We start from the raw sequence: 144,179 nt of genomic DNA on the forward strand, positions 1-144,179 counted from the left end.
CATCTTGCTCTGTTGCCTAGGCTGGAGTACAGTGGCGCCATCTCGGCTCACTGCAAGCTCTGCCTCCAGGGTTCACGCCACTCTCCTGCCTCAGCCTCCCGAGCAGCTGGGACTGCAAGCACCCGCCACCACGCCCGGCTAAGTTTGTGTATTTTTAGTAGAGACAGGGTTTCACCATGTTAGCCAGGATGGTCTCAATCTCCTGACCTCATGATCCGCCTGTCTCGGCCTCCCAAAGTGCTGGGATTACAGGCGTGAGCCAGAAAAAGATCTCTTATACGCTATTGGTGGGAAAATAAACTAGCACAGCCACTATGAAGAACAATACAGAGTTTTCTTTAAAAACCAAACCAAAAGAAAACAAAAAAACTACAAATAGAACTACATATGATCCATCTATCCCACTACTGGGCATTTATCCAAAGGAAAGAAAATCAGTATATCAAAGAGACATTTGTAGCCTCATATTTATTGCAGCACTATTCACAATAGCCAAGACACGGAATCAACCCGTGTCTGACAGCAGATGAAGAGATTTTTTTAATGCAGTACAAATATACAATGGAATATTACTCAGCTATAAAAATAACAATCATGTTATTTGCAACAACATGTATGAGACTGGGGTACATTATGTTAAGTGAAATAAAGCAGGAACAAAAAGCTGTTCATCACATGTTCTCATTCTTCTGTGGAAATTTTAAAAAGTTAATCTTGGCCAGGCGCGGTGGCTCACGCATGTAATCCCAGCACTTTGGGAGGCCGAAGCAGGTGGATCGCCTGTCAGGAGTTTGAGACCAGCCTGGCCGACATGGCGAAACTCTGTCTCTACTAAAAATACAAAAATTAGCCGGGCATGGTTGCGGGTGCCTGCGTTCCCAGCTATTCCGGGAGGCTGAGGCAGGAGAATCGCTTGAACCCCGGAGGCAGAGGTTGCAGTGAGCAGAGATCGTGCTATTGCACTCCAGCCTATGCAACAGGGCGAGATTCCGTTTCAAAAACAAAAACAAAAACAAAAACAAAAAAAAAAACAAAAAAAACAACAAAAAAACTTGATCTTACAGAAGGAAAAAGCAGAATAGAGATTACTAGAGGCTGAAAAATGTAGAGAAAAAAGGAGAAAAGAGACATTTGTTAAAGGACACAAAATCACAGCTAGATTAGAGACATAAGTTCTTATGTTTTATAGCACTGTAGGATGACTATAGCCAAAAATAATATTCTTTATATTTTCAAATAGCTAGAAGAAAAGATATCAACTATTCCCAACAAAAAATGATAAATATTTGAATTGATGGGTATGCTAGCTACCCTGATCTGATCTCTACATATTATATGTATCACATCACTATGTACCACATAAATATGTAGAATTATTGTCAATTAAAAATAAATTAAACTTAAGAATATAAGAACACAAAGAAAATCAATTATACTAAACTGTAGTATTCAAGTATTTTTTCAATGGTGATATAGTAATACAAGTGCTTTCTGAACACACTGAATAAGATCTAGTGAGAATCTAATAGCTAAATCAATTTTAAAATAGTAATGTTCCATAAACAAAACTAAAAACAAAAACCACATGATTATCTCAGTAGATGCAGAAAAGGCTTTCAATAAAAGTCAGCATTCCTTCATGATAAAAAGACTCCACAGACTAGACTTTGAAGGAACATACCTCAAAGTATTCAGCCATATATGACAAACCCACAGCCAACATTATACTGAGTTGGCAAAAGCTGGAAGCATTCCACTTGAAAACTGGCACAAGACAAGGATGCCCTCTCTCACCACTCCTATTCAACATAATATTGGAAGTTCTGGCCAGGGCAATTGGGCAAGAGAAAGAAATACAGGGCATTCAGATAGGAAGAGAGGAAGTCAAACTATCCCTGTTTGCAGATGACATGATCCTGTATCTGGAAAACCTCATAATCTGAGCCCAAAAGATTCTTAAGCTGATAAACGACTTTAGCAAAGTCTTGGGATACAAAATCAATGTTCAGAAATCACTAGTATTCCTATACATGAACAACAGTCAGGCTGAGAGCCAAATCAGGAATGAAATTCCATTTGCAATTGTCACAAAAAGAATAAAACACCTAGGAATAAAGCTAACTAGGGAGGTGAAATATTTTTACAAGGAGAACTACAAAACACTGCTCAAAGAAACCAGAGATGACACAAACAAATGGAAAAATACTCCATGCTCATGGATAGGAAGAATCAATATCGTTAAAAGGGCCATACTGCCCAACGCAATTTATAGATACAGTGCTATTTCCATCAAACTACCATTGACATTCTTCACAGAACTAGAGAAAACTATTTTAAAATTCATATAGAACCATAAAAGAGACTGAATAATCAAGGCAATCCTAAGCAAAACTAACAAAGATGAAGGCATCATGCTCCCTGAATTCAAACTATGTTACAGGGCTACAGTAACCAAAACAGTTTGGTACTGGCACAAAAATAGACACATAGACTAAGAAACAGAATAGAGAACCCAGAAATAAGACCACACACCTACAACTATCTGATATTTGACAAACCTGACAAAAACAAGCAATGGAAAATGAATTCTCCATTCAATAAATGGTGTTGGGATAGCTGGCTAGCCATTGTCTTAGTAGCCTAGACAACTGCCTTGTCTAGGGAGATGGCAGCAGAGATGAAGAGACATAAATTAAGTCAATATATATTTTTAAAATAGGAGGACTATTTAGTGGATTGTATGGAGTAGTGGATGAGAAAAAAGGAGAATCAAAATTGTGAATTTATTAATAGCTAACTATTTATTTGACTGCGTCCATTTTTCCTCTCATTCTACGTCCAATTTCTTCTCTTTGTACCTCTGATTCATCTTCCTTCTTTGATGACAAGGCCTCTAAAGTGAGTCACCTAAACTGCAGTCTGAGGAGGAGTCAAGGGTACTGCAAATGTGAGAGCCATATTCAGATACTGGCATGTGGAACAAGTTGAAGAATGGCTAATCTGATGTGCTTTATTTATCCAGAAATTTTAACTAGGCTCCATGAGTAAGGCTTTGAGGGCACAGTTCAGGGCTTAGCTGATTCCCCCCAGATGAGCTCTTCTACCAGAAATTCCCTGGTAGAGGTTATTTATTCTCCAGCTTTAGGGCTTTTATTAGATGAAATGTCTTACTTCATGCTTTAATTTTATGGTTCTATTTTTAACAATTTTCTGAACAGTACATTCTACTATGTCTCAAAATAAACAATTTGTTATATTTTTATAAATCTGGACAAAGTCTGCCTTGTTTATTAACGTGTTTTTAAAAAATTCAATAGATAACTATTAAGTCATTTACTTCTCAGTTAATTTATAGAAGACAGCATTTCCATTACTATCTTTTGAATAGGTAAGAGATGAAGGACAAAATACTTCAGACTTTTAAACTATGTTTATTTTATTTAAAATCATTGCTGTGAAAAAAAAAACAAAAAACAAGACATTGACCTATTGAACATAGTGTTATTTATTATTTTTCCTTTTATGCAATCTTGGCATATTCTTCAATTCAAAATAAGAAACCCCAAAAGTATGTAATACTTCTTTGGAAAAATATGCAAAGGCCAACACATACAAAGGACAATGCTAGCTACAGAAATGCATCAAAGACTAATAATAATTGACAAAAATCCAGTATTTTAACAATAATTAATACTAGGTAAATTGATACATCCTATTACAGTATGAAATTCTGCCATTTAATTTCAAGTAAGAACCCTTATTTCCATTCTAGTACCTGCTGTCTTATGCATGTTTAACACAACAGCAACAATAATATAAGTAGTTAGTATATATTAAAGCATTAATGAACACCAAGCATTGTTAAATACATTACATGTATTTTTGCTTAATTTTCACAACATTACTAATGGTTAAATATTATTACATTTTGTAGGTAAAAAAACTGAGGCTTAGAAACATTGAAAAAAACTTGCTCAACGTTGCAAAACAAGAAATTTGTGACACTGGAATTGACATCTACAAGGGACTGATGTAACTAATTGCTGGATACATGTCCCTCAAAGACACAGAAACAGATCTTGTATTCTAGTGGATCTCCAGCACCCAGTGAGGGCCTGAAACAGAGTACATGTCCAACAAATAATTATTGAAGTAAAGATTGACATTTCAGGAGCAGAGATTAATATTCAAAAACAAAGATGAGAATTTTGGCAGAAAAGTCAAAATGAGGTAAAAGTACATTTCCACCTTAACTTTTTTTTATTTGCTTAGCTGACATAAGGAAGAGTTTATAATTTGTTTTTTTTTTAATTTTATTATTATTATACTTTAAGTTTTAGGGTACATGTGCACAATGTGCAGGTTTGTTACATATGTATACATGTGCCATGCTGGTGTGCTGCACCCACTAACTCGTCATCTAGCATTAGGTATATCTCCCAATGCTATCCCTCCCCCTTCCCCCCACCGCACAACAGTCCCCAGAGTGTGATGTTCCCCTTCCTGTGTCCATGTGTTCTCATTGTTCAGTTCCCACCTATGACTGAGAATATGCAGTGTTTGGTTTTTTGTCCTTGCGATAGTTTACTGAGAATGATGATTTCCAATTTCATCCATGTCCCTACAAAGGACATGAACTCATCATTTTTTATGGCTGCATAGTATTCCATGGTGTATATGTGCCACATTTTCTTAATCCAGTCTATCATTGTTGGACATTTGGGTTGGTTCCAAGTCTTTGCTATTGTGAATAGTGCCACAATAAACATACGTGTGCATGTGTCTTTATGGAAGCATGATTTATAGTCCTTTGGGTATATACCCAGTAATGGGATGGCTGGGTCAAATGGTATTTCTAGTTCTAGATCCCTGAGGAATCGCCACACTGACTTCCACAATGGTTGAACTAGTTTACAGTCCCACCAACAGTGTAAAAGTGTTCCTATTTCTCCACATCCTCTCCAGCATCTGTTGTTTCCTGACTTTTTAATGATTGCCATTCTAACTGGTGTGACCTGGTATCTCATTGTGGTTTTGATTTGCATTTCTCTGATGGCCAGTGATGATGAGCATTTTTTCATGTGTTTTTTGGCTGCATAAATGTCTTCTTTTGAGAAGTGTCTGTTCATGTCCTTTGCCCACTTTTTGATGGGGTTGTTTGTTTTTTTCTTGTAAATTTGTTTGAGTTCATTGTAGATTCTGGATATTAGTCCTTTGTCAGATGAGTAGGTTGCAAAAATTTTCTCCATTTTATAGGTTGCCTGTTCACTCTGATGGTAGTTTCTTTTGCTGTGCAGAAGCTCTTTAGTTTAATTAGATCCCAGAAACCAACGAGAACAGAGACACAACATACCAGAATCTCTGGGACACATTCAAAGCAGTGTGTAGAGGGAAATTTATAGTGCTAAATGCCCACAAGAGAAAGCAGGAAAGATCCAAAATTGACACCCTAACATCACAATTAAAAGAATTAGAAAAGCAAGAGCAAATACATTCAAAAGCTAGCAGAAGGCAAGAAATAACTAAAATCAGAGCAGAGCTGAAGGAAATAGAGACACAAAAAGCCCTTCAAAAAATTAATCCAGGAGCTGGTTTTTTGAAGGATCAACAAAATTGATAGACCACTAGCAAGACTAATAAGAAAAGAGAGAAGAATCAAATAGACGCAATACAAAATGATGAAGGGGATATCACTACCGATCCCACAGAAATACAAACTACCATCAGAGACTACTACAAACACCTCTACGCAAATAAACTAGAAAATCTAGAATAAATGGATAAATTCCTCGACATATACACCCCCCCAAGACTAAACCAGGAAGACGTTGAATCTCTGAATAGACCAATAACAGGCTCTGAAATTGTGGCAATAATCAATAGCTTACCAACCAAAAAGAGTCCAGGACCAGATGGATTCACAGCCGAATTCTACCAGAGGTACAAGGAGGAACTGGTACCATTCCTTCTGAAACTATTCCAATCAATAGAAAAAGAGGGAATCCTCCCTAACTCATTTTATGAGGCCAGCATCATCCTGATACCAAAGCCTGGCAGAGACACATCCAAATAAGGGAATTTTAGATCAATATCCTTGATGAACATTGATGCAAAAATCCTCAATAAAATACTGGCAAACCAAATCCAGCAGCACATCAAACAGCTTATCCACCATGATCAAGTGGGCTTCATCCCTGGGATGCAAGGCTGGTTCAATATACACAAATCAATAAATGTAATCCAGCATATAAACAGAACCAAAGACGAAAACCACATGATTATCTCAATAGATGCAGAAAAGGCCTTTGACAAAATTCAACAATGCTTCATGCTAAAAACTCTCAATAAATTAGGTATTGATGGGCTGTATCTCAAAATAATAAGAGCTATCTATGACAAACCCACAGCCAATATCATACTGAATGGGCAAAAACAGGAAGCATTCCCTTTGAAAACTGGCACAAGACAGGGATGCCCTCTCTTACCACTCCTATTCAACATAGTGTTGGAAATTCTGGCCAGGTCAATTAGGCGGGAGAAGGAAATAAAGGGTATTCAATTAGGAAAAGAGGAAGTCAAGTTGTCCCTGTTTGCAGATGACATGATTGTATATCTAGAAAACCCCATTGTCTCAGAACAAAATCTCCTTAAGCTGATAAGCAACTTCAGTAAAGTCTCAGGATACAAAATCAATGTACAAAATTCACAAGCATTCTTATACACCAATAACAAACAGAGAGCCAAATCATGAGTGAACTCCCATTCACAATTGCTTCAAAGAGAATAAAATATCTGGGAATCCAACTTACAAGGGACGTGAAAGACCTCTTCAAGGAGAACTACAAACCACTGCTCAAGGAAATAAAAGAGGATACAAACAAATGGAAGAACATTCCATGCTCATGGGTAGGAAGAATCAATATCGTGAAAATGGCCATACTGCCCAAGGTTATTTACAGATTCAATGCCATCCCCATCAAGCTACCAATGACTTTCTTCACAGAATTGGAAAAAACTACTTTAAAGTTCATATGGAACCAAAAAAGAGCCCGCATCGCCCAGTCAATCCTAAGCCAAAAGAACAAAGCTGGAGGCATCATGCTACCTGACTTCAAACTATACTACAAGGCTACAGTCACCAAAGCAGCATGGTAGTGGTACGAAAACAGAGATATAGATCAATGGAACAGAACACAGCCCTCAGAAATAATGCCACATATCTACAACTATCTGATCTTTGACAAACCTGAGAAAAATAAGCAATGAGGAAAGGCTTCCCTATTTAATAAATGGTGCTGGGAAAAGTGGCTAGCCATATGTAGAAAGCTGAAACTGGATCCCTTCCTTACATCTTATACAAAAATCAATTCAAGATGGATTAAAGACTTAAACGTTATACTTAAAACCATAAAAACCCTAGAAGAAAACCTAGGCATCACCATTCAGGACATAGGCATGGGCAAGGACTTTATGTCTATAATTTGTTAAAATGAACTAGTGTTTCAAATTTAAAATGTGGTTTTCTATCTAGCTCCAACACTACATTTCTTCATAAGCTTCTGCACATTATTTAATGTTAAATATTTGGATTGGAGGTTGTGTTGAAGCATGTTTTACAATTATCTTGGACTTTTAAGTGGCAAAACTATTAATGCCATTTCTTTCTTTGCAAGGCAAAATCGTGTTTTTCTTATGCTACTCGCTGTTCAAATCTATGATGACTGATTGCTTCCCGAACTCTTTTTATATACGTCAGTCATTTTAAGTAGACACATTTTTATCAGTATATCAAAATACCATGCAATCTAACCTAGTTTTGTCACCCCTACCATATTAGTAATGAAAAACTGGAAAACGTTCTATTTGTTTTTCTGTCATATGTCTTAACAAGCTGCAGTCTTAGAGACATGCTAAAACTAGAATATCGAATTTAAGCTGCTAGTGACTTTTTTTGAAAGAAGTTATTCTTCAAAGGCATACTACTTTAATATAAGATGTATTTTGGGAAGAAGTTTTAGGGAAATAGAAAAGACATTTTTAGAACCCATTCTGTATTACTTTCCATAAAGCAGTCATGACAAATATTTAATTTACCTTTTACAATATTTTTAGAGATGAAAAAGGGAGAGAGGTAAAGTGAATCCCCAGGGATAATACAACTAGGAAATGACAGAATCAAGATTTAATTCCAGGGTCCATGTTTGTCTACAGAAATGTCTTTGCCCCTTACAGTGATTCAGCCTTAAATCTGTCCTGTGAATTCTCTGGACCTTCAATACTTCAGCTGTTAGAAAATTGGACTGGCTGGCTGATTTCCGAAGACTCTCTTGTAATAAAAAATCTATTTAACATGATCAATAATATACCAAATTAGGGAGAATCATGCTATGTATTTCTTAAATTCTTTTTTCCCTTTCTTTCCATAGGTTATATTATGTTGAAAATTAGACACAAAGCTTCTTCTAAGACTAATAATATGCTGCAATATTTATTTTGGAAATGAAAAACTTATGATTAATTTAATAGCTAACATTTTTCCCAAACATTGAGTCTTGGTAGTAAATAAATTCATCATACTTATAATTTTCAGCCCGATTTTGAAAGCCAGTCAGATTTGAGTAGTTTACTATGATTTAAACTTTACAAATTATTATTTGATTATTTACTATATTAATTATGAAGTGTGATAGTGGTATAAACACCTATTAAGAAACTGTATTGTTAAATTTCTGAATCTTTGAACTGTTCTCTTATTTTCAGAGTTGACACAGAACTCAAACAATTGAACCCCTTAAATCAAGATTGTTGAACATTACCTAAAAGAATCTCTTCACAGTATAAATTTTCCCATAAAACTATTTCCAGTGTTATACTTGTTTTGTCCTACACTGCTAATTATACTTCTAAATTAATCTAAACACCATCAGAGTACCACAAGGCTGTACAGAATGGGAGTATTCTGGATTAGAAAACAGGAGATTCATATTTTATCTCAGGTTTCTTTAATTAGTCTTAATCCGAGGTATGTTTGTAGGATCCAGAGGTCTATGAAGTCCTGAATTTATGTTCACAATTTTGATGATATGTTCATTTTTCTATGAAAATCACCTTTACATTTCACCAGATTATCAAATAGACCCATAACTCAAAAGGTTTGTAAACACTGCGCTAACTTTTCGTCAAGATGTCGCACATTTCTTATCCCTGACTTCTTTTCATAAATTTAAACTAAATTATTTGAAAGGTAAATTCTAAGTTTAATTTTTTGATTGCTCTAAGAACATAACTGTTGATATTATATCTCACAAAGGAAATCGCTATTCATTGCATGAAGTATCACGGAGCAGTTTTCCCAAGACTGAAATACTGAATATTCAGTTTCTTCTTCATTGCTGTCTTCAATTCCTGGTTTCTCAAAGTATAGATAAGTGGATCCAGAAAGGGAGTGAAGATGGTATAGAAAACAGAGAGAATTTTGTCTACCAGGAAGTTTGTGGAAGGCCACACATAAATGAAAATACAGGGTCCAAAGAACATTAACACAACAATAAAATGTGCTGTACAGGTAGAAAGAGCCTTGGAGGATCCTGTGGAGGAGTAGTCCCTGACAATATTAAGAACAATGATGTAGGAGGTGAGCAAAAGCAGAAAACTTGTAAGAGCAATCACACCACTGGTTGAAATCATGGAGGTCCCAAGAACATAAATATCTATACAAGCTAACTGGATGACCAAAGGAAGATCACAGAAAAAACTGTCTACAACATTGGGAACACAGAAGGGCAAATAGAGGGAAAAACTAATTGGCTCATTGTATGGAGAAAGCCCACTGTCCAACAAGAAAGTGCCACAAGCTCAACACACACTCTTTGGCTCATAATTGTTGAATAGTGGAGAGGTTTACATATGGCAATATACCTGTCAAAAGACATGGAGATCAGCAGCACAATCTCAGTCCCATTGAAGAGGTGTAAAAAAAAAGATCTGAGAAATGCAGCCTTCAAAAGAGATGGTCTTACGCAGAGCAAAAAAGTCCATAATCATCTTTGGTGTGGCAAAGGAGGACAGGCACATGTCAATGAGACAGGTTGCTGAGCAGGAAGTACATGCGAGAGTGAAGGTGTGAGGTGGATAGGACAGTGAGCAAAATCAGGCAGTTGCCCAACATGGTCATTAAATAGAAGACAGAAAACACCACAAAAAAAGAATATCTGGAGTTCAGGAGAATCAGTAAGTCCAAGTAAAATGAATTCAGATACTCTGGAATAGTTGAACCCCTCCATTCATCTGCAGACTCGGCTTTATAATTGTAAAAGGAACAAAATTACAGAGTTTGAAAATGTGATATTTCTACAACCACATATTAACTTATCATTCGCTTAAAGATTGATTACTAGAATCCAACTAAAAATTCTCAGGGTAAACATTTTTGCGGGGAATCACTTAACGGTTGCTACCAGATATAATCTGAAAAGTTTAACCTCTTGGTTTTGACCAGCATCAGTACACGTTGAGCTGTAGTCATCACATGCCCATACAATTATACACCTATCTGAATATTACTTAAAGAGTTATGTAATACACATTTATTGAGGCAGATTACATTACATTTGTGTGCTCTACTGAATAAGGCATGTAAATAAAACTAAAAATAAAATAAGTGTTGAACTCTCAAAGGTTTCTCTTACACACAAAAATGTGAATATTTTGAATCAACTATTGTTAAACACTAGTCTTAACTAAAACTTTAATGATTTCAGAAGATCCTTTTAATATCTTATGAGGGTGATAAATTATTTAATTTTTAATTTCTTAATTCCATAAGACAACTGATAACCAAAAGGCATTCTTGTAACCTACAAGAGTTATTCTCCACTTTTGGTAATTTATTATTTCATAGAAACATGTTTTAAAAATAGAATCTCCCTCCTTTAATTCTCTTCATTCTACCCAAAACTATATTTTAAACTAGAAAAAACAAAAAAGATACATTAAGAACTCAGAATTATTTTTCAAAATTAATTTTTTCATTTACAGTGCTTCCCAAGTTCTAGAAATTTTATTTCCTATGGAATATCAATGTCTTTACCAAACAGTCAAAAGTGTGGTACAAAGCAAATGAAACTTAGCCCTAGTAAATGAAAGCTAATTTTGTGACCAGGTAGGGTTTACTTTGCCAGCCACCTAATGAAATTTAAGCCTTTGACTACAGAAATTTTAGCTGAGTAACTGGAAATTTGTCCGGGTTGCTGGAAAATTTGATGAAACCAAAATTAATTAAGTAAAAAAATATAGTGTTAGATCAGGCATTTATAAGTCTATATGCATCTAAATCTTTTTTTTAGTTAAATTGCTTTTTCCACATGTAAAACTACATGAATTCCCTTGTTATATTACACATTTGAATATTTCACTTTATATATTTGAATATTTATCTAGTTTTGATAATAATTTAATTATAATAGATAATGCAATTTTATCTAATCCTGTATTCTAACTTATCCGTCTTTGAAAATGCAATATTTCATTCCTTCTTCAATGAAAGTTTTCAAGGTACACTAAAAAAGATTTCATTATGTCAGTGAAATGTGGTGGACGAATGTCAAAAATTTTAAAATATCAATATACTAATAATTAAGTTATAGTCAATATGCTTAGAAAAGAATAAAATCATTGTTATAAACTCAAAGAATGAACAAATGGAAAAAGAGTCAAAAATGGGCCGGGCACAGTGGCTGATGCCTGTAATGCTAGCACTTTGGGAGGCTGAGGCAGGCGGATGGCTTGAGCGCAGGAGTTTAAGACCAGCCTGGCCACCATGGCGAAACCCTGTCTCTACTAAAAATACAGAAATTTACCAAGCATAGTGGCACACACCTGTAATCCCACACCCGCTTCTCGGGTGGCTAAGGCAGGGGAATCCTTTGAACCTGGGAGGAGGAGGCAGAGGCTACAGTGAGCCGAGAACATGCCACTGCACTCCGGCTTGAGCACTAAGTGAGTACCTGTCTCAAAAAAAAAAAAAAAAAAAAAAGAATTATTTGACTTTTATTTTCTTCATTCTCTTCCATTAATTTATTCCCAATGATCCTTCCAAAAATTCTTAAAATAAATAATAAAAAAGAAAATCTTGCATTATGAATGCCTGAGACTACTGACTATTGAAATTTTAGATTGTAGATCAATACACATATAGATTTAACTGTCTGACAGTGCCAATGTATCAATTCAGTGAAAAAATAAGTTTTATGATTATGTGCCCCCTTTTTTTCTGAATTAACTGATTGGCTGATTAAATTTGCAGATTAGCTGATTGCTTTTAGTTAAAAGTAGTGGCATGGTTTCTAGTCTAAAGAAAAAGTCTTATCTGATTTGCAGTAAAAACTAAAACAAGTGTTCCAAAACAATTTTGGCTTCTTTTTTGGATAACTATCACAAATTTTACATGGACTACACATTTTGATTTTGGAATAGAAGGATTATACCAATTGTTCTGTTGCAGCAACTTTCAGAGTCCAGTTAGAAGTGGAAAAATAAAAATGGGAAAAAATCTGATTCATTTTTAAAATTTTTAATTTGTTTTTAATTGTTGCCGTGCAGAAGCAAATGTACTGGAAATGAATTGTACTCAGTTAATTATAATTTACCTTATTATTCCATCCTTAACTCATTCTGTGATTGAACACTAAATATCAAAATTTTAAATATTACTTTCACGGCCGGGTGGAATGGCTCATGCCTGTAATCCCAGCACTTTGGGAGGCCGAGATGGGTGGATCACTTGAGGCCAGGAGTTCAAGACCAGCCTGGTCAACAATGGTGAAACCCCGTCTCTACTAAAAATACAAAAATTAGCCATGTGTGGTGGTGGGCATCTGTAATCCCGGCACCTGTAATCCCAGCTACTTGGGAGGCTGAGGCAGGAGAACTGCTTGAACCCAGAAGACGGAGATTGCAGTGAGCAGAGATCACACCACTCACTCCAACCTGGGAGACAGAGCAAGACTCCATCTCAAAAATACAAATAAATGTTACCCTCAGCAATATTTTTCCTTTAGATGACCTCATGTTTTCCCATGTGGAGGAAAATCTGGTTACATCTCCATTTATTTGCACATATTTAAATTGTTTTGTCAATATTGAAAAATTATTTTGGCCGGGTGCAGTGGCTCACACCTATAATCCCAGCACTTTGGGAGGCTGAGGTGGGTGGATCATGAGGTCAGGAGTTCAACACCAGCCTGGCCAACACAGTGAAATCCCATCTCTACTGAAAATTAAAAAATTTGCTGGGCGTGGTGGTGCATGCCTGTATTCCCAGCTACTTGGGAGGCTGAGGCAGGAGAGTTGTTTGAACCTGGGAGGCAGAAGTTGCAGTGAGCTGAGATGGCGCCATTGCACTCCAGCCTGGATAACAGAGCTAGACTCCATCTCAAAAAAAAAAAAAAAGAAAAATTATTTTTAAATTTTGTTGTCATAGAATGATATTCGAGAATTCTTAAAAGGAGTCTATGGCCCAGTAGTTAAGAGTAGTTACGGTATTCTTGACTTCACTTATGTCTCAGTAGCCTAAGATTTGACCTCTACTTGTGAGAATTATATTAGATGGTCTATGTAAAGCTTGAAGCATATTTTCTGGGCAAAATTTAAGGAATTTTCTAGGTTTCAAAATCCAAATTTAACAATGCTGTTCAGAAATAGTGTGTTTTATTAATAACATATGCAATAAAAATTCTAATCTATTTAATTTCAGGGATTTAGAAAAAGACCATGTACTACCAAAATAATTTCATCTGTTTGAAATTGCATTTTTCATATGAAAATGGCACCAGTTCCTTTTATATTAAATGCATTGAAAACCCTCAGCTTCACACATTTGAATATTTCTATTTTACTGACAATTTATTTACTATTGGGAACTACTCATATTGATTTAAACATATACATAAGTTTATATTTATATTTTTTTCTCCTTTTCATCACCAGAAAGAATGTTTTAATTCCTATTTAGTGGAACCATCCATTTTTATGACTTTAAGTCATATATAATTTTTTCTTTATTATTCCTCCATTGTTTCTGTTTTATATAATTATTAAATAAATGTCAATTGTTTTGCCAGCTGAAGATTGCAAACCACAACTGCTTCTGAAGACCCTATCATATCTAGCTTTTAACCTACCAGTTATGTACCTAGCATCAAAAACACCATTTCCTCCGAGATTCACAAGCCTACTAAAATCACCATAGTTCTTTAGTAAGCATCAGAAGCCTGGAGTATGGATGTATATTTTTCTCCTGTCTTTATTATAAAACCCCTTAGAAAGCAGTGACATTTACTAGATGAGGGATTAAACACTATAATCTACTTGCAGTGGGAGTCATTAAAATGTTGACCCAACTTTTCAGAGTTGCAACCAGAACTGTGAAGTGTGTCTTTGCTATTTAAAGTGGGAATGCACACCAACTGGGACTGGCCTAGGAGAAGAAAACATTGAAGCAGTCAATTACAGAGCATATGGGGAACAAAAATTACTCCTTTAGTTATGGAAATATTCCCATATTTATGCCCCAGTTTTCAAAATCCAACAATTGGAAAATTATTCTTTTAGGCTAAGGCAATTTGTCTCCAGCAAATACTTGCTTACTGGAAGTTGTGTATTAAAGGAAGTATCATGCATTAAAGTTTCTGACAATACATTAAAAAATTAGCACAAACTAATACTGATAGCTGTTTCGAGGGATAGGTGAATCATAGAAAGGAGGGGGACGTTGGAAAGTCCAACACAGCCAGGAGGAGAGAAGAGAGGTAGTATGGAGTACCTTAGACGAATAGTGTAAAAATTAAATTATAGAAATAAACTTTAAACATTCAGTTCAATGCTTACTACAAGGAAAGTACTTAATAAAATATAGTAGAAATAATAGCAGGGATGTTTATAATAATTATCATTATTTTTGAAGTGTTCATAATGGATTATCCAGGAAGATACAGATGTGGATACACAACCCAAAACCATAAGCCAAGGGTCTTGCCATATTTACCTGCAGGTCAATCATTTATCTGTGGCTTGCTCTCTAAGCACGACTTGTTTCCCAAATACCTCAAAGACTGAACTCTTCACAAGTGTCATATCCATCCTACATTCCCCACAGGTCTGGCAATAGACCCCAAGAAAATCTTCCCTAGCTGACCACATTTCTAGCACTCTTTGAAATAAGGAAGCAAGTTTAGTTTTAAGATGTTTTTCCTTCTACGAAGAAAAAGGAAACGACTTTTTAGAAACTTAACAAAACTGGTTAAAGATTTAATAGTTTTCTAGTTGTCCCTTGGTATCCATAGAAGATTGGTTCCAGGACCCCCGCTGATACCAAAATCCATGGATGTTCAAATCCCTGAGTTAAAATGGCATGATATTTGTATACAATCTAAACACATCCTCCCATATACTTTAAATCATCTTAGATTACTTATGATGCCTAATACAATATAAATGCTATGTAACTAGTTGTTATACTGTATCACTTTCTGAATTTGTATTATTTGTATTTTTTTAATTAATATTTTGGATCCGCTATTGGTTGAATCCAAGAATATGGAACCCACAGAAAAAGAGGGCTAGCTGTAAATCTAAAATATGTATCCAATTGTAAGACAAAAAATAAGGATATATAGTAATTATTAGAGTAATCCTGGAAAACTGTATAAATCCTGGAAAACAGGTATAATTATTATTAGAGTAATACTGGAAAAGGCAAGAGAATAAACAGAAAAAGAATAGAAATAAAAATAATTCAGAAAGAGAGAGCATGAAGGAGTTTTTTGGTATTAGTAACCTGTTCTATATCTTGGTTGTGGTGCTGATTACATAATCTATATATATGCTAAAATTAATGGATTGTTTACCAGAACAAAGAAAAGGTCCATTTTACTTTAAGATAATTTTATAAAGTAGAATTTTAAAAAGTAAACCCAGATAATTCAGTACAAGGGAAAATTTCAAAATGAGAAAATAAATTCAATAACCTTCTTATAAATTATTCAACAATTAAATATATTGAACTTAAATATATTGAACTTAAATATATTTAAATGTTAAATAAATATATTTAACATTATATTAAATATGTAATATATTAAAATGTAATATGTTAAAATGTAGCCAAAAAGAACCTATTCAGATGAACAATAGGCTATATAAAGTAAATAGGAATAATCTTAAACAGAAGTGTGTTGTTTATAAATGACAAAAGCTATACTATTCTAAAAAAAGAAAATTGACAAATTTAAATACTTATTATGGTATTGGAGAAAAATGCAACATCGTTCAACACATACATTTTCCCTCCTATAAAATGAAAGTCAATAAACCATGAGATATTTTTGAGTTCACAAAATAATTTTCAAAATTTGTCTGAAGGCAAATCAGATTAAAGTAGTCAAGAATTAGAAATATTATTTCATTTTCTTTGTTTGCTTTATGTTTTGGTTTTTAGCTAACTTAAGCTTTTTTTATTCGTACAAATTTATGGGATACGTGTGGAATTTTGTTACGTGTATGTAATGCATAGTGATTAAGTCAGGATATTTAGGGTGTTCGTCACTCCAGTACAATACTTTTTAAAGTATAGTTATCCTACTCTGCTATCAAACATTCAATTTATTCCTCCTATCTTATCCTTTAATGCACTTCTCTTTATTCTTTCCCCTGCCCTTTCCACTCACTCTTCCCAGTCTCTGTGATCTATTTTTCCACTTTCTACCTCCATGTGATGAAATTTTTTTAGCTCCTGCATGTAAGTGAGAAAATGGGATAGTTACCATTTTGTGCCTGGTTTATTTCACACCAGTTTTATCCATGTTGCTGCAAATGACATTATTTCATTCTTTTTTATGGCTGAATAATATTCCATTGTGTATATACACCACATTTTTTGTTGGTTTGTTTTGTTTTCTGTTTTATTTTTTCATGATTTTTATTGGAGGATATCTTCATGAAATATTCTGTATTTTGTATGTTACTGGCTTGATAATAGATTATGCTCGGAAATTATTTCAGAGATTCATCACCTCTTCCAAGCACCACTTGGGACCTGAGTACCCCAAACATTGCTGGGTACACCTGCACATCATGCTACTGCCCCTGCTCACCAGCACATCCCTGGCTGCTGAGCCATCCACCTTGCCATCTTCACTGGTCAGCAGTTCTGCATGCAGTTTGAAGAGCTTTGCAAAATCCCTCACCAACTTCACAAACCCTGAGTCTTTTTACTATCACCTTCATAAGCCCAAACCCCCACTTAGGTTGGTCTCATATCTTTGCATTGTGAAAAGTACTGCAGTAAACATGCGAGTGCAGGTATCCCCTTGGTATATTGATTTTTTTCCCCTTTGAGTAAATACCCAGTAGTAAAATTGCTGTTTCCAATGGTAATTCTATTTTTACTTTTGTGAGGAATCGCCATAATGTTGTCCACAGTTGCTATACTGGTTTACATTCCCACCAACAGTGTAGAAGAGTTCCTTTTTCAATCTGTTATATTTTGTTTTGCTTTGTTTTTGTTTTTAGTAATAGTCATTATGACTAGGGGAAAATAATATTTCATTGTGGTTTTGATTTGCATTTATATAATGATTAGTGATGTTGAGCATTTTTTCATATATCTTTTGGCCTTTTGTATGTCTTCTTTTGAGAAATGTCTATTTATATCCTTTGGCCACTTTCCAGTGGAATTTTTTTTTCCTGTTGAGTTGTTTGTGTTTTTGGTAAATTCTAGGTATTAGTCCACTATTAGATGAACAGTTTGCAAATATTGTCTTCCATTCAGGAGGTTGTCTCTTCACTCTGCTGATTATTTCTTCTGCTGCTCAGAAGCTTTCTAAGTTAAATAAGTCCCATTTGTCTATTTTTATTTGTGTTGCTTGTGGCTTTTGAGGTGTTAGTCATAAATTCTTTGCCTAGACAAAAGTCCAGGAAGTTTTTCCCTAGGTTTTCTTCAAGTATTTTTATAGTTTCAGGTCTTCTGTTTAAGTTTTTAATCTACTTTGAGTTGATTCTTGTATATAGTGAGATAGTGGTCCAGTTTCATTCTTCTGGATGTGGCTATCCAATTTTCCCAGCACCATTTATTGAAGAGTGTGTCCTTTCCCCAGTGTCAGCTTTGTTGAAGATCAAATCTGCAAACAAATTATAAAACTGTAATATCTAAGTAATATTGGAGGAGCACAGAAAACAACTGACAATATAAGAGACTTGAGAACAATGAATTATATATAGACCAAGTATATATAAGACCTTACAATATTATAATGTGAATATGCTAACCTGAATTGCCAAAAGGGACTTTGTAGATGGATTTAAGGTAGCTAATCAGCTTGCCTTCCAAATGCTACCGGAGGTACAAAGAGGAGCTGGTACCATTCCTTCAGAAACTATTACAAACAATAGAAAAAGAGGGACTCCTCCCTAACTCATTTTATGAGGCCAGCATCATCCTGATACCAAAACCTGGCAGAGACACACATAAAAAAGAAAATTTCAGGCCAATATCCCTGATGAACATCAATGCAAAAATCCTCAATAAAATACTGGCAAACCGATTCCAGCAGCACATCAAAAAGCTTATCCACCATGATCAAGTTGGCTTCATCCTTGGGATGCAAGGCTGGTTCAACATACCCAATCAGTAAACATAATCCATCACATAAACAGAACCAGTGACAAACATCACATGATTATCTCAATAGATGCAGAAAAGGCCTTCGATAAAATTCACCCCTTCATGCTAAAAACTCTAAATAAACTAGGTATTGATGGAACGTATCTGAAAATAATAAGAGCTATTTATGACACACCCACAGCCAATATCATATCGAATGGGCAAAAGCTGGAAGCATTCTGTTTGAAAACCAGCACAAGACAAGGATGCCCTTTCTCACCATTCTTATTCAACACAGCATTGGAAGTTCTGGCCAGGGCAATCAGGGAAGAGAAAGAAATAAAGCGTATTCAAATAGGAAGAGAGGGAGGTAAATTGTCAAAGTTTGCAGATGACATGATTGTATATTTAGAAAACCCCATCATCTTAGCCCAAAATCTCCTTAAGCTGATAAGCAACTTCAGCAAAGTCTCGGGATACAAAATCAATGTGCAAAAATTACAAACATTCCTATACACCATTAATAGATAAACAGCCAAATCATGAGTGAACTCCCATTCACAATTGCTACAAAGAGAATAAAATACCTAGGAATACAACTAACAAGGGATATGAAGGACCTCTTCAAGGAGAATTACAAACCACTGCTCAAGGAAAAAGAGAGGACACAAACAAATGGAAAAATGTTCTGTGCTCATGGATAGGAAGCATCAATATCATGAAAATGGCCATACTGCCCAAAGTAATTTACAGATTCAATGCTATCCCCATCAAGCTACCATTGACTTTCTTCACAGAATTAGAAAAAACAACTTTAAATTTCATATGGAACCAAAAAAGAGCCTGTATAGCCAAGACAATCCTAAGCAAAAAGAACAAATCTGGAGGCATCACACTACCTGACTTCAAACTATACTACAAGGCCGCAGTAACCAAAACAGCATGGTACTGATACCAAAACAGATATATAGACCAATGGAACAGAAAAGAGGCCTTAGAAATAATGCCACACATCTACAACCATCTGATCTTTAACAAGCCTGACAAAAGCAAGCAATGGGAAAAGGATTCCCTATTTAATAAATGATGATGTGAAAACTGGCTAGACATATGCAGAAAACTGAAACTGAACCCCTTCCTTACACGTTATACAAAATTAACTCAAGATGGATTAAAGGCTTAAACGGAAAACCTAAAACCATAAAAACCCTAGAAGAAAACCTAGGCAATACCACTCAGGACATAGGCATGGGCAAAGACTTCATGACTAAAACACCAAAACCAATGGCAACAAAAGCCAAAATTGACAAATGGGATCTAATTAAACCAAAGAGCTTCTGCACAGAAAAAAAAAAAAAAACCAAAAACTCTCATCAGAGTGGACAGTCAACCTACAGAATGAGAGGAAATTTTTGCAATCTATCCATCTGACAAAGGGCTAATATCTAGAATCTACAGGGAACTTAAACAAATTTACAAGAAAAAAATAACCCCATCAAAAAGTGAACAAAGGATATGAACAGACACTTCTCAAAAGAAGACATTTATGCAGCCAACAAACATATGAAAAAAAAGCTCATCATCACTGGTCATTAGAAATGCAAATGAAAACCACAATGAGATACCATCTCATGCCAGTTAGAATGGTGATCATTAAAAGGTCAGGAAACAACAGATGCTGGAGAGGATGTGGAGAAATAGGAACCCTTTTACACTGTTGGTGGGAGGGTAAATTAGTTCAACCATTGTGGAAGACAGTGTAGCGATTCCTCAAGGATGTAGAACCAGAAATACCATTTGACCCAGCAATCCCATTACTGGGTATATACCCAAAGAATTATATATCATTCTACTATAAAGACACATGCACATGTATGTTTACTGCGGCACTGTTCACAGTAGTAAAGACTTGGAACCAACCCAAATGCCCATCAATCATAGACTGGATAAAGAAAGTGGGTCACATATACATTATGGAATACTATGCAGCCATAAAAAAGGATGAGTTCATGTCATTTGCAGGGACATGGATGAAGCTAGAAACCATCATTCTCAGCAAACTAACAGAGGAACAGAAAACCAAACACCACATGTTCTCACTCTTAAGTGGGAGTTGAACAATGACAACACAGGGACACAGGGAGGGGAACATCCCACACGGGGGCCTGTCACAGGGTGGGGGGCTAGGGGAAGGATAGCATTAGGAGAAATACCTAATGTAGGTGACAGGTTGATGGGTGCAGCAAACCACCATGGCACATATTTACCTATGTAACAAACCTACATATTCTACACATGTATCCCAGAACTTAAAGTATAATTTTTAAAAAAGACTTCACCAATATTATTTATTTTTCCTGTTGCCTCAGGTTCCAACGTGGCTCAACATGGCAGTTGCTGATCCTGACTTTGCTTAAAATTTGGTACTTTATCACAAATTTTAAAATTAATTTTGATTTCTCAAAATATTGATTAAAATGTTTATCTCTACTATTGAGTTTTTGGGCACGCCTTTAAATTTTGCATGCAAGATAAGCACCTTACTCAGTTGTAGGATGTTGGTAGTGATAAGGACATTAGCAAAGGAAATATTGAAAAACTCATGAATACTGTTGCATAATTCTTCTTAGAGAAAATAGTTTCTTGGTATAGGATAGAACAATTGCTAAAGGGCAGGTGACCTCCTACATAGCATGAAAAGATGTGTCATGATCTTGGTATTTGTAATTTGTTCCCTTTCACTCTGCTCAACTAAAACAAGGATGAAAAACATTTTTCCATTAAAGATTATTAATTTTAAAAATTGAGTCAGAAAAAATAAATGCAAATTAATTTTATTTTATTTTAAAATTATTTTAATCTTTTGCTTTAAAGAAAACACTGAGTTTATGGGTCACTTTACAAGTGAAATAAGAACACAGATTTGGGGGTAATAAACATAATTTAGCACCAAATATATTTGTTCTAATTTATTTCACAGTTCAAAAACAAAGTGTAAGAGTAGAAAAAGGAAAGAAAGAAGAAAGAGAGAGAGAAGTACAGAAAAAGTTACAATAATCAAAATAAAAATCAAGAGAAAAGGGAAAAGAAAGACTAACAGAGACATAAATGGAAAGATAGTCGTATGACTTAAAAAAAAATGGTGAAGAGACAGAGAGATACTAGTCCACCAGGAGAGCAAGACCACCCAGAGGCAAAACTCCTTATCCAAGGAATTCAGAAGTAATTAGACATCCCTATTATGTAAATCTGGCATCTGGTATGAGATTTCTTTTCCAAAAATTTCTGAGTAACCAGAATTTCTATGCATCTCTGGAATGCATGTATTCTAAACTCATTGTGCAACCCTTGCTGACATCAAGGCACCAAAATGTCTATAAATGTAATTGTTTACCATGACCTATGTGGCTAATATGGTAAAAATTACCCTTAAGCTCCCACTTTAAGGTCCATAAATACCCTAAGGAAAAATCTACTGCAGTGGCGTACTCATTCCTCTCTTGCTGAGGAGCCCTGCTGCACTCCTCTGCAGCGTTCTTTCCATCTAATACAGCTTTCCTTTCCAAATCTATACAGTTGTTGGTAAATTTTTCTTACTACCCACAAGCCAACCACACTCCACTGCCTGGGCTGTGACAGCTCGCGTGGCAGTCCATATAAATGCACAGTCTACAAATCCATATAACCACAAAAAGAAAACAATGATAAAGAGAGCTGCACAAAGGAAAATAGAGAAAGGAAGCAAAATGAATGAGGTTAGATACATTCTTAGGTGGAATAATAACCCCATCTTGGAGTAGGTTAGTCTTGCCACCAAAACTTTTAAAAACATGATTTTTTTCATAATTGTGCATATAATCCGGGATCTTACTCACCTCTTAATGTTCACTCTAATACATAAGATAAAATTAATCTGAAGATCTTTAGTCCTCAAAATGGAGACTTTTTAATCCTTCTAGGAAAGTTTTATCACCTTGGATAGATTTTTTTCCTCTAGATAATCTTGAATTAATTTTACAGTGAAAAGTATTACTGGTATTTTATTAAATTGTATTCAATTTATGCATTGGCATGTATATATTCAATAATATTACTTTTAACCAACAAAAGAGTTTGTCTCTGAATTTATTCATTTTTTTCTCAAAAAATATTACCACTTTTTATATGAACAGATACTTCCCAAAAGAAAACATGTATACGGCCAATAAGCATATGAAAAAAAAAATGCTCAGCTTGACTATTCATTAGAGAAATGCAAATCAAAATCACAATGAGATACCATCTCACACCAGTCAGAAGGACTGTTATTAAAAAGTCAAAAAATGGCTGGGCACGGTGGCTCACACCTTAAATCCCAGCACTTTGGGAGGCCAAGGTGGGCAGATCATGAGGTCAGGAGATTGAGACCATTCTGGCTAACACGGTGAAACCCCGTCTCTAATAAAAAATACAAAAAAAAAAAATTAGCTGGGCGTGGTGGCGGGCGCCTGTAGTCCCAGCTACTTAGGAGGCTGAGGCAGGAGAATGGCCTGAACTCGGGAGGTGGAGCTTGCAGTGAGCCGAGATCGCACCACTGCACTCAGCCTGGGCGACAGCGAGACTCCGTCTCAAAAAAAAAAAAAAGAAAAGTCAAAAAATAAAAATTCAAAGAGAATTTTTTTACTTTTATGGCATGACTTCTAATATTTTTATATCCTTAACACTTTATACAAAAAAATCAAAGGAAGAAGAAGAACATTTAAGTTTACTTTGTTTCATTTTTCAGAGTTAATAGTTGTTTCACATTGTCACCAAGATTTGATTTTTAAATGTTGATCTTGTATCCTGCAACCCTTGATAAATTTCCTTGTAAATTATAGTTCTTTAAAGACACCATAGTATGCTTTACACACATATTTCTTCTATGAATAAATAGATTTTTATTTTTTTCTCCCCAATATTAATACCTTTAAAAAAAAACTTTATTTCAGTGGTTAGCACATGTTGAATAGAAGTGGTGAGAGCATGAATACTTGCATTCTTCCTAATCTTAAAGGGGCATGCATTCAAGATTTTATCATATGTTATAATGGTTGCTATAGGTTTTTCATAATTGCCCTTTATTGGACTGGAGAGGTTCCCTTTCATTTCCAATGTACTTAGAATTTTTTACAGACATGAATGGATGTTAAAACAAATGATTTTCTGCCTCTATTGGCGTTCACCACCACACCCAGCTAATTTATTTTATTTTATTTTATTTTATTTTATTTTTATTTTTAGTAGAGTTGGGTTTCGCCGTGTTAGCCAGGATGGGCTCGATCTCCTGACCTCCTGATCCGCCTGCCTCAGCCTCCCAAATTGCTGGGATTACAGGCACTAGCCACTGCGCCCGGCTGAGGACATGTCTTTAAAAAGGTAGCATAACTCCTATTTCTAGCCGCTCTTGCAACTAAAGGTGGCTGTGTACAGAATAACTCTATTCCTCTATATCCTGTTTGGACAAACCATCTTTCCATTGATTTAAGCACACTTTCAGAATAAAACGTAATTTCTTATCTCAGGAATTCCAAAGTCTAATGGAAGAGGCAAGCTTATATTCAATAATTTAGCAAAGCAGATTGTGCTTGGCAATAATGAAGTAATTCAATATATAAAACATAAGAAAAGAAGGAAATATCTGTTTCATAGTTGTAATTAATTAGAACTTTACTATGCAGAATGGGTAGAGAGGCATTCCTCAAAAGATTAAGAGAGGTATAAAGTAAATGTAAATGTCAACTATAGGGGTTTCCTTAGGCAGAGAATCATGCTTTAGGGTAAATGAAGGTGACACTGGTATTCAGGTTCCTTTGGAGAAGGCAACAATAAAAGTAGAGTTATCATTTATGAGATCCAAGAAGCCCAAGAAAAGATAATAAGAGCCCAAGCCACAGCAGACTCAGACTTTTTTTCCTAAATAAAAAGGAACGAATACCTAAATATGACAAAAGTCAAGGTATCTTTTAAGAAAGTTACGCTTCCTTTGAAGCACAACAGAAATCAAAGATAGTCACCCTACAGCACTCCTTGCCTCTCTTCCAAGGATACAGCTATGTATTGTTTTTTAAAAAAGGTAAAGGGAATATATCACTTGACCATGTCTCTTTCCAAGGTGAATTTCTCCAAAAGCACAACTTTGGGGCACTTGTATGAGATATAGTTTAAACCCCACTGAATTTAATTTCCCACCCTCCCAGACACTTACCTTTATTATTTTCTCATATTTGTTTGCTTTTGTTTCCTTAATATAGTCCAGGAAATGTATTTGTGGGCCGTCCTACAGGAGAAGTTATAATGAATGGAAAAATGTGAAGAACCTTCTATTCTCCCAAGAGTATATGGCAAAGAGGGTTTAATTGGACCCAAAATATCAGTGTGGAAGGGTCACATAACTGATACTATAAAGTAACACATTGTCTTACAGAATTTTCATTCTTAGGCTGAAATATTACCTTCTTCATCAAACTTACCTGACCGCATGTTTGATGTTGTTTGAGTAAAATATAATACTCTTTTATTTCCCAAATGCACACAGACACACACACACACACACACACATATTATGTTTTGGGAAATATATGTGTTATAGTATCTATATTTATTCACTTCTTAAATTTGTACTTAATTAAAATGACAAAATGAATTTGCTGAAAGGAGTTGGTAAAATGATCAGCTGTATTCAGTCACATAACTATTGTTTAGTCTTAGTAATGAAAATAGGAAAAAAAAAAAAAAAAAAAAAACCAGCCAGGTGCAGTGGCTCACGCCTGTAATCCCAGCACTCTGGGAGGCCAAGGTGGGTGGATCACCTGAGGTCGGGAGTTCGAGACCAGCCTAGCCTGGCCAGCATGGTGAAACCTCATCTCTACCAAAAATACAAAAATTAGCTGGGCGTGGTGGCACGCACCTGTAACCTCAGCTACTTGAGAAGCTGAGGTAAGAGAATCGCTTGAACCTGGGAGGCGGTGCTTGCAGTAAGCCGAGATTGCGCTACTGCACTCCAGCCTGGGTGACAGAGTGAGACTCCACCTCAGTCAAAAAAAAAAATGAAAATAGAAAAAACCAACAGACACTAAAAGCTAAGAAAATAGTGTGTTCATTTTGGAATCTAATTCAAAATTCATTATAATGAATTTTAACGGGCCACCAAAGGCATGTGTTGAAGTTCACTGAATATTATTCAATGTTTGAGAATTACAGGCAGCACACATATTTCATTTGTAGCAATGTCTGATTTGTTTTGCATCTATATATTTGCATTTATTTAAAACAAAAAACGTCAAAATATATTTCATCTGTTATTTGGAAAAAACATTGAGTAACTAATTGTCCAAATATAGCTCTCTATTTTCTAATTTTTAATTAACAATGCTTCTTATTTAAAAAAATAACTTATTTCAAAATAACTGACATTTAATGCTTTTACATTTTTTAAAGTGTTCATGCACATCTATTTAATTTCTAGATATCGTGAGGGAATCGTCACTGTATCTGGAAGCCAGATGCCAAAGATGTTCAGTTATTATCAATGTATCAGTGCATAAAGGATTGAAAATGATTCTTCATGCCATAATTTATCTGAATATTCATTCCTTTAGAACACTGTTTTCCACCAATAGTAACAAGACTTGGAACAAAATAAAATAGCAATATCATGTGCATTTTCTATTTCTGCACTTTTCCACTTCTGGAAATAGTCATAGAATCATTTTGTGACTGATTAATATCATCCATGATCCTAAGTCACTAAGAATAAGTGTTAGATTCTTTGGGTTAAATTGCCATAAGGACTGAATTTATTTTTTTAACCAATTCCCTAAAGAATCAACTGATTTTTAGTTTTACAGCATATGTATGACCTCTCCATCCATTTTGCCTTAATTCTAGCTCTTTTTATCCTTCAGTGGTGAGAATGAGAAAACCTGGATGCATGAGGCTATGGTTGATTTGAAAAGTACTTTTTAAACATTTGGAAGTTTTTCAAAACCAAAAGCGTATTTGCCAAGTGATCTTTTCCACCTACAGTTTAAATCCATGTGCAACCTAAGAGAAATTTAGACCATATGCTAGTTCAGATTGACTTACATTAAAATCATGAAAATTTTATTTAATAGCTCTTTGACACACAGGGGGTGTTTAAATTAAGCTTCTCTAAATTTTACATTTTTCAAAATACACTCTGTTTTCTATCTACCCTCAACTACTCCTCACTACTCTCCAGGAAAATATCAGATTTAATTCAGGAGATGTAAGTTGGATGTTTTCAGTCCATCAACAATAATTAAGTAATTTAAAAAGCATTCTTTCTTTTCACTTCTTCTCTAGTTTTTGTTTGTTTGTTTAGTTATCTCTGTGCAAGTTCAGAACAGTTTTATTTATATTAGGATCAATAATCTGAGGAATGAAATAAATTGTTGCATTTGTTGCAATAAATGAGTTTATGCTCCCTTTACAGAACATTAAGGACATGAACTTTTAAGAAAGTTTTAATGTTTCACTATAAATGATACTTGAGCCTTCTATTAGAATAGATAAGGTAAACTTATGTAAAGAAAAAATAAAAATCTTCTCCTTCTCATCTGCGTTTGCAATCCCACATGCACTGAAGTAATCAATGTTAATGGTTTTCTGTCCATTCGGCCACACCTCTAATGGATGGAATTTATGTAGTGTAATTCTTTGTCAGGTACAACTACACATGAGTAAAACTAGGTGTGATTTAGAACTCAAGATTAGGATTTTTAACTAGTAGTGAAATGGGAAGGGAAAAGCAAAAGTAAAATATACATCAACTAATGGCAGAATGGTGTATAGAAGGGAGTCATCTGTATATATGACATCTGATGGCCCCGCCACTCAGCTAACCCATCCACACATGAAATAATAAGTAGGCAAGTGCATTGAAAATTGTAAGTGTGACAGAAAGGTCACCACGTGATTGCTACTATTATATCGTTTTATTATTTTGTTCTCCCAACAATGTGTAGCTCAAATTTATACTACAGGCTGTTCATATCCCTTAACAAAATATCCATTAATTTATGAATTTGATAAAATTCTAACTTACTGCAGTGCCCTACAAATAATAGTTTGGCCCATCTGTGGTGATGACTGTTCTGGAAGATCTTTCTGATGTTGAATAACTAATATTGTGTTTCAATGTTACTATTAGGTTGGTGCAAAAATAATTGCGATTTTTGCCATTAATCACAACTACATTTGCGTGAACCTAATAGTAATTTAACATTCTGTATCTAACATTTGTGGACACTGATCGAATATGCAGTATTCTGGGGAGAAGTTGGTGGAAGAGATGTGTGTTGTTTTGTGAAAGATAGTATTCTGAGGGAAGGCAGAAAAGGGATATACATATAAGAAAATAGTGGATCTTGATCAGATGCACACTTGTTCCTATTTACAAGAAGTCTACTCTGTGTTACTGAACAAATCAACTTACATGAAGTCAACTAATTCCAAAGAATTTACCGTCTAGAGAAATTCACATTTGTAATAATAAATAGTTTTCTTAATGACAGAAATTTTATAATATGTCTTTTTTACTTTATAGCTATAACCGTAGAGTTATAAAATCTAAATACAGACAAGCCTACCCAGTGTTTGATTATATTCAATGATGTTTAAAAGTAATGGCCTCTCTTTTGTTCTTACTGGGAAAATTATCATTAGCATAGTGCTTCATGCAGGCTCTTATTACTTCTATCTCCCATTGTTATGATTGGCAAAGCACAAAGCCATGCTCAAATTGGAATGCTTGGGCACATTGCAGTATTTATCACAGGGTGGACTGGATACTGAGTTTCTTAATTTATAAATATTTCTTTCCAATGCAAAATTCATGAAGGCTTAATGTTGGGAAATGTCTGAATGGCTATAAATTCCCTTCCTAATTCCCTCCCCTCAATGCATACCCATTTTTTTTGGCTCATTCTTAGAACTGTAGCTGTTCTTGAATCTTTGATGGGTTGAAGCTAATCCACATTCGGATTTTACAATGTCATATAATTGCCAAAATTCTACCCTTCAAAACACTTCTTTCTTTCTTTTTTTTCTCTTACATTTCCTCAAAGAAAATTAGTGAAAAAACAATTTTTTATTTGGTCTGAAACTTTATGGTGGAAATCTGAGGACAGGAAGAAATTTAGGGACTTGTTCATGCACTATTGATTTGGCGAATGCCTGGAATATATTTTTTTCTCTCTGCACAATGCAAAGTAGTTGCACTCACAAAGTATCAATTAGAAAAAGAAATTCTTTCCACATTTCATCAGAGTTTTAAGTGGTTACACTACAATAATCCCCAGCTATTTGGGAAATGGTAAAAAAAAAAAAAAAAAACTTTGAAGATCAAGCCATCATTATTATTTTCACTAAAACCTAAAAATTCAGCCACAATATGTCAAACCAGTTGGGACAGGACTTCCTTCCACTAATTTAGTTTTTACTGCTGGATACCTGATGGGCTACTTACTATATCAGGTGTCTCATAGGGCAAATTGTACCTGGAGATAAAAAAAAGAAGAAAAAAACAGGCTCCACCCCCTAGCAGCAGAATACAGCAGAACATTTAGGTACCCACAGAACATAAACCAAAATGGACTGTATCCTGGATTTTAACAAACATTAAGAATTTTTTAAAAACTGAAAGCCTGTAGAATGTATCCTCCAGCCAAAATGGCATCAAATTAAAAATAAAAAAGTAAAATAACAGCAGAATCTTAAATACTTGAAAAATAAACAGCATACTTTTTTAGTTCTTTTTTTTACATTTTTATTTATTTTAAGTTCTGGGGTAGGTGTGAAGGATGTGCAGGTTTGTTACATAGGTAAATTTGTGCCATGGTGGTTTTCCCTACCTATCAACCCATCACCTCGGTTTAAGCCCAGCATGCATTAGAGATTTTTCCCAATGCTCTCCCTCTCCCTCCCCCATCCATAGGCCCCAGTGTGTGTTGCTTACTTCCGTGTGTCCATGTGTTCTCATTGTTCAGCTCCTACTTATAAGTGAGGACATTAGATGTTTGGCTTTCTGTTTCTGCATCAGTTTCCTGAGGATAATGGCTTCCTATTCCATCCATGTCCCTGCAATGGACATGATCTCCTTCATTTTTATGGCTGCATAGTATTCCATGTTGTATGGGTACTGCATTTTCTTCATCCAGTCTATTACCGATGGGCATTTAGGTTGATTCCATGTCTTTGCTATTGTGAATAGTGCTAAACAGCAGGCACACTTCTAAGGGGAACATCTCAAGGGAAACAATTAAATATATTAAACTGAATAAAAATAAAAATACAACATATCAAACTTGATTTAACACAGTTGACGTCAGTGCTGAGAGGAAAACGTATTTCACTAAATATATATAATAGAAAAGTAGAAATCTCTCAAATAAAAATTCAAGCTATCACATCAAGAAAGTAGAAAATAGTAGCAAAATAAAATCAAAACAAATATAAGAAAGAATATAATAAGGATAAGAGCAGAAATAAATGAAACAGCCAAAAGAAAACAACAAAGAAAAGCAAAGAAATAAAGCTGGTTCTTTGAAAATATCTATAAAATTGACAAACCTTAACTAATAATGATAAAGAAAAAAGGGATGTCATAAATTACCAATTTCATGAATGAAATGGGCTAACATTAGCAGTAGAACTCAGCAGTGTACACGAAGAATTACACAGCATGTCCCAGTGACGTTTACTCCAGTGACTGCACACCTAGACATTCATCCCACTGAAATAAAAACTTTTTTTCTGCACTTGTAATTGGCTTCCCCTCTGCTTTTGTTGGCAAGAGCAGGTCGGTGTCCCAGGCTTAGAATCCATTTTTCTCTCTCTCCGTCTGTCTCTCTGTCTCCGTCTCTGTCTTTGTCTCTGTCTCTCTCTCTCTCTCTCTCTCTCTCTCTCTCTTTTTGACAGAGTCTTGCTTTGTCGCCCAGGTTGCAGTGATGCGATCTCGGCTCACTGCAAGCTCCACCTCCCGGGTTCACGCCATTCTCCTGCCTCCCGAGCAGCTGGGACTACAGGCGCCCACCACCATGCCCGCTAGTATTTTGTATTTTTAGTAGAGATGAGGTTTCACCGTGTTAGCCAGGATGGCCTTTATCTCCTGATCTTATGATCCGCCCGCCTCAGCCTCCCAAAGTGCTGGGATTACAGGCGTGAGCCACAGTGCCTGGCCAGAATGCATTTTTCCTCCCACACCAAAGCACCTGCAGTATGGGTGAAGCAGCCTGGAACCTGGCTGCATAAGCCTGCACAGCAGGAGGGTCCCAGCAGGAGGGTCGAGGTGCCACTGCCTGGGTCCAGCTCACAGGCTGCCAGGGAGGCTCCGATCTGGCTCCCTGGTGCTGGCAGTGTCCTGTTCCCAGGATCTGCACGTGGGGGTGCCTTCCTGCATCTCCCCATCAGTGGTAGGTGCTCCTCCCAGCCCCGTCTTGCAGGCCTGGAGACAGCGGCCTGCACCTCAACCCTACTGCATGCCAGTGAAGCGAAGCACCCCGGGCCAGAAGCCCCACAGCTGTTGGCCCTGGTTTGGACACCAGGCAGGGGGCACCACAGCAGGAGCTAGCAGCCCAGCCCTGATTCTGTGGCCCCGAGTGCCCCGTTCCTGATGGCCCTGTGTTCTGGGTGCGGACCCCCAGGAGGAGCAGGTGTGGAAGGCGCCTCAGGCAGGCCCTGGGCTCCGTGGGCGTCTTGTGCTCGGAGATTTTGAGGCCATTTGCATCCAGCTCCGCCAACCAGAGCTCTAAGCTGCAGCGGCGGCCACCCGCAACAGCGCCACCACTAGTGTCTTGGGGGCTTTCTTCAGAGGAGGCTGTCAGCATCCTCGAGTTCCAGGCGCTCTAGCCCCAGTCCTGCTTCAAGAGGCTTTTTCCCACCACAGGCTTCTCCTCAGTGGCCAGAAAGCTGGGCCAACTCCCATGAACTTTGCCAGTAACGCAAGGCTGTCACTGACATTTGTGGCGCCAAGACTTGCGCACGCGGATTGCACACATCGGTCACTTCCTGCACCACGTGCAATGACACGCGCACGCCTCACGAGCACGCCGCATAACGTCTGAGGCGCGCGCCCCCCGCACGCGCGCCCCGCACGCGCGCCCCCCGCACGCGCGCCCCGCACGCGCGCCCCGCACGCGCGCCCCGCACGCGCATAACGGCTTGGCTTACCTGTAACGGGTACGCTTCGCTTCGCGTTCCTCGCTTGGCCTTGCGTTCCTAGCTTGGCTTGGCTGTTAGTCGCTTTGCCTGGTGTTTCTTGCTTGGATTGGCGTTTCCTCCCTCGCATTCCTTTGCTGGGCTTGACCTTTTCTCTGCTGGGTTTGGCATTCCCTTGACTGGGCTGGGTGTTTCCTTGGGAGGGGGGGGCTTGGCCTTTCCTGGGGTGGGCGTGGGGTCCCCCTGGTGGGCGTGGGCTTTCCCCGGGTGGGTGTGGGTTTTCCCTGGGTGGGGTGGGCTGGGCTCCCTTGCTGGGGTTGGCAAGTTTTGGCTGGGATTGACCTTTCTCTTCAAACAGATTGGAAACCCGGGGTTTCCTGCTAGTTGGTGAAACTGGTTGGTAGACGCGATCTGTTCGCTACTACCGGCCTCCCCTGGCTGTTAAAAGCAGATGGTGGCTGAGGTTTGTTCAATGCCCACTGCCTCTGCTGTGAAGAAGCCATTTGATCTCAGGAGCAAGATGGGCAAGTGGTGCCACCACCGCTTCCCCTGCTGCAGGGGGAGCGGCAAGAGCAACATGGGCACTTCTGGAGACCACGACGACTCCTTTATGAAGATGCTCAGGAGCAAGATGGGCAAGTGGTGCTGTCACTGCTTCCCCTGCTGCAGGGGGAGCGGCAAGAGCAACGTGGGCACTTGGGGAGACTACGACAACAGCGCCTTCATGGAGCCAAGGTACCACGTCCGTCGAGAAGATCTGGACAAGCTCCACAGAGCTGCCTGGTGGGGTAAAGTCCCCAGAAAGGATCTCATCGTCATGCTCAGGGACACTGACATGAACAAGAGGGACAAGCAAAAGAGGTAACCGGGCCTGGGATGGGAGGAGGCGGGACATGGGGGGATGATGGGGACATACCCTCCTGGCGCAGGGAGGGAGGAGCCAGGCTTTCTCTTCCTCCGCAGGCCCCACACCACCCTGGGTGTGGAAACCTCAGAGAGGTCAGGGCCCAGGTCCCTTTATAAACAGCAACACAAAAACAAAACTTTAGCTGATTTCCAATCCAATTATAATTTCCCTTATAGAACACTAATAGACTGTTTTAAAGTGATTTAACTTAACTCGCAAAATTAAGTCGATGCAGCAGATTATAATGTACACATTTTAAAACAATGTTCTATACATTATAGAAAGGTGTATATTGAGAACTAAGTCCCATAATATATCAACTTCTGGGCTAAATATTTTTCAAATAAAATCCAATATGGATTTTATATCGATGTACCCTATGTAAATACGTTCTTTACTGAGTAACCTTAAAAGGAAACTGAAATGGGAAGTATGGTTCGTATCTTTGAATAGGAAGGTTTGTTTTTCTTAAGATGTGAGCTTTTTCTGTGTTTATCACTTTTACATAAGCCAAATAAAAATAGCAAAGTCTTAGTGTCTTTAAATTGCACATGATGTATTTTATCATTGTGATAAATTGATTTTTTGTAACAGAATGGAAAAAGACTTGCTTTTCCAGATATCAAAATGTGCGTGTGTTATTTCCACAAATTGTTTACTAACAGCTGAGAAGACATAAATGAACAGAACAGAATAGGAAATCCAGAAATACCCAAATATATGTAAGAATTTAGCACTTGATAATGGTGATGTTTCATATTGGTAAAACAAGGTGAATTATTCATAAATTAAATGCATGCTGTTTGGAGAAAACTACCTAGATTTTTATGTCACAAAAATAAGTTCCTGGAGTATAGATTAAAAATTTTAAAGATACAAAAGGAGAAAAGTACCAGAAGAAAACACAAATGCTTATTTATATGTGCAAATATTTATTTTTCTGAGACAGACTCTCACTCCATAGCCCAGGCTGGAGTGCAGTGGTGCAATATCAGCTCACTACAACCTCTGGTTCCTGGTTCAAGTAATTCTCTGCCTCAGCCTACCAAGTAGCTGGGATTACAGGCACCCACCACCATGCCTGGCTAATTTTTTGTGTTCTTAATCAAGACGGGATTTCACCATCTTTGCCAGGCTGGTCTTGAACTCCTGTCCTTGTGATCCACTCACCTCAGCCTCCCAAAGTGCTGAGATTACAGTCATGAGCCACTGAAACCGGCATATATATGCAGATATAATAAAATAAGCTCAATTTAAAATTGGGCAAGGTACTTTTTTGCATGTCTACCAGTGACCTGTGCACATAGGAAAACATAGCATTCCTGCTAAGAGAAGGAATTTAAGTTAGAAGAGGAATGAAAGACTATTTTCTGTTTAAGTTAGAAGAGGAATGAAAGGCCCAGCCATGGTGGCTCATGCCTGTAATCCCAGCACTTTGGGAGGCCAAGACAGGTGGATCATGAGGTCAGGAGTTTGATACTAGCCTGGCCAGCATGGTGAAACCCGTTTCTACTAAAAATACAAAGAATTAGCTGGGCATGGTGGCATGCACCTGTAATCCTAGCTACTCAGGAGGCTGAGGCAGGAGAATTGCTTGAACCAGGGAGACGGAGGTTACAGTGAGCTGAGATTGCACCACTACACTCCAGCCTGCGTGATGGAGTGAGACTCCATCTCAAAAAAAATAAATAAATAAAAATAAATAAATAAATATAAAGGAATGAAATACTGTTTTCTGTCCACAAAGTTTGTGAGGGTGAAGAACAGTGGTACTTATATACTTGCTGAAAGTTTAAGTTGCTGCGACTTTTCAAATAGACACTTTGATGGTAAGAACCACATTTTTAAAATGTGTATGCCTTTTACCCATCTATTCCATTATACTGAAATATCTATATGAAACAGACACAGCTGTTTTTCTTAGTATTGCTTAAAATAGCCATGTATTGAGAAGAACTCATAAAGATTTTATGAACAAATTTCAGTGCATCCATAGGATGGAATAATACGTAACCATTGAAGGTGTCAGTAGATACAGAGATATGTCGGCATGCAAAGATGTACTTTGCTATATCAAGTGAGAAAAAATCAGTTTGTTATACATATACACAAACAGAATCTGCTCTTGTGTTAGCTGGAAATATGTGGAAAATATAATCAAACTTATTTCTGGGGATTTGTAAGTGAAGTTTTTCCCTTTCTCTTATCTGTGATTTCTGCAATGAACATCTGAAAAGTTTTAGTTAAGTTTCATTAGTAATGAAATAATCCTTGGGAAGAGAAGGAATATGCTACTTGCATAGATACAAATAATTTCTCACATTCTATTATTTATTTTTATACCTGTGGATGGCTATCTTCTGTGAACTTTTACCCTCTTCAGAAGTAGAGGGCTTCTGTTTACCTCTTCTGGTAGATTTTATTGTATATACATTTTATTATATATAGATTAACGTGTAAATAGTATGGATTAATTATTTTAGTTTATTTATATATTTATGAAAACTAAAATAGCAAATATAAATGATCGTTACTATCGCAAATGTATTGCTCTACTCAACAGGAGTTTTCTTTTAAAAATATTGAACTTCCAACCCATGTTTATCCATTCTTTCAATCCGTTTAGTCATCAAACATAAGCCAGACACCTATTATATGGCAGGCATATTCTGCTATCTCTCAGGATCCTTCCACCTTTGAAAACTTCATGTTTACCTGCTGCGCCTGAGCAAGCTGAGAGAATCAAAATTGGGGCATTAGGACTTAATCTCAATTGAAGCTTTTCCTCCCTCCTTTCAAACAAAAGCACTTCTGAAGGTGGAAAATAGTAAAAGATAACCCTTAACTGCCCTTTTGAAAATTTATAAGACTTGGGTAAAGACTGTTTTAGCTGTTTTAAGAACTTAAATGTGGTACATAAACAGCATGGAATACTATGTAGCCATAAAAGAAAGAACAAGAGCCTGTCCTTTGCAGGGACATGGATGGTGTTGAAGGCCATTATCCTTAGCAAACTAACATAGGAAGAGAAAACCAAATACTGCATGGTCTCACTTATAGGTGGGAGCTAAATGAGGAGAACACACAGACACCTAGAGGGAAGCAACACACACTGGGGCCTATCAGAGGGTGGAGGGTGGGAGGAAGGAAAGAAGCAGGAAATAGAACTAACGGGTACTAGGCTTAACACCTCGGTAATGAAATAATCTGTACAACCAACCCCCTTGGCACACGTTTACCTATGTTAACCAACCTGCACATCCTGCACCTGTATCCCCGAATGTAAAAGTTGAAAAAAGCTCCACAAATAGTTTCATAAATCCATTTTAAAAAGAGAAAATTTATAACAGTCTTAAATCCTAATATGAATGATTGGAAATATCTGATGTACGTACATTGTATAAATCTAAGTATTGAAAAAAATGAGCCCATGCTATTCATTTGAATTTCAAGTTTTCTTTCGCTTAAAGTTTTTGAAAACCAAAGTAAGAAATAGATTATTTTAGAAAATTGTTTTTGTTTTCACCTCAGCCCTCTTATTCCATAGTTCTTTTAAGAACTAAAATTTATCTAAATGCTAGTCATCTGACTGGAACTGCTCCAGACCTGTTATATTATAACATATTCTACTTAATGTAAGGCACCAGGGATTGTATGATGCCCCATTATGTTATGTCTCACTAAGAAAATTATTTAAATGCTGCCAATTATAATTATAGTAAATCATGAATTATAAGTGGTATTTCAGGGTAAGAAATGTTAAAACGTGCAGACAATGATCATCTTAGACTCAGTAAAATACAGTACAACGCTACCTGTAATCTTTAAAATGTACCTGAAAGTGTAGGTATAATTGTATCGTTTCACTTAATTCAAATGTTGTCTTTAGTGGTATTAGTAAAAATTATAATATCTTACAATTTTTGAGCTGTTATTTGTGTTAGGAACTATTCTATATTTTGTGTAGAGTCTTGTGTAAGCATTACAGTGGTTTCCTCTGAGAAACTGACTATTTTCATTCCCATTTTATTGATGAGGAAATTGAGACACAAAAAGGCTAAGCAACAGCTAGGAAGCGACAGAGCTTCAAGTAGGATTCCAGCCCAAGTTGAATGTCATCCAAGAGCTATGCTGTTTCTATTCAAATAGGCTGCTCTTTCATTAATACAGTGAATAATGAGAGGTGATAAGTAGTGTGCTTTCTTCAAAGGAAAATTGAGTTTGTTTTGAAGGCAGAGTAATAGGCTATTCAGTGTTTGCAACTACATGAATCATTAATGTGGCATTAGCTAGTGCACTACAATTTCCTGAAGTCTTCTCACTCTCATAGGACTGCTCTACATTTGGCCTGTGCCAATGGAAATTCAGAAGTAGTACAACTCCTGCTGGACAGACGATGTCAACTTAATATCCTTGACAAGAAAAAAAGGACAGCTCTGATAAAGGTATGCAGTAGTCAACTATATCAGCGTGAGATGGGTTTGATTTCAATAGATAGCATAAAAATGAGTTTTCTCATTTAAATATAACTAGTTGGTGAAAGCTGTGGAATGTTATTTTGAATTCCTAGGACTTATAATTTGTTTTTGGTCTAATACTGACAGGCCGTACAATGCCAGGAAGATGAATGTGTGTTAATGTTGCTGGAACTTGGCGCTGATCGAAATATTCAAGATGAGTATGGAAATACCGCTCTACACTATGCTGTCTACAATGAAGATAAATTAATGGCCAAAGCACTGCTCTTATATGGTGCTGATATTGAATCAAGAAACAAGGTATAGATCTACCGATTTTATCTTCAAAATACTGAAATGCATTCGTGTTAACATTGACCTGTGTAAGGGCCAGTTTTCCGTATTTGGAAGCCCAAGCATAACCTGAATGAAAATATTTTGAAATGACTTAATTATCTAAGACTTTATTTTAAATATTGTTACTTTTAAAGAAGCATTAGAGGGTACAGTTTTTTCAGTGCACTTGTGGTTAATGCTTTTTTTTAAAAAAACACTGAATTTGTAAAAGGTAATACTTTTTTTTTTCAATTTTTCCATGCCAAGTTTTTTTTTCCCTAACAAATGTAAAATGACAAAATTTGCCCTGGAAATAGGTTTTACATTAAAACTCCAAGAAAACTTAAACATGTTTCAGTGAATAGTAATCCTGCTACTTTGGCAAATTCCTAAAAAAACACTAATAGATATGAGGTGATGTATCTCTCAGTGGCAAGGCTTAAGATATTTCTGATTGCTCATGAGGCAGAAGTGGAAAGGGAAAAATGCAGCAATCAGAAATATCAAGGCCAACTTGGAAATTAGGTAATGGGGGAAAAGACCATGAAGAGGTTTTTTTTTGTTTTTGTGTGTGTGTGTGTGTGTGTGTGTGTGTGTGTGTGTGTGTGTGTGTGTGTGTTGTTATTGAGGTTCATTCATTTGTTTCCTTTATATGGTGAGACAGGGTTCTTTTCCACTTTAGAGAATGACAGTTTTCAGTTTGGGAGAGGGAGTTAGTGGGTTGTATACTGCCTAGAGATCAATTTTAGGAGGCCTCTGAGGAACCAGATTGGCAGTGAATATGTGGTAATGTAGTGGGAAACCCTTGAGTAGAAGGAATAACAAGTAATTAACCAACTTAGTATCCTATTCTGGTAGAAATGGCCAATTAGAGTCTCAACTCTGCTTTCAATTCTAGAATGTCTTGATGGGAAGGTGGGAGATAAGGGGCTTATAAGTAACAAGATCAGGTTGGATTTTGAGTTTACTAGACCTTTTTCTACTCTTACCGGGGAAAATTTTGTGTTTTCAGCAAATGAGTCTCTCTCCTACTCTTTCCTCTTTTTGGCCAAATCCTCAAATGATAAAGGGAATTGTTTATGTGATGAGAGATGAGACTGAAATAATTGTCTATTGCACTAGCTTCCAGCTAGAGTTGTGCATTCCAGTTACCTCAGGAAAATTCTTAAATAATCTTCAAGTCTAGGTTTTCCCCTGAAGATTTTGATAGAGTAAGTCTAATAAAGCCTGGATATGTATGTTTAAAAATGTTTCCTTGAAGCCAGGCATGGTGGTGCATGGCTGTAGTCCCAGCTGCTAGGGAGGCTGAGGTGGGAGGATTGCTTGAGCTTAGGAGTTCTAGTCTAGCCTGGTCAACGTAATGAGACCCTGTCTCTAACAACAACAACAACAAATTTCTCAAAATCCGGATACACTCCTGCTTAACCACTGAATACATAAGTGTAATATGTAAATTCTTATATCTCGGAAACTTCAGATATTTCTAGAAGAGTTGGAGTTGGATATGTGCTAATTCCTTTAAATCTTTCCTTTCCAATGACATTAATCTAAATTTTTGTTTGTTTGTTTTTGAGATGGGGTCTCACTCTGTTCTCCAGGCTGGAGTGCAGTGGTGCGGTCACAGATCACCACAGCCTTGACGTCCCTAAGCTCTGGTGGTCCTCCAATCTGTTTTTGTATTTTTTTTTTTTTTTTTTAGTAGAGATGAGGTTTTTGCCATGTTTCTCAGGCTGATCTTGAACTGCTGGGCTCAAGTGAATCACCCACCTCAGGCTCCCAAAATGCTAAGATTACAGGTGTGAGCCACCATTCCTGGCCTAGTCTGACTTATCTCTGTCATTGGGACATTAAAATGAATATTATTGGCACTATCTATCAGCTTACAGAATAATACCTTTTCCTTTCTACCATCAGTTATTCACTGCCATTCAGAAGGTCTTTAGAAATTTGCAGTGAGTAGTCTTCCAATAAGTAGAGGATGGCTCTCTCAGGATTTTGTGTCCCTTTGTTCAATCATTCAAGTGCTTAGGTCAGTAAGTCGTTTTTAAGAGCAGAGTTTTCTCAGAGTTGTAGCAAATTCTAAACCTTTTTTGTCAATTGAAGCTGTACTATGGGCTATCCAGTATGTCTCTTAAGTTTGTAGAGTTTTGGCTTAATCAGGATGGCAGGTTTAAACACTAAAAACCATGGAGTTATTAAGAATACAGATAGGAAATCTCTTAGTTTCAGTAATCCTATGAACTGATTATCTATCTAGTTAACAATCTGGAAAAATTAAATACAAATAGATTTTAAATGAATAAATGTTGGAAAAATTCTTGAAATGGGTAGTGTGAGTATTAATAGCAATATTTATTGCACGTTGGAGCTTGAACTTTGGTAAAACATGTGAAACTAAAGAAATATTTTACATTCAAATTCTTGCTTTATACACAACAATTTTGTCTTAGGGTTGGATAATATAGAGATAAAAGATACAGCCCCTGCCCTCAAGAAGCTTTTTGTTTAAATGAAAAAAAAAATCATCCAAAAGTGCCATGCCAAATGCTCATTTAGAAACAAAGAGTCTTGGAAACAGTAAATGTTTAAAGTGAGTTTTTGAGATGATCAGATTTAATGTGGTGAGGCAGAGAAGGGATGTTTCCAAGGGAAGGAGTGGCATGTGGGAAAGTACAGAAGAGTGAGAAGGAAGCGACCAAATTTTATTTACTTTCTGTGAGTGTAAGTCCATAAGCTTCCAGTTCAGTTGAGAGATACATAATTTTTTGAATTACATATTGTTTTTGTTTTATATTGTTTTACAGTGTGGCCTCACACCACTTTTGCTTGGCGTACATGAACAAAAACAGCAAGTGGTGAAATTTTTAATCAAGAAAAAAGCTAATTTAAATGCACGTGATAGATATGGAAGGTATGGTTATTTCTTTTAATCTGTGTGTTGTTCTAGATTGATAGCAGTCACTCAAGTCATAAATAATGAATTAATAAGATTAAATTATACTTATTGGGACATAGTGATCAGTCTCAACACAAATCAGTTAGGTAGAAAAGCAGTTATTTGGACTGGGCAACATAAAGAACTGTTTTAGTAGGATTCATCTTCTCTTATTATATTGACTGATGTTATTTGTTGTATGATGTTTTTGGTTACATGATCTTATGTTAGCTAAAGGGATTTCATATTTTATGAAGTTTGAACTTTAACTTTCAGTTTACTTTATGACTCAGTATTGAACTTCTTAACCCTTTCTAGTAGGTTTTAACCTCTGTATCTTATATGCTTTTCCACTAAATATGCTGTATTAAACATAAATAGGAGTTGAAAATCCTTTTATCTTTTCAATGACTCTGCTTTAAGTTGCTTTCTTTGAAGAATATTAATGTTAGCTTATCCCTACATGACAATTAATCGCTATTCCCACATACTGTGGGTTCAACAGCTTTTTTCCTTTTTTATTTCCAGTGTATTTTGATGTTTTTATTTTTAGTTGGTATGGAGAGAGGGAGTGAAGATAGTTTTAAGTGGATACACTTTTCCTTTAATGAAGGCAAGCTGTAGGTGGGTGATAAAGAGAAAAGAGCTAGGCTTTGGATTCACACAAGACTGGGTTTAATTCCTAACTTTCTTACTTGCTACATGTGTGACATTGGGAACGTTATTTACCACCCAATATGTTGTCATATGTGAAAAGTAGGAGAATATATCCTTCAAAGTTGGCTGTGCATAAGCAAGAAAGATATATGTGGCATTTAATTCAGTGCGTAGCACATGCTTATTGGCATCATTAACTGAAACTCCTGTGACTACTATTCTTACCATTATTATTAATATTACTGCTTTCAGCATGCAGAGAGCTCTTATTTATCTTAGCCCCTAGCTAATTTTCTATTACAGCATATCAGTCTAGGGAAGCTGTGACAAAATCTTCACTTAAATCTTTGTCCACTTCAGATAAGTGGCCCTAGCATTGTTTCTTGCCCATCGAAGGACTTTAAATTAGTAGCTTCTGCTATGCAATACCCCACTGAGATAAGAGGTTTCCTTTTTGTCCCTTCCTTTTAACCTTGGTGGTATTTTACAAAGATGAACTCTTGAGCACCCAAGATGCTTATGTCTTTTAGCGCATGTAAATGTTTGATTCTGCATGGACAGGCAAGATGTTAAATTGGTAAAGTATATCAAATTAGCTTTTAAAATAACTTTATTACAGTTCCTAAAGGAGAAATTATCTCTGTAATTTTAGAACTGCCCTCATACTTGCTGTGTGTTGTGGATCAGCAAGTATAGTCAATCTTCTACTTGAGCAAAATGTTGATGTATCTTCTCAAGATCTATCTGGACAGACGGCCAGAGAGTATGCTGTTTCTAGTCATCATCATGTGTAAGTGTTTACATGAAAAGGCTAGTTAATGCTAAATTGAGGTTTAAAATAATTATAACAATTGCATCTTACATATCAGGTGATATGTCATAGTTTGGTTCAGGTAGTTTTAGAGTGGCAGTGAGTTAGTCCCCTGCATCAGCCAGAAATCAGACAAAAAGCAAGACAAGTTAGAAGTACCAATGGGTGCAGGATTCTTTACCTCAGGACTTTTAAGACCTTTATCCTTAGAGATCCCAATATTTTTCATTTCATCCAAGTATAACACCTATGCATGGGATAAAAAAGAGTATCACATCTTTGATTTTTCTGATTAGTTATTTGGGTCTTGAAATGTCCAGTTTAGCAGAAAGTCTTGTACTGTCTCCTGGGGACTATCTCCTACATACTCCTTGAATTTTTCAAGAACCAAAGGGGTTCACTAAATCAAAGGAAGACAGTCCCTTTTATCAAGTCAGAAGGAGGAGAAAAAAAAGGGCATTCCAATCATTCTGTTGTTTCCATTGTTTCTGTTGCTGCATTGTTGCCACTCAAACTGGTTCTGCTGCCTGGTAATTGTTGACCTTTGACACCAAGATGCCCTTACTGATTCAGATCCCTCAAGTCTTCATGGGGATTCATACAGTGACTTTGAAGTTACAACATTTTTTAGTTCCCTTACCTATGCTTATATGCTCAGCCATTGTTCCCAAAGCACCAGCACCCTGCTCTGGCCGCTGGGCATCCTGACTTTATCCGCACACAAAGGGAGCAAATTGACCCTTCCTGCTGTATTCAGAACCTAATGTGGAACCCACATCTTAGCCAAGAATTAGCTGAGACCTTCATGGTAAGAGATCCTTTCAGGCCGTTGTTGGTCTTTTCTCTAGCAGATATTAGGTGGGCTTGTTATAAAGGGTCAGAGGGGTTCAAATAATGTGGCAGAAAGAGATCCGTGTTTGTTTCTTCTTCTTTGCTACCAGATCTACACTGTGAGGCACTTTTATATCCTGTGTAGAACCTTAGGCAGTAGAAAGTCCCATATGAGCCTTCCGCAAGCAGTGGCTCCCAGCTGTGGTTGGCCCCTTGAGTGATCTGATTTACATGATAATGAAAATCGTTCAAGCTACTTCCATCTCTAGCTCAAGATTTTAAAATATTTTCAAATTGTACCTCACAGGAAGCCATTGAAGATAATTCTCAGAATCTCAAGTAGGTTAAGTAAGTAGTGATGAGTCATGGACAAGAGCCAAGCCTTGTCCATGACTCATCACAAATCATGTGTAAAAGTAGGGCTTTGTGCCGGCTTTGGCGGCACATATCCTAAAATTGGAACAATACAGAGAAAGTTAGCATGGCTTCTGCATAAGGAGACAGCACAACTCTTTGAAGCATTCCATATTTTGTGCAGTCACTGGAAGATCATTTCACTATTTGCTGACTAGCTCTAAGGAAACAGTGTAAATCAAAGCAAAATGGGTGCCACCAAAATATCGAAATGTGATTTGTGCTGCAAAAATAGTCATGGAAGATGGTCTGTGAGATGATTTAGAGCTGAATAATGTGTTCAGTGCAAAATATATTATAAGTATGTACGTCAAAAATTAGAGAATGTCAATTTGCAGCTTCTTCATGAAAACTGAAAAAAAATAAAAGTAGAGTTTTGGTCTCCCATGTCAGCTGGAATTGAACATCAATATAAAGCATTATCCTAACAAACATCTGCTGGCTCAGAGTTTGAGTCTGTAGAGAAGGATCATTGCTCCAAGCCAGGTCTTAACATCCATTAGTTTTTCTGCCCTTAGCACAACAAATTGGTCAACTCCGTAATAGTGGACAATCACATTATCTACTTTAATGAGAGATTTATGAAAAAATTTAGTTACAAACTATGACACAGTTGAGATGCCCTGAATTATAAGCCATAAGGAGTAGGACAACTAAGAAGCAAAATTAGGACTTAATAACATTTTCTGAAAACTACAGCATTTGCATATTAGAACCTATGAACAAAATACACATGGGGTTTTATCTGGGATTCCAAGATAATTTTAGTCATAAAGTTTAGGAACAGATTATTCCATTGCTTTACTATTTCTCTGAGCATTTAAAAAATGTTACCTTGTTAAATCTTTATAACAACCTAGTGAAATAAGGCAGCAAAGTCCTCACTTTGTAGAAGAAGACATTGAGCCTAAGAGAAGAAAGTTGTCCAAGAACAAATAGCTGTTCATTATGGAGCTAGGACTTATGCAGAGTTGGGACACTTTCTATTATGTCATGCTAATGCATGCTGATTTACTGGGTCACAGTGCCCTTGATTTATGAGCATTTCACCTAATCTTTTTTCTTCTTTAATTAGAAGCTTAAAGAAAAGTTTGTAGAATGTACTCATAAGTGTATGGGATAATACTGTTAAATTCTGATATTATGATATTGTTTGAAATACTCTAAGAATTTTACATTTGGTAAGTATTTTTATATCAGTATTAAAATAGTAATTTGGTTTCTTACATTTTTATACATAGAATTTGTGAATTACTTTCTGACTATGAAGAAAAACAGATGCTAAAAATCTCTTCTGAAAACAGCAATCCAGGTAAGACTTGTGATAATGAATTACTTTAGGTCAGTTGTCCACAATGTTTTTGGCAGCAGGGACTGGTTTTGTGGAAGACAGTCTTTCCATGGGCTGGGGGAAGGTGGGGATGGTTTCAGGATTATTCAGCCATGTTTCATTTATTGTGCTACTTTATATTATTATTACATTGTAATATATAATGAAATAATTATACAACTTACCATAATGTAGAATCCGTGGAAACTCTGAGCTTATTTTTCTGCAACTAGATGGTCTCATCTGGGGTCAAAGTGAGACAGTGACAGATCATCAGGCATTAGATTCTCATATGAAGCACACAACCTAGATCCCTCAGATGAGCAGTTCACAATAGGGTTCATGCTCCAATGAGTATCTAGTGCTATCACTGATCTGACTGGAGGCAGAGTTCAGGCAGTAATATGAGCCATGGGGTGTGGCTGTAAGTACAGGTGAAGCTTCCCTGGTTTGCCTGCTGCTCACCTCCTCCTGTGTGGTGTGGTTCATAATAGTCCATGGACTGGTACCAGTCTGTGACCTGGGAGTTGTGGACCCCTGCTCTGGGTGGTCCTACCGTAGATAAAAAAATAAAAGTAAGGAATTTTTGATCACAAAAGAACGCCAAAGCACAAGTCATGTTACATATCCTTGTCCCAACAAGGTCTCACTCTTACTGACTTCATTCCTCCTCATTTGAAGTTGGAAGGAGATACATTTACTTTGTTGGAACAAGATGTGTTCTCTACCTGATGGTCAATTGTCTTGATAACAGTAATTTTGTTAGAACAAGATTCTCTGCTACCATTTACCAAAAGATTGTCATAATAAATACACAAATTGCCCAACTCTAGGCTCAGCAGATTATAATAAAAGTAGAAAAATGTTTCACATTACCAAAAATACTAGTATGCCACCTGGTTGTGGACACCTAATACATTGTATAATCCAAACTGGATGAGGACACCTTTAATTTAGCCATCTATTTATCAAAAAGCTTCTGTAAGTTAGGTTTTATAAGTTGCAGAAGACAAAAATGGAATAGATGTAGTTTTGATCTTTAAGGTGCTCATAATAGAGGTGTCTCTATTTCATTTCTGTGCTTTTTCAACAGAATTTACAAAGAAAACATTTCTATGTTTTCACTTGTCCACTTAACAAATAACTATCAAATGTCTTTTAGATACTAATCATTTTTCTAATGCTACAGAACACACACAATGAAAAATACAGACAGGAGCTTGTTATTATCATTGTCATTTTTATTATTTTACTACTTTATTCAGTGCTTACTGTGTGCTAGATGCCAACTGGAAGCTTATAATTATGATTTATTATGTATTATGTGCCAGACATACGTGATGAGGAATGAAAGTTTTGAAAAAAAGTAGGTATGATTCAAAGTAAGCATGCAGAGTGAGAAGAATTTTTCTAGGTAAAGAAGCAGAAGAATAATTTTTGGCAGAAGGAACATGCAACAAGTTTGTGTGTTTGCCAGAAGAACATCTAATGAGATTGCCTGTTTGGCAGGAAGAGCAACAAGTGCAAAAGACAAGATGCTGAGTGAACTTTGCAGGGTTTCTGAGCAGTTCACTTTTGCTAGTACCAAAAGTGAGAGACACCAGAGGTTGGGAATGAGGTGAATACTTAGCTAAGGCAAGTTTATGATAGACTTTTTTAATACTATAGAAATGAGTAGGTCTTACCCTGTGGGCCATGGGAAATTTACCAGGTAGAATGCTTTGGACTGTAAATACTAGATGAGCAGTGGCTAAAACAGTAGGAACCAGAGTTGTTTTGGTTGTTCAGTGATATCCTGGGATCCCACTTGTCCCTCTTTCAGCTGTGCTGTTGGCAGTGTTTTCTTCATGTCTCCTTTCATGGTTGGCTAATCCGCAGCAGCTCCAAACATCTTGTTCTCACAACACAACATTTCAAGGGCTGCTTTTCTTCACATGTGTCTTTTAAACAGGGAGAAAACTTAGAAGCATGCAAGGGGCTTCCTGTAACATTTCATTGGCTGGGTCACACCACATGCTCATTCCCAAACCAGGCAATGGGATGGCAAATACGTGATTAGCTTAGAATAAACATTTCTCTTTCTGAGGCTGAGGAGGGGGATTGGGATAATAAATATCCCAATAGACTTGTGTTTCTTCTGCAAGAAAGAATAAGGAATGGCTATTGATAGGAGCCAACAATGTGTGCTGCAGGGGCTCATTGGAGAAATTTGAGCAGGGGAGTTACAAGATTAAATTTGAATATTAAGGCATATTCTGCTTATGGTGTAAAATGGGTTAGCAAGCTTTTTCTGTAAAGGACCAGGTGGGAAATATTTTAGACTATGTGGTCTCTGTCATATCTACTTAACCAGGCTGTTGTCTGTTGTTGTAGTGTGAAAGCCACCATGATTATATGTAAGCAAACAGGCATGACTGAGCTCCTATAAAACTTTATTTACAAAGCCAAAAGGCAGATTGGATTTGGCCTGTGGCCTATAGTTTGCTGGGATTGATGGAAGATAACCATGTAAAGAAACCAGGAGACAAAGGAAGCTTTTGCAGTAGTCAGCTATAGTTTCCATGTCACACATCCTTGGACTAGTATCAATGTATTCTAAGGTTTTCACCTGCCCGTGGCAAAATAAAGTTTGGAATCTCAGTTACTCATTTTAATGTGTTGGCCTTTTTTTGGTGTTATGCTTTTTTCATTTGTTTTGCTTAATTTTTTTCATGTAAGAAATAACATTAGTAGTTGGAAGGGTTGTTTGTAATAAAAGCCATTTTGTAAATGTTTATGTTCTCAGTGGCAGTGGTAATATAAAGCAGAGGAAGAAGAGAGGTATAGTCAATATGATTTAGTGATAATTGAATGAGAAAGGTTTGGGGGACAGAGAGAAATGTCAGATAATTTACAGGTTTCCACGTTGTACACTAGTATTTAACCTGGACATGAGGAAGGAGTAGGAAATTTTCTCCGTGACCTGTGTGAGTCACAGCTTCCAGAAAAGAAAGAGAGCAAGGAGCATATTAAGGAAGCACAGCAAAGTCAGTCCTAGAGTGCCCTGCTTGACTTCATGTCATAGTTCTGACTTCTAAAAAATCATTTTCTGCAAAATGTGCTTTGTGTTTTTCCCCTCTTGCAGCCTGCAGCCAAACAGAATCCCTTTAGCAGGGCATTTTTGTGTTTTTCCTTTAAACAAAGCAACATATAACTAACAAAAAAGAAGTAAGAGAAAGAGTGTTTTTTGTATAGGCTAGCATTTAACTTAAACTTGAGAGCGAGTACTAGGATTATACTTAGAATTTATGGACTGGGTAGGAAGACTAGATAGAAATCTAAAGATTGCTGACTCAAACACAGTGTGATTTTTTTTGCTTTATTGTCACAGCTCTGAATTCACAACTATTAGTTATATTCATATACACTATAACTTTATAAAGCACCTTCCCAAATATTAAGTGATTTATTATAATTTCTATGACTTATTATAGAATTGACTTTCCAAGCATTCATTAGAATTATTGAGAATTTGCTACATAGTATCATCTCAGCTGTGTCCACATGAGCTAGCTGTCACCTTGTCTTAATGAATAATGACTCACTAGGAATATTGGTTTTGGCATTAAAATGATCTACATCTAAATACAGATAGGACCAGGACCACTCTTGAACGTTAATGTCTAAGCATCTTAAAAGTACACATAAGGCTTTCATAATCTGACTTCTGCCCTACTCTACATCTTTAGCCCTTTTCCCTGTGTGCCCTTTCTCTGGCATTACTGAGTGGCTCTTCATGCCCTACTCACTCCTCCTTCTATTGCAGGCAAATAGTTTCACTCTTTCAGGCCTCGCTCCTGCTCTTGCTGCTGTGTGGCATGCTGTCACCCTTTCTTGCCCTCTACCACTTTTAATCTAGCTAGCCTCAATATTTAAGTCTCTGCTTGGGCAGGTGTTCTAGAAAAGCCATCCCTGACAGGCTTTATTTTCATTCTTTTTAAACCCTAACACCTAGCATGTATGTAGCAGGACTCAATAAGAAATTTCTGAGTAAAATAAAGACTGTTTTTACAAAGATGATGTGCAAGACTGTCCTCTGCAGTCTTGGAGTAGAGGGGACAGACCTGTGGAGGAATAATGTACAGTTCAGGTGGTAAAGATGCAGTAGAAAAATCAGTGAGGTCCTAAGGCTACCTCAAGGAAGGAGTTACCTGTTTATCTGGGGAAAGATCTGCAGAATCAAGGAAGACTTCCCATAGCATTGTTTTAAAAGATGAAAATAAGGCTGGGTGTGGTGGCTCACACCTGTAATTGCAGCATTTTGGGAGGCTGGAGCAGGTGGATCACAAGGTCAAAAGATCAGGACCATCCTGGCCAATGGTGAAACCCCATCTCTACTAAAAATACAAAAATTAGCTGGGCATGATGGTGTGTGCCTGTAATCCCAGCTTCTCAGGAGAATGAGACAGGAGAATCATTTGAACCAGGGAGTCAGAGGTTGCAGTGAGGTGAGATTGTGCCACCGCACTCCAGCCTGGTGACAGAGCAAGACTCTGGCTCAAACAAAAAAACAAAAAAAAAAAGAAAAATGAATATAAATTTGTCATAATAGTGGATGGAAACATTTTAGATGTTAAGAAGACATTGTACACTAACAAAGGTGTCAGTAGTAATTTTGTAAATCATTTGTAAGGTACTATTTTTGCAGAAAACAGGAGGCAGGAGAGACCCAGTGGGTCAAACAAGAGGATTTTATTTAGGTGCACACCAGCTCAGAGGATTTGCATCAAAAACCTGAGCCCTGAACAAAGACAGGGCTTGGCTTATATAGGCAAACTTACAGAAGCAGAACAAAGGCAGTTAATCATATAGTGACAGTTTTGCAACCACTGCATAGCTTGTGACCTTGCAGCTGCATTGAAGGAAAACAAGAATTTGCAAAATATATGCATTTGTAAAAATAGCTATGAATAAATGCTGAGGGGGAGGGGGGAGATGGTAAAGGAATTTGTTTTCTTAACTTTTCTCTGGGATGTCTGGAGCCCATACCTGTGGGCTCTGGCTTCTCAGACAGGGTCACCACAACCTTTCCTGGGCCCTGCCTGATACTGTCCTTACAGTCAGAGTAGCTAAGTGCAGGAAAACTTGTTTCTCTTTAAAACTAAATTTTCTTTTCTTTACATTTACTGCTTCACTATTAGGAAGTGAACAACATACTGAGTTACCTTATATGTTTCTACTGTATTTTAAAGTTGTGTTTCTGGTGGTTTTGTTCATTTATGTGGGGTGGATGAATTTGTGAGTGAATCACATCAGGTGTCTCCACAAGTGGTTTGTTGAAGTTTTGGAGAATTATTTCCTAAGTAACTATTTCATGAAAGACTAAACACTCAATTTATGAAATAAAATAAAATGTTGTCTTCAATCTATTTTTATAAAGGCAATAGTTTTTAACTGTTCTAAGTGGTTCATCTTAACTGAATATATGGATTTCTCAACAGAACAAGACTTAAAGCTGACATCAGAGGAAGAGTCACAAAGGCTTAAAGTCAGTGAAAATAGCCAGCCAGAGGCATGGAAAATTTTAAATTTAAATTTTTGATTTAATGTTGTTTTCTTTGCTTTAACAATATTAGATAGTCCAAATGAAATTACCTTTCAGACTAGGTTTTAAGAATCAATAGATTCTTTTTTTAAGAATTTTTTAATAAGATTCTTAAAATTTATTTTAATAAATTCAGCAATCTCATTAACAGAAGAATCAATAAATTCTAATTTAACATTTGATATTTAGCTTAAAAACATAACCACTATAAAATTTAAAATACTCTTATTTTACAGTATTCTTATTTAAAATATTCTTATCTGCCTTTTTGATTAGCTTATAGCTAATCTTTCCTTTTGGAATAGAGGCAAAAACATATTCCAGACCTTTGTTTGTTCTTTTATTTTTACAACACCCTAACATGATAAAGTAACATCAATTATTCGATTATATTATTAAGCAATAGAACTATGAACAATGTAACACTGAAGGTCCCTGAGCTGGATTCATGGTTAAAGAATAATCACGGCCAGTGATTGAAAATCTGCAGTTTTATATTGTCAGTCACTGATACCAAGGTTAAAGACATATTCTGCCTTGTGGTCTCTCACTGACTTCAGCATTTCTGTTCAGGGAGGGAACCAGGTCATAAAAGAAACCCAACTGCCTATTACAAGAATCATATCTTGCAGAATGGGACATTTGGTGTTAGTGCACAAACACAATAACCTTCTACCTTATTTTAGTTGCAGAAAATCAGTACAGATTATTAAAAAATTTTATCCATTGTAATTAGTACACCTTACAATATATTAGAACTGGAATTAAGCAGATCATCTAGATACATAACACTATCATATTACAGCATATAATTTCAATTAAAATTTAAGAATTTGCATTTCTTTCTGTTTGGTGTTGATTTCAGCTCCTAAAAGTTTGAAGCATGCCTACAATCCAATTAGGAATCTTTTAAAAAAGCACTTCAGTGCACTATAGGGGCTCACTAGTTAGGGTTTCATGAGATATACTCTTTTCAAGTGAGGAAGCCTTTGGAACACTACAAATCATCTGCTAATTCATTTTTGGTAGATTTAACACATAACAAATTAAGTTTAGTTCAAACAAATGGTAACAAAGTTAAGTTTGCTGGTTCATGTTTTTATTCTCCCTTTGTCTGAGGTGAATTATTTTTCACATGTTACTCAGAAGCCAATGATGTGGCAGTAGCTAAACATAGATTAAAAAGTTAATTCTTAATTTTAATTATTTATTTATTTAATTATTTTAACAGTTAAATTTTATTTTATTTTCTAATTTTTCATGTCCATACTTCATTACTTAAGAATAAAATTATTTTAACATGCATTCCAAAAGAGGAGACATACATGGAAATACAACAAGCAAATTAACCTTCTATTTTTGCATCTGCAGAAAATGTCTCAAGAACCAGAAATAAATAAGGACTGTGATAGAGAGGTATACCTTTATGTTCAAATGTTTCTGTTGAATTAGATTTTTATGTTATGCTGTTTAACAAAGTGTAGTAAGTGTAGGCATACATGATCCTATCATGTAAGTAGCATAAATCACCAGTGAAAAATTTAATATTTAACTCAGAAAGAATTCTGTACATTTGAGTTTTCAAGAGATACAAACCCTAGAGAGATTCTTTCATCATTATGGAACAATCCTGAGTGGTGCCATAAAATGCTAGGTAATGCCACCTTAGGAGCTTTGGACCAATCATTTTATCTTTCTTGGTTTTAGTCTGATTATCACTAGATAATGTGGCTAAAGAAGATAATTACTTATTCTTTGTAACTTCCAGCTGGAAAATTGTATAGCTATTGAATGTGAAATTTGGGGAGCATTTAATTTTCTGGAATTCCACGCTTGCACCTCAGCAGTTTCACTCTGCTCCTTGTGTTGTGGCAAACTTTGGTTTTCATGTTTCAGTGAGCACCATCATGTTTTTGATATCCAGGAACCAAACGAAAAAAGAACGATCAAAGGCAGTGGGGGAGGAGAATATCTTAGTGCAGAAAAGGGCCATCTTCCTTTCTATTCCTGAAGCCCCACAGTGTATCATCCTCTACATCTGAGTGTTTAATGTAAAATCTAGGTGGTAAAGACAGAAGACACATTTTGTGTCTATGTCGTTTTATTTTTGTGTTCCCACGAGTCAAATGGGGTAAATTCATATATAAGATTCTGAAGAGTTTTTGGGAATAAAAGCACAAAATGAAGGAGGGCCCTTTTTTAATTTTGGAAAATTGTTTTATTCAGTCAAACAGCAATCAAGCAAACTTTACAAAAATTTCAATGATATACTAATGACATGATAATTACATCTTAAAATTATACGGTAATAGTTCTGTATATATGATCAAATTTAAGTGTGAGATATTTTTAATGACTAAAATAATGGCAAACTGAGTCAATTGATAAAATCAATTAAAAAGGTTCTTTTTATTCGATAAAGTGATAACCATCCTTAATATCAAACTTCCACTCAAGGTTGAAGAAGAAATAAAGAAGCATGGAAGTAATCCTGTGGGATTACCAGAAAACCTGACTAATGGTGCCAGTGCTGGCAATGGTGATGATGGATTAATTCCACAAAGGAAGAGCAGAACACCTGAAAATCAGCAATTTCCTGACACTGAAAATGAAGAGTATCACAGGTAAGCCTATGACAGCATTTAATAGGAGATAACTATATGCTGTCAAACAAATCCTAATTTGGGCTAATATTCATCATGAACAAATTTTATACTTTTACTAGAATATTCAGCCTTGCCTGTTAATCAGAAAAATGAAAATCAGTAAACAATGAGTTACCATTTTTTGCAGTCATTAATTTATTTGAAAAATAACCAGCATTGGCAAATGTGAGGGAAAAGGCATTTTTTCTTTTCTTTTTAATGAACTTTTATTTTAGCTTCAGAAGTTCATGTGCAGGTTTATTATATAGGTAAACTGTATCATGGAGGTTTGGAAGATTATTTCATCAGCCACATAATAAGCAAAATACTCGAGAGGTAGTTTTTTGGTCGTCTCCCTTCTGCCACACTCCACCCTCAAGTAGACCCTGGTGTCTGTTATTCTCCTCTTTGTGTCCATGAGTTCTCATTGTTTAGTTCCCAGTAATGAGTAAGAATATGTGGCATTTGATTTTCTGTTCCTGCATTAGTTTGCTTAGGATAATGGCCTCCAGCTCCATGTGTGTTGCTGCAAAGGAAATGGTCTCATTGAAAAAGACATTTCATACACTGTTGGTAAATACATTTTGAACATTAATTTAGTAGCATATTCACACACACATATATATAAGATAGTAAGGATATATAGGTATGTTAAGGATATTTGTATAGATTTGTCACATATATACTTATGTGTAAGGACATTTCTTACAGCATTATTATATCAAAAAGATGGATCCTTATCAATAGGAATTTATCATTATCAAAAGTAAATCCTTACCAATAGGAAATAGCTCAATTTTCATACCCAGAAAATAATACAGTATGCAACCATTTTTTACAAATGAGGTTAGATCTAGAGTATACTGATTATTTTGCAATTAAAATGTATTTAAAGCATTTAGTTTGGTAACACATCTTAAGATAATTTTGTTAGAATTCTTGTAATATCTGCTGTGTTGCAAATGGAAGCTACACGCTACATTGACACCGTACCTTGTTAGCAACAAGATTGCTAGTTATTAAATTTTTGTTGTCAGTGCCTGAGTGCCGAAATATTGGACCTTCAATCTGAATATTGCCAAGGGATTGTACATGGGGATCTATATTTAATATAAACATATATTTAATATAAACATTTGAGTATATTGGGTAAAACTTTTATTAAAATATATCAAAGTATCTTTCATCTGCTAAACCAGGAGCTGGCCAGCTTTTTCTGCAAAGAGCCATTTAGTAAATATTTTAGGCTTTGTGGACTATATATATTTATTTTTTTTGAGACAGGGTCTCTGTTGCCCAGGCTGGAGTGCAATTGTGTGATCACAGCTCACTGCAGCCTTGACTTTCTGGGCTCTAGTAATCCTCCCACCTCAGCCTTTCTACTGGCTGGGACCCCAAGTGTGCAACATCACACCCAGCTAATTGACTCTATGGACTGTAAAGTGAATAAGCATGGCTGTGTTCCAAGATTCTTTACTTACAAAAACAGGCAGTGGGCTGGATTTGGCCCACAGGTGCTAATTTGCTGACCGGTGTGCTAAAAGGAAGGTGCTGCTAATGCAGTAACACTTATTTGTAAAAGTGCCCTGCATGTGTGACATTATCTTTCCTTTGAGAAAAGGATATATTTCAGTATTCACCTCACCATATTTTTCCACAGTGATGTCATACAATTTTTAAAATTTGATTTGTAAAATAAGATTATTTTCTGCATTTCTGCCACTTTATTCCTGTTAATAGAATTCAGTATTTTATGGTGATAATTACTTTGTATATTTGATGAGTATCAACTGTTCTAGAATTGGCTGATTTTTATCAAGCAAGAAATACTCTCCTTGAAGCTTTTAGTTTTTCTTGGTCTTTATGTATAAGCATGAACAAAATAATAATCAGCTTCTGTAATCTAGAAATGGTCAAGGCAACTTTTAGTTCTATAGTTTTAAGAATTGAACACCTTGGTCTGGCATTTTTAATGCCAAATGTGTATAATTTTTATAAGCTTTAAAATATGTAATTGTTATATAAAATTTGAAAACTACACCTGTTATGTAAAATTTGAAACTATTTGTCTATTACTTTTCCATGACTGTGGAAGAAAATTACAACATTCTCAGCCATGACTCCTAAGTATGATGTCCTTAAAAGAACTGTCTACACTCATGAACTCAAATTTTCTTTTCCTTCACTCTTGATCTCATGCCAGTAAGTCTTCAATCTCAGCAGTCCTCCAACGTTTTTCCTCAAGATTATCACTAATTGTTTTCTGTGATAAATCTAGGCACTTTTCTTCCACCTCATTTTATTTAATCTGTCAGCAATATTTGAGGCAATGGAGGGCATCTCGTCCCTAACGGCGTCTTCACTTGGCTTTCAGGACCTCACTGCCTCAGGCTTTTCCTCCTGCCTTTCTAGTCCATTCATCATGTTCTGTTTTGCTTGCTCCTCCTCATCTTTCTCCTTTTGGACATTGTTGTTTCCCAGGGCTCACTCCTCAATCTTCTTTCTTGTGACTTTTTCTTTTTCTTTTTTGGAGACAGAGTTTCGCTCTGTCACCCAGGCTGGAGTTCAGTGGTGTGATCTCGGTTCACTACAGCCTCTGCCTCCTGGGTTCAAGCAATTCTCCTGCTTCAGCCTCCTGAGTAGCTGGCATTACAGGTGCATGCCACCATGCCCAGCTGATTTTTGTATTTTTAGTAGACACAGCGTTTCCCCATGTTGGCCAGCCTGGTCTCAAACTCCTGACCTCAGGTGATCTGTCTGCCTTGGCCTCACAAAGTGTTGGGATTACAGGTGTGAGCCACTGCACCTGGCCCCTCATGACTTTTTCTACTGTGTATATGCTAGTGATTTCCAAATGTATGTCTCCAGCTCAAATCTCTCTCCTTAATTCCAGATTTCTATATCAGCCTGCCTACTTGACATCTCTCTTTGGTTAGTTATTGGGTATCACACACTTGTCAGATCCAAAATTGGGCTACTGATGTCCTTCCTGAAATCTACACCTCATATAGTCTTTCCTACTTTGGTTAAGGGCAACTCTTCCTGTTGCTCTGCCAAAAATCTCGGTGTCATTCTTGACTCATCTCTCTCTCTCTCTCTGACACCTCACATCTAATCTCTCAGTAAATCTTGTCAGGTCTACCTGAAGAATATGTCCAGAAGCCAGTCATATCTCATACATCTGAGCCACCCTCATCTGCAGTCTAGATGAGTGTCATAGACTGGGAATTGATAGTCCTGGTTTTTAAAAACTTCCCTTTTCATCAATTCTTAACTCAGTGGATGTATTTAAAACATAAGTCAAACTGTGTCATTCCTCTGCCCCAGCCCTTCTCATTATCTCCCATTTCATTCAGAGTACGTGTCAAAGTTCCTCCTAATTATCTCCCTTGCTCTGCTTCAGCCACACTGAATTCTTGCCATGCCTTATCTACCCCTAGTGCTTAAAGATGCCAGGCACACCTCTGTGATTCGCAGTTCCCTGTGTCTGGAATGCTTTCTCCCCAGATATCCTCCTAGCTTTCTCTTTCCATTCCTTCAGTTCTTTATTTAAAACCCCCTTTCTAAGAAGAAGAGGAAAAAGGGTAAAAAGAAACACATTAAGGAACAACCACTTTCTGAGGAAGAACGGTGTGCTACCCAGACGCGTCATGCTTAAGGTTCAATTGGGTGCCTACCAGGGATGCTCTCTAACGTAACGAAGGGAAGGTTCAGTGAAACAAAGTGATTTATCATCTCTAACTTCAAACCCATTTGTATCTTGACATCAACGCTGTTAACCTTATGTCATCATTTCTTAGAGACTTTGATATACAAATAAAGGGATTTTTGTATTAGAAAAAAAAAATCCCCTTTCTCAGCAGGGACTTTTCTGACCATCCCAACTTTCCCACCACCCTCCCCATCAAACACATAAACATTTCATTTTCCTGCTTTAGTTTTTCTCCTGTAACATCCTGTATATTTGGCCTTATCTGTCTGTTGTTATTGTGTGTTTTTCTCACTCTCATGAATAGGGTTTTTATTTTTCACTACCATATCCTCACTGCCTAGAAAAAGGCCTAGCATTTTGGATGAAGCTACCTAATAAATACTTATTAAATGAATGAATGGAGTTTATCCTGCATATATTGTTTGATTAATTCTCACTTTAAAAATGTTTGACATGGTTCATTCTAACAGCTTTGCCCGGTAACTACGTGCATTTTTAAAATTGTTTTGGCTTTTTATAATAAGCTACATTCTTTATATTAATTTTTTTATTTAGAGAGAAAAGCCCAATATTGTGGTTATTCACTATTTATTCTTTTACTAGTAATCATAATTGTAGTTATGGCAAACTGAGTCAGAGGAATTGCAAAGTTTACTGGTATTTTATTTTATTTTGAGATGGAGTCTCGCTGTATCCCCCAGGCTGGAGTTCAGTGGTATGATCTCAGTTCACTGCAACCTCCACCTTCTGGTTCATGCACTTCTCCTCCCTCAGCCTCCCAAGGAGCTGGGATTACGGGGGCATGCCACCACGCCCGGCTAATATTTGTATTTTTAATAAAGATGGGGTTTCATCCCGTTGGTCAGGCTGGTCTCGAACTCTGTACCTCAGGTGATCCACCCACTTCAGCCTTTCAAAGTGCTGGGATTACAGGCATGAGCCACTGCGCCTGGCCACTAGTATTTTATTTAAAAAAAAATTACAGTGGCACATTTAATGGACTTACAAATTCTTTTCAAGGGATTATGAACCTTTGGTGTTTGAAATAAAGAGACAGAGTTGGAATTTTTTGCTTCCTATTGTAAGAGGAATACTGGTCAGGCACTGTCTATTCTGATGGAGCAGGTGCTGCTGCGTGGCTGTATTTCAGAAGCAAGCTGCTCACATTGATATTGGTTGGTGAACAAGAGCAGTGGTCATTGATTGACTAGATTTCAAACTGGCTTTGGGTGGCTTCTTGTTACCATTGGTACAAGTCATTTCTTTCATAAGTTAGAGTCAACTTTAACCGAAAATTTTCTGTATAAAAGTTGCCTTCAATTAACTATGTTCAAAATGAAACTATTTTATATTCCAGAATTGTAGACTTCATTTTAAAATTTTGGTCAAGATGAATTGGTTAATAATAGCTCTCAGGAATATCTGTTTTCTTTTTTTAAAAATACATATTTCTCTGTATAATTTATTCCTTAAAATTAATGATTTTCTTTCTGTTTTTGGTATTTTTAGAAGCTTTTGCTCAAGTCCTAACATAATCTCCAGTAGGAGATTTTAGTCTCTTTGTCAGTTCATGTATGTATATGGTAGTGATACTCTACTCTCTTTTTAAATTCCTTTTCTTGTTCACTTTCTTCTCAGTACAATAACGGTGATATTCTCACACATCTTTACCTCATTTAAAAGTAATTACAGTTTGCTGCTGGCAAATTCAGCTTTTTATATTTTGACTAAATACTAGGCTAAAAGTGAAGAAAATTTACCAGGTCATTTTATTTTCAAACAAAATCATTACTAATAAAAATTGCTATTTTTGAAATATAAATAATGACATTTTGATATTTTAAAAGTAAGGATACACCCCCCCCTCAATAGTTTGGCTTTGTGTTTCCACCCAAATCTCATGTCAAATTGTAATTCCCAGGTGTTGAGAGAAAGACCAGCTGGGAGGTATTGGATCATGGGGTCGGTTTCCTCCATGCTGTTCTCGTGATAGTGAGTTCTCACAAGAGCAGATAATTCTATAATGGGCTCTTTCCCTTTCACTTCTCTCTCTCCTGCCACCTTTTGAAGAAGTTGCCTGCTTCCCCTTTACCTTCTGCCATGATTGTAAGTTTCCTGAGGCCTTCCCAGCCACGTGTAACTGTGAATCAATTAAGCCTCTTTCCTTTATGAATTACCCAGTCTCAGGTATACATACATACATACATATATATATATATAATTTTCTTTATTCCACTCATCAGTTGGTGGACACTGGCTGATAACATATCTTTGCATATGTGAATTGTGCTGTAGTAAATGTATGTATATAGGTGTCTTTTTGAGAGTATGATTTCTTTTATTTTGGGTAGGTATCCAGAAATGAGAATGCTGGATAGAATGGTAAGATCTACTTTAACAGAACTCTCCATAATGTTTTCCATAGATTTGTACTAATTGCTATCCCCACCAGCAGTGTATAACTCTTCTTTTTTCACCACATCCACACCAGCATCTGCTGTTTTTTTTATTTTAGTAGTGACCATTCTGGCTGAAGTGAGGTGATATCTCACTGTTGTTTTATTGTACATTTCCCTGATGATTAGTAATATTTAGCATGTTTTTATATTCTTGTTCACCATTTGTACATCTTCTTTTGAGAAATGTCTATTCATGTCATGTGCCCACTTTTTAATGGAATTATTTGTATTTTTCCTGCTGATTTGTTTGAGTTTCTGGTAGGTTATGGACATTAACCCTTTGTTAGATTCATAATTTGCCCATATTTTCCCCATTGTATAGGTTGTTGGCTCACTTTGATGATTATTTCTTTTGCTGTGCTGAAGCTTTTTAGTTTAATTAGGTCTTTATTTATTTATTTATTTATTTTTATTTTTGTTGCTTTTGCTTTCAGGGTCCTCATCATAAATTATTTGCCTAGGCTAATGTCTTCAGGTCTTAGGTTTAGGCCATTAATCCATCTTGAATTAATTTTTTTACATGGTGAGAGATAGAGATCCAATTTTATTCTTCTATATGTGACTATCTTTTTTTCCCAGCACCATTTGTTGAATAACGTGTACTTTCTCCAGTGTATGTTTTTGTATCCTTTCTCAGAGATCATTTGGTTGTAAGTGGCCTTTTTTCTGAGTTGTCTATTCTGTTCCATTGATCTGTGTGTCTACTTTTATACCACTACCATGATGTTTGTTACTGTGGCCTTAGAGTATCATTTGAAGTCAGGTAATGTGATGCCAACATGTTTGTTCCTTTTGCTTGGTATGTCTGTTGCTATTCAGGCTCTTTTGTGGTTCTACATGAATGACAGCTTTTTAAAATAACTCTGTGAAGAATGACATTGGTACTTTGGTAGAAACTGTATTGACTCTGTAGACTACTTTGGGCACTATGGCATTTTCACAATATCAATGCTTTCAGTCCAGGAACATAGAATGTATGTTCATTTATTTGTATCATCTGTGATTTTCTTCAGTGGCGTTTTCCAGTTATCCTCTGATAGATCACTCACCTCCTTCATTAAGTATATTCCTAGGTATTTTACTATTTTGCAGCCATTGTAAAAAGGATTGGATTCTTGATATGACTCTCAGCTTGGTTGTAGTTGGTGTATAGTGGTACTATTCATTGGTATTTGTATATTTTGTAACCTCTGAGACTTTACTAAATTCACTTATCAAATCTAGGAGTGTTTTGTAGGAGTCTGTAGGGTTTTCTAGGCATAAGATCATATCATTGGTGAAGAGAGAGTTTGACTTTCTCTTTTCCAATTTGGATGCCCTTTATTTCTCTTGCCCAATTGCTCTGCCTAGGGCTTCCCAGTTTTCTTCTTAATATGCATGAAATAAAAGTAAAATTGAAAGCAATTAATGATCAGTTTATTTCACATCTCTCTCTCATACACAGATAAAATTAATTCAAAGTTCTATGTTAAAAACACAATATTAGACCCTGTCTTGTTCCAAAGGGAATTTCTAAGTCGTCTATAAATTACAGAGGAATCAAGAATATAAGTGGAAACTGTTTCCAAAAAATAAACATAAAAAGTTTGGGTTAACACAGGGGTTTCCAATCCCCAGGCCACAGACCAGTACCAGTCCCTGGCCTGTTAGGACCTGGGCCACACAGCAAGAGGTTAGTGGTAGGTGAGCAAGTGAAGCTTCATCTGTTTACAGCCACTCTCTGTCACGTTACCACCTGAGCTCCTCCTCCTGTCAGATCAGCGGTGACATTAGATTGTCATAAGAGTGTGACTTGAACCCTATTGCAAGCTGCTCATGCATGGGATCTAGGTTGTTCACTCCTTATGAGAATCTAATGCTTTATGATCTGTCACCATCTCCTGTCACCCCTAGATGAGACCATCTAGTTGCAGGAAAATAAGCTGAGGGCTCCCACTGATTCTGCATGATGGTGAGTTATATAATTATTTCATTATATATTAGTAATAATAGAAATGAAGTGCACAATGTATGTAATGTGCTTGAATCATCCTGGAACCATCCCCCACCTCAGGTCCATGGAAAAATTATCTTCCACAAAACTAGTCCCTGGTGCCAACATGACTGGGAGAGCAGGGTTAACAGATGTGAGACCCCTTTGCCTTGTCTTGGATTAATGTGCAGATATACATTGTGTGAATGACATCTGATGGTGCCATCTTGCCCTGTAGATCATTTTAGGGACACCTCCAGTATTTCATGAAAATTAAAATTTCTTCTAGTGACGAACAAAATGATACCCAGAAACAACTTTCTGAAGAACAGAACACTGGAATATCACAAGATGAGATTCTGACTAATAAACAAAAGCAGATAGAAGTGGCTGAAAAGGAAATGAATTCTGAGGTATTTTCTTTAGTCATTATCAAATGTTTTCATATGTGTATATATTTTTAAAAAGCTTTATTTTGGAAGGTATAAAGGATTTTTAAATCATATACACACACACACACACACACACACACACACACACACCCTGTATATCCTTGGTCATATATCTATATATGTACACATAGGGTAAAGCCATGTTCTTAATTCAACTGCATTTGCCTGCAACAGTCGAGTAGTGACCTTCACAATGGCCTCAATCCAAAGGAAAAGCATTTGATATTTTTCATAAGAATTGATTATCTTTCCAATATCAAAAATAAGTTTTGCTACTAACAACAGATTTGCTAGTTTTGGGACATTAGTTCTTTTTAAAATATTAATAGAGAAGTCAGTTTGTTATTTTCACTAATAGGAAGGTAGGAAATGTACAGCTGGGTCAGAGGCCACATTGTGGATGTCATTATCCTTGCTTTTGAGGAGAGGAACAGTTTGCTCCAAGTAGTTTCTCATTTCAATGCAAAGAGCTTTGAAAACAATGACATGCCATGATACACATTTAGTGATAATTTATTGATAAGTATTTTGTTCCCAGATGAATAGTTCAGTATGTTTCCCATATTTCACACTTACTACTATAATGTTTCAAACATTATGAAGAGGAAAGAAAAGTTATTGCAATGGCAAATAATCTCATGATTTCTAAGAAAAGCCTTGTAAGTTATATCTTATTTACCATTTGTATTTTGAAATAAAAGGCTTCTTTTGTATTTATATATTTACACCACAGAAGCAACTGATTTTGTGGAGGATCACTAGCAGTAGCATCAGAAGACCTGGCAAAAATCTTGCACGTTGCATATATACGTGTGTGTGTGTGTGTGTGTGTGTGTGTGTGTATTCTAGATGGAGTCTTGCACTGTCACCCACGCTGGAGTGCAATGGCACAAACTCAGTTCACTGCAACCTCTGCCTCCCAGGTTCACACGATTCTCCTGCCTCAGCCTCCTGAAGTGCTGGGATTACAGGTGTGAGCCACCGGTCCTGGCTGCATATATTTTTTGACCTCTCCTTTTAAGAATCGTGATCTTAAATGAGTTGAGTGTTGTATGTAGAAGTGCAATGCTTAGATGCCGGTGTGTACATTGTAGAAGGGTACAATGCTTAGATTTAACAGTTATGAATAAATGTAATTCTTATAACTGACTGTAAAAATATTAGGAAAGCAGTATATTGATAAAACATTCCTCAGAAAAAGGAACTTAAAGAACTTTGAGGAATTGCTTCTGTCCTAATATATGCATAGCTAAGGCTCTTATGATGGTGTGGTTTGTAGGTTAGATATCAGAGTGTAAACCCAATTTAAAAAATGTAGCCAAATGTATTAATCTTCTATTTTATGCCTCTGGGTTTTTTGTAATTCAGAGAAAGGCTTTTCCAATTCTGAAATTCTTAAAAATCCTCTAGTGATTTATTTTTCATGGTCTTTAGATAAGTATTTCAACTTTTTGGAATTTACACTCTTTTAGATTTGAAGTTTTGTCCAACTTTTTTCCAGTTAAATATCCACTATGGGAATTATTTCATTATACAAATATAAATGTCATTCTTCAATTTTAGAAGAAATCATGATATGTCATTCTATTGAGTGGTAACTAAAAGTTCCCTTTGTTTACTTAGCTTTCTCTTAGTCATAAGAAAGAAGAAGATCTCTTGCGTGAAAACAGCATGTTGCGGGAAGAAATTGCCATGCTAAGACTGGAACTAGATGAAACAAAACATCAGAACCAGCTAAGGGAAAATAAAATTTTGGAGGAAATTGAAAGTGTAAAAGAAAAGATTGATACACTTCTTCTTTTTATTTTTTTTATTTTTTTATTTTTTATTTTTTTTTGAGACGGAGTCTCGCTCTGTCGCCCAGGCTGGAGTGCAGTGGCGCGATCTCGGCTCACTGCAAGCTCCGCCTCCTGGGTTCACGCCATTCTCCTGCCTCAGCCTCCTGGGTAGCTGGGACTACAGGCGCCCGCCACCACGCCCGGCTAATTTTTAGTATTTTTAGTAGAGACGGGGTTTCACTGTGTTAGCCAGGATGGTCTCGATCTCCTGACCTCGTGATCCACCCGCCTCGGCCTCCCAAAGTGCTGGGATTACAGGCGTGAGCCACCGCGCCCGGCCAGATTGATAAACTTCTAAAGGCTATACAACTGAATGAAGAAGCATTAACGAAAACCAGTATTTAAGTACAGTGGACAGCTTAGGATTTTGACAACTGAGAATGCTCAGTTCTGAACTGGAGAATGTAAGACACAGCTAGGAAACACTGGAAATGGAAATTCAATCATGTCATTGTAGACTGACTACTGCTCTACATGATTGTGATCAAAGTCAGATAGCTGAAAGGGACTTCTTTCCAGAGAACAAACATCAACAGGTTTATTTACAGGAGAAAATGAATTCTCATATATCTCACCTAAAAGATAACAGTGAGATTCTTTCTGAACAACTCTAACGCTGACAGTAAAATTAACAACCTAAAAATTAAGCTCCATCACACAGGATAAATTCTGAGAGAAAAGATGAGGCAGGCCACCATCTTTCCTGTTTGGGCAACTTAGTCATTCCAGTATGCGGGCTTTGGAGAGTACAAACTCACCAGGGGCAGAAGAGATCCTGTGGCATAGCACAGCTGCTTTACCAAATCATGGCCAGAATGCTTCTGTAAGCAGGCCCCTGATCCTGTTCCTCATCACTGGACAGGATCTCCCACCTGAGGTGTCCAGCTACACCCACCAGTGTTCCCTGGCCAATGGAGATTTGAAACCTTCCTGGGACAGAGTTCCCAGAGAGAGGGGTGGGCCATGACCTTTGTTGTTTGGGCAACTAACCCTTCTGGCCTGTGGGCTTTGGAGAGCCCAAGCTGACCAGGGGTGGAAGTGGTTCCTCAGCACAGAACAGCCACCCTGCGAAAACGTGGCCAGACTCTTGTTTAAGCCAGTCCCCAACCACATTTCTAATCACTGGGTGGGGCCTTTCAACCAGGGTCTCCAGCCACCTTCACTGCTGTTCTCTGGCTGACAGAGGTTTCTGGCCTCCCTGAGTCAGAGCTCCCAGGGGGAGGACCAGACTGTCATCTTTGCTGTTTGGATGACTCAGCCAGTTCAGTCTTAGAGTTTCAGAGTGTCTGAGGAGACCAGGGGCTGAAGTGAACCCCCAGCACAGCATAGCCACTCTACAAAAACATGGCCAGACTTCTTTTTTAAACAAGTCCCTATTCCTGTTCCCTCCTTACTAGGCAAGACTTCTCAACTTGCTTCCAGTCACATCCTACAGGTGTGTTCAGATTGGCAACAGGTTCATACCTCAGAGGTACAGAGCTTCCAGAGGAAAGGGCAGGCTATCGTCTTTGCTTTTTCACAGGCTTCACTGCTGATATCTTCAGCCACTGGAAAATACGAGGCAATTGGCGACTGGAGTGGACCCCCAGCATACCACGGCAGCCCCACAGAAAAGTGGCCAGACTGTTATGTAGGTGCCCATTTCCATATCTCCTCGATGGGCAGGTCTTCCTGGCCTGGGTCTCCAGCCAGCCCCCCACTTGAGCTTTCAAGCCAGTAGCAACTAGCAACTCCCTGGACAGAGCTTTCAGGAGCAACAGAAATACTCTCTGCCACTGCCTCTGCAGTGGAACTGCCCTTGCTACCCTCAGAATATCAAGGGAGCAAAGACCCTAAGTGCCATATTGACACCTCCAACAAGCTGCAGTTGACACAAGGAACAAGTCAGTCCATCTTCCACGGGTACAACACACCCCTTACTGCTCATCACCAGACAAGGAACCCTGGCTTGGGCCCACAGCACAGACCCTCCATCCTGGGGTGATTACATTAAGTAACTGCTGACTTACACCTCTCTGGGGTGGAGCCCCCAGGAGACAAGGAAAGTGGTGGAGCAGCAAGTCAGCTGATGTGGAGCCCGGAGGGCAGGGACATCGATGTCTCGAGGCTCCACTTGGTCTTATGAGACACTTTATCCCAGCACTTAAGGGGTGCTGAGGTCAGACCAGCCCCATCTCACGTGCAAGATTGCCCAGCACAGATCAGGTCTAAGAGTTCTCTTCCTAAAAAAGGGGACTTGCTTAAAAAAGAAGTCTGGCCACGTTTGTATAGAGCAGTTGTGCTGTGCTGAGGATTCACTTTTGAGAGAGTTCTCCTCTGAGACCTGATCTCTGCTGGGCAGTCTTGCACATGAGATGGGGCTGGTCTGACCTCAGCACCCCTTAGTCTGCTTGCCTCTCCCAGGACCCCAGCCAGGCCACACCTGCTTAGAGGGCACTTTCGGGTGCCCACAGCATAGCTTCTGTACAAGCGGACCGTGGCTGATCAGTGGAGAGCTGCAGCAAGGTGACCTCTACAGCCACATACTAGCCTGCACATTACCTCTCCATACTGCAGCCCTTTATATGGAAACTTCCTACATCGCTTTGCTGTGTGTGTTTACACAGGTGGGTTTTGTTGTACTTGCCCTAACAGCATATGGGAATGCAGCACACACCCCAACCCACACCAACTGCCACTGAAGATGAAGCCATGGTGCGCACAGAACCAAAAACCCCACCCCTGCTAGCATCTCACCCTTGAGGTAATGCCGTGCAGAGGAAAAGGGACCTTCTTATACCCTGAGTGACCACTGTTGCTTGGGGGGGATCAGAGAAGGCACCTTCACTGGCCAGCCACCCACCCCAAACCAGCACTACCTCCAGTGCAACAGCACACACAGTCAGCAGGGGCCCCCTGGCCCACACCCCAGCTGTTTTGCCTCCACCACTAGGTGAATGCCCACAGGGAGGCAGGGACTTTTGCATCTGCTAGCATTCTGCCACAGCTGCCGCACTTTGGTCCCCTCAGTGCGGTGGACTCCAAACCTCGAGGAGCCAGAGAACAAAGTTGTGGCCCAATACAAGTTCCCCGGAGTTAAAGCACACAGTCCAAGAATTGGGAGCTGCATGTTGGCCCCTTAAAATCCTCCAAAAACAAAACCTGTTGGCTGAATCTACCTTACACCACAATCAAATCCTCAAGGTCATCAGATATAATAAAGGAAAAATATCCTGTCCAAAGGTCAGCAACCTCAAAGATTGAAGGTGGATAAGCCCATAAAGATGAGAAAAAGACTCTGTGCAAGAACACTGAAAACTCAAAAATTCAGCATGCTTTCTTTTCTCCAAATGACTGCATCAACTCTCCAGCAAGTGTTCAGAACTGGGCTGAGGCTGAGATGTCTGAAATGATACAAGCGGAGTTCAGGATATGGGTAGGAACAAAGTTCCCTGAGTGAAAGAAGTATGTTGTAATCCAATACAAGGAAGCTAAAAATCATTGTAAAACATTGCAGGAACTAACAGACAAAATAGCGAGTATGAAGACCTGACAGAGCTGTAAATCACACTAGAAGAATTTTCATAATGCAGTCACATGGTGATTGTGTGTGATTGCATTATGAAAATTATTGTAGTATGTGTGGGCACCTGAGAGTGCCCTGTAAGCAGGTGTGGCCAGGCTGGGGTCCTGGGAGAGGCAAGCAGACTAGGGAGGGCTGAGGTCAGACCAGCCCCATCTCATGTGCAAGACCATCCAACAGAATAGACCAAGAAGAGGAAAGAATCCCAGAGCTTGAAAACTGGCTTTCTGAAATAAAACAGGCAAACAAGAATGGGGGAAAAAAGAATGAAAGGGAATGAACAAAACATCTGAGAAATATGGGATTATATAAACGACCAAATCTATGACTGATTAATGTACCTGAAAGAGATGAGGAGAATGGAACCAACTTGGAAAACACATTTCAGAGTATCATTCATGAGAATGTCCCCAACCTAGACAGACAGGCCAACATTCAACTTCAGGAAATCCAGAGAACCTCAGTAAGATATGCCATGAGAAGATCATCCCCAAGACACATAATCATCAGATTCTCTGAGGTCAAAATAAAAGAAAAAATGTTAAAGGCAGCTAGGGAGAAAGGCAACATCACCTGCAAAGGGAATTCCATCAGACTTAGCAGACCTCTCAACTGAAACTGTACAAGCCAGAAAAGATATTCAACATCTTAAAGAAAAGAAATTTCAACCCAGAATTTCATGTCCAGCAAAATTAAGCATCATAAGTGAAGGAGAAACAAGATCCTTTTCAGATAAGCAAATGCTGAGGGAATTCATTATCACCAGACCTACCTTACAAGAGCTCCTGAAGGAAGCACTAAATATGGAAAGAAAAGACCACCACCAACCACTACAAAAACACACTGAAGTACACAGACAAGTGATGCTAAAAACCAACCACATACATAAGTCTGCAAAAAAGCCAGCTGACAGCATGACGACAGGATCAAATCCACACATACCATTACTAACCTTAAATGGAAATGGGCTAAATGCTCCAATTGAAAGACACGGGGCAAGCTGGATAAAGAACCAAGACCCATTGGAGTATGCCGTCTTCAAGAAACCCATCTCATATGCAGTGCCCTACATAGGCTCAAAATAAAGGAATGGAGAAAAATATTTCAAGGAAATGGAAAATAGAAAAAAGCAGGTGTTGCACTCCTAGTTTCTGACAAAACAGACTATACCAATAAAGATTGAAAAAAAAAAGAGACAGAGGGCTGGGCGCGGTGGTTCACGCCTGTAATCCCAGCACTTTCGGAGGCTGAGACGGATGGATCACAAGGTCAGGAGATCGAGACCATCCTGGCTAACACGGTGAAACACCGTCTCTACGAAAAATACAAAAAATTAGCTGGGCATGGTGGCGGGTGCCTGTAGTCCCAGCTACTTGGGAGGCTGAGGCAGGAGAATGGTGTGAACCTGGGAAGTGGAGCTTGCAGTGAGCCAAGATCGTGCCGCTGCACTGCAGCCCAGGCAAGACAGTGAGACTCCGTCTCAAAAAAAAAAAAGAGAAGGAGATTGCAAAGGTGGTCCTGACCTTTGATAAATCTCATTATTGCTTGATACTAACCTGGGCTATCTTTATTGCCCAAACCAATAGGATAATGTGCTGAGGTTAGGGAGCTTCTACCCTGCAGAGAATCCCTGATCTCCGAAAATTTGGTTGAGATCTAAGGTTGATTTTGCTATACAACTCCTTTTCTGAAGTTTTACTTATTTCCAACAAGGCAAGTTTTCCTGCTTCCATGATGATGGAGAGCAGGCACCTCCTTTCTTGAGTTTCAGCTTGCTTCTGACAGGGAAGGTGAGTGTAAGTTTTTTCCAGCTTCTAAGATAGCAGAGAACAATCACCAGCCTGAGACTTATTTCCAGGTAAGTAGCTGAATTAGAGTTTTGTCTTAAAATTTTTCCTTAATGACTAAAATTTAAGATTACTCACCAGCTGCTTTTAATTTCTCGTTACCATTAGAACACTCAGTAATGATATGAATTGTGCATTTGTTTGTTTGCTTAACTCTTTTTGTTTGTTTATGTTTGGGGTTTTGTTGTTGTTGTTTCACTTTTCTCCCATCTCTTCCTGACTTGGTGAAATCCAAAGAATGCTCCAAATTGTGGGGAACAAGGCTTCTGAATTGGCTAAAACTCATGTGGCTGCAAAAAAAAAAAAAAAAAAAAAAAAAAAAAAAAAAATTCCAGTTAGCAGAAATGACTTTTTTTAACTTTTTTTTTTTTTATTTTTTACATAAGTGGTTGCATCTTTTGCTAGCCAAGGCCAAACTGAGGGAGTAGTGGTGGTGACCCAAAGTTAAGATTCTGCCCTGTTCACTACAGAAACCTGAGTTTGGTTCCTAAGTCTAGTTCTTTCTGTTTGATATTTGTGTTACTTTTAAAATATCAGCAGTTTGTCCCAGCTATGATGTGGTAGTAAAAGATTCAGAAGTATTTTCTTTACAAGTTCTATGTTGAAAAGCTTAATTAAAAGCAAATTTCTTTTTTTTAAATTATACTTTAAGTTCTGGGGTACATGTGCAGAACATGCACGTTTGTTACATACGTATACACATGCTATGGTGGCTTGCTGCATGCACCAACCCATGATCTAATGCCATCCCTTTTCTAGCCTCCCACCCTGACAGGCCCTTGTGTGTGATGTTTCCCTTCCTGTGTCCATGTGTTCTCATTGTTCAGGTCCTACTTATGAGTGAGATCATGTGGTGTTTGGTTTTCTGTTCTTGTGTTAGTTTGCTGAGAATGACAGTTTCCAGCTTCATCCATGTCCCTGCAAAGGATATGAACTCATCCTTTTTTATGACTGCATAGTATTCCATGGTGTATATATGCCACATTTTCTTTATCCAGTCTATCGTTGGTGGGCATTTGGGTTGGTTCCAAATCTTTCCTGTTGTGAACACTGCCGCAATAAGCATACGTGTGCATGTGTCTTTATATTGGAATGATTTATATTTTTTTGAGTATATACACTGTAATGGGATTGCTGGGTCAAATGGTATTTCTAGTTGTAGATCCTTGAGGAATCATCACACTGTCTTCCACGATGGTTGAACTGATTTATAGTCCCACCAACAGTGTAAAAGCATTCCTATTTCTCCACATCCTCTCCAGCTTCTGTTGTTTCCTGATTTTTTAATGATGGCCATTCCAAGTGGCGTAAGATTGTATCTCATTATGGTTTTGAATTCCATTTCTCTAATGACCAGTGCTTTGCTTCACATGTTCATTGGCTGCATAAATGTCTCCTTTGGGAAGTGTCTGTTCATATCCTTTGCCCACTTTTTGATGGGGTTGTTTGTTTTTTTCTTGTAAATTTGTTTAAATTTTTATAGATTCTGCATATTAGCGCTTTGTCAGATGAATAGATTGCAACAATTTTCTCCCATTCTGAGGGTTGCCTGTTCACTCTGATGATAGTTTCTTTTGCTGTGCAGACACTCTTTAGTTTAATTAGATCCCATTTGTCAATTTTGGCTTTTGTTGCCATCACTTTTGGTGTTCTAGTGATGAAGTCTTCGCCTATGCCTATGTCCTGAATGGTATTGCCTAACACAAGGACATTTCTGTGCCTGAATGCCATATCTCCCAAAGTAATTTATAGAATCAGTGCTATCTCCATCAAGCTACCATTGATTTTCTTCCCACAATTAGAAACACTACTTTAAATTTCATATGGAGCCAAAAAAGAGCTCGCGTAGCCAAGACAATCTAAGCAAAAAGAACAAAGCTGGAGGGATCACAGTACCTGACTTCAAACTATTCTACAAGGCTACAGTAACCAAAACAGCATGGTACTGGTACCAAACCAGATATATAGACAAATGGAACAGAACAGAGGCCTCAGAAATGACACCACACATCTAAAACCATCTGATCTTTGACAAACCTGACAAAAACAAGCAATGGGGAAAGGATTCCTTATTCAATAAATGGTGTTAGGAAAACTGGCTAGCCATATGCAGAAAACTGAAACTGGGCCACTTCCTTACACTTTACACAAAAATTAACTTATGATGGATTGAAGAGTTAAACTTAAGACCTAAAACCATAAAAAACCTAGAAGAAAACCAAGGCCGCCAAACTCAGGAGAAATGTACTTGTAGTGAAATGCATGGTACAAACACACATTCCCTGCTTCCTTAAGTGGGTGAGGTTGGTGGCTGGTCCACCTGCTCCAGGTGGATCCTTGCAGAGGTGGCTGGTTGCTCTTTGAGCCAGCTTGGCCTTGCTTGGCATTCACAAGCCTCAGTGCAACAACTGTGCTACAAATGGAGCCACACAGAAAATGACCAGCAGGCTCAGGAGCAGGGTGTACACTGCCTTTGGGGCTCCAGTCCATGCCTCAGGGCTCATATGGCACTGTGGGCTTCTTGGTTGCCAAGAGGCAGATCACAGGCCATCTTGTGGAGGACTTTTATGTTCAAGTGCAGAAAGCAGCCAGGATTACAATCTAGGGGACTCAGCCTTTTGTGACCCTGGCCAGACTTAGAATTTGGCCCCAGGCATGACACGCTCACTCAGAGTAGTGTGTCAGTACCTGGGGCCTGTGCATGCCAGGCAAAGCCAAGCTGGCTCAAAGAGCAACCAGCCACCTCTGCAAGGGTGTGCCTAGAGCAGTTGGACCAGCCATCAATCTCACCCCCTCAACGAAGCCGGGATGGCCAGGTTCCCACAGCCTGAGTGGCTGCCACCTGATGGCTGATGGAGCAGAGGCCTGAGGAAAAGCAGATGGCACTGGGGCCCTACCTTTAGGGTAGAAGAACTGAGGTACCATGTCCGGCAGAAAGTGATGTTGGTGGCTGGTCCATCTGCTCCTGGCACATGCTTGCAGAGGTGGCTGGTTGCTCTTTGAGCCAGCTTGGCCTTGCCTGGCATACACAAGCCTCAGTGCAACATCTGTGCTAGGTATGGAGTCACAGAGAGGAAATGAGCAGCAGGCTCAGGAGCAGGGTGTGTGCTGCCTTTGGGGCTCCAGTCCATGCCTCAGGGCTCGTGTGGCACTGCGGGCTTCTTCGTTGCCAAGAGGCAGACCACAGGCCATCCTGAGGAGGACTTGATATTCAAGTGCAGAAAGCAGGCAGGATTACCACCCAGGGGACTCTGCCCTGGACAGAGATAAAATTTGGGCCAAAGCAGAAAAGCTCACTCAGAGCAGCATGTCAGTAGCTGGGGCCTGTGTATGCCGGGCAAGGCCAAGCTGGCTCAAAGAGCAACCAGCCACCTCTGCAAGGGTGCACCTGGAGCAGGTGGAGCAGCCACCAACCTCACCCACTCAAGGAAGAAGGTATGGCCAGGTTCCCACAGCCTGCATGGCTGCATCCTGATGGCGGATAGAGCAGAGGCCTGAGGAAAAGCAGATGGCACTGGGGCTCTACCTGTTGGGTAGAAGAAGTGATGTACACCGACCGGCTGTGAGTGAGGTTGGTGGCTGGTCCACCTGCTCCTGGCACACCCTTGCAGAGGTGGCTGGTTGCTCTTTGAGCCAGCTTGGCCTTACCCAGCATGCACAAGTCTCAGTGCAACAGCTGTGCTACAAATGGAGCCACACAGAGAAAACAGAGCAGCAGGCTCAGGAGCAGGATGTGTGCTGCGTTTGGGGCTCCAGTCAATGCCTCAGGGCTAGTATGGCTCTGTGGGCTTCTTGGTTGCAAAGAGGCAGACCACAGGCCATCTTGAGGAGGACTTTATGTTCAAGTGCAGAAAGCAGCCAGGATTACCACCCAGGGGACTCTGCCTTCTGTGGCCCTGACCGGACTTAGAATTTGGCCTAACTCAGGACAAGCACACTCAGAGCAGCGTGTCAGTAGCTGAAGCTTGTGCATGAAAGGCGTGGCCAAGCTGTCTCAAAGAGCAACCAGCCACCTCTGCAAGGGTGCTCCAGGAGCAGGTGGAGCAGCCAGCAACCTCAGCTACTTGAGGGAAGCAGGGATGGCCAGATTCCCACAGCCTAAGTGGCTGCCTCCTGATGGCTGATGGAGTAGAGGCCTGAGGAAAAGCAGATGGCACTGGGGCTCTACCTCTAGGGTAGAAGAACTGATGTACCCCGACTGGCTGCGAGTGAGGTTGGTGGCTGGTCCACCTGCTCCTGGCACACCCTTGCAGAGGTGGCTGGTTGCTCTTTGAGCCAGCTTGGCCTTGCCCAGCATGCACAAGCCTCAGTACAACAATGGTCCCACAAATGGAGCCATATAGAGGAAATGAGCAACAGGCTCAGGAGCAGGGTGTGCACTGCCTTTGGGGCTCCAGTCCATGCCTCAGGGCTCATTTGGCACTGTGGGCTTCTTGATTGCAAAGAGGCAAACCACAGGACATCTTCAGGAGGATTTTATGTTCAAGCGCAGAAAACAGCCAGGATTATCACCCAGGGGACTCTGCCTTCTGTGGCCCTGACCGGATTTAGAATTTCGCCTAACGCAGGACAAGCTCACTCGGAGCAGCATGTCAGTAGCTGGAGGTTGTGCATGAAAGACAAGGCCAAGCTGGCTCAAAGAGCAAGCAGCCACCTCTGCAAGGGTGTGCCTGTAGCAGGTGGAGCAGCCACCAACATCACCCACTCAAGGAAGCAGGGATGGCCAGATTCCAACAACCTGAGTGGCTGCCTCCTGATGGCTGATGGAGCAGAGGCCTGAGGAAAAGCAGATGGCACTGGGACCCTACATCTAGGGTAGAAGAAGTGATGTACTCTGGCAGCGAGTGAGGTTGGTGGCTGGTCCACTTGCTCCTGGCACACCCTTGCAGAGGTGGCTGGTTACTCTTTGAGCCAGCTTGGCCTTGCCCGGCATGCACAAGCCTCAGTGCGACAACTGTGCTACATATGGAGCCACATAGAGGAAATGAGCAGCAGGCTCAGGAGCAGGGTGTGCGCTGCCTTTGGGGCTCCAGTCCATGCCTCAGGGCTCGTGTGGCACTGCGGGGTTCTTCGTTGCCAAGATGCAGACCACAGGCCATCTTGAGGAGGACTTTATGTTCAAATGCAGAAAGCAGCCAGTATTACCACCCAGGGGCTCTGCCTTCTGTGGCCCTGGCCAGACCTAGAATTTGGCCCCAGGCACGACAAGCTCACTCGGAGCAGTGTGTCAGTAGCTGGGGCCTGTGCATGCCAGGCAAGGCCAAGGTGGCTCAAAGAGCAACCAGCCACCTCTGCAAGGGTGCACCTGGAGCAGGTGGAGCAGCCACCAACCTCACCCACTCAAGGAAGAAGGTATGGCCAGGTTCCCACAGCCTGCATGGCTGCATCCTGATGGCGGATGGAGCAGAGGCCTGAGGAAAAGCAGATGGCACTGGGGCTCTACCTGTTGGGTAGAAGAAGTGATGTACACCGACCGGCTGTGAGTGAGGTTGGTGGCTGGTCCACCTGCTCCTGGCACACCCTTGCAGAGGTGGCTGGTTGCTCTTTGAGCCAGCTTGGCCTTACCCAGCATGCACAAGCCTCAGTGCAACAGCTGTGCTACAAATGGAGCCACACAGAGAAAACAGAGCAGCAGGCTCAGGAGCAGGATGTGTGCTGCGTTTGGGGCTCCAGTCAATGCCTCAGGGCTAGTATGGCTCTGTGGGCTTCTTGGTTGCAAAGAGGCAGACCACAGGCCATCTTGAGGAGGACTTTATGTTCAAGTGCAGAAAGCAGCCAGGATTACCACCCAGGGGACTCTGCCTTCTGTGGCCCTGACCGGACTTAGAATTTGGCCTAACTCAGGACAAGCACACTCAGAGCAGCGTGTCAGTAGCTGAAGCTTGTGCATGAAAGGCGTGGCCAAGCTGTCTCAAAGAGCAACCAGCCACCTCTGCAAGGGTGCTCCAGGAGCAGGTGGAGCAGCCAGCAACCTCAGCTACTTGAGGGAAGCAGGGATGGCCAGATTCCCACAGCCTAAGTGGCTGCCTCCTGATGGCTGATGGAGTAGAGGCCTGAGGAAAAGCAGATGGCACTGGGGCTCTACCTCTAGGGTAGAAGAACTGATGTACCCCGACTGGCTGCGAGTGAGGTTGGTGGCTGGTCCACCTGCTCCTGGCACACCCTTGCAGAGGTGGCTGGTTGCTCTTTGAGCCAGCTTGGCCTTGCCCAGCATGCACAAGCCTCAGTACAACAATGGTCCCACAAATGGAGCCATATAGAGGAAATGAGCAACAGGCTCAGGAGCAGGGTGTGCACTGCCTTTGGGGCTCCAGTCCATGCCTCAGGGCTCATTTGGCACTGTGGGCTTCTTGATTGCAAAGAGGCAAACCACAGGACATCTTCAGGAGGATTTTATGTTCAAGCGCAGAAAACAGCCAGGATTATCACCCAGGGGACTCTGCCTTCTGTGGCCCTGACCGGATTTAGAATTTCGCCTAACGCAGGACAAGCTCACTCGGAGCAGCATGTCAGTAGCTGGAGGTTGTGCATGAAAGACAAGGCCAAGCTGGCTCAAAGAGCAAGCAGCCACCTCTGCAAGGGTGTGCCTGTAGCAGGTGGAGCAGCCACCAACATCACCCACTCAAGGAAGCAGGGATGGCCAGATTCCAACAACCTGAGTGGCTGCCTCCTGATGGCTGATGGAGCAGAGGCCTGAGGAAAAGCAGATGGCACTGGGACCCTACATCTAGGGTAGAAGAAGTGATGTACTCTGGCAGCGAGTGAGGTTGGTGGCTGGTCCACTTGCTCCTGGCACACCCTTGCAGAGGTGGCTGGTTACTCTTTGAGCCAGCTTGGCCTTGCCCGGCATGCACAAGCCTCAGTGCGACAACTGTGCTACATATGGAGCCACATAGAGGAAATGAGCAGCAGGCTCAGGAGCAGGGTGTGCGCTGCCTTTGGGGCTCCAGTCCATGCCTCAGGGCTCGTGTGGCACTGCGGGGTTCTTCGTTGCCAAGATGCAGACCACAGGCCATCTTGAGGAGGACTTTATGTTCAAATGCAGAAAGCAGCCAGTATTACCACCCAGGGGCTCTGCCTTCTGTGGCCCTGGCCAGACCTAGAATTTGGCCCCAGGCACGACAAGCTCACTCGGAGCAGTGTGTCAGTAGCTGGGGCCTGTGCATGCCAGGCAAGGCCAAGCTGGCTCAAAGAGCAACCAGCCACCTCTGCAAGGGTGCACCTGGAGCAGGTGGAGCAGCCACCAACCTCACCCACTCAAGGAAGAAGGTATGGCCAGGTTCCCACAGCCTGCATGGCTGCATCCTGATGGCGGATGGAGCAGAGGCCTGAGGAAAAGCAGATGGCACTGGGGCTCTACCTGTTGGGTAGAAGAAGTGATGTACACCGACCGGCTGTGAGTGAGGTTGGTGGCTGGTCCACCTGCTCCTGGCACACCCTTGCAGAGGTGGCTGGTTGCTCTTTGAGCCAGCTTGGCCTTACCCAGCATGCACAAGCCTCAGTGCAACAGCTGTGCTACAAATGGAGCCACACAGAGAAAACAGAGCAGCAGGCTCAGGAGCAGGATGTGTGCTGCGTTTGGGGCTCCAGTCAATGCCTCAGGGCTAGTATGGCTCTGTGGGCTTCTTGGTTGCAAAGAGGCAGACCACAGGCCATCTTGAGGAGGACTTTATGTTCAAGTGCAGAAAGCAGCCAGGATTACCACCCAGGGGACTCTGCCTTCTGTGGCCCTGACCGGACTTAGAATTTGGCCTAACTCAGGACAAGCACACTCAGAGCAGCGTGTCAGTAGCTGAAGCTTGTGCATGAAAGGCGTGGCCAAGCTGTCTCAAAGAGCAACCAGCCACCTCTGCAAGGGTGCTCCAGGAGCAGGTGGAGCAGCCAGCAACCTCAGCTACTTGAGGGAAGCAGGGATGGCCAGATTCCCACAGCCTAAGTGGCTGCCTCCTGATGGCTGATGGAGTAGAGGCCTGAGGAAAAGCAGATGGCACTGGGGCTCTACCTCTAGGGTAGAAGAACTGATGTACCCCGACTGGCTGCGAGTGAGGTTGGTGGCTGGTCCACCTGCTCCTGGCACACCCTTGCAGAGGTGGCTGGTTGCTCTTTGAGCCAGCTTGGCCTTGCCCAGCATGCACAAGCCTCAGTACAACAATGGTCCCACAAATGGAGCCATATAGAGGAAATGAGCAACAGGCTCAGGAGCAGGGTGTGCACTGCCTTTGGGGCTCCAGTCCATGCCTCAGGGCTCATTTGGCACTGTGGGCTTCTTGATTGCAAAGAGGCAAACCACAGGACATCTTCAGGAGGATTTTATGTTCAAGTGCAGAAAGCAGCCAGGATTATCACCCAGGGGACTCTGCCTTCTGTGGCCCTGACCGGATTTAGAATTTCACCTAACGCAGGACAAGCTCACTTGGAGCAGCATGTCAGTAGCTGGAGGTTGTGCATGAAAGACAAGGCCAAGCTGGCTCAAAGAGCAAGCAGCCACCTCTGCAAGGGTGTGCCTGTAGCAGGTGGAGCAGCCACCAACATCACCCACTCAAGGAAGCAGGGATGGCCAGATTCCAACAACCTGAGTGGCTGCCTCCTGATGGCTGATGGAGCAGAGGCCTGAGGAAAAGCAGATGGCACTGGGACCCTACATCTAGGGTAGAAGAAGTGATGTACTCTGGCAGCGAGTGAGGTTGGTGGCTGGTCCACTTGCTCCTGGCACACCCTTGCAGAGGTGGCTGGTTACTCTTTGAGCCAGCTTGGCCTTGCCCGGCATGCACAAGCCTCAGTGCGACAACTGTGCTACATATGGAGCCACATAGAGGAAATGAGCAGCAGGCTCAGGAGCAGGGTGTGCGCTGCCTTTGGGGCTCCAGTCCATGCCTCAGGGCTCGTGTGGCACTGCGGGGTTCTTCGTTGCCAAGATGCAGACCACAGGCCATCTTGAGGAGGACTTTATGTTCAAATGCAGAAAGCAGCCAGTATTACCACCCAGGGGCTCTGCCTTCTGTGGCCCTGGCCAGACCTAGAATTTGGCCCCAGGCACGACAAGCTCACTCGGAGCAGTGTGTCAGTAGCTGGGGCCTGTGCATGCCAGGCAAGGCCAAGGTGGCTCAAAGAGCAACCAGCCACCTCTGCAAGGGTGCACCTGGAGCAGGTGGAGCAGCCACCAACCTCACCCACTCAAGGAAGAAGGTATGGCCAGGTTCCCACAGCCTGCATGGCTGCATCCTGATGGCGGATAGAGCAGAGGCCTGAGGAAAAGCAGATGGCACTGGGGCTCTACCTGTTGGGTAGAAGAAGTGATGTACACCGACCGGCTGTGAGTGAGGTTGGTGGCTGGTCCACCTGCTCCTGGCACACCCTTGCAGAGGTGGCTGGTTGCTCTTTGAGCCAGCTTGGCCTTACCCAGCATGCACAAGCCTCAGTGCAACAGCTGTGCTACAAATGGAGCCACACAGAGAAAACAGAGCAGCAGGCTCAGGAGCAGGATGTGTGCTGCGTTTGGGGCTCCAGTCAATGCCTCAGGGCTAGTATGGCTCTGTGGGCTTCTTGGTTGCAAAGAGGCAGACCACAGGCCATCTTGAGGAGGACTTTATGTTCAAGTGCAGAAAGCAGCCAGGATTACCACCCAGGGGACTCTGCCTTCTGTGGCCCTGACCGGACTTAGAATTTGGCCTAACTCAGGACAAGCACACTCAGAGCAGCGTGTCAGTAGCTGAAGCTTGTGCATGAAAGGCGTGGCCAAGCTGTCTCAAAGAGCAACCAGCCACCTCTGCAAGGGTACTCCAGGAGCAGGTGGAGCAGCCAGCAACCTCAGCTACTTGAGGGAAGCAGGGATGGCCAGATTCCCACAGCCTAAGTGGCTGCCTCCTGATGGCTGATGGAGTAGAGGCCTGAGGAAAAGCAGATGGCACTGGGGCTCTACCTCTAGGGTAGAAGAACTGATGTACCCCGACTGGCTGCGAGTGAGGTTGGTGGCTGGTCCACCTGCTCCTGGCACACCCTTGCAGAGGTGGCTGGTTGCTCTTTGAGCCAGCTTGGCCTTGCCCAGCATGCACAAGCCTCAGTACAACAATGGTCCCACAAATGGAGCCATATAGAGGAAATGAGCAACAGGCTCAGGAGCAGGGTGTGCACTGCCTTTGGGGCTCCAGTCCATGCCTCAGGGCTCATTTGGCACTGTGGGCTTCTTGATTGCAAAGAGGCAAACCACAGGACATCTTCAGGAGGATTTTATGTTCAAGTGCAGAAAGCAGCCAGGATTATCACCCAGGGGACTCTGCCTTCTGTGGCCCTGACCGGATTTAGAATTTCGCCTAACGCAGGACAAGCTCACTTGGAGCAGCATGTCAGTAGCTGGAGGTTGTGCATGAAAGACAAGGCCAAGCTGGCTCAAAGAGCAAGCAGCCACCTCTGCAAGGGTGTGCCTGTAGCAGGTGGAGCAGCCACCAACATCACCCACTCAAGGAAGCAGGGATGGCCAGATTCCAACAACCTGAGTGGCTGCCTCCTGATGGCTGATGGAGCAGAGGCCTGAGGAAAAGCAGATGGCACTGGGACCCTACATCTAGGGTAGAAGAAGTGATGTACTCTGGCAGCGAGTGAGGTTGGTGGCTGGTCCACTTGCTCCTGGCACACCCTTGCAGAGGTGGCTGGTTACTCTTTGAGCCAGCTTGGCCTTGCCCGGCATGCACAAGCCTCAGTGCGACAACTGTGCTACATATGGAGCCACATAGAGGAAATGAGCAGCAGGCTCAGGAGCAGGGTGTGCGCTGCCTTTGGGGCTCCAGTCCATGCCTCAGGGCTCGTGTGGCACTGCGGGGTTCTTCGTTGCCAAGATGCAGACCACAGGCCATCTTGAGGAGGACTTTATGTTCAAATGCAGAAAGCAGCCAGTATTACCACCCAGGGGCTCTGCCTTCTGTGGCCCTGGCCAGACCTAGAATTTGGCCCCAGGCACGACAAGCTCACTCGGAGCAGTGTGTCAGTAGCTGGGGCCTGTGCATGCCAGGCAAGGCCAAGCTGGCTCAAAGAGCAACCAGCCACCTCTGCAAGGGTGCACCTGGAGCAGGTGGAGCAGCCACCAACCTCACCCACTCAAGGAAGAAGGTATGGCCAGGTTCCCACAGCCTGCATGGCTGCATCCTGATGGCGGATGGAGCAGAGGCCTGAGGAAAAGCAGATGGCACTGGGGCTCTACCTGTTGGGTAGAAGAAGTGATGTACACCGACCGGCTGTGAGTGAGGTTGGTGGCTGGTCCACCTGCTCCTGGCACACCCTTGCAGAGGTGGCTGGTTGCTCTTTGAGCCAGCTTGGCCTTACCCAGCATGCACAAGCCTCAGTGCAACAGCTGTGCTACAAATGGAGCCACACAGAGAAAACAGAGCAGCAGGCTCAGGAGCAGGATGTGTGCTGCATTTGGGGCTCCAGTCAATGCCTCAGGGCTAGTATGGCTCTGTGGGCTTCTTGGTTGCAAAGAGGCAGACCACAGGCCATCTTGAGGAGGACTTTATGTTCAAGTGCAGAAAGCAGCCAGGATTACCACCCAGGGGACTCTGCCTTCTGTGGCCCTGACCGGACTTAGAATTTGGCCTAACTCAGGACAAGCACACTCAGAGCAGCGTGTCAGTAGCTGAAGCTTGTGCATGAAAGGCGTGGCCAAGCTGTCTCAAAGAGCAACCAGCCACCTCTGCAAGGGTGCTCCAGGAGCAGGTGGAGCAGCCAGCAACCTCAGCTACTTGAGGGAAGCAGGGATGGCCAGATTCCCACAGCCTAAGTGGCTGCCTCCTGATGGCTGATGGAGTAGAGGCCTGAGGAAAAGCAGATGGCACTGGGGCTCTACCTCTAGGGTAGAAGAACTGATGTACCCCGACTGGCTGCGAGTGAGGTTGGTGGCTGGTCCACCTGCTCCTGGCACACCCTTGCAGAGGTGGCTGGTTGCTCTTTGAGCCAGCTTGGCCTTGCCCAGCATGCACAAGCCTCAGTACAACAATGGTCCCACAAATGGAGCCATATAGAGGAAATGAGCAACAGGCTCAGGAGCAGGGTGTGCACTGCCTTTGGGGCTCCAGTCCATGCCTCAGGGCTCATTTGGCACTGTGGGCTTCTTGATTGCAAAGAGGCAAACCACAGGACATCTTCAGGAGGATTTTATGTTCAAGTGCAGAAAGCAGCCAGGATTATCACCCAGGGGACTCTGCCTTCTGTGGCCCTGACCGGATTTAGAATTTCGCCTAACGCAGGACAAGCTCACTTGGAGCAGCATGTCAGTAGCTGGAGGTTGTGCATGAAAGACAAGGCCAAGCTGGCTCAAAGAGCAAGCAGCCACCTCTGCAAGGGTGTGCCTGTAGCAGGTGGAGCAGCCACCAACATCACCCACTCAAGGAAGCAGGGATGGCCAGATTCCAACAACCTGAGTGGCTGCCTCCTGATGGCTGATGGAGCAGAGGCCTGAGGAAAAGCAGATGGCACTGGGACCCTACATCTAGGGTAGAAGAAGTGATGTACTCTGGCAGCGAGTGAGGTTGGTGGCTGGTCCACTTGCTCCTGGCACACCCTTGCAGAGGTGGCTGGTTACTCTTTGAGCCAGCTTGGCCTTGCCCGGCATGCACAAGCCTCAGTGCGACAACTGTGCTACATATGGAGCCACATAGAGGAAATGAGCAGCAGGCTCAGGAGCAGGGTGTGCGCTGCCTTTGGGGCTCCAGTCCATGCCTCAGGGCTCGTGTGGCACTGCGGGGTTCTTCGTTGCCAAGATGCAGACCACAGGCCATCTTGAGGAGGACTTTATGTTCAAATGCAGAAAGCAGCCAGTATTACCACCCAGGGGCTCTGCCTTCTGTGGCCCTGGCCAGACCTAGAATTTGGCCCCAGGCACGACAAGCTCACTCGGAGCAGTGTGTCAGTAGCTGGGGCCTGTGCATGCCAGGCAAGGCCAAGGTGGCTCAAAGAGCAACCAGCCACCTCTGCAAGGGTGCACCTGGAGCAGGTGGAGCAGCCACCAACCTCACCCACTCAAGGAAGAAGGTATGGCCAGGTTCCCACAGCCTGCATGGCTGCATCCTGATGGCGGATAGAGCAGAGGCCTGAGGAAAAGCAGATGGCACTGGGGCTCTACCTGTTGGGTAGAAGAAGTGATGTACACCGACCGGCTGTGAGTGAGGTTGGTGGCTGGTCCACCTGCTCCTGGCACACCCTTGCAGAGGTGGCTGGTTGCTCTTTGAGCCAGCTTGGCCTTACCCAGCATGCACAAGCCTCAGTGCAACAACTGTGCTACAAATGGAGCCACACAGAGAAAACAGAGCAGCAGGCTCAGGAGCAGGATGTGTGCTGCGTTTGGGGCTCCAGTCAATGCCTCAGGGCTAGTATGGCTCTGTGGGCTTCTTGGTTGCAAAGAGGCAGACCACAGGCCATCTTGAGGAGGACTTTATGTTCAAGTGCAGAAAGCAGCCAGGATTACCACCCAGGGGACTCTGCCTTCTGTGGCCCTGACCGGACTTAGAATTTGGCCTAACTCAGGACAAGCACACTCAGAGCAGCGTGTCAGTAGCTGAAGCTTGTGCATGAAAGGCGTGGCCAAGCTGTCTCAAAGAGCAACCAGCCACCTCTGCAAGGGTACTCCAGGAGCAGGTGGAGCAGCCAGCAACCTCAGCTACTTGAGGGAAGCAGGGATGGCCAGATTCCCACAGCCTAAGTGGCTGCCTCCTGATGGCTGATGGAGTAGAGGCCTGAGGAAAAGCAGATGGCACTGGGGCTCTACCTCTAGGGTAGAAGAACTGATGTACCCCGACTGGCTGCGAGTGAGGTTGGTGGCTGGTCCACCTGCTCCTGGCACACCCTTGCAGAGGTGGCTGGTTGCTCTTTGAGCCAGCTTGGCCTTGCCCAGCATGCACAAGCCTCAGTACAACAATGGTCCCACAAATGGAGCCATATAGAGGAAATGAGCAACAGGCTCAGGAGCAGGGTGTGCACTGCCTTTGGGGCTCCAGTCCATGCCTCAGGGCTCATTTGGCACTGTGGGCTTCTTGATTGCAAAGAGGCAAACCACAGGACATCTTCAGGAGGATTTTATGTTCAAGCGCAGAAAACAGCCAGGATTATCACCCAGGGGACTCTGCCTTCTGTGGCCCTGACCGGATTTAGAATTTCGCCTAACGCAGGACAAGCTCACTCGGAGCAGCATGTCAGTAGCTGGAGGTTGTGCATGAAAGACAAGGCCAAGCTGGCTCAAAGAGCAAGCAGCCACCTCTGCAAGGGTGTGCCTGTAGCAGGTGGAGCAGCCACCAACATCACCCACTCAAGGAAGCAGGGATGGCCAGATTCCAACAACCTGAGTGGCTGCCTCCTGATGGCTGATGGAGCAGAGGCCTGAGGAAAAGCAGATGGCACTGGGACCCTACATCTAGGGTAGAAGAAGTGATGTACTCTGGCAGCGAGTGAGGTTGGTGGCTGGTCCACTTGCTCCTGGCACACCCTTGCAGAGGTGGCTGGTTACTCTTTGAGCCAGCTTGGCCTTGCCCGGCATGCACAAGCCTCAGTGCGACAACTGTGCTACATATGGAGCCACATAGAGGAAATGAGCAGCAGGCTCAGGAGCAGGGTGTGCGCTGCCTTTGGGGCTCCAGTCCATGCCTCAGGGCTCGTGTGGCACTGCGGGGTTCTTCGTTGCCAAGATGCAGACCACAGGCCATCTTGAGGAGGACTTTATGTTCAAATGCAGAAAGCAGCCAGTATTACCACCCAGGGGCTCTGCCTTCTGTGGCCCTGGCCAGACCTAGAATTTGGCCCCAGGCACGACAAGCTCACTCGGAGCAGTGTGTCAGTAGCTGGGGCCTGTGCATGCCAGGCAAGGCCAAGCTGGCTCAAAGAGCAACCAGCCACCTCTGCAAGGGTGCACCTGGAGCAGGTGGAGCAGCCACCAACCTCACCCACTCAAGGAAGAAGGTATGGCCAGGTTCCCACAGCCTGCATGGCTGCATCCTGATGGCGGATGGAGCAGAGGCCTGAGGAAAAGCAGATGGCACTGGGGCTCTACCTGTTGGGTAGAAGAAGTGATGTACACCGACCGGCTGTGAGTGAGGTTGGTGGCTGGTCCACCTGCTCCTGGCACACCCTTGCAGAGGTGGCTGGTTGCTCTTTGAGCCAGCTTGGCCTTACCCAGCATGCACAAGCCTCAGTACAACAACTGTGCTACAAATGGAGCCACACAGAGAAAACAGAGCAGCAGGCTCAGGAGCAGGGTGTGTGCTGCGTTTCGGGCTCCAGTCAATGCCTCAGGGCTAGTATGGCTCTGTGGGCTTCTTGGTTGCAAAGAGGCAGACCACAGGCCATCTTGAGGAGGACTTTATGTTCAAGTGCAGAAAGCAGCCAGGATTACCACCCAGGGGACTCTGCCTTCTGTGGCCCTGACCGGACTTAGAATTTGGCCTAATGCAGGACAAGCTCACTCAGAGCAGCGTATCAGTAGCTGGAGCCTGTGCATGCCAGGCAAGGCCAAGCTGTCTCAAAGAGCAACCAGCCACCTCTGCAGGGGTGTGCCTGGAGCAGATGTAGCAGCCATCAAACTGACCCACACAAGGAAGCACAGATGGCCAGGTTCCAACAGTCTGAGTGGCTGCCACCTGGAGACTGATGGAGCAGAGGCCTGAGGAAAAGAAGATGGCACTGGGGCCTAACCTCTATGGAAGAAGAACTGATGTGCCCCAACCGGCAGCGAGTGAGTTTAGTGTCTGCTCCACCGGCTCCTGGCACACCCTTGCGGAGGTGGCTGGTTCCTCTTTGAGCCAGCTTGGCTTTGTTCGGCATGCACAAGCCTCAGTGCAACAACTGTGCTACAAATGGAGCCACAGAGAGGAAATGAGCAGCAGGATCAGGAGCACGGTGTGCACTGCCCTTGGGGCTCCAGTCCATGCCTCAGGGCTCATAGGGCACTGCGGGCTTCTTCATTGCCAAGAGGCAGACCACAGGTCATCTTGAGGAGGGCTTTGTGTTCAAATGCAGAAAGCAGCCAGCATTACCACCCAGGGGACTCTGCCTTCTGTGGACCTGACCAGACTTAGAATTTGGGCCAAGGCAGGACAAGCTCACTCAGAGGAGCATGTCAGTAGCTGGGGCCTCTGCATGCCAGGCAAGGCCAAGCTGGCTCAAAGAGCAACCAGCCACCTTTGCAGGGGTGCACCGAGAGCAGGTGGAGCAGCCACCAACCTCGGCTACTCAAGGAAGCAAGGATAGGCAGGTTCCCACAGCCTGTGTGGCTGTCTCCTGATGGCTGATGGAGCAGAGGCCTCAGGAAAAGCAGATGGCACTGGGGCCCTACCTCTAGGGTAGAAGAACTGATGTGCCGTGTCTGGCAGGCAGCGAGTGAGGTTGGTGGCTGGTCTACTTGCTCCTGGCACACCCTTGCAGAAGTGGCTGGTTGCTCTTTGAGCCAGCTTGTCCTTGCCCAGCATACACAAGCCTCAGTACAACAACTGTGCTACAAATGGAGCCACACAGAGGAAATGAGCAGGAGGCTCAGGAGCAGGGTGTTCACTGCCTTTGGGGCTCTAGTCCATGCCTCTGAGCTTATATGGCACTGCAGGCTTGTTGGTTGCAAAGAGGCAGACCACAGGCCGTCTTGAGGAGGACTTTATGTTCAAGTGCAGAAAAAAGGATTACCACCCAGGGGACTCGCCCTTCTGTGGCCTTGGCCAGACTTAGAATTTGGCCCCAGGCAGGACAAGCTCACTCAGAGCAGCATGTCAGTAGCTGGGGCCTGTGCATGCCAGGCAAGGCCAAGCTGGCTCAAAGAGCAAGCAGCCACCTCTGCAAGCATGCTCCTGATGCAGTTGGACCAGCCTTTAACCTCACCCACTCAAAGAAGCATGGATGGCCAGGTTCCAACAGCCTGAATGGCTACCACCTGATGGCTGATGGAGCAGAGTCCTGAGGAAAAGCAGATGGCACTGCTTTGTAATGCCCTTCTTTGTCTCTTTTGATCTTTTCCATTTAAAGTCTGTTTTATCAGAGACTAGGATTGCAACCCCTGCTTTTTTTTTTTTTTTTTTTTTTTTTTTTTTTGCTTTTCATTTGCTTGGTAAATATTCCTCTATCCCTTTATTTTGAGCCTGTGTGTGTCTTTGCATGTGAGATGGGTCTCCTGAACACAGCACACCAATGGGTCTTGAGTCTTTTTCCAACTTGCCAGTCTGTGTCTTTTTACTGGGGCATTTAGCCCAGTTACATTTAAGGTTAATATTGTTACATGTGAAATTTATCCTGTCATGATGTTGTTAGCTGTTTATTTTTTCCATTAGTTAATGCAGTTTCTTTATAGTGTCGATGGTCGTTACAATTTGGTATGTTTTTGCAGTGGCTCATACTGTTTGTCCCTTTCCATGTTTAGTGCTTCCTTCAGGAGCTCTTGAAAGGCAAGAATGTGGATTTATTTCTTGTAAGGCAAATATGTGGATTTATATCTGGGTGCTGTATTCTATGGCCTCTACCCCAAGAGTCATTACTTTTAAAAATGCAATTCAAATTAGCATAAAACATTTACAGCCTAGGGAAAGGCTTATGACATTAGAATCCTTATTTATAGGATTATTTTGTGTTTCTTTGAGATATGGTCTCTGTCTGTCATCCAGGCAGAAGTGGAGTGGCTTGGTCATAATTCACTGCAGCCCTGAACTCTGAGTCCAAGCCATCCTTGTGCCTTAGTCTCCCAACTAGTTGGATCTACAAGCATAAGTCACCATGCCTGGCTAATTAAAAAAAAAAAAATTTTTGTCGAGATTATGTTATCACTATGTTGCTCTGGCTGGTTTCAAATTCCTGGCCTCAAGTAATCTTTCTGCCACAGCCTCCTATAGTGCTGGGATTACAGGCATGAGCCACCATGCCTAGCATAGAGTATTACATTATTTTCAAAGTCTTATTCTAAGAGCCATTTATTGATTTTGGCCTAAATAACTCAATATTATATCTCTGAAACATTTTTTGACAAATTTTGGGGCATGATGATGAGAGAAAGGAGTTTGAAACTTTCTAATAAGAGTTAACGTAGAGCCATTTAAGGAGGAACAGACACAAATTATCAGAAAAATAAAAGAAAGATCAAGTGCAAAAGTTCTGTGGCAAAGATGATGATAGTAAAGAATATATCTGACTTATGGTGGCTTTTACTTTGTTCTTGAATTTCTGAGTAATTTAAGGGTTAACATTTAAAGAATCTACATTATAGATAACATTTTATTGCAAGTAAATGTATTTCAAAATTTGTTATTGGTTTTGTATGAGATTATTCTCAGCCTACTTCATTTTCAAGCTATATTATTTTATTAATGTAGTTTGATGATCTTACAGCAGAGCTGGAAGCTGTATCTTCAAAACATGTCTGTTTGACTCAAAACAATCAAGGTATTCAACAGGAGTTGTTATGTATGAAAAATACAACAGGGATGTAAAAAACTAGAGGAGGCTAAAAAGATGTTGGAAGAAGTAATATTAAATCTTAAAAAACGTATGGAAAGTACACATTGGTGAAGACACATTGGTGAAGTACAAAAATATAAATTGGATCTAGAAGAAAGGGCAATGCAGGCAATGGAAAAATTAGTACAAATCCCTTTACAGGTTAGTTTGTAAAATCAGGTAAGTTTATTTATAATGTGCTTTCATTTATTTCACTGCAAATTATATTTTGGAGATATATATATATATGGATATATATATATAAATATATATATATCGTGTTTCCTCTGCCTCTCTGATAGTAATTTGCCTTGTAGAGTTCTAGCAAAGAGGTGGCATCTGTTTTTACTTTTATATGTTTAAATTTCCATCATTATAACAAAATCGATTTTTTACAGTAATGATTCTCAGTGTGGAGTCATTTAATTATTAAGACCCATTGACATGAGATTACATCCTCTGCCTATAAAAATCCTGGAAGAAAACCTAGGAAATATTCATCTGGACATTGCACTTGGCAATGAATTTATGGGTAAGTCCTCAAAAGCAATTGCCAGAAAAATGAAAATTGACAAGTATGATTTAATTAAACTAAAGAGCTTCTTCTGCACAGCATGAGAAACTCTCAAGGGATTGAACAGACAGCCTACAGAATGGAAGAAAATATTCACACACTATGCATACAGCAAAGGCCTATTATCCAGAAGCCATAAGAGACTTACGCACATCAATGAGCAAAAAATAAATAACCCCATTAAAAAATGGGCAAAGAACGTGAACAGACAGTTTTCAGAAGAACACATATGTGGCCAGCAAGCATATTAACACATGCATACCATCACTAATCATCAGAGAAATGCAAAGCAAAACATCAGTGAAATACCATCTCACACCAGTTAGAATGACTTCTGTTAAAAAGGAAAAATTATAAAAATATTTAAACATTTAATACTAAAATGTCATTTAGATTGAGATAAATTAATTTGTCATTATCATTAATTCTCAAAACATGGATATTTAAGAATAACCTTACTTCACATGTAATAACACAACAACTACCTTAAAAACTAAAAGCTGGGGCCTGGCACGGTGTCTCAAGTCTGTAATCCCAGCACTTTGGGAAGCTGAGGTGGGCCGATCATGAGGCCAGGAGTTTGAGACAAGCCTGGCCAACATGGTGAAACCCCGTCTCTACTAAAAATACAAAAATTAGCTGGGCATGGTGGTGGGCTCCTGTAATCCCAGCTACTCAGGAGGCTGAGGCAGGAGAATCATTGGAACCTGGGAGGCGGAGGTGGTTGCAGTGAGCTGAGATCACACCATTGCACTGCAGCCTGGGCAACAGGGCAAGACTCCATCTCAAAAAAAAAAAAATAAATAAAATTAAATGAATAAAAACAAAAGCTGGAAGTTCTATGAAAACATTAATGCACATACCATTTTAAAAAAATGTTCATAGTTTCTCTAGAGATTTCAATACCTATTCTAGCTTATTACAGTAACCTATAATTTGTACTATACCAACTATGGTATAAAAACCTTAAAATGTATATTTCTGTTTCCTCTCTCCTTTATACTATTTATGTCATGCATTATAGTCTCAAATATTATGAATTCCATAATATAAAGTTACTCTTTTTTAAAAAAATTAGACAATCAATTATCTTTAGAGCAATGTAAAATAATTGGGTTATATATCCTTATATGTTCTCTGGCATTATTTATTTATTTGTTGTAGTTTCAACTTTCACCTGCTTCCGTATTCCTTTTGCCTCAAGAAATGATTTTGACATTTATTTTAGTGCATACCTGTTAGCAAGGGACTCTTCCAGTGTTAATCTGCAAATGTCATTTAATTGTTATTTTTGCTGTATTACAGTTAATGGATATAAGATTGGGGGTTGACTTTTCTTCAGTTATTTAAGAATTTTGTATCATTTGTTTCTGACTTGTAGAGTTACTGACAAGCAGTTCATTATAATGTTTGTTTCTGTTTATCTCTCTACACAGTGTTCCTATTTTTTCTGTGACTGAATTCAAGATTTATGCTAATCATTGGTTTTCAGCAGTTTGACTAGTGTGATTATTCTAGCGTTCTTTAAATTTTGTATTAATCTTTCTTGGATATTTTGAGGTTATTTGGTCGCCTTAGTCATCTTTTTCAAATTTGTCTTCTCTCACATTCTGTTTTTACTCTCCTTCTGTAATTCCAATTAATTGTATTTTAGTTAATTTCATATTACCAGAGAATTCTTGGATTGACTGGAGTATTTTATTTGCTTGGTTTATTGGTTTATTTGGTTTTTCTCTTTCCTCCCTTTGTGCTACCATTCAAATGATTTGTATTGACCTAGTATAAAATTTACTGCTTCTTTCTTTAACTCTGATGACCAGTCTGCTAATCAGCTTGCTGATGTAATTCTTCATCTCTGTTCTCATGCTTTCACTTATTTCTAGATTTTGCCTTATACTGTTCCCATCTTTGCTGAAATTCCTCATTTTTCCATACATGTTGTCTTTTTTAACTAGATCCTTTAACATTTTGATCATTATTATTTTAAATTACTTGCATTTAGTTCCAACATCTGAATTATCTCTGAATTTGATTCTGTTGACTTTTTATCCTTTGAAAATATTATAACTCGTAACTCAAATTTCTAACTTGCTTTTATGTGTCTCCCAATTTCTAAAAAATGCAAATCATCTGATGTAGAAAAACAGTAGATCATGAGATAATTATTTATGTCGAGATTGTTTTATATTTCTGTTTCATTTTTATGTCATGCTATTAGCGTGGGCAGGAACAAAGGTTGCTTTTTGCTGCGGTGTCTGAAACATTCAGTGACCAATGTAACTCAGATTTCTCCAGCAGTAGGCTGCTATATGATGTGCCTTGTGTGGGGCCTTAGACTCTGGAGAGCATATGCCAATGATCCTGTTCCACAGTTAGCTTTCGGTAGTCCTTACAACCTATGTTATAGAGAGGGTCTCTCTCCACTTTCTTGTTCCTCTCTAACTGTAGAACATCATTTTGCGTGTGTGTGTGTGTGTGTGTGTGTGTGTGTGTGACTAGGCAAAAAATTCAGGTTGGGGACAGAGGGATGATTCATGTTATTTTTGAGCCAGTTTCATCATTGGACACTCAGAGGAGGGGTATTTTTAGCACTTCTTGACTCTTATTCTAGTGGGAGTCAAACTGTCACTTACCTGTGTTGTTTTTTGCAGAAGAAATAATACCTTACCCTCCTCCCACCTCAGCAGTAGAAAACCTCTGATTTATATCATTGCAAGTTTTCAACCCCACAATAAGAACAAACTCTTTTATTTCTCCTTCCATAGGAACAATGTACCTTTGTCTGTGGTCACTGGATGGAGACTTTCCAAACCTTAACCACAGTAGCACTACTCTGCATTAGTGCAAAATCCTGGGCCCCAAAACAATCCTTGTTCCTCTCCTGATGGAGGAGTATTTTTCTTGCATCCCTCTCCCAGAAGCAGTGATCCTTTGCCTGGTGTCAGGTGGGGTAGGGTAGGGTATGAGAGGTTTCTTAACCTTCTCTGAAAGCTGATGTGTTTTGCTTCTTCTTATCTCCCAGAAACAGTAGACTTTTGCATGGTTTCATGGACCCAGATGCTTTTTTGCCACAGCAAATTAAGGGTTTTGATTCTTAGGAGAGAAGCAAATGTTCATGTAGTCAATTTTTTTCTTATTTATTTTTTGCTTTGTTTTCTTATTTCAGTAATGGTGAATTCAATATGGTCATTATTTTCCACTTACACTGCTTGCAACTCTAATATTTTGTTTTTGTTAGTCCCCCTTTGACAGTTCAGCACTAAATCAAATGCAGATAATCATCAGTTGTGTGAATAAAGTGTTTCTAATTGAGAACAAAATTGTTGATATAGACACAAATTTGGATATTATTCTACTTAGCACAATATGTCGCTGGTTCAAAATGTAAAAACCTCTTTAGGCTGAACAAAGAATGGTTCTTGGAACTATTGTCCCTTTTTGACAAATAAAATAAAACCCAATGCTTTTTATCTCATGGATAGATTATTAAAATAACTACATACCTGATCTTCATTTTATGTTGTCTCTCTTCAAGATATTCCTTCCAAACTACTTTGACTGATTAGTCTCTTGAATTATGTTAGACTCTGTATTTTCTCCACAAGCTCATCAGGGTAAATCCTGCCTTTACATTTTTTATAAAAATTCTCTTTTTTTTTCAAATCTTAGTTGAGCTGAAAGATTTCCACCAAATGTCTCCTATGCCACAAAGCCTTATTTTACTTATCTCCCCTGTCCTCCTTGCTCAAGCTCATTTAGGAATATTTTAATTAAAACATTCATGCAATACTGTTTTTTAAAAAATCTGAACATATAGTATTTTCAATCTGAATACAAAATAGTGCTTTAATTTGAAAACAAGTTTTAGAAACAAATGTTTCTAGAAGGAGAATCAACAGTGTCATAAATATCATAATCCAATTTTCCTGTTTGTACTAAAACATTAGCAAATTTTTATTGAGAAATTGCCATCTGCCTGAAAGTATAATGCTTTTGATGCACATTATATCATAAAAACTAGGTATTATTATTAGTAGTATCTTAAGAGTATAAATACCGAGTCTTAGATAAGTTAAGCAATGTGCCCAAATAGCATAGGGAAAGCTGGAATTCTGAAATTCTGACTATGCTCTATGTAGGTTAGGAGAATCAAGGCTTGTCAAATGTAACTGTTAAGTCATTGTGGGGATACGGAGGCCTCTGATTGCTAGGGTCAATACACTTAAGCAGATCATGTCACTACTTAGTTAAATCTATTTCATTAAAGCAAAATTCCATAAAGATTATTGGCAGCAAAACTATTAATTTTCCTTCCTTCCTTTCTTTTTCTTTCTTTCTTTCTTTCTTTCTTTCTTTCTTTCTTTCTTTCTTTCTTTCTTTCTCTTTCTCTTTCTTTCTTTCTTTCCTTCCTTTCTTTCTTTCTTTCTCTTTCTTTCTTTCTTATCTGTCTTTCTTTCTTTCTTTCTTTGAGACAGGGTCTCATTCTGTTGCCCAAGCTGGAGTGCAGTGGCACAATCATGGCTCACTGCAGCCCCAGCTTCCCCAGCCTCCGGTGATCCTCCCACCTCATCCTCCTGAGTAGCTGGGACTACAGGCAGGCAAGCCACTACGCCTGGCTAAATTTTTTTTTTTTTTTTTTGGAAAGATTGGGTTTCACCATGTTGCCGAGCCTGGTCTGCAACTACTGAGCTCAAGCAATCCACCTGCCTTTGCCTCCCAAAGTATTGGGATTCTAGGTGTAAGCCACATGCCTGGCCAAAAATATTATTTAACAAGTTCAATTTAACTGTTAGATTTTGGACAATGAGGGATAGAATTTTCTACATCATAAATCATCTTGTGTTCTTTATTTAAAGTAATATGTAAGGATTTCAATTCAATTCAAATATATTTATTAGGAAATTAAATGTGTTTTTCAGGATTCCAAACTTTTGTTGAAGACATAAATGTTAAATGATGTCACTAATTTTAATTAGATTAACAGAAAGGTATTCTGGTGTTTAATAACAGTGACAGAATGGGCTATTAATTTTATTTTCTTTCCCTTTCTCCCTTTCCCCTTTTTAAAATATTTTACTTTTTAGGCTCTTTGGAATCCTGTAGATAGAGTTTTGGAGAATTAGACAAAACACTCACAGAAACTGCCAACCCTTGGATGAAATATGTTGTTACTGTGCTTTGGGATTAAAATAAGTAACTACAGTTTATAGAACTTCTATACTGATACACAGACACTAAAAAGGGAAAGGGTTTGGATGAGAAGCTCTGCTATGCAACCAGGAATCTCAGCCACTCATTTCTGTCTGAGCTGCAGGAGTTCCCTGTAAAGACAGGTTATGGAGTCTGTAGCTTCAGGAAAGATACTTAAAACCCCTCAGAGTTTCTCCATTTTTCCCAGAGTTTCCCCAAAAAAGTTATGACATTTTATAAGAATGCTTCGCTTGTGAAAAACTAATATCAAAGTTTTCTTGTAATTTATATTTAAGGATAAATCTTTATTCCATGTTTAATTTATTTAGCTTACCCTGTAGCTAATATTTCATGCTGAACACATTTTAAATGCTGTAAATGTAGGTAATATAATTTATGGATCATTAATGCCTCTTTAGTAGTTTAGAGAAAATGTCAAAAGAAATGGCCGCAGAATAAGCTGCGTGATTTGTAAAATTCTATGTCATTGACTCAAGTTTGTATGTCATCTCAAAATATATAGACATCTCAGAAAATATATTTGAAATAGCAAATTCCTGTTAGAAAAGAATAGTACTTAACTAGATAAGAATAACAAGTCACCATTATTTGAATTGTCTCCTATTAATTTTTGTTGTGTTGTGTTACTCATGTTTTACTTATGGGGGATATACATAACTCCTGCTGTTTTCAGAATTATTGTATGCCATCAGTATGAGAATGCAATTTAAGTTTCCTTGATGCTTTCTCACACCTCTATTACTAGAAATAAGAATACAGTAATATTGGCAAAGAAAATTGACCAGTTCAATAAAATGTTTTAGTAAATCTGATTGAAAATAAGCATTGCTTATGGTTTTCTTACATCAATGTTGTTATGTCTTAGACTACCTTATCTGAAATTAAGGCTTTGAAATTCTAATTATGTGCAAATGTGTAAAATATCATCACCTAACGCTACATAATATATTCTATTTCTATACTGTGGTGGCAGGTTTATAATTCTGGAAAGATATACACAACATAAAATTTACCTTTTTAATCACTTTAAGTGCACAGTTTTGTGGCATTAAGTATATTTGCACTATTGTGCAACAGTCACCACCATAGACCTCCAAAACTTGTCTTCTTCTCCAACTAAAATGCTTTACTCATTGAACACCAACTTCCCATTCCTCTCCCTCTCCTTCCCCCCAGCAATCACCATTCTACTTTCTGTCTCTACAACTTTCACTAAGTAACTCATAGAAGTGGCATGATAGAATGTTTGAATTTTTCTGACTGGCTTATTTCACTTAGCATGGCTTCAAGTTTCATCTATTTTGTAGCATGTGTGAGAATATATTTTAAGGCTGAATATTATTATGTTGCCGTATATACCACATTTTGTTTAACCACTCATCCATCAATATTCACATGGGCTGCTCCCTCCCTTTGATTATTGTGAATAATATTGCTAATGGACATGCTGCACAAACATCTGTTTGGTCCCTCCGCTCATTTATTTTGGATATGGAATTGTATTTTAATACAAAGGAGAAATTACACAGCTTTTTAAAAGTGTCCAGATAAAAAGGAGCACAACATCAGTAAAATATTAGAAAGTAGATTAGGGGGAAAAACAGGGAAGGAATTGAACCAAAAGTCAATAAGCTGCATAAGAGAGTTTCAAGAGGAGGAAAAAATTGACAATATTAACATAGAATTAAAGAGCGATAGGTCGATATTTAGAAAATTGTCGCATGTACTCATGTCGCCTGTGAACTGATATTTACATGATTTTATTATTCCAGGTTTCCAAAAGTAAGTGCAATATGAGAGTTTCATGATGCTAAATAAACTGAAACATGCTATATATTTTGATATATTGTCCTTGAGAGGAGGCTGAGTGGTAATTAGTGCAATTTTAAATTATGATATGATAATGCAGTCAATCTGCCAAACTGACAAACAGTATATATACAATATGTATACATTTCTCGCAAAATTCAGTTTTATCATACAATTAAATTATGATTTAAAACTACCTGCCAATTAATGGAGGAAAAAATAAAACATTTGCATTAATATGACCATAATTTTGATACTATTGTAAATATCAAAATATGTACTTAGAGATAAACCAGCAAAAAAGAGAAACATTTGAAAACTACAAAACTACAAAATATTGCTAAAATGAGACCTAAATAAATAGAATTTATGAGTCATAAATCTCAATATTGTGAAGATGTCTACTCTTCCCACATTGATCTATAACAATTCCAATCAAATCACAGCTGGATTTCTTATTTTAGAAATTGAGAAACTAAAATTCTGAAATGTACATTGATGGGTAGAGGACCTAGAATGGCAAATTACTTTGAAAGGAAACAGTTACTTTGAAACCAGGTGCTGCTGGAGAATCAACAGCACCTGGATTCAGGACTTATAACGTTACAGTAATACTTAATGTAGTACAAATATAGATATACACATGTATATCAGCTATCAGCTAATTTTTGATAAAGTTCTTAGACCATTCATGGACATAACATTTTCAACAAATGCTTCTGAAACAATTAGATATCCCAGTATAGATTTGTGTGTATGTGTGAAGCTCAATACTTCACACCAGAGAGGTATGAGTGTGCATTACAAAAGAGAACTGGGAAGCTTTGAGAGTATTGGATATGCTCATTGTCCCCTTCATGGTGATTGTTTAATGGGCACATGTACATATCAAATTCATCTCATTTACACTTTAAATATTGGAAGTGTGTTTTATGTTCGTTAGACATGAATAAAGCTGCAAAATGTTATCAAAATATTCACTTACTATGCTTTTATTCATTTTCCTCTCTCTATAAACCTTCAGATAGAAAATGCAGTTGAAAGATATTTCATAAAGGAAGAAAAGTATGAATACAGGTGAGAGATATTACTGAGATTTTTTTTCAGTGCAATCCTGGTCTTTTCTGACTAGCAATATTTTTATGTGCAGAAGTAGTAGAAAAGATAAATATTTTGTACAGTAGAAAAACACATTATTTCTGTGCCATGGAAGAGAGAACTGACAAAGATGACAGCTTCTGGCTATGTTGGATACTAACCAGTACTGTAAGTACCCAGCGATCTGGCATTAACATTGGCTGTGAAGCTCCTTTAATGTTCCTTGCAAGGATTTGAACCTATTTACTGGAACCCTCATCGCTTATTGAGTTGAAAAACATTGTTGATATGTGTTTATCTTATATTTGCAGTAGAGTCATAATTTTACTTTTTAGAAAATTATACATTAAACAAAAAAAGACACATGAAATTGTATATTGTTTAATGTTTCAACTGTGATATCACTCCATATGCATATTTAAATTCCTATTTGATAAAGGATAGGAAATACAGAAAGAATTCTTGTGATAATAGAGAACACAGAATTGTTGAAAGGTGTTGAAGCTGAGCTGGAGAGAGTCACCAAGGCTGGCGCCAAAGCTGGCAAGGTCGGAGGGTTTCCTGCCTGGGCGACACAGCTTGAGCTCGCCCTGCGTCACGAGTGGTGGAAACTGCAGACCCAGATGGGCCCCAAGGCCTCTGCCTCAGCCTTCCGCCCGCTAGGAGCTGCGCTGAGGTCCCAGATAGGCGACCCTGGCGGGGCGCCCCTGAGCGAAGGCGGCCCATGTGCGGGACAGCAGCAGAAGACCAGGGTCCAGGGACCCACCTCCCACCGCGGGAACCTTGAGCCTCCCCTGGCACCCCTAGCTTGCTCCGCCTGGCCTGCTCCGCTGGCCTCCGGAGCCTGGCTTGTATCCTGGTCATGGGGACGCCCACCAGGTGCCCGGGAGTCCCCATCGGCCACAGCCTGCGGCTCCGCCGGCCCTCAAGCCCGGTGCGGGGACTCCAGCCCCGCCGCCTCTGCTCCCGCCAGGCCAGGACCTGTCCTCCTTCTGGGCGCCCGGCAGTAGGGGTGATACACATGGCCCGCTTCCCTGCACAGCCTTTCGCCGCACATCCCCTCTCGCCCCTCCGCCCCGGGCCAGGACCTTCCTGGCCACACAGAACCCACCTTCCTTCCCGCTGCAGAGCTGCTCCGCTTCCCCCACCCACAGGGAAAAACGGCCGATCTCCAACCGAACAGAAATGTGTGTGTGACTCCTCTGGTTGGATACTGCCAGTCCCCACATTTTCTTCCGGGAGTTTTCTTGGCAGATTGTGCCCAATGTTTGATGTTTCACCAGCGATGAGGCTGAAAAGTGACAGCAATAGAGAAACACATCAGGCTTTCCGCGACAAAGATGATCTTCCCTTCTTCAAAACTCAGCAATCTCCACGGCACACAAAGGACTTAGGACAAGATGACCGAGCTGGAGTGCTCACCCCAAAATGCAGGCCCGGAGTGGGTCACCTCCTTAGGGCAGGCCCAGGCTTGTCCTGGCTGCCCGGGCGCCTTTCTCCTCACTCCCACCCAATGCAGGGGACCCCACAAACTCGGCTGTTGGGGCTCCCTGCGCCTCCCTCCACAGAAGCCACCTCCTGCCCTCCAAGCTGGGGGTCTCCTGGGGCGTCCTGGGTTGAGAGGGAAAGACGCCAGCTCCGCAAGCCGGGAAGGGAACACCGCCACATTGTTACACGGACACACCACCACACTCTCACATGTACAGACACACGGAGACATTACCACACGGACACACCTTCACATGGACACACTGGCACATTCACATGGACGGACACACAGACATACGGAGAAATCACCACACGGACACACCACCACACTATCACAGGGACACACAGACACACGGAGACATCACCACATGGACACACCACCACACTATCACAGGGACACACACAAAAGACATCACTACACTCACATGGACACACCATCACACGAACACACAAACCCACTGCCACATGGACACTGCCACACACAGACACACCGCCACACTGTCACATGGACACACCTCCACACTGTCAGACACCACCACACAGACACTGCCATGTGGACACAAGGACACACAGACACTGTCACATGGATACACAAACTGTCACACGGAGACATCACCATGCAGATACATGAACACACCACCACATGGACATAGCACCACACAGACACTCTGCCACACGGACACCACCACACAGACACACCACCACGCTGCCACACAGAGACACCACCACATCGTTGCCACACTTTCATGTGTCAGCTGGCGGTGTGGGCCCCACAACTCTTGGCTCTAATAGAGAAATTAGTTACGCATATAGTGAAGGCAAATTTTTTTTTTTTTCTGAGGCGTAGTCTCGCTCTGTCCCCCAGGCTTGACTGCAGTGGTGCAATCTCGGCTCACTGTAAGCTCCGCCTGCCGGGTTCACGCCACTTTCCCGCCTCAGCCTCCCGAGTAGCTGGGACTACAGGAGCCCGCCACCAAGCCCGGCCACCTTTTGGGTGTTTTTAGTACAGACGGGGTTTCACCTTGCTAGCCAGGATGGTCTCGATCTCCTGACCTCGTGATCTGCCCGCCTTGGCCTCCCAAAGTGCGGGGACTACAGGCGTGAGCCACCGCGCCTGGCCAAGAATTTCTTTCCATCTACTGTGTCATTGCTTTGGCAGTGGAAGTGCGCGTGGCCTCTACAGTGGGTCCCAAGGTCAGGAAGGCCTGTAAGGTGGAGGGCAAGGTCTCTCTTTCCAGGCTGGAATGGAGGAAGATGCGGTGACCAAGGGGCTGCATGTCCTTCTCGCAGCAGGACCTTTATCCTCCTGAGCCGCGAAATGTCCCTCAGGGGTGTCTAAAGCGCTGGGTTGGGCCCTTATAGGCCTTAGGAGCTTTGGCCCATTAGTGGTCAGTAAAACGCAGAGGTGAACACCATAGAACCACAGGTCCAGGAGAATTTTGTAAAAGCCCTGAGGATGCCCTTTTTTGTTCTCCCACTGCAAAATTGTTTTAAAAAGGGAAAAATCCAGCAATGTCCGGGGAAAGTCAATACTGAGTGTCAGCGCGGGATGCTGCCGCTGATACGATCCCGGCGTCCTGGCCGAAAGTGGCCTCCTCGGGGACCGCATCTCCGCGCACCATGGCAGCAAACGCCAGCGGTTTGTGGGCGAATGGTGTCCCTGTGGCCATCCCCGCTCCTGAGTGCGGAAGGACAGACAGGAGCGGGGACTTCTGGGTGTTCCTGGTGTCAGCCAGCTTGACGTCGTTGTTCCTCCTGGACGTCCGGGATTTGGAGAAGCACCTGGTTCCTGTTGGAGGCCGTGGGCCTCTTGGTCCACACTTACCAGGCAGCGGCGCCAGCCTAGTTCTCAGCCCCGCCCCCGATGGGCACTGCTTTCCATCAGGCCAAAGACTTTCCTCCAAACTGCCCTTCTTGGGGCGGGGAAGCAGCATCCTGGGCCTCCCCTGGGGCCTGTGGCGCTGGCAGCAGCTCCACGTTGAGGTCGTCTGCAGCCTGCACCGCGGAGCGCTGGAGGTCCCTGAACCCGGCGTGGGGAGGCCAATCCGCAGGTGCCTGGTGCCCGGTGCCGGCCGCAGTCTCAAAAGCGCCTGGAGGTGACATCCAGGAGCACCACCGCGCCGCCCGCAGGGAGACCCACGGCGAGGCGCGCCCCCTAAAGCGGCCAAGGAAGAAGCAGAAGGACAGGAAGGCACCCAGAGCTTGGGGTGATCTCACGCCATGCGCCCCAAGTTCCTGGTCTCCGGGAGGTTTTTTTTTTAAATTTCTTCCATATTATTATTTTTATTATTAACTTTTCAAGATGGATTAAAGACTTAAATGTTAGACCTAAAACCATAAAAACCCTAGAAGAAAACCTAAGCAATACCATTCAGGACATAGGCATGGGCAAGGACTTCATGTCTAAATCACCAAAAACAATGGCAACAAAAGCCAAAATTGACAAATGGGATCTAACTAAACTAAAGAGCTTCTGCACAGCAAAAGAAACTGCCATCAGAGTGAACAGGCAACTTACAGAACGGCAGAAAAATTTTGCAATCTACCCATCTGACAAAGGGCTAATATCCAGAATCTACAAAGAACTTAAACAAATATACAAGAAAAAATCAAACAATCCCATCAAAAAGTGGGCGAAGGATATGAACAGACACTTCTCAAAAGAAGACATTTATGCAGCCAACAGACACATGAAAAAATATTAATCATCACTGGCCATCAGAGAAATGCAAATCAAAACCACAACCCGGGAGGTCTTGCCAAAGACGATGTGGGCTTTCTGGGCAATGTCCAGCCTGAGCTGGAGCTTCTGGGACGCGGTCAAGTGGTCCTTTGGAGATTCCACGGCTTCGGATCCCTACTGCAGGATGCTCCACTGTGTCTGCCAGCCTCTGGCGTTTTGCTGAGGGGTAACGTCGGAATGTATAGAAATAAGAACACTGGGATGGCCCACTCGTGCCCCAGGCATTCCTGCACACAGTGGTGGCAAAGGCAGGCACTCAGACAAAGTGCCCAGTCGGCTTGGTGAGAGTATTTTACAAGTTAGTGACAGACTTGGTCCCGTGCTTGTGTCCTCTCATGTTTTCAGTTAACCTGTGGACGCCCAGGGGCTCCTCCATCTCCACCGTGTTCTCCTCGGGCTGAAGCCCAAAGTCCCCCATTTTCTCCTCAAACGGCTCACAGAGCCACATCTGCAGGCAGGAGGACAGCGGTGGGCTCAGTGGCTGACCTGGGAAGCCACATCTGAAAGAACTGCTGGGTGACTATGGCCGTAAGTCAATCAAAGCAGACTTTCCCTGGCTTGCTGCGCTACATTGATTTTGTTTTCATATTTTAAAAGACGCAGAAGGGAGGTCCTAGGAAATTTGCCCAATGCAGATGCTGACAAGAGTGGTGACATGAAAAAGATTACCCAGAAGGAAAACAAGAGCTATTTTCTAAACATCTGAAATCTGTGTAGGCTTTTGGAAAAGTGAAACTAGATGCAAAGCACCATGATATAATTCTGGCAATTTCCACTGACACAGAACTCAGTCAATCTGAATTAATCTAAGGGTTATAAGGAAAATGGCACTCCAAGAAGTACCTATTAACATCACTCAGCTGCTGTGAAATAGGCTTACAGACAACACGGAGTGTCAATTATCCAATGTTTAAAGTCAGTGATACAGATTGGACTACAATCTCTATGGCTCATAAAGTCTTCTTTAAAGGATTGATAGATGATTTATCTCATATGTAGACAATGATTCTCAGCAGTTAGCTAGCACAACTTGCTAATATCAATTGCTTGAGAAAAATCAGATAATTGCTTGAGAAAATTAGGACATTGCTTGAGGATGTTAGGTAATTAAATAAATTACTTTTTTAAAGAATAGTTTAATGTTTTGGCAAGTAGACTTTAAAATAGATTGGTAATATTTTAAAGGCTACTTTTAAAGAAGTAGCAATATAACATGTTTAATTATGAAAAATAATGTTGGAAACAATTCAATTTTCTATCACAGATAATTTCACAAATATGGAAATACCATCTCAATAATTAGAAGAAGTAGCAGCAATTTCTGTCATTTTTATGCAAGTTACTCCTAGTCCATTTATCTGGTCTTAAATAGTGTTTTTAAAATTTGTTTTCAAACAAGGCAAATCATAAATAATAGAATATATTTTACAATAATTGAAGGTAACAAAAAATAAGAGCCATTTAAAAAATTGTATTAGATTGTTTAAAAACGTTGTGGGTACATAGTATGTGTATGTATCTGTGGGGTCCCTGAGATGTTTTGATACAGGCATGCAATGTGAAATAAGCACATCTTGGGGAATGGGGTATCCCTCCCCTCAAGCATTTATCCTTCAAGTTATAAAAAAATTCAATTACAGTCTTAGTTATTTCAAAATGTACAATGAAATTATTATTGGATATAGTCACCCTATTGTGCTATAAAATAGTAGGTCTTATTAACTCTCTATACCCATTAACCATCCCCACCTTCCAACAAAATCCCCCCCCCAACTACCTTTCCCAGCCTCTGATAACCATCCTTATACTCTCTATGTCCATGAGTTTGTTTTGATTTTAGATCCCACAAATAAGTAAGAACATGTAACATTTGTCTTTCTGTGCCTGGCTTATTTCACTTAATATAATGATCCATAATGTTCCATCAGTGTTACTGACAATGACTGGATCTTGTTCTTTGTTACAGCTGAATAGTCCTCCATTGTGTGTATGTACCACATTTTCTTTATCCGTTCATCTGTTGATGGACACTAAGGTTTCTTCCAAATCTTAGTTTTGTAAACAGTGCTGCAAAAAATATGGGAGTGCAGATATGTATTTGACATACTGATTTCCTTTATTTTTGGTATAGACCCAGCAGTAGGATTGCTAGATCATATGGTAGCTCAACTTTTAGTTTATTGAGAAACATCCAAACTGTTCACCTTGGTGGTTTTATTAATTTACATTCCCAGGAGCAATGTACAAGTGTTCCCTTTTCTCTGCATCCCTGCTAGCATTTGTTACTGCCTGTCTTTTGCATACAAGTCTTATAAACTGTGGTGAGATGATATCTCATTGTAGTTTTGATTTGCATTTCTCTGATGATCAGTGATATTGAGCACCTTTTCTTATACCTGTTTGCCATTTGTAGGTCTTCTTTTGAGAAATATCTATTCAAATCTTTTGCCCCCTTTTTTTTTAACCAGGTTATTAGATTGTTTCTTAAAGAGTTGTTTGAGCTTTTTATATATTCTGATTATTAATCCTTTGTTGGATGAGTAGTTTGCAAATATTTTCTCTCATTCTGTGGATTGTCTCTTAACTTTGTTGATTGTATCATTTTCTGTGCAGAAGCTTTTTAACTTAATGTGATCCATTTGTCCATTTTTGCTTTGGTTGCCTGTGCTTGTGGGGTATTGCTCAAGATATTTTTGCCCAGACCAATATCCTGGAGATTTTCCCCAAAGTTTTTTTGTACTAGTTTTATAGTTTGAGGTCTTAGCTTTACATCTTTAATCAACTTTGATTTTACTTTTGTATTCAGTGATAGATACTAGTCTGTTTTCATTCTTCTGCATATGGATATCCAGTTTTTTCAACACCATTTCCCACCAGTGTATGTTCTTGGCACCTTTGTCAAAAATGAGTTCACTGTAGGTATGTAGATTTGTTACTGGGTTCTCTATTGTGTTTCATTGATCTATGGGTCTCTTTTTATGCCAGTACCCTACTCTTTTTGGTTACTGTAATTCTGTAGTATAATATGAAGTTAGATAATATAATTCCTCCAGTTTTATTTATTTATTTTTGCTTAGGATAGTATTATTTCTTATACTGAAAGCATTCTATGTTATTATTAATCTAATTTTGCAGTTTTACAATGCTATCCTCTTTTACAAAGCTGTGATCAACTCAAAGTCCAGATCAGGGTCAACTGTAGCTATTTGCAAAAGTAGCAATATTCTGGCTGGGGGTGGTGGCTCATGCCTGTAATCCCAGCACTTTGGGAGGCCAAGACAGGCAGGTCACCTGAGGTCAGAGGTTCAAGACCAGCCTGGCCAACATGGTGAAACCCTGTCTCCAATAAAAATACAAAAATTAGCCGGGGATGATGGCAGATGCCTGTAATCCCAGCTACTCAGGAGGCTGAGGCAGGAAAATCACTTGAACCCGTGAGGTGGAGGTTACGGTGAGCCCAGAATGCACCATTGCACTTCAGCCTGGGTAACCAAGTGTGACTCCATCTCAAAAAAAAAAAAAAAAAAGCACAATACTGTGTAATTATTGAGAGCATAATTCACTATTATGTGGATCAGAGAGCAGAGGATTCTGAATGCATGAACATATCTTTAACATTTCAATACATTACTCATAATTACTAATGAACTAAAGAGAAACCAAGAAATTATAGTTATATTGACTTGGTGAAATGTAGACACAAAATAACGGTAAGATGAGAAATGTGTTAACGTAGTCTATAAGGGCATGCAAGAATAAAAATAGGGGAGAAAACAGGAGAGGTTTTCAAGAGCTTTCTGGTCATGTAAGTCAATTTGTATCGGTTAATTTTTAAAAGGTTTATTTACATGCAATAAACTGCACATACTTCAATTGTACATTTTGATAATTCTTGGCATTTGTAGCTCTACAAAACCAACAACATATGAAAATAGCAAACATATCCATTACCTTTACCACCAAAGTTTCCTTGTGCTTTTTCTACTCACTTTTTCCTGCCTATCCCCATTCCATCCACAGGCAACCACTGATCCACTTCTAGTCACTATCCGTGAGTTTTTATTTCCAAATACATAAAATCATAGGGTATGTATACTTTCTGATCACTCAGCATCACTGTTTTTGAGATTTATTCATGTTGCTACATCTATCAATTGTTCTGTTCTTACTAGGGAGTATTATTTCATTATATACAGATACCATAGTAAGTTTATAAGTCACAAATTCACCTGTCCATGGATATTTGGACTGTTTTCAGGTTTTGGCTGTTGCAAGTAAAGCTTCTATGAAGATTCATGTAAAATCCTTTGAATGGGCATATGCTCTTAGGTTTTCATCTCTACTGGAATAGATAGCTATATGGCTATCATGTCTGTAATATGCAAACACAAAGCCTGACAAAACTGATTTCTAAAGTGGAAATTCCACTGGAGAACCTTGACTCCAACCTGGCTTTTGAGATTATCTCCTATGTCTGGTGCAATGATTGGTCCTGGGGTAGCCACATGACCCAAGGGGGACCATGTTTAAACTTCTGAGTTTTCACCGAGGTTAACATGCATTTGTTGAAAGAGAAACCCCTTTTCCCCTACTCCCCCAGCTGCAAATGCCTTCAGGGATTATATCATGTTGGAACATTTGGTTACAGAGTTTCCTAAATTTTGGGGATAAAAATTGTTCAAGTAGGTAAAAATGGAGCATACACAAAGAAAAAAGGAGTCCAGAAATATCAAATAAAGAAAGGGCCTCCATAAAATCATTTGAACTTATGATTAATTCATTAGTCATTAAAATAAGTTTAGTGTACAAAGAATCATCCCTCCAACCACCCTTTATTCCTTCACCAGGTTTAAGTTACATTTTTAAACTTGCAAACAAAAGATTTGTCATTAACTTAGACATCAAAATCCCTTGTCTCCAAGAGCAGTCATTCAAGTCTGTCCCTCTCATTATTACTATAATATGTTCACTTTATTCTACATACACCTGCTCGTTGCCCATGTCTCCCTATTCTATTCTGTTAAAGTTATATCCAGACATTTATTTCATTTTATATCAAAGAGACTGTATACATGTTTTTAATCTTAGAAAAATTTCTGAGTAATCTTTTGTCTGATATTCGATTTTAAGCCACCCAAGAAGCATTATTTTTTCATTTAGCATTTTAACTTTTCTAACCCAGGACTTTTATAGTAGATATTATGTCTTTTTCTAAATGTTCTGCTTCAATTTACATTTTAAATCTAATTTTTAAAAAGTGTATGTTTTGAATATTAGCATCATGCATCTCAGGCCTAAATATCCCTTGATAACTAATATTGTCTTTTTTTCTCTACATTTTTCACATATTTCAATAGGGAGCTATATTGCCTGCCACAATAAAAGTTTTTGTGAATATAACATAACACATAGGCAAAATATTGTTTCCAAGTGATTGATGATGTGGTGCCTTCAATCTAGTCCCAACCCCTCAATGTAATCATCATCCCTAAATCTAATGAAGTAGGAAATAAATATTTCATTTTGTTTCTAAAATTCAGCAGAAAAATATACAGCCTGTCACATATAGCCTGTAACACCAACATATAAAAATTAAAGCAGTTCCTTCTCCACTCCCACTGCTTCACTTGACTAGCCTTAAATAATAATAATAATAATAAAAGCAAAATTGTTCCTTTACTTATCTTTGAAATCTAATGGATATACTATCAGAAAAGCTTTTATATATATGGAGGGCCTCTATAAAATATAAACTGTTAACTAGAAAAGTAGATTTATATGATAGCTAAATTTAAAACACAATTATATATAGTACCTTCCCAAATGCACCAGTACTTATTTCAGAATGCATGATGTAATTGACTAAACCATTTAGGGCTAGACCTCTGAAATAAAAGGCATTCACACTTTGTGATTCCTGGGGAAATATTCAAAATAGAAACTTGCAGAACCTTTACCTGATCATGATAAAAAAAAATGTTCCTACTTGTTAATATGCCACAGCTTTTACAAGGTCAGCAAAAAGAGATTATCCCATAGTAAAAGCTGATGGTCAAAATTATCTGCCTTACTTTGGTTACCATAATATCTATTAAGTGTAAATTTCTTCTGAAAGAAAACAGATACATTTTTCTCAGAAATGTCTTTAGATGAAGATCTAGCACATCTGTGTTCCTCACTTTTTAGAATGTTGATTTTATTGGTAAATAAATATATATAGGGTACAATGTGGTACGATACATGTAGATATTGTGAAATGGACTAATTAGGCTAAATAACGTATCCTTCACCTCAGATATTTATTACATTATGGTGAAACATTTAAAATGTACTATTTTAGCACTTTTAAGATATGCACTACATTATGAGTAACTGCAGTCACTTTGCTGTGCACCATATCACCAGAATGTCTTTCTCCTAACTAAAACATTATCCCATTCAATATTTCCCCTTTTTCCACCCCTGCCCCCCACCCTGCTCAGCCTCTGATAAACCACCATTCTATTCTTAACTTCTATGAGTGCACAGTTTTGGATTTCACATACAAGTGATACTATGAGATATTTGTCTTTCTGTGTCTGGCTTATTTTACTTAGCATAATGTCCTCTAAATTCATCCATGTTTTTGCAAATGACAGAATTTCATTCATTTATAAAGATAAGTAGTATTTTTGTAGGCATCCTACATATACTTTTAACTTTCCACAGCTTTATTGAGATATAATTTATACATTGTGTAATTCACTCATTTAAAGTACAAACTTCAAATTCTTTTTGTATATTAACTGGATGGACAAATAAACATCATAATATAATTTTAGAACATTTTATTTTCCTTAAAAGAGACTTGTGCCCATTAGCAATCTTTCCCCATTTTCTCCAGCCTTTTTTAAACCCCTCCTAGTCTAGGCAACCACTCGTCTACTTTCTGACTATGAATTTGCCTGTTCTGGACATTTCACATAAATGGAATCATAATAACACATAGTCACTTTTTACTCACATCTTTCACCTAACATATTTTTAATGTTCATCCATTTTGGAGCATGCATTAACAGTTTTTTACTTTTTCTTGCTAAATAAGATTCTGTTTTATGGACACACCACATTTTATTTATCCACTCCTCAGCTGATGAACATTTCTGTTGTTTTCTACTTTGTGTTGCTATAAACATTTGTGTACTACTGTTTGTGTAGCATTTGTTTTATTTTCTTTTTGGTAAACACATAGGAGTGGAATTGCTGGGTCACGTGATAACTCTATGTTTAACCATTTGAAGAACTGCGAGACTGCTTTACATTTTAAAGTCTCACCAGTGGTGTAGAAGGGTTCCAATTTTTCCACATATTTTTATCTATTCTTCAGTTGATAAGCACTTAGGTTGTTTCTAATTCATGGGTATTATGAATAATGCTGCAATGAACATGAAATTGCAGATGTCTGTTTTTGACATACTGATTAAAATTCCTTTGGACACGTATCCAGAAGTGGGATTGATGGAGCATAGGGTAAATATATTTATAATTTCTTGAGGAAGCTTCATACTGTTTTCCAAGATGGCTGTACTAATTTCCATTCTTACCAACAGTGCACAGGGTTTCTTTTTCTCCACATCCGCATCAACACTTATCTTCCATCTTTTTTTATAATAGCCCTAGTAAAATGTGTGAGGTGATATCTCATTGTGGCTTTGATTTGCATTTCTCTGATAATTAGAAATGTTTATGATTTTTTCATGTACCTGTTGGCCTTTTGTATGCCTTATGAAATGTCTATTCTGGTTCTTTGCTTATTTTTTTTAATAAGCATAGTTTTATTCTTATTTTTGAGTAGGTTGAGTTACTTATATATTATTATATGAGCCCCTTATCTGATGTATGGTTTAAAAATGTTATCCCATTTGTGGGTTCTCTTCATTCTATTATCACTTATTTTCCTGTGGAAAAGCTTTTTAGTTTTATGCAATCTCATTCATGTGTTTTTGCTTTTGTTGCCTGTGCTTTTGGAATAATCTACAGAAAATCATAGCTCAGGCCAATGTCATACAGTCTTCTTGTATATTTCCTTGTAGTAGTTTTACATTTAAGTCTTTAATTTTGATTTCATGCTTGTATAAAGAGCAAAAGAAAAGTCAAATTTTATTCTTCTGTATGTGGATAGTCAGTTTTTTCTACACCATTTATTGAAAATAATTTTCTTTCTTCATTGTGTATTTTTTAGTTATTTTATCAAAAAGTCAATTGACCACAGACATACGGATTTATTTACGGGTTGTATATCCCTTTGCACTGTTCTACATGTCTGTTTTTATGCCACTGCTATGTTGTTTTAATTACTATAGCTTTGTAATATAGTTTGGAATCAGGTAGTCTGATGCCTCCAGCTTTATTCTTTTTGTTCAAGATTGCTTTGGTTAGTCAGGGTCTTTTGTGGTTTCATACAAATTTTAGCAGTAATTTTTCTATTTCTGGGAATTTGATAGTGGTTGCATTTAATCTGTAGATTGCTTTGGGTAGCATTGACACTTTTACAATACTAATTTTTGAATCAATCAATAAAGGATGTTTCTCCATTTATTTATGCCATTTTAATTTTTTTATCAATGTGCTATAGTTTTCAGTGTGCAAATCTTTCACATTCTTGATTAAATTTACTCCTAAGTCTTTTATATATTTTTATATCTGTTTTGATTCTATTATAAATTGAATTGCCTTATTTATTTTTCAGGTAATAGTTTGTCATTAATGTATAGAAACAATAATGCTATCTGTATGTTGATTTTGTAACTATTAACTTTATTGAATTTCTTTATCAGCTTTAACCGTTTATTTTGGTGGAGTCTTTAAGATTTTTTCTACCTTGAGTGCGCCAGGCGCGGGAAGCCTAGGACCTGGAACGAGAGCCGCCTACCTGCAGCCGCCGGCCACGGCACGGCAGCCACCATGGCGCTCCTGCTGCGCTTCGTGCTCCTGTGCGGAGTCGCGGATTTCATCAGAGGTTGGAGTATCACTACTCCTGAGCAGATGATTGAAAAAGCCAAAGGGGAAACTGCCTATCTGCCGTGCAAATTTACGCTTAGTCCTGAAGACCAGGGACCACTGGACATCGAGTGGCTGATATCACCAGCTGATAATCAGAAGGTGGATCAAGTGATTATTTTATATTCTGGAGACAAAATTTATGATGACTACTATCCAGACCTGAAAGGCCGAGTACATTTTAAGAGTAATGATCTCAAATCTGGTGATGCATCAATAAATGTAACGAATTTTCAGCTGTCAGATATTGGCACAGATCAGTGCAAAGTGAAAAGAGCTCCTGGTGTTGCAAATAGGAAGATTCAGCTGGTAGTTCTTGGTAAGCCTTCAGGTACAAGATGTTACGTTGATGGATCAGAAGAAATTGGAAGTGACTTTAAATTAAAATGTGAACCAAAAGAAGGTTCACTTCCATTACAGTATGAGTGGCAAAAATTGTCTGACTCACAGAAAATGCCCACTTTATGGTTAGCAGAAATGACTTCATCTGTTATATCTGTAAAAATGCTTCTTCTGAGTACTCTGGGACATACAGCTGTACATCAGAAACAGAGTGGGCTCTGATCAGTGCCTGTTGCGTGTAAACGTTGTCCCTCCTTCAAATAAAGCTGGACTAATTGCAGGAGCCATTATAGGAACTTTGCTTGCTCTAGTGCTCATTGGTCTTATCATCTTTTGCTGTCGTAAAAAGCGCAGAGAAGAAAAATATGAAAAGGAAGTTCATCACGATATCAAGGAAGATGTGCCGCCTCCAAAGAGCCGTACGTCCACTGCCAGAAGCTACATAGGCAGTAATCATTCATCCCTGGGATCCATATCTCCTTCCAACATGGAAGGATATTCCAAGACTCAGTATAAACGAGTACCAAGTGAAGACTTTGAACGCACTCCTCAGAGTCCGACTCTCCCACCTGCTAAGGTAGCTGCCCCTAATCTAAGTCGAATGGGCGCAATTCCTGTGATGATTCCCGCACAGAGCAAGGATGGGTCTATAGTATAGAGCCTCCATACGTCTCATCTGTGCTCTCCGTGTTCCTTTCCTTTTTTTGATATATGAAAACCTATTCTGGTCTAAATTTTGTTACTAGCCTCAAAATGTATCAAAAAATAAGTTAATCAGGAGCTGTAAGGAATATATTTTTAAAAATTTTTGTTTGGTTATATCGAAATAGTTACGGGCATTAAAGTTAGTAAAGACAAGTTTACCATCTGAAAAGGCTGGATTTTCTTTAAGAGGCTGATTATAAAGGTTTCTAAATGTTATCAGTACCTAAGTAAGATGTAGCACTTTGAGTATGAAATCACAGGTGAAGAAATCAGTGAACTTACTTGCATACCAAGTTGATACTTGAGCAACCATCTGAAAGTGGTACTTGATAATTTTTACCATTATTTTTAGGATGTGTATCTCATTTATTTATGGCCCACAAGTCTCCCCCAAATTAGTACAGAAACATCCCTGACAAAATTACTTATGTAGGTTTGTACTTGTTTTCACAGCTCCTTGGAAAACTGTGTTAGGAATATCTCTAAAAACATAGAAAACACTACAGTGGTTTAGAAATTACTAATTTTACTTCTAAGTCATTCATAAACCTTGCCTATGAAATGACTTCTTAAATATTTAGTTGATAGACTGCTACAGGTAATAGGGACTTAGCAAGCTCTTTTATATGCTAAAGTAGCATCTATCAGATTAAGTTAGAACATTTGCTGTCTGCCACATATTGAGATGACACTAGGTGCAATAGCAGGGATAGATTTTGTTGGTGAGTGGTCTCATGCCTTGAGATCTGTGGTGGTGTTTAAAATGGTGGCCAGCCAGACCAAGGATGTAGTATCTCATAGTCCCCAACTGAATGCTGGCTTTCCACTTTAGGTGATATTTTTCTTATTACAAAAATATTATAACTCATTTATTGTTTGACAATTATAGATTGAAATTTCCTAATTCTAAATTTTAAGTGGTTCTTCAGTTTCAGTGCTTTATGTTGTTTGTTGTTGGTTTGGCATGGCATTACATATTATATGTTCTAGAAACATGTAATGCTAAATTTACCCTCTTGAATATGATCCCTGGATGATATTTTTATCATAAATGCAGAATAATCAAATATATTTTAAGCAAGTAAGTGTCCTCCATCAATTCTGTATTCCAGACGTGGGAGGATGTACAGTTGCTGTTGTGTGATCAAGCATGTCTCTGTGTAGTTCCAGCAAATCAAGCTGAGCTTTGAAAAAGTTTGAGTCTTAGTTTTGTGAAAGTGGTTTATTCTCAAAAAAAAAAAAAAAAAAAAGAAAAAGAAAAAGAAAAAAAGATAAGAAGAAGGAGTAAAGGGACTACTCCTCCTTGCCAAATGTGCTAAATATCATTTTAGGAGAAGAAAGTGGATTTATTGTATTTCCCCTAAGATTGTGAGTGAGTGTGGATACAGTAGAATGAGCCAACAGTTTCTTTATAATAAATACGGTCTGCAATAAATTATTTCACTAGCTGTAAAACCTTTCCCTAGATTTTAGTAGGGAGTTGGTTTCTGTTAATATCTTTGGGTGCTGTGGTGGTAAATGCTACATTATAAACAGTGGTATGTATTTACAGTTAGAGTATCATGTGTGCACTTTTTAATGGTAAACTTAAGCTGAATGTGTAATGGATTTGTCTATAGTTTTATATATTTGGAAGCATTTTAAAATAGGTTTTAATCTTACATAAAATTACTTTTATACTTGTGTTAACATTTTCTTCTGTGCCTTTTGGGTAATTTAATTTCTGTTATGAATTTCTGGTGCCTATGAGCTAGCTATCACCTACCTGAAAGGTGCTTAGAGGTGAAGGTACTGTTTCTAAAAACACATCACTGTGACACCTTTCTATCCTCACATTTTCAAGCTTGCCTCTTTTCTGTTCTTTGTGGATATAACATAAGTGATTGTGTTATTCATAAAGATTTAGAAATTTCAATATTCCCAACACTCTATGTTTCTGATTTTATAACAGTAGCCATTTTTGAATGTCAGATGTTTGGCCTGTTTTATATGAATAAAGTTTATTTATAAAATATTATAAAAACAAGTAAACAGAACATTAATAATAAAAAAAGATTTTCTGTATCTGAAGATTATATTTTCAGAAAACAGAAACAATCTTACCTCTTCCTTCCCTATATGGATTTCTTTTATTTCTTTGTCTTGTGTAATTGATCTGGTTAGGCAATTACACACAATGTTTTCAGCATTTGTAATTTTACATCAAATCCGTCCATTGTAACACATTGATTGCTACTTTTCAACTTGTAAACCTGGACATTTATTACTACTCTTCCTCCAGTACAGAAGTCCATGGCGCAGTGTGGGCCCTACTGTGCCACAGTCCAGGCCACAGCTGGGCGGAGGTTCTCTCCTGCAAGGGTCCGCGGCTCTGCGGAGCAAGAGTTCTCCAGTGCCTTAGTCCAGGATGAGGCAGGGGTGAGGCTCCTTCAGTAGCTCAGTCCAGGGCACAGCCCTGCGAGGGTCCTCCTGTGCAGGAGTACACGATGCTGCGGGGTCCTACTGTGCCTTAGTCCAGGATGCGAGGGGGCTGGGTCCTCTGGTTCCTTAGTCCAGGATGCGAGGGGCTGGGTCCTCTGGTGCCATAGCCCAGGGCGCAGGGAGGCTGGGTCCTCTGGTGCCATAGCCCAGGGCGCAGGGAGGCTGGGTCCTCTGGTGCCATAGTCCAGGATGCGAGGGGCTGGGTCCTCTGGTGCCATAGTCCAGGATGCGAGGGGCTGGGTCCTCTGGTGCCATAGTCCAGGATGCGAGGGGCTGGGTCCTCTGGTGCCATAGTCCAGGATGCGAGGGGCTGGGTCCTCTGGTGCCATAGTCCAGGATGCGAGGGGCTGGGTCCTCTGGTGCCATAGTCCAGGGCGCAGGGAGGCTGGGTCCTCTGGTGCCTTAGTCCAGGTCGCGGGGAGCTGGGTCCTCTGGTGCCATAGTCCAGGGTGCGGTGGAACAGGAGTCCTGCGGAGCAGTAGTCCAGGGCGCGCTGGGGCGTGGATCCTCAGGTGCCACAGTCCAGAGCGCGACAGGGCGGGATTCCTGCCTTGCTATATCCAAGGTGCAGCGGGGCGGGGGTTCTCTTGTGCAGGAGTCCAGGACGTGGCAGAGCCAGAGTCCTCCATGTAGGAGTCCTCCGGTGCTGGAGTCCAGAGCACAGTGAGGCTGGGTCCTCCCGTGCCATAGTGTAGGGCATGGCGGGACAGGGATCCTGCCCTGCGATAGTCCAGTGCTTGAGTCCGCAGTAAGGCAATGGTCCTCCAATGCTGGAGTTCACGGCGTTGTGGGGTCGGGGTCCTTCGGTGACTTAGTCCAGGGCGTACCAGGGCGGGGGTCCACAGTTGCCATAGTGAGGATCCTGGAGGAGGGTGGTTCCTGCCTTGCTGTAGTCCGGGGAGCAGGGGGCAGGGATCCTCTCTTGTCAGAGTCTCTGGCGCGGGGTGGGGGTGGAGGTGGGGGTTTTCCTATGCGATAGCCCACGGGTCGGTGAAGCCGGGTCCTCCCATGCCTTTGTCCAGGGCGCAGGGGGGCGAGGGTCTTCGGTGGTGGAGTCGGCGGAGCGGCAGGACGGGGGTCCTCCAGTGCCATATTCCAGGGCGCGGCGGAGTGGGGGACCTGTCCTGCAGTGGTCCAGGGCATGTGGGAGTGGTGGTCATGCTGTGCCTCAGTCCAGTGCGCAGTGGGACGGCGGTCCTGCTGTGCAGTAGTGCAGGACGCGGTGGGGCAGGGGTAGTCCAGAGAGCGCCGTGGCAGGCGGTCCTCCAGTGCTGGAATCCAGTGCAAGGCGGGTCAGGGGTCTTACCGTGCCGAAGTCGGTGGCAAGGGTCCTCCCGTGCCATAGTCTAGGGAGCGACGGGGCAGGGTTCTCTAGTGCAGGTGTCCAGGGTGTGGCGGGGCAGGAGTCCTCTTGTGCAGGAGTCCAGGACGTAGCCGAGGAGTCCTCCAATGCCAGAGTCCAGGGCTCTGCGGGGCCGGGTTCCCCCATGCCAGAGTGTAGGGCGCGTTCAGGTGAGGGTCTTGGCGTGCAGTAGTCCAGGGTGCGGTGGGGCAGGGGTAGTCCAGACCTCCATGGCGGGCGTCCTTCTGTGCAGGAGCCCAGTGCCTGGCGGATCGGGGGTCCTTCCGTGCTGTAGTCCAGGGCACGGCAAGGTGTGTGTCCTCTGGTGCCCTAGTCCAGGGGGCGGCGAGTCAGAGGTTCTCCCGTGTCTTGGTCTAGGGCCTGGCAGGACTGGGGTCCTGGAGTCCACGCGGTAGCCCAAGTTGCCGCAGGACCAGGTCCTCTGGAACCACAGTCCAGGGCGCTGAGGGGCAGGAGTAGTTCAGGGCGAGCCAGGGCCCAGGTCCTGGGGAGACAGAGTCCAGGGTGTGGAGGGGTGGGGGTTCTGCAGTGCACAGTCCAGGACACCGCGGGGCGGGGCAGGGCGGGGATCCTCCGGTGCCTTAGTCCGGGGCTGAGCCGCGGGAGAGGTCCTTCAGTAGCATAGTCTAGCGCACGGCGTTGCAGGTGTCCTCCAGTGCCTGAGGCCACGGCAGGTCCCGGGTCCCACTGTGCTCTAGTTCAGGGTGGAGCGGGTCTGAGGTCTTCTCCTGCCTCAGTCTAGGGCGCTGGAGAGCGGGGATCCTCTGGTGCCGGAGTCAATGGATCCACGGGTCCGGGTCCTCCCATGTCTTAGCCCCGGGAGGGGAGAGGCGGGGGTCCTCCTTTGCCCTAGTCCAAGGCATTGTGAGGCCCCACTCCTGCATTCTTAACTGTCTGTGCCTCTGCCGCCGCGGGGGAAAACTGCACCATCTCAGGCAAGCCTAACAGAGCAGCTGTCCTTAAAAGATTCCCAGTTGAGTGTGGTTCGGAGCAGGCCTGAGAAGTGCGCCCTTAGATGGCTTCAAGGGCTCTGGGCAGTGTTTAAGGAATCCAGCTGACCTCAGTTACTCCAAGCCCTTTTCCACTCAGCAGAACTTCTGGCCACGGGGTCCCCTATCTGCGGGGCCCTTCTATCATCCCAGATCCCCACAGGGTGGACTCCCTGTCATCCTCACAATCTCAGCTCAGGCCTTATTCATCACCGCATTCCTGGCACCAGGCCTGGCCCATGAGAAATGGGTCAGATTAAGAGCTAAATGTGTTTTCATGGTCACTTGTTTTCTTCAGGCCTCCCTTCTTTGTGCCAGCATCTTTAACCAGTTTTTGGTTAAAGTTTTCAGCAGCTGCATGCAGTTCCATTTTTCTTACCAGGTAAGAGACATAGCTTCATGAAAACAAAGGAAGAACCCTTGTGACCAGAGAACTCCCAGTCCTCTCCCTGCATAGGAAAACTGGACTTCTCCGGAGGGTTCCAGCTCCTGGGCAAATCTCTAGGGCCACTTAATTGGGCTGTCCCCCACCTTTGTTTCTGGTTTTGAAGGGGCCAAGGTTGGGAATCCTTTCTAAGTCTCTACACATGGAGCCCTTCTTTGGTGGGAAAGTCTTGACATATACCAGGATTCTCATTGACCTTTCAGAGCCTTGAAGAATCCTGAGCTGCTTTGGCTTCTGTTCCTGGAAGAGAGGCCACTGAACTGCTCTGGAGCTGGAGTTCAGGTTCAAATATTCATCACTGTTACTAAGCCTTTACACAGCATGTGATTTCTTTCCGGCAGGCTCATGGTCACTTAGGTTTGCTTGTATGTAGATGGAGGGTCTGCATCCTCATTCAGGTAACGCCCTCAGCCTTTCATGCTGAGATTAGCCATTTTATTTGTAACTCACTGTACAATCCATTTGCTCTTCCAGTGTCCCTTAGAAGGATGCAGAGTATTCTGTAGAATGCCATAGAGACCTGGATTTAGGGAAAATATTTGACCAAAAGTCTGCCAACTCACATGAGTATCTCCCCACAACTTGTACAGTGCTAGTCTCTGGGTATATAGTAAATGAAACCGTGCCTGAGCAGATGTTACAAACACCCTCCCCTGAGAGACTCCAGGGCTGCTTTATTCAAGCAAAACGGTGTGCTCTAATAAACTCAGTGTTGGGAGAAACAAGTTTTCATTCCAGCTTTCTCAAAAACTCCCTTTGTGACTTTAGACATAATAATAACACTACCTAGCTAGTGAACACCTCTGCCAAGAAATATCATGATCATTGCCTGAGTTGTAGTTCTCACAGTAGTCCTGCAGGACAGCTGCTGTTACTGCTTATTATGCAGATGGGCAACCTGAGGCTCAGATGGAGTTAAGTGGCTTAAGTGGTAGCAACAGAGCCAGGATTTGAACCCAGGGCTGCCTGATCACCAAATAAAATTGTACTCAACACGATGCACTTAACTTTTCTGGCCTCATTTCTCTCACCTGTAAAAATACAGGTTTCAGATGTTTGTAATATTTTACCTGTGGTTGAAAGAGTTACCAGCCCTTCCTTGATCACCCGTGGTAAGACCCATGAGCCTCTGAATATAATTATAGAAAACATTTGGAGAGGGATAGAGAGAGACAAGATCATGCCTCCTTTGATAATGTCAAATTTTCAGTGCACGAAGCCATACATAGTGCAGTTTTCTAGCTTCCCTTTCACACATGGCATTGAAGAAAGTAAATTAAGCAACTCAGCTAACACTGGGAATGCAGCAGAAGTAATCGAGTTCAGTGCTGGGAGACAGTTGCCATGATATTCCAACATGGACACCAGGATCACAGTCGATGACTATGCCCTCCCTTGAAGATGGTGGCTTGCCTCTCTTTCTGTAAGCAAATGTCATGTCATAACAATATTAAACAATTAAAAGTAATGTCCCCATCGTCTTCTACACTGCCTTTGAATTATTATTTTAGATCTGCCAAAATAAATTGCAAACTCATTAACAAGAAAGGGGGGTGCATGCATCCCTGCCTTCCTGAGTAGTCTCTTCACCCAAAGACAAAAGGGTGACCAGCCTCCATCTGGGATATTCAAAGACACGGTCACCCTGCCATGCAGCCTGAGGCTGGCGAAGGTCCAATCCCCTTTTTAAGAAGCTTGTTAGATGAGCTCCTTAAACATACAACCACAAAGGAGAGGCACAGCCGGTGTGAGCGAGGCTGATAAGATGGGCATTTTGTCTGCTTCAAGGTTAGAATGCAACTTGTCTATCAAAATGTGGTTATCTGACCTCCACAATGCTGCAGTCCAGCTAAATCATGCAAATATTCATCCACCATTTACTATGGATAAAACAATAATGTGCTGTGGGGAATCCAATTACACACACACACACACACACAAAAGTGCACACACATGCATGCACACACACTGCTCCTGCTGTCTCAGAGGTTCCAGGCTGGCAAGGAAGAAGTGCAAACATTAGTAGGTAAGTCCACTAGCAGGAGGAATGTGATAAGTAGATCCAACAGGGTACAACACAGTATGATAGAAGCAAACAAGGTAGAAATGAGTTCTGACTCCCTTTCACTTATGAAACTGATTATGGAATATTGTATGAAAGCCTTGCCTGAATGAATCTCATATTTTCCAAGTGTTTTCTGTCCCAGTGATTGGAGCTTTTATTCATTTATACCATTGTCCAAAAGGAAAATACAGGAGATTTTCCTAAGACCATCCTCTGTCTTATCGCTCATATCATATCCCCAAACATCACCAAGCCCTGCCCACTTTTACCTACTCGGTTTCTCTCCAGTTGCTCTGTTTTCTCCATATGCACTAGTGACACCTTGGCTACATGAAGACCACCAGCAGCAGCCAGGACAACCAGCACCCTGTGGAACTGCATAGCGTGCATAGAATGCGTCCTCCCTTCAGTCGGCTTGGGTCAGCTTAGGTCATGGGCCACTTGGACTGACAGCAGTTTCCACAGAAATGCCTCAAGATGATAGAATAATCCAAATCTCTTTGCATGGGGCATGGTGTGGCTATCTGAGAAAATCCTGGCTTTTATAGGAAGGAGAAAGAAGAATGCTTCTTGAGGGGAAGAAACCAACAGGAATGTGCCTCAGGGAAATGTCACCAGAGGAGAGTGAGCTGTAATGAGTATTTTGGCAGATTGCATGTTTCTTGTGGTTCTTGTGTTCCTTGGCCCTGCACAGAGCTACCATTTACTCATTTGACAAATATTTGAGTAGTAGACTCCAGGGTTCAATAGTGAGCAAAAATGCACAGAATTTCTTCTCTAGTGGAGCTGAGAGTCTTACAGAAAGAGGTGATGTTAGTCACAGAACTATGTAATAAGGGAAAGTTCAGCAGACCCAGGGGTGCTGCAAGAGCCTGGGAAGGTGGACTGACCCCAAGAGGGAGGCAGGAAAGGTTGCCCCCGGGAAGCAGCACTTGAGCTAAAATCAGGGAGAAAACTAGGCAAAGACACAGCATTCAGGAGGAGGTAGAAGCTGGCCCATGAGGATGGTGGTGTGGAGAGGTGAACCAATACCCAGGTCTTGGATTTATTGTTGAGCTGCGGAATTAACCAGTGCTGGCTCTCTCCCAACCTCTGCACTTCTTGTTTTGTGAGGTTTTTTTTTTTTTATTTAAAAGCTAGTATGAGTTGGGATCTGTTGCTTTTCTGAGACCCCATCCTGTGAGGTAGACAGGGGGCCTCACTGTACTCTGGGGGAGCTAAAGATGGAGAAGAGTTTTAGAGTGCCTGGAGAAGAGGCCCTTTAATAGGTCATTTAAGAAGAGGGTGCTACCGCTAGACTGCCCAGATTCACTTTCTGGCTTTGTGACCTTGGGCTCTCTGTGTCTGTTTTCCAATCTGAACAATGGAATAATGATAGTATCTGCCTCTGCCTGCAAGACCCTGTCCTATCAGACCAACTACCTTTTCACTAGAACTCTCTTCCTGCACTGTACCCCAACTGGACCCTCATTAACACTTAAAATGGGCATGTTCCCTTTTCTAGATTTTGCTCAAGACATTTCCCTCATCAGAATTAACTTTGGTCCATCTCCCTCTATTGGAATTCAACCCATTCTCCAGAAATCAGTTCAAATTTTATCACCAGAATGCCTCTCTCAATTACACCAAGCCTCTTTTATACTTTGTGCCATTTCTGCCATGATTTCTTATGTTTTCCTTTTTCACTACATATTGGTACAGGTACATATGATCTCCACTTCCACTGAAATGTGAGGTTACTGCGGGCAGTCCCTATGGGTATAGTCATATCCCAAGAGTCCTGGGCAGAGGGTCCCCCTCTTGCACCCAGGTTGGAGTGCAGTGGTGCAACCAGAGCTTACTGCAGCCTTGACCTCCTGGGTTCAAATGATCCTCTCACCTTAGCCTTTCCAGTAGCTGGTATGAAAAGGCGAGCACCACCATGCTTGGCTAATTTTCATGTTTTTTGTAGAGATAGGGTTCCACCATGTTGCCTTGCTTGGTCTCAAAGTTCTGAGCTCAAGCAATCCACCTGCCTCAGCCTCTCAACATCCTGGAATGACAGCATGAGCTACCACACCTGGCCAAATGCCGAATACTTTAGTCATATATGCCTGACACTTCAGGGCATGCAGAACTGCCTCGCTTACTTTTCTTTTGACTCAGTTTATAAATTTTCTTAATTTAAATTTTAATTTCAACATGTGTACATCTTTGAAATAAATAAAATAATCTCTTTGAATGTTTGGCATAATGTAGAAGAAATTGACAAATGGATATCTTTACTTCATTTTCCATCTCAAAATGTGGTAGAAATATGCTCCCCTAAAGTGATCCCAGTTATTACATAGCCATCTTGCTGTGGTTAATGTAGAATCTTTTTGCAGTATCACATGCATGACAGGGCACATCCAAAAAACATTTAAGTGAAGATAATACTAGATTCTTGAAAGTATCTAGACACTTAAGAGCAGGCAGTGATGATGTTAATTAACAGTAACAATGTCGAGGGACTGGCTTTTGCCCTTCCCTAATAAACATAAAGAGCATAGAAACTCGGCAAATTTGCTCTTATTTTCTTCATTATTTGGTTGTTGAATCAGTAAATGCTTTCCACAGGGGTCATCTTGTTAGTCATCTTGTCATTTTGCTGTGTCCCTTCTTCATCCTTGCACTTTTTCCTTTCTCCCATTTTGGCATGTATTGAGAGGAGTGTTATGTTGATGGAATGCCGTGTCCTGACTTGCCATTTGATTAGAAGTTCCCTCAATTTTTAAAATGCTTCTTGATATGGTTTGGATTTGTGCACCCCCCAATCCCCAATCTGATGTGGAATTGTAATTGCCAGTGTTGGAGGAGAGGCTTAGTAGAAGGTGTTTGCATCATGGAGGTGGTTTCTAATGGTTTAGCCTCATCCCCCTAGTGCTGTCTGATGATAAAGTTATCCTAAGACCTGCTTGTTTAAAAAGTGTATAGCACCTCCCCTGACTCGTTTCAGCCATGTGAATATGTGCTTGCTTCCTTTTCATCTTCTGCCATGATTGTAAGTTTCCTGAGGCCTCCCTATAAGCATAAGTCTGTACAGCCCACAGAACTGTGAGCCAATTCAATCTCTTTTCTTTTTCAATTACCTATTCTCAGGTATGTCTTTATAGCGTGTGAGACAGACTAATACACTCATCCTCAGAAAGCATTCAATTTAGCTGTGTCTAAAGGTATGCCAGCTGTCCTGGGACATTATCTTAGCCAATCATTCTTCCTCCTCAGCAAGATCTATTTGCCTATCACAGCTTGACCACAGTTCCTACCATACCTGTCTGTAACAAGTAGCCTATAACATCTGGAGGGATTTCATTGAAATCACAGAGGTTCCTTGGTTCTTTACTTTATTAGCAGGCATTAGGAAAGCACATCAACTTTCTTATTTAATAAAGTGCCTGTTGCTTTGAAAAATTGCCCAAAAGAAGAAAAGAGAGGGTTACTTAAAGGTATCACTATAGGCATGGCATGCTGGTTCACACCTGTAATCCCAGTACTTTGGGAGGCTGAGGAGAGAGGATCACTTGAGTCCAGAAGTTCAATACCAGCCTAGGTGACATGGCAAAACCCCATCTCTACAAAATGAAACAAAACAAATATAACAAAACAAATATAACAAAACAAAATAGAAAAAATATTCAGGCATGGTGGCGTGTGCTTGTATTCCCAGTTACTCAAGAGACTGAGGTGGGAGAATCACGGAGCCCAGGGAGGTTGAGGCTGCAGTGAGCCATGATCATGCTACTCCACACCAATCTGAGTGACAGAGCAAGACCCTGTCTCAAAAAAAAAAAAAAAAAAAAAGGTATCACTATACTATCTGTAACTGTTCTTAATTAGGATAACTAGGTTTTTTCCAACAGTGGAAACTCCAAACAGACTAAATTGTTGTACATCAAGGTGAATTGTCATAGTTAATTCCTTTGCTTGCAACTGCCCAATAAATGGATGAGGACTCACTTCACCAACAAATTAGAAAGGTGAACAGCACATGGGGCCTGTAGATGCCTTTTGCAGGGCCCTCTTTTAATCTTCCTAAAGTTGCAATTTGCATATTTCTGTAGATGGGCACATCATAGAAGCTGTCATCCTAGATCAGAGCCTGGAGAGAGAGATACAAGTGTCATGCTTAAATCTGCAGAGTAGGAACAAGCCCAGAGAAATCAAGATGATTAAGCAGAGAGTTTCCATACTGGAGATAAACCAGCTGTGTAAAAAATCATGCTTATTGAACAAAAAAGCATTGCACCACCGAAATAACTGCTTTAACTAAGAAGTAAAGAACTGACACCCCAACAGAGCACAGAGAGCCACACAGACAGGAGCTGCATTTCAAACAAGGTCATTGCTGTTGTCCCCACTCTGAGTTAAGTGTCTCTGCTTCACCCTTCCTTACCAAAGTTCTGCTTGATCATCCTTTTGTTTTGTTTTGTTTTGTTTTTTGTACTTCCCTTCTTTGAGAAAATATAAACCAAAATTTTACATAAAACAGGAATTCAGCTTTTGACAATGTTAGCCACTGAAACAACAACAAAAAAGGTTTCTATTATTTCTCATCTCTGTGCTATCCAGTGCAGTAGCCAATAGCCACAGGTGACTATTAAAATTAAAATTAATTCAAATAAAACAAAATTTAACATTAGCTGGTCAGTTGTACTAGCCACATCTCAATTACTCAATAGCCACATGTGGCTAGTGGCTACTGAACTAGGCAGCATGAATGTAGAACATTTTCATCATCATAGTTTTCTCGGTCATGGAAAAATTACAGAACTCAATTTCCAGTGTGCACATTTATTTGCATACCTAGGAGCTTTCTGACCCTGTGCTGAGCTGCCTAACCAGCTTCCTGATTGACCTCCTGATATTTCTGCCAATGTGGACTAAGAGGCCAGGATTCCTCAGGGCCCAGGTGACTCAGGTTATTCAGAAACTATGTTTGGACTAGCAGGCCTCTACTTGATTTGGGATGCAAAATGGGACTTCTCTTCCTAATTGCTAAAATAGCTTTTCAAGGTTCACCTCTCATCGCTGTAAGAGTCTCATTTCCTGAGACTCTTATTTCTTTCCATGACTTATGGTATATTCTGGAGAGAGTGGATTCACACAGAAGAGCTGGCTCTGTGCTGGTTTTCCAGGGGTCAGCCCCCTTGTCAGTGACAAGCCTGCCTATCTACATGATGTACATTATGTCCCACTACTGGTAATAGAAGCTCAGCAATTGATTGACTGTTAGGTTATTTTCAAAGCTCAGTATTCACAATAATCTAACAGACACCCACACAACCACAAGGACAGACAAGGCTCTCATAACCTGCAAAAGACAAGGTGCACATTTCTTCTTTCCATTCCAGCAACAAATTGCCAACCCAGCCAGCACTTAAGTTGGGGTAAAAATTAATTAAAAGAAGAATCTACCAATGTAGATAAAAGAACAGAAAAGCTATTGCAGCTGTCTTCTCCATAACAGAGGCCTGTGATTTGAATTTTAATGTTTCAATCTACTTTCTGCTCTTGTGTTTATTTTATTATTTTTGTCACTATCTCTTATTTGTAGATACAAATTTTTCATATTTAAAAGCTATTTTAAATATAATCTTTAAAAGGAGAAACTTTTTTTTTAATTGCACAAAATACCAAAGGTGAGATCCACTGATTGGAATGCAAAATGGGACAATATCTCTGGAAGCAATTTTATCCAGATAAATCAATAGCTTTAAAACAATTCAAAACCTTGGACCTAATACCTCTACTTCTAGGAAGCTAGCCTATGAAGGTTTCTGCTGAAGGATGTTTATCACGGTATTATTAATAATGCAAAAAAGCCAAAGAAGAGACCTGAAATGTTTCAAAGATGAAAATGGTTTGATAAACAACATTTTTTTTAGATGGGGTCTCACTCTGTTGCTCAGACTGGGGTGCAGTGCCACGATCTCAGCTCACTGCAAAATCCTTCTCCCAGGTTCAAGCAATGCTCCTGTTTCAGCCTCCCAAGTAGCTGGGTATACAGGCACACCAACCACGCCTCACTATTTTTTTGTATTTTAGTAGAGATGGGGTTTCACCGTGTTGCCTAGGCTGGACTCAAACTCCTGAGCTCAGGCAATCCATCTGTCTCGAACTCCCAAAATGCTGGGATTACAGGCATGAGCCACCACACCTGGCAATAAGCAACATATTTAAACACTAGAATATTATGCAAACATCCCAGGCATGCTTTGGAAAAACTATTAATCCCACAAAAGATGCTTATGTTATTATACAGACTAACAGACCAAGATTCTCCAGGACACTTACTATGTTACATGTCTGAAGTACAATATAATGCCATATATAAAATGTAACCTCAACTCAGGCCCCAGTCTTTTCATCTGGAAAATTCTATTAATTATACTGCCCTTCCCCTTTTTAGGTTTTCTGTAGGAGTTAAATACAATACACTTTGTCAATTGCTTAACACCATGCTCAACACTGGCCGGGGAGATATAAATGTCACCTATTGTACTATGTGCCAAAAAAACAAACAAACAAAAAACCACACAAACAGACACACACACACAAAGACACACACGGAGGGAGAGGAAGTAAAGATTAAGAAGCAGCACATAATGTTACAGTAGGCAATGGCACCACTAGTGATTTTCATATCCTTTTTTATTTTCTTCTTTATACTGCTTACATTTTTCAGTGTATACAATGAGCATGTATTACTTCTGTAACCAGAAGAATGTGGCATAAACCTCACCTTAATATAATAAAACAAAATTACTGGCCAGGAACGGTGTCTCATGCCTGTGAGCACTTTGGAAGGCTGAGACTAGTAAATCTCTTGAGCTCAAGAATTTGAAACCAGCCTGAGCAATATAGTGAGACCTTGTCTCTGCAAAAAATACAAAAATTAGCCAACCATAGTGGTATACAACTGTAGTCCTAAGTTACTTAGGAGGCTGAGGTGGGAGGGTGGCTTGAGACCAGGAGGTGGCTGCAGTGAGCTGTGATTGCACCACTGCACTCCAGCCTGGGTGAAAAAGCCAGACCCAGTCTTGTACAAAAATAAAAAAAACAAAAAAAACAAAAAAACTTATTACTTAGATCCCACATGCTGTCTTGGAGCCATTGTAGTGTTGCAGGATTCAAGAGACTGGAGAGACCAATGGATGAGACAGGAGGATTTTATTAAAGTGGCCACTGGCCTAGTAGATTCGCATCCAAAAGGCTGAGCCTGGAACAAAGATGGGGCCTGGTTTTTAAGCATGCAGCTGCGTGAAACTCACAGGGTGGGTTTAGCAAGCTTATAGAAGCAGAACAAAGGCAGTTAATCAAACAGTGACAGGTGTATGACTCAAACATGCCTGGTGACCTCTGCTGGGCCGTCCAGCAGGCCCTCAGCAGATGGTTACTATTTTAGGCTTGCTCAGACATGTCTTGTGACCTTCTCAGTGTTGCACAGATGGAAAACAGGAACTTACAAAATCCTTACAAACTTACAGAAATAGTTACAAAAATAGTTATGAGAGCAGAGCAAAGACATACTGGCCTAGGAAAGAATCTCAAAGAGGGAAGCTGATAAGAAGAACTTGTTCTTCTCATCCCTGTTCCTGGAGTCCATTCCTTCTGGGCTCTGCTTGGCCTTGTATATAAAGTTAGCTTAGTCCTAGCGGGGCCTTGGAGTGAGTCAGCCTGGTACAGGCAGGAATTTAGGTTTTTCTCCTTTTAATTTCTGCTTTAGTAGGCCAGGGTTCTGGTTGCCACTGCTGAGAAAGTAAAGTGTGTTCAGGCTGTCCATGGTTCTGGGCTCCCCCGGGTCTCTGAGGAGGGCTGTCCCCTCTATCACAGAGAATATCAGGACACTAGCCTGTTCCTTGTTATACTTACACACTCCTCTCATGTTGTCTATGGAGTGGAGGCTGCAGGGAGGGTGACATCCTAGTTAGTCCCAAGTGTGAGACTGCCTGAAGCTCACTGTTAACAAGTCCTGCCTTGGAGAAGAAGGAAGGTTGTCTCTGTGAATCTCCCACCTGGGCCAAAGGGAGGCCACTCTCTCCTCTGCCTCTCCCCAACCTTGGTCTTCTGCACTCCTAGTGAACCTCTCTCCCCCTGCCTACAGGCCTGGAATCTCAAGACCATGATGACCTAGTCACCCCTGAATCCAGGGCTTTTCCTTTACAAAGGGGAAACTGAGACCTGGAGCAGGGCTGATGTTCAGCCAGCCCATAAGGGAATAGCTGAATTGGTGGTAAAATACTGAAATAGTTCCAGTGTGGATGGAAAGGAGCCGCTGCCCTGAACATCTCTACCCCGCCGCCTCAGCCCATCCTCCAGGACCCTGGGTCAGCACCAGGAGCATCAAAGTGGCCAGGATTGGCTGAAGCTCATGCTAATGGCTCTGCCAGCCCTTCTCCCCACCAGAGAGGGCAGGGGAGTTCAGGCCATCTGGAGGTAGCACTGTGACTGTATATGCAGTAGTCAAACCTTGTGTGCCACCATCCCTGACTTTGTTGATAAGGACATCAGACTACATCCCTCTGGTACTCAGTGGTAAGCATCTAAAATCTTAAAGAAAAAATTTAAAAAGCTTTCAAAATATAGGACTTAACATATGAGGCTGCACAAACATCTCTTTAGCAGTTGTCCAACTGGTGCTTCTGGTTCTGCCTCCCCAGAGAGTGGATGACCTGGGCCACCCTCCACCACTGCCCTGTAAGGCCATGGGACACACAGCCCATCAGTTCTCTTCACGTGGTCATCCCCCTTTAGATGGGAGAAAATACACCTGCCTCATTTTTGTAACTTCTGTGTGGACATTCCATGACAGAGCTTCACTAAATGTGTGATGAAGAACTGAATGAATGAATGAATGAATGAATGAATGAATATGAGAGCAAATGAATGAATGGTTTAGATCCTGGGCTGGAAGTCTGTGTATGAGGATGGTGGGTAGAAGAGAGTGTGTTTTTCTTGCCTTTAAGTCATTACTTGTCATTTTGGGGCAGGAGCACAGGCTTTGAATGCAGACTGACTGGACTTTAATCCTGGCTTTACTAGTTGTGATTGTGTGACATTGTACATGTTACTTAAACCCTCTGTGCCTGTTTCTTTATCTGTAAAATGGAGATAATAAGATGACAAAGGACTGTGGTAAGAATTAAATGCTTAAAAAAATCACAGTTTGTATTAAGTCCTCAATAGATTGGGTTTAGCATCATGAGTGCACATGTTTCTGGAGCAATGCTCATCTTGGGCTGGATGGTGCCTACACAGAGAAAGACTCTGGCCTCTTCTCACCCACATGTATCTGTCTTATGCCTGGCTCCCATTGCCAGATCCTTGGAAGATCCATATTGCTGAAACGGTGAAGGGTGATGGGCACCTCAGGACAACTAAGTTGCTCCCCAAACATCTTCCCCCTCCCAAACTCTCCTGTGGTCTTTAGCATTTAACAGGAATCTCTGGACACTCCAAGGGGTGATCCTCTCATGGAAGCCCAGTGGGGAGGAGGCTGCGGGAAAGGTCAGGCGCTGTGCACTTCCCTGACAGCTGCAAATGGTTCTGTTTCCAAGCCCACGGGTCACTACAAATCAGGCAAGTTATATGACATAATAATGTGATTCTTTGGTGCCTCAGTCCACACTGGCACTTTAATACTGCTAGAGTGGATTGCATGGTGGTCTATCAAAAGATATGTCTACCTGGAACATGTGAATGTGCCTTTATTTGGAAAACAGTCTGCAGATGTAATTAAATCCAGCACCTCGAGATGAGGGCATCTCATCTTGGATTAGGATGGGCCCTAAATCCAATGGCAAGTATCCTTATAAGAAAAGCGGCAGGTAGGGCACAGTGGCTCACACATATAATCCCACCACCACCACTGAGGAAGGTCAAGTTGGGAGGATCGCTTGAACTCCAGGCGTTCAAGACCTGCTGGGCAACATGGTGAGACACTGTCTCTCCAAAATGTATATAAAATATAATAGCCAGACATGATGGCACCCACCTGCAGTCCCAGCTACCAGCTACTCAGGAGGCTGAGGTGAGACGATAGCTTGAAACTGGGAGGTTGAGGCTTCAGTGAGCTGTGATCATGACACTGCCCTCCAGTCTGGGTGGCCCCTGGCCCCTCCACAACCTGCGCTAGAAGAGCTGGGCCCTGGCTCTGGGCATCATGCAGCCTCTGAGGTGGGGCTGAGTGCCAGTTCCTGCCCTCCTGCAGCTGGGGACCAACACCCTGACTTAGGCGCTGTGGAGGCTTCTGGCCCAAGGGTCCGCACTGCTGGTGGCACTGGCAGGGTCGGAGTTTGCCACAGCTGCTGCTGCGCGCCTTGTGCAGGTTACCACTGCAGCTGAACCTACATCAGAGGCAGGCAGGGCTGGTCCCAGACAGCCTGGGGGTCTCTGAGTGCAGGGCGCTTTCACCCTAGAGTCAGCTCTTTCTTGCCGGAGCCCACGGCGGGGTGTGCAAGCGCCGGGTACAGGGCAACAGCCAGGAAATGGCTGAGCGGCTGGCTCCCGCCCTCCTGCAGCTGGGGTCTGACCACCTGAATTAGCCGGTGGGCGGCGTCTGGCCCTGGGATCCGCCTGGCTGGTGTAGGAGCATGGTCTGGGGTTGCCTCCAAGGCTGCTGCGCGCGCCATGTGCAGCTGGCTGCTGCAGCTGAGCCCATCACCTGACAAGGAGTTTCCCAGACAGCCTCAGTGTCATGGAGTGGACCACTGTCCCAGCCTAGTGTACGCTCTTCTTTTGCCTGCGCCCAGAGTTCCGGGTCGCGGGCACCGGGAACTGTGCAGCCAAGGTGCTTCGGCCGAGGGCAAAGGTTTCTGCCCTGCTGCAGCTGCTGGGCTGAGTGCCTGAATTAGGCGCTGAGGCGGCGTTGTCCCCGGTGTCCTGGCTCTTAGTGGTGCAGGCAAAGTGCCCGGTTGCTCTGCTGCTGCGGCGCCCTTGTACAGGTGGCAGCTGTAGCTGAGTTCTCAATAGACGCCGGCAGGGTTGGTCCTAGAAAGCGTGAGGATCGCGGAGTGCACCGCCCTCCCAGCCTAGGGTCCACTCTTCCTTGGCCCGAGCCCAGAGCCCGGGGTTTCAGGCGCTGGGCCCTGTGCAGCTGCCCAGAATAGGCTGAGCGGCAGGTTCCCGCCCTGGCAAGGGATCCAGCCGTGGTATCCTCACTGCTGTTGGCGGCGGGCAAGGTCAGCGGCGTTTCCACCGCTGCTGCCGGGAGCCACCTGGCGGTGGTAGCTGCAGCTGAGCGCGTGGCGGAGACCGGCAGGGCTGGTCCCAGACACCCTGAGGGTCTCTGCGTGCATCGCCCTACCACCCTAGGGTCTGCTCTTCCTTAGCCTGCTCCCAGGACGCGGTGTACGAGCGCTAGACTCTGAGCAGCCTCCAGGATGGGGCTGAGCGGCGGATTCCTGCCCTGCTGCAGCTACAGTCTGAATTAGGCGCCACCGCAGTATCTGACCCTGGAGTACGTGCTACTGGTGGCATGGACAGAGATGAGGGCTGCCACAGCTGCTATGGGGCTGAGCAGCCGATTTCTGCCCCGCTGCAGCGGGCGACCGCTGCAATCCCCAGCGCTATGGGACCGACCACCTGACTTAGATGCCTTGGAGGCATCCGGCCCTAGGGTCTTTGCTGCTGGTGTCTGAGGGCAGGGTCAGGGCTGCCACTACTACTGCTGTGCGCCATGCGCAGGTGCCAGCTGCAGCTGAGTCCCAGGCAGATGCTGTCAGGGCCGGTCTGAGGTTGCCTAAGGGTGGCTGAGTGCACCGCCCTTCCACCCCAGGGTCCGTTATTCCTAGGCCGGCGCCCAAATTGCAGGGTCGTGGACGTTGGACACTGTGCAGCCATGAGGATCTGGTTGGGTGCAGATTCCCGCCCTCCTGCAGCTGAGAGGCCAACCTCCTAACAGGCACCGCAGTGACCTCTGGCTCGGCGGTCCGCGCTGCTGCTGGAGCTGGCAGAGACCAGAGCTGCCACCGCTGCTGCTTCCAGGAGTGTGCAGCTGGCAGTTGCAGCTGAACCCGCAGCGGAGGCTGGAAGGGCTTATTCCGGAAGCCTTGAGGGTCCCCGAATGCACCGCCCTCCCACCCTAAGGTCCAGTCTTCCTTGCCCGCTCCCAGAGAGTGGGATTGCAGGCGCTGAGCACAGTGCAGGCGCTGGGACGGGCTAAGCTGCAAGTTTCCGCCCTCTGGCTGCCGGGGGGCCGACCGCCTGAATTATGCGCCGCGGCGGCTTTTGGTCATGGGGTCCGCACTGCCGGTGGCTTGCACAGGGTCGGGGGCTGCCACAGCTGCTATAGTTCACCGTGTGCACGTGGCAGTCGCCCCTGAGCCCACCGCTGAGGCTGCAGGGCTGGTCCGGTCCCAGACGGCCTGAGGGTCATTTGCCCGCGCCCAGATCCGGGTGGCTGGCATTGGGCACTGTGCAGCCTCCAGGAATCCGCTGAAGGGCAGGTTCCCGCTCTCCTACAGCTGTGGGCCGACTGCCGGATTTTGGTCACTAGGTGGAGTCTGTCTCTAGGGTTTCGAGGCCGCTGGTGTCGGCGGGCGGAGTCCGGATTTGTCACCGCTGCGCGCCATGAGCAGGTAGCAGTTGCAGCGTAGCGTTAGACAGAGGCTGGCAGGGCTGGCCCCAGACGGCCTGAGGGTCAGAGAGTGCAGGGTCCTCCCACCCTAGGTCCGCTCTTTCTTTGCCCTTACCAAGAGCGGGTTGTGCGGGCGCTGGGCTCTGTGCAGCCGCCGAGGCGGAGCTGAGCAGCGGATTTCCGCCCTGCTGCAGCTGGAGGACGATTACCTGAATTAGCCGCTGAGGCGGCATCTGGCCCTGGGTTACTGCTACTGGTGACGCGGGCAGGGTCAGGGTTGGTTGCAGGTGGCAGCTGCTGCTAAACCCATTGCGAGCCTCAGGGTCACCAAGTTCACCGTCCTTTCATCTTTGGCCCGCGCCCAGAGTGAGGACTCGCCTGCGCTGGGGATTGCATAGCTTCTGGGGGGAGGTCAGCGCCCGTTTACGTCCTCCTGCAGCTGCGTGGCCTAAGGTCTTAGGCGCCGCGGCGCTATCTGGCCCTGCTGTCCATGCTGCTGGTGGCGGGGACAGGGTCGAGGGTTGCCGCTGCTGCTCCCGTGCACCATCGGCAGGTGGCAGTTGCAGCTGAGCCCACAACTGAGGCTGTTGGGGCTGCTCCCAGGTTGTCAGAGGGTCGCCGAGTTCACCGACATGCCACCCTAGGTTACGCTCTTTCTTGGCCCGCACCCAGAGCGCCGGGTTACGAGTCCTGGGCCCTGTGCAGCCACGGGGATGGTGCTGAGTGCAGGTTCCCGTCTTCCTGAGATGCGGGTCGACCACTGGAATTAGCCTCTGTGGTGGTATCTGACCCTAGGGTCCGAGCTGCTGATGGTGTGGGCGGGGTCGAAGTCGCCTCTGTTGCTGTGGCGTGCCATTTGCACTGTCCTCTGGAACAGGCTGGTCTGTGCTGTGTATGGTCAGTGGAGTCTTCTCTGGGCATTCTTCACTGATATCTGCTGACATGGCTCATCTTCTCTTTGATTTTGCATGTATTGGTACCCACTGATGAAGTTTCTGGTCACCCACTGCCATTTTCCTCTAGCCTCCAAGACTTCACATTCTGAGGCCAGCATGTCCCACCAGGGGCCTCCCTCCACTGGTCCTGTCAAACCAGGTGTGAGTCCCCCTTCCACCAAGCTTGGAGAGACTGGCTTTTCAGACAGCACTCACAGGCTGAGAGTAAGGGAACTGATCTCTCAGGCACTTCCCCCTGTCCTGCCACTCCGTCATTCCTGGGACACCCTATGTGCACTAGAGAAGTAAGACACCAGCCTACATATTTTCTCATCTTTCTTTAACTGTCTATATTTTCCTATCCATCTGTTTGAGCGAGTCCCAGGAGGATGTTGAGGCTGAATACCTGATCAGAGACACAGGCAGAGCCATAGTCACATCTCCTGGGAACTTTCTTCTTCCTGTGTAGTTAAAAGCTCTTCTCTTCCTCTTCTTCATAGAAATTCCCCCTTACACTAAACCTTTGACTAAAACCATCCCCTCAGCTTGATAAAATTTTAGACAGGATTATTTCTGATTCTTGGCTCCTGGCCTCTTTTTTTCTTTAGCATATTTTAGAAATGTTATCATTGTAAATTCTTTCTCTGCCTCTTTGATAAATAAATCTTTTTAAGAGCCCACTTGCCAGTTTTACACTTCAGAAATGTCCATTTCAAGGACCTCAGAGCCATGCCTTTGAAATGTAATCCTCAAGAAAGATAACACCATTATCTCCCAGATTCCATGAAAGAGTAAGAGCCAAATTTTGGTAGGCATATTGCTCTAATTTGTAAAATTACCCTCTGTCATAAAGATAAAAGATAGTTTAATATTCCTTTGGAAAAAGACAACTAGCAAAGACAAGGGGTCGTCTATGATCTCCCCCTCATCCCAGCTCTTAAAATCTCTACTGCTGTTTGTTTGAGTGGAGCTGAGTTCAGACTAAGTTCTGGCCTCTTTGTCCTTTTGCAATAGCCTTCAATAACACCTTTTTTATGTGTTTAACTTTGTCTGGTGCAATTGTTTTCTTTGACACTTTCCACCCTAACTAGAACTTCCATTAAAGTCATAGTAGGATTCAAGGCAGCCAAACTTGACTCACATATGTAAAAAAGCTTGTTAGGATTTAGAAACCCATATTCTCTTCAATAAATTATTTCTTCAGACTATTGCCTTATTAAAAGTTTCTAGTTCTTATTTTGGCATCGAAAAGGAGAATACCAATTTTTAAATAAGTCTCTGCTCACTTTTAATTTCTGCTATCACAATTTTATTGCTTTCCATGGCTGAACAACAAGAAGACCAGAACACAATTTTAAATTAAATTTTATTTAATTTTTTACTATTACAGTTTTATTGCTTTGTCTGACTGAAAAGAGAAAACTCAAACAAAGTAGTCTAGTCTATAAAGTGAAGACTAGAACAAAGAGTCATGTCTCATTAATACATTTCAGAAAGTTACCCCCATTTAACATCAATGGTGTCATTTAATATTCTTAACTTTCCTATCAAGTAGATGCTATTATTACCTCTATTTTATAGGATATTAAGTCTTATATATTATACATAACCAGCTGAAGGTCATGTAGCATGTAGATATGATAGGCATACAAAGAAACAATGACATTAGAAGCAGAGGAGGGAGAAGGATTAAAAGGCTAAACCTAGGTCGGTTAAGAGAAAAAGAAAAACTAGGAGGAGACAAATTCTTGTTAGAAAAAAAATGATCAAGGCAGAGCAAGACAGTGGCGCAGACCTCTCCAGCTATCATACCCCTATATAAACATCAATATGAACAACTGTCCACATGTGAAATTACCATTACAAGAGCCAACAGAACCTCAATACATGAACAAGGTTATGAAGCACCTTTAGCCTGTGAAGGTGGGTAAAGCCATGGCTTATGCAGTGAGAGAACCAATACTCTGTGACTGTGATACTCCTCCCTCAGGCCATTATGGTACCATCTGCAGAAACTCCCATAGAGCTTACAGTTTTTACACTGAAAAAAAGCAGGAGGTTGATATTTGTTTTTTCCACTATATTGAGTGCCTTCACAGTAGCCTCACTCCTGTATCAGCCCACAGGGGGCACCATGAGTGCCAAAAGGGATGAACCACCTGAGGCATGTTAAGGACATAAGAGGAGGTGGGGCCAGCAACAGCCACCATGTGAAACATAATACACAGACTACAGGCTTGACGGCCTGACTTGTTCTCCCCCATAGCCAGGGGCTCCCTGTGGATCACCCATGGGCCCATCCAGCAAATGTTGCATCAGTGATGGAGCCATTGGAAGACTTATGTCTAAGGTGGGATTTGGGCTCTCTCTAATGCTAAAATGGAATACGATGATAAGTCCACTCAAAATTTCTTAATAAGCCCACTTAAAAGTAGTCACAAACAAACCCAGACTGAGAAGACTCAAATAAATATCTAAATCATTAATGTGTACACAGATGTATATCTACATATAATAATGATAGCTTAGGAAAAGTTGCCTCTCCAAATGGACAAAACAAGGTGTCAGCAACTGAACTTAAAGACATACAGATGAACGATCTGGCAAGCAAAGAATTCAAAATGGCAGTTTTAAGAAGAGCCTGAACACTGAGAAAGCAGAGACACAATTCAGAAATGTACCAGAGAAATTCAACAAAGAAATCAAAATAATGGGAAAAATCACATGTAAATCCTGGAGCAGCAAAGTTCAATGAACACTTTGAAGATCCAATGGAAGGCATCAACAGAAGAACTGATCAAGCAGAAGAAAGAAACAGTGAGCTCAAAGACAGGCTCTTTGAAAATACATGGTCAGAGTAGAATGAAAAGAAACAAAGAAAGTTTATGAGATTTGTGGGACACCAACAAAAGAGCAAATCTACATATCATTGGTGTTAAAGGGGAACTAAGAATGCAAAAGAGATAGTTTATTCAAAGAAATAACAGAAAACTTTTTAAATCTGGAGAAAGATTAAAATGTTTAGGATGGTCAAAGTGCCCAATCATATTTAATCTGAATAAGACAACCAAAGACATATTATAATTAAACTCTCAAAGGTCAAAGGCAAAGAGAAGACCCTGAAAGGACTAAGAAAAAGGAAACAACACATAAGAGAATTCCAATATGCCTGGCAGCAGACTTGTCAGCAGAAACACTACAGGCCAGGAGAGAGTAGGATAATAGATTCAAGTGCTGAATTAAAAAAACTGTCAACCATGAATAAAGTATCCAGCATAGCTATCATTTAGAAATAAAGGAGAGATTGAAACATTCTCAGACAAACAAAAAGCAAAGGAATTCACTGTAATCAAACCAGCCTTACAAGAAATGCTAAATATTGTTCTTTGAACTGAAAGGAAATAGCAGCAATATGTAACACAAAAAATCTGAAGTATAAACCCACAGATAGAAGTGAGGATTCAGACAAATTTGGAATGCTCTAATATGGTAATAATTGGATGTAAACCACTTATATATCCTTAGTAGGAAGGTTAAAATACAATACAAATAAAATAATAACAATTACAATAATTTGTTAAGGAATCGCAATATACAAAGATGTAAATTAAGACATCAAAAATGCAAAATGTGAGGGAGTGATGGAGTTAAAGAGTAGAGTGGTTCCTTTCCCCCTTTTCTGAATCAAAATTAAGTTGCTATCTCTTTAAAATAACTTATTGTAACCATAAAATGTTCTTTGCATGCCTTGTGGTAACCACAAAGCAAAAACTTTTAAAAGATACTCTAAAAAATTTTTTTAAAAAAGAGAAACCGAAACACACTGATAGAGTAAATCACTTAATCACAAAGGAAGATAGTGAAATCAATCAATCAATCAAAGTACAAATTAAAAAAAACATGAAAACAAGTAATAATATGGCAGGACCAAGTCCTTGCCTATCAATAATTATCTTGTATGTAAATGGATTATCCCATTTAAGACATATAATGGCTACACTGATTAAAAACAAGACCTAACTATAAACTTTCTACAGGAAATTCACTTCATCTGTAAATACACACATAAATTGAAAGTGATCAGACACAAAAATATATTTTATAAATATGGAAACCGAAAGAAAGCCAGTATAGATATATTTATATCAGATAACATATGCTTCAAGCAAAATCCTACAAAAACAGACAAATACAGCCATTATATAATGATTAAGGGATCAATATCACAAGATAATATAATTGTAAATATATATGCCCTCTATATTGAAGCACCTAAATATATAAAACAAACGTTAATAGATCTAACAGGAGAAACAGCAAGCAATAAAATAATAGTCAGAAACCTTAACATTCCACTTTCAGCAATAAACAGATTATCAAGACAGAAAATCAACAAAGAAACATCATATTTAAACTGAACTCTAGACCAAATAACTTAGCAGTCATTTACAGAACATGTTATCCAACAATTGCATAATTCACAGTCTTCTCTACTGCGCATGGAACATTTTCCATGATAGATCATATATTAGGCACAAAATGAGCCTTAGCAAATTCAAAAAAAATCAAAATTATATCACATATTTTCTGACAATATAGAATAAAACTAGAAATAAACAACAAGAACTTCAGAAATTGTGCAAATACATACAAATTAAACAACGTGTCCCTAAACAAACAATGGGTTAAAAAATAAATTTTGTTTCATTTTAAAAATTCTTAAGACAAATGAAAATGAAATCAGAACATATAAAAACTTACAAAATACAGCAGAAAAAGTCCTCAGAGGGAAGTTTGTAGAAATAAATTTCTATATAAAAAAAGAAAACTCTCATTAATAATTTAAGAATGCATTTCAAGGAATTATAGAAACGTGAACAAACTTAGCCCCAAATTGGTAAAAGAATATAGATAATGAAGACCAGAGCACAAATAAACAAAATGGAGACAAAAATATGAAAGATCAATGAAATGAAAAGTTATTTTTTGAAAAGATAAACAATTGATATATCTTTAGTCAGATTAAGAAAAAAGGGAGAAGATTCACATAAATAAAATCAGAGATGAAAAAAGACATTAAAATGGTTACTACAGGAATACAAAGAATCATGAGAAAGTACTAAAATTATATGCCAATAAATTAGAAAACCTAGAAGAAAACCTGGGGAACATAGTGAGACCCAGTCTTTACAAAAATAAAAATAAAAATTATGCAGGTGTAGTGGTGTGCACTTGTAGTCCCAACAACTTGGGAGGCTGGAGCAGGAGGATCACTTAAGACCAGGAATTTGAGGCTGCAGTGAGCTATGATTGCACCACTGTACTCCAGCCTGAGTGACAGAGAAAGCCCTGTCTCTAAACCAAAAATATTTAAGAAGAAGAAGAAAGAAGAACAAGAAGAAGAAGGAGAAGAAGGAGAAGAAGAAGGAGAAGAAGAAGAAGAAGAAGAAGAAGAAAGAAGAAGAAGAAGAAGAAGAAGAAGAAGAAGAAGAAGAAGAAGAAGAAGAAGAAGAAGAAAAGAGAAAGAAAAGAAAGAAAGAAAGAAAGAGAAAAAGAAAGAAAGAGAAAGACAAGAAAGAAAGGAAAAGGAAGAAAAGAGAGAGGGAGGGAGGAAGGAAGGAAGGGACGGAAGGAGAAGAAAATAAAAATTGAGGATCCAATGCTTATACTGCTGAATTCTTCAAAACATTTAAAGAGGAACTTATACTAATTATTTACAAACTGTTCCAAAAAAAGTGAAAAGGAGGAAACTCTTCCAAACTCATTCTGTGAAGACAGAATTACCTTATTCCAAAATGCGACAAGAACAGTGAAAAACTAAACTACAGGCCAATATCAGTGATGAACATAAATGCAAAAATTCAAAACCAGCAATGCTAGCAATCATAATTTGAAAGCACATTAAAAAGATGATTCACCATAATCAGGTTGTATTTGTTCCAGGGAGGCAAGGAGGGCTTATGATATATAAATCAATAAATGTGATACACCACATTCGATAAGGTAAGATAAAAATCATATAATCATTTAAATACATACAGAAAAAGCATTTGACAAAATTCAATGTTTTTTGTAAACATAAGATCTCTTAACAAATCAGTTATAAAAAGAATATAACTCAATAAAATAAAGGCCATATATGATAACCCACAGCCAACATGATACTGAATAAGGAAAAATTGAAAACTGTGTCTCTAAGATCTAGAACAAGACAAGGATGTTCACTTTAATAACTTCTCTTCAACATAGCACTGGAAGTCCTAGCTAGAGCAATTAGAAAAGAGAAAGAAAAGATATCCAAATTGAAAAACAAAAAGAAAGTCAAATTGTCCCTGTTTGCACATGACATGATCTTATGTATAAAAAACCCTATACTGAAAAACAGAAATAGTAAATGAATACAGTAAAGTTTTAGAATACAAAATCAGCATAGAAAAATCAGGTGCATTTCTATACCCAACAGCATACTATCTGAAAAAGGAATCCCCATTGAAAACAGCTATAAAAAAATAAAATGCCTGGCAAAATAAAGACGTCTAAAATGAAAACTATAAAACATTGATAAAAATCAATTGAAAAGATACAAAGACAAGGTTATCCCATTTTTTGAATGAGAAGTGTTAATACTGTTAAAATGACCATCATACTCAAATCAATCAATAGGTCCAATACAATCTCTAACCAATTTCCAATGTAATTCTTCACGTTCTGCGGATGTTAAAAAGATTTTTAAAACCGTTTTTTTTGGTTCTGCAGGCGAAGGCTGTGGCCGCGCTCCCGCCGGCCAGTTCCCAGCAGCAGCTCATCGCCCCTGCTCCGCGCCTTCGCTCCAGGCCCGCACGGTCGCAGCCCCGCGGGGATCAGCACTGAGCCGGTCCCGCCGCCGCCCCAGTGTCCGGGCTGCTGCTGCGGGAAGCCAATCGCCCAGCGCTTGGAGGAGGGCGACGAGGCCTTCCGCGCGAGCGAGTACCAGAAAGCAGTCGGGCTCTTCCGCTCCATGCTGGCCCGGCTGGCGCAGCCCGACCGCGGCCGGTGCCTGAGGCTGGGGGACGCTCTGACCCGCGCCGGCCGCCTCCCGGTGGCCCTGGGCGCGTTCCGTGTAGCCGGGAGGCTGGAGGCGCTGCGGCCGGAGGAGCTGGGGTAGCTGGCGGGCGGCCTGGTGTGTCCCGGCCTGCGCGAACGGCCACTGTTGGCGAGGAGGCCGGGCGGCGAGCTCAGGGCTAGGGAGAGCCGGCCCTGGCGCCCGGCGCGCCCCGCGACCTGCTTGGCTGCACGCGGCTGCTGCACAAGTCGGTGACACTGCCCTGCGGGCTCACGGTCTGTGAGCGCTGCGTGGAGCTGGGGCCCGCGCGGCCACAGGCGCGGGCGCGTGAACGTGGTGCTGAGCCGCCTGCTGGAGAGGTGCTTCCCGGCCGAGTGCCCGGTGCGCAGGCTGGAGGGTCAGGCGCGGAGCCTGCAGCGCCAGCAGCAGCCCGAGGCCGCACTGCTCAGGTGCGACCAGGCCCTGGAGCTGTGACTTGGCTGTGGGGCTGGCCCGCCTCCCTGACCCCTGTCAAGCCCAGCGGCTGGAGCTAACCCGTGGGCCTGGGCTTTCGAGCACTTTGTCCAGGCGTAGGGGGTCACTTCGCTTACTAATGATGGGAAGGTGAAAGGTGGGGGAGGCTGCTCCCTGCAGTCAGGGTGGCAGGTGTCAGAGGCCACATGAAACCCACTGGTTTTGTCTTTTCTAGGATGCTGATAAGTTTCCCGCGGCCCCCGGAGCAGCTCTGTAAGGCCCTCAGTTGCCTTTCGTTCCCTTCTGCTCTATTGAGGAGTGGGAGGATGACAAAGTGTTTTTGCTCAACCCGAAGGAAAATGCACATGGAAGGATACACCAGGTTATTATTTGAGTAGCCCAAGCAAGAGACCAGCGGTCTGCTTCAGCCATGAGACCACCTCAGGCCAAAATAGCCTTGTGGTTGTTTTACTTCTTTTCACCAAATGGGTCTTTTTGGGGTTGGTGGCGTGTCCCATGTAACGATTATCTCTTGGTTCCCCTTTCTCATTCACACCCGGGAGCTGAGGTGGGGTAGGGGAGTGGTGGGGGGGGGGCGGAAGGGGAGTGGCCACCTGCACCAGGTGTGAGAGAAGCCACATCTGAGACCAGCCCCTCTGTCCTCCTGCCTCCGCATTCAGCGTCCCTGCAGGAGGCAGAAGGGGTGAAAAGTAGCCTCGATGTGAAAGTGCTTGTGTGTCCCTGAGGGGGAAAGCAAGTCACAGTCAGGGCACTGGTTCCTGTCATTGGGTGCAGCACAAAGAAGGACCCCAGGACAGGCGGTGCAGACGGGAGCACAGAGAGGGTGGGTGCTACTGGGGTGCACAGGCAGCTTGAGGAGGATGGAGATGGCAAACTTCCCTTTGTCACACCAAGTCCACGTTCAGGGCCGGAGGACCACCAGATCCCCAAAGCCTCCGGTGCTTCCGAGGCAGAGGAGAGGCAAGGCCGGTGGCCCCTGGCGTCCAGGGACCTGGCAGCCACCACTGAGGCCCACCTGCTTGTCCCTCAGCCGGGTGCTCACTGGCAGCCACACTCCAGGTCTCTGGGCTCTGCCCAGGACGTGTGTTTGGGCTTCTCTCCCCAGCAGAAGTCATCAGCGTACCCTCTGCATCCCACGGATTTGCTTTGTTTCTGAGGGAATAATTAAGGAATGTTAGTATGATATCAGAAAATAGCTAATTATGGTGAAGAGCTAACAGGGCAATCTGGGAAGTTGTGGAGCTCTAGTTAGTGATGACAGAAGAGGAACATATTTGACTGTTTTATGCTACACCCAGGTTCTCAGGAGGTGGCCAGGGAGGAGACTTGGCACTGTGCCATGCTCAGAGCCCCTGGTTCCAGGGACTGTTTCCCTGTGGGAGTTTGGATGAGAGGCAGTTGGCTGGGAAGCTCAGGATGAAGTGAGGAAGGAGAACGACTTGAGGTGCTTGGGTTGGAAAGATCTAGTACCCCAGGAGGGACTGGCTGTGGCCTGCACACACCCCAAACTCACACACTCTGTCATGCTCACACAGACGCACACACACACACTCATAGGTCCAAGCTCACACACCACGCTCACATGGCTTATTCACACACTCACATTAACACACATACGCACTTATATTTACACATCCACACGCAGTTATATTCCACATACACACTCATACTGCCAAGTTCAAACACCACCATCACACATTTCTTCACAAACATTCACACAGTAACTCACATACACACTCTCACACATGTACCCACTCACCTACCCACTCTCCATTACACACATTTACCTGTCCGTTCTCACACACATGCACAAACACAAAGCCAAATTAGAGCCATTTTCCTGGTCCCACACACAAAAATGATACCTCAGTTTCTTGGTCTTGACCACAATTGGGCGCATGATTCCATCCAAACACAAGGTGGGACGAGAATGAAATCCTATCACGTCCTCAGGCCATGGAGAAAAAAAAAAAAAACTATGTTAGGCCTCTCTAATGCCTCCCACAAATGAGCAGGAGGGATTGAAACAGAAAAGGGGTTCCTCCTGACATGTGGCATTGATGGAGCCCGGTTCTGCCTCATGCCAAGCCCTGCCTTGCCCCTCGATGATGGAAAATGGTTGTGTGTTTTGTTTCCTAGCCTCCATCTCTGTCTTGGTACAGAGTAGAGACTTGAGTCTCAGTTCCAAAGACAGGAGTCCCGCTGAGCTGAACCGCCCACTGACAGATGAAGTCTTGCCATCTGCTGACCAAGTTCCCCAAGGCCCCTTGAGACTCAATTTCTGAAGAGGGTCTGCTCAGAATTCCCTGTCCCCATGATCTGCCCAGCTGTCGGGACACTGGTGAGCCTGCTCTGTGGGGAGTCCCTTTTCAGCTCAGCCAGCAAGTGGCTCTTCTCTATAAAGAGGCAGGGGATGAACCTCCTCTCTAGTTTTAGCAGCAGAGGCCATGAGACCCATGGCAGAGGCCGGAGCTGTGCAGGCTGTAGGAGGTACCACGTCAGGGATTTCAAATGGAGGAAGGTACTTTCCAGAGAGTACTGCAGGGAACCAAGCCATATCCACCGTAGCTGCAATAAAAACTCTGAGGCTCAGCTTAAACTCAATCCTAGAAATGATGTCCCAGCACAAGCTTTGCAGGATAAGCAAAATCTAGAGAAGAGAAAATGCAGACCCAGGCAACGATAAGCATAAGTCATCTGGACAGCACGGAGCAGATACAGTGCCTTCTCCACGTGCGGTGAATGAGGTTCTCATGTCTGTTAGTGTGTGGAATTGAACATCAATATCAGAATCATTCTGTGTTACCTACAGCTGGTTTTATGTTGTTATGCCTGTCACCTGATGAATGTGTATCTTTAGCCAACCCTTTCACCCCAAAGCTCCTGCCCCAACCCCTCCTGCTGGAAGTGCCCATCTCTGGTCTCAGCAGGAGGCTGTTCTTCCCAGCCTGTGGGGTGGCCTTGCAGGCTGTAACCCTCTACAAGAAATAAAGTCTTCTCTCCTTTTCCAAATTTCGATATTTGCTTAATTCTTAGCTTCTATTTTTTCAAGCTTTTAAACTGCTTTTAGGTCATGGCCTCTTCTCTGTGGGGTCTGGAGGCTGACAGATGTCCAGCAGGAAAGAGCTGCTAACTAACTCCAGTAGCGCTGCTCTTCTGCCTAACGGAGGTGTTTAAATGTTGATTTTGGCAAAATCTATGAGCAGGTTGCTCCCCCTCTCCCGAGATCTCTCACAATACTTTGTAAAACCCAATTTAGTGCATCGTCTGTGAGAGCAGCTTTTACTGGTTCTGCAGCGATCTTCCTTACTCATAATCTATTGAAATATTGTAAAGTGATGCAGATTTGTGGCATGTGAGGAGAGCATGTAGACACACACTCCGCTGTGATTCAAAGTGCCCTAACACCTTCCTCTCCCCTACAGGCTGTGATAGGAGGGTGCTCTGGGTCACTGAGGAAGGGGAGTCATAAAGGAGCAGAGGCCCCATGTCGTGAGTGCCATCTGACCTTGAGTGTGGCCTCTTGTTCTAGCCCATAGGCCCACCATGGTCTGACTAAATGCTGGCACTGCTCATACATCCACTTTTAAAAATTGAGTTGAACATGAGAACATGATCATTCATATTTTATCCATTTGCATGTATTCAATAACATCCTTTCCCTGTTCTCGTCTCTGCTTTACTGCCTTTTTCTTTAAAGAATGAATGTTCCCATGTTTTATATCCACAGAATTTCTGGTTTTTCCCTTTGGAGCCCAAGAAGCAAGGGCAGAATGAGGAACATGATGTTTCTTACAGTTACTCATGAGGCCGCAGCACAGAAACTGCAAGAAATGTCAGTCATAAAGTGTCCCAGTGCATTTGAAATTGATGATTATTAAAATCCTTCTTTATCTATAGGGGATCCAAAAAATTAAACAACTCATAATTTAAACACAGTTGCCAGGTAGCCTGAGTCAAAAATCAGGAGAGGCTCTGTGGTCTGAAGTCTCCTAGTGCTCACCTTGATGAGGGTCTAGTTGCCTAATGGGTTGGTGTAATGATGTCATTCAACACAAGCAAAACACAACTCCCTTGGAGTTGTTCAAAAAATCAGGAAATAGAAAAAAAATAAGGGAGAATAAAATATTGACAGGAGAGAAAAATGAAGAGTTACTTGGAGATCTGAAGGAGGTGAAATGGGCAAAAAGTAAATTTAGCAATTAGAATTTAAAGTCAGTGGATAATTAAGTTGAATAATTTATTCTTATGTCCATGTATTTTGGTTTTAAAGTTTTGATTAATACGCAGTCAACACTGATTTCTAACAAATTAGAACATTTCCACGTTGTCTATTTTTACCAGTGAGCTTGTAATAAAGATCTGCTAGTAATTTTAGTACACCATAACCTTTCAAAAGAAGCCCATAGAATAAACTAATTTTTAAAGAGTCACATTTTATTCAATGTCTATTTATACATGTTACTAGCAATAAACTCTTTTATCTTTAATTTTGAGAAGCTTTACAAATACAGAAAAGTAGAATGACTAATACAGCCGGTAGCCAGGACTCAGATTGGAAAAATAGGTCTAATCAGTTGTTACGCTGTGTTTATGTCATACATTTCACTTATTTTTATCAAATAAAAATTAGAATTTATAAAATGTTGATTAAAAGGAAAACATTCTGAGTAAAGTCTAGTCCCATGTTTCTTCCTCCAAATCTCTTTGTTCTACATTAACAGGTAAGGAGAAGTGTGGATGGGGAGGCTGGAAAAGGGGCATCCTTCCCCATGTGGTCCCCAGAGCCACCTTCTCCAAGCAGGACTTGGGGAACATCCTTCTCCATCCAGGACCCAGGGGGCATCCTCTCTCCACCCAGGACCTGAGGGGTGTCCTCCACCCAGGACTTGGGAGGTGTCTTATCTACCCAGGACTTGAAGGGGATCCTATTCCATTCAGGAGTGGGGGAAATTCTTCTTCATCTGGACTTGGGGGGCATCCTTCCCCATTTAGGACTTTGGGGGCATCCTTCTCCATTTAGGACTGGGGGGGCATCCTTCTTCATCCAGGACTAGGGGGTTATCCTTCTTCATTCAGGACTGGGGGTTGTCCTTCTCCATGTAGAACTAGGGGCATCCTTCTCCATTCAGGAATTGGGGAGAATCCCTCTCCATCCAGGACTTGGGGGGACATCTTTTTCCATCCAGTAACTAGGGGGCATCCTTCTCCATCCAGATCTGAGGGGGGCATCCTCTTCCACTCAGGAATTGGGGGCATCCTTTTCCATCCAGGACTTGGAGTCCATCCAGGACTTGGAGGACTGTCTTTCTCCACCCAGGACTCGGGGGACATCATTTTCCATCCAGTAACTAGGGGGTATCCTTCTCCATCAAGGACTAGGGGGCATCCTTCTCCATCCAGGACTGGGGGGCATCCTTCTCCATTACAGAATTGGGGGGCATCCTTCTCTATCCCGGAATTGGGGTCATCCTTCTCCATCCAGGACTTGGGGGACATCCTTTATCATCCAGTAACTAGGGGGCATCCATCTCCATCCAGGACTGAGGGGGGCATCCTTCTCCATCTGGGACTAGGGGGCATCCTTCTCCATCTAGGACCTAAGGGGTGTCCTTTTCTGTGCTTCCTTGGATGGCAGCCTTTCCTGTGCAGTCATTCGGAAAGTCAGGCTGACACATGTTGTTGTCTTGAACTCTGGGGGGAATCCCTTCATGTTTATAGTGATTT

General features: G+C 41.5%; 2 protein-coding genes and 1 non-coding gene across 3 annotated transcripts; all 3 read left to right on the top strand.

The window, feature by feature from the left end:
- The first annotated feature begins 32,137 nt into the window (after window positions 1-32,137).
- On the top strand, window positions 32,138-63,128 carry LOC129527231 (POTE ankyrin domain family member B-like). Its single transcript, XM_063697153.1, is given in 12 exon segments — window positions 32,138-32,719; window positions 37,096-37,210; window positions 37,370-37,543; window positions 40,363-40,469; window positions 41,803-41,940; window positions 44,448-44,518; window positions 50,017-50,087; window positions 51,492-51,536; window positions 52,578-52,744; window positions 61,198-61,321; window positions 62,984-63,057; window positions 63,059-63,128. Coding segments are annotated over 12 exon segments (1,509 nt in total). The 5' UTR covers window positions 32,138-32,309; the 3' UTR covers window positions 63,072-63,128.
- On the top strand, window positions 43,219-43,325 carry LOC129527297 (U6 spliceosomal RNA). The gene has a single exon (XR_008672270.2). It is a non-coding gene; the product is annotated as a U6 spliceosomal RNA (small nuclear RNA).
- Window positions 63,129-87,362: 24,234 nt separating the features above from the next.
- Window positions 87,363-110,213, top strand: LOC115933423 (coxsackievirus and adenovirus receptor-like). The gene is given in 5 exon segments (XM_063697155.1): window positions 87,363-87,583; window positions 95,670-95,722; window positions 108,791-109,509; window positions 109,512-109,553; window positions 109,556-110,213. Coding segments are annotated over 3 exon segments (1,092 nt in total). The 5' UTR covers window positions 87,363-87,583; window positions 95,670-95,722; window positions 108,791-108,917; the 3' UTR covers window positions 110,014-110,213.
- The last annotated feature ends 33,966 nt before the right edge of the window (window positions 110,214-144,179 follow it).

Source organism: Gorilla gorilla, chromosome 14 (genome assembly GCF_029281585.2).
Source record: "Gorilla gorilla gorilla isolate KB3781 chromosome 14, NHGRI_mGorGor1-v2.1_pri, whole genome shotgun sequence".
NCBI lineage: Eukaryota > Metazoa > Chordata > Mammalia > Primates > Hominidae > Gorilla > Gorilla gorilla.